At 34.4% G+C, this 144,179-nt stretch overlaps 10 protein-coding genes, 2 long non-coding RNA genes and 1 pseudogene across 12 annotated transcripts; 6 read left to right on the forward strand and 7 right to left on the reverse strand.

Annotated features, from left to right (window-relative positions):
- The first annotated feature begins 6,408 nt into the window (after nucleotides 1–6,408).
- On the forward strand, nucleotides 6,409–7,894 carry LOC134265069 (uncharacterized). Its single transcript, XM_062747312.1, has one exon. The coding sequence runs from the start codon at nucleotides 6,827–6,829 to the stop codon at nucleotides 7,892–7,894; it is 1,068 nt and encodes a 355-aa protein (XP_062603296.1). The 5' UTR covers nucleotides 6,409–6,826.
- A 214-nt stretch (nucleotides 7,895–8,108) lies between these two features.
- Nucleotides 8,109–9,260, forward strand: LOC134265071 (uncharacterized). Its single transcript, XM_062747313.1, has one exon. It carries the CDS (start codon nucleotides 8,109–8,111, stop codon nucleotides 9,258–9,260), a length of 1,152 nt encoding a protein of 383 aa, XP_062603297.1.
- Nucleotides 9,261–10,494: 1,234 nt separating this feature from the next.
- On the forward strand, nucleotides 10,495–11,808 carry LOC134265072 (uncharacterized protein F54H12.2-like). Its single transcript, XM_062747314.1, has one exon. It carries the CDS (start codon nucleotides 10,495–10,497, stop codon nucleotides 11,806–11,808), a length of 1,314 nt encoding a protein of 437 aa, XP_062603298.1.
- Nucleotides 11,809–13,806: 1,998 nt separating this feature from the next.
- LOC134265073 (uncharacterized) lies at nucleotides 13,807–15,312 on the reverse strand. Its single transcript, XM_062747315.1, has 2 exons — nucleotides 13,971–15,312; nucleotides 13,807–13,829 (listed from the first exon to the last, which is right to left on the reverse strand). The coding sequence occupies exons 1-2, from the start codon at nucleotides 15,310–15,312 to the stop codon at nucleotides 13,807–13,809; spliced, it is 1,365 nt and encodes a 454-aa protein (XP_062603299.1).
- Nucleotides 15,313–26,976: 11,664 nt separating this feature from the next.
- LOC134265070 (uncharacterized) lies at nucleotides 26,977–27,423 on the forward strand. Its single transcript, XR_009991686.1, has 2 exons — nucleotides 26,977–27,081; nucleotides 27,301–27,423. It is a non-coding gene; the product is annotated as an uncharacterized LOC134265070 (long non-coding RNA).
- A 4,265-nt stretch (nucleotides 27,424–31,688) lies between these two features.
- LOC134265074 (anoctamin-4-like) lies at nucleotides 31,689–41,701 on the reverse strand. The gene is made up of 7 exons (XM_062747316.1): nucleotides 41,678–41,701; nucleotides 38,222–38,228; nucleotides 36,155–36,307; nucleotides 35,714–35,766; nucleotides 33,839–34,017; nucleotides 33,387–33,492; nucleotides 31,689–32,786 (listed from the first exon to the last, which is right to left on the reverse strand). The coding sequence occupies exons 1-7, from the start codon at nucleotides 41,699–41,701 to the stop codon at nucleotides 32,511–32,513; spliced, it is 798 nt and encodes a 265-aa protein (XP_062603300.1). The 3' UTR covers nucleotides 31,689–32,510.
- Nucleotides 41,702–52,697: 10,996 nt separating this feature from the next.
- LOC134265076 (uncharacterized) lies at nucleotides 52,698–53,475 on the forward strand. The gene is made up of 2 exons (XM_062747317.1): nucleotides 52,698–52,739; nucleotides 52,853–53,475. Exon 2 carries the CDS (start codon nucleotides 52,894–52,896, stop codon nucleotides 53,473–53,475), a length of 582 nt encoding a protein of 193 aa, XP_062603301.1. The 5' UTR covers nucleotides 52,698–52,739; nucleotides 52,853–52,893.
- Nucleotides 53,476–54,471: 996 nt separating this feature from the next.
- On the reverse strand, nucleotides 54,472–55,681 carry LOC134265077 (THAP domain-containing protein 3-like). Its single transcript, XM_062747318.1, has 2 exons — nucleotides 55,360–55,681; nucleotides 54,472–54,812 (listed from the first exon to the last, which is right to left on the reverse strand). The coding sequence occupies exons 1-2, from the start codon at nucleotides 55,559–55,561 to the stop codon at nucleotides 54,472–54,474; spliced, it is 543 nt and encodes a 180-aa protein (XP_062603302.1). The 5' UTR covers nucleotides 55,562–55,681.
- A 13,623-nt stretch (nucleotides 55,682–69,304) lies between these two features.
- LOC134265078 (uncharacterized) lies at nucleotides 69,305–70,084 on the reverse strand. Its single transcript, XM_062747319.1, has one exon. It carries the CDS (start codon nucleotides 70,082–70,084, stop codon nucleotides 69,305–69,307), a length of 780 nt encoding a protein of 259 aa, XP_062603303.1.
- Nucleotides 70,085–70,168: 84 nt separating this feature from the next.
- Nucleotides 70,169–72,854, reverse strand: LOC134265079 (uncharacterized). The gene is made up of 2 exons (XM_062747321.1): nucleotides 71,096–72,854; nucleotides 70,169–70,752 (listed from the first exon to the last, which is right to left on the reverse strand). The coding sequence occupies exons 1-2, from the start codon at nucleotides 72,852–72,854 to the stop codon at nucleotides 70,169–70,171; spliced, it is 2,343 nt and encodes a 780-aa protein (XP_062603305.1).
- A 5,865-nt stretch (nucleotides 72,855–78,719) lies between these two features.
- On the forward strand, nucleotides 78,720–92,668 carry LOC134265080 (histone-lysine N-methyltransferase set-1-like; annotated as a pseudogene).
- A 2,667-nt stretch (nucleotides 92,669–95,335) lies between these two features.
- LOC134265081 (uncharacterized) lies at nucleotides 95,336–99,167 on the reverse strand. Its single transcript, XM_062747322.1, has 4 exons — nucleotides 99,030–99,167; nucleotides 96,847–97,056; nucleotides 96,554–96,630; nucleotides 95,336–95,435 (listed from the first exon to the last, which is right to left on the reverse strand). Exons 1-4 carry the CDS (start codon nucleotides 99,165–99,167, stop codon nucleotides 95,336–95,338), a joined length of 525 nt encoding a protein of 174 aa, XP_062603306.1.
- Nucleotides 99,168–105,476: 6,309 nt separating this feature from the next.
- LOC134265084 (uncharacterized) lies at nucleotides 105,477–115,621 on the reverse strand. Its single transcript, XR_009991687.1, has 4 exons — nucleotides 115,558–115,621; nucleotides 112,570–112,751; nucleotides 110,376–111,662; nucleotides 105,477–110,117 (listed from the first exon to the last, which is right to left on the reverse strand). It is a non-coding gene; the product is annotated as an uncharacterized LOC134265084 (long non-coding RNA).
- Between the last annotated feature and the right edge of the window lie 28,558 nt (nucleotides 115,622–144,179).

The following is a 144,179-nucleotide window of genomic DNA, read 5'->3' on the forward strand; positions in this document are numbered from 1 at the left end:
TGTGGTGGTGGTGGGGAATTCTTATTTTAATAAAAAAAAAAATCAATTCTCCACAGGGGAATCGAACCCGGATCGCACGCTGTTCAGACGGACGCGTTACGCTGTTGCTACGGATGCAATCTGTTGAGAGGTGTCTATATGTTTGATAGTAGAATAATTTGAATGTAACAAACTGATAGGTTTGTGGTTTTTGGTAATAAATGACCCAATAATATTAATTGTGTGTTATTTTATTTTATTTATTCCCTGTCATATTTTTTTTGTTTACATTACATACCTAGAAATATTGTATATGTGTTATATTTACAAGGATCTGATAGGGTTTCGTAGTTTTATAGATCTGCCGTCTGCATGCGATCTAGGCTAGGGTTAAGACCGATTAATTTGCGGTTCATTGTTTTTAACTAAAGTGTAAACCATAAGAAGAAAATAAAGTTATAATTTTAAGCGCATTAAAGCGTGCAAAATATATGAAAGTGTACTTTTTTTCTGTGTTTACAATGAATCGCCAGTCTGCAGACGATTCACTTTTAGCTAAAGTCTACCTGTGAAGAAAAAGCTTTCAATTCGATATTTAAAAAAAAATAAAATTACTTACCTCCAATAGAATTCTTTTTTCTTTCTTTCTGGAGGACATAATTTTCTGAAGACTTGGTGTATAATTAATTACCGACAAACTTCTGGTTTATTTGTTTACGTATGTAAATGAGCTTAATTGACGTGAGCAAACGCGCCCGATCTAATTAAGAAATAATTAATAAAAGCACAAAGTGGTTTTAATTTCAGCTGATTTTTTTTTAATATCTTGTTTGCGCGTAGCTATTTTATTTTTATTTTTTAAAGCAGCACAACTCTTAAAATAAATGAAATCTTCACGAAAATAAATAATTCCGGATTGCTCCTTGCTTTTGTTTAAAGTTGATTTTCATCAACAGCGCACCCTCTGATCTAAAAAATCTATCTACAGTTTTGTTTCTTTATTAAAGTGATTTAATGGAATGTTGTTACATTTTAGATCAGAGGTTGCGCTGTATGTGAAAAACATGACTAAAATAGAAAAAGTAGAGAATTTCTGCAAAAAACACGTCCATTATCGGTTTTGTCTCTTATTCGAATCAACAAGCTGACGTTTTGGCGGAAAAATTTTGGTGTGTTGGGATAGTATCAACAGTGGATTAACCCTTGATAATAATTTTATTTCTATTCATTCTACTTTGAAAATTAAGAAATCACAGGGCCAATATGACGAAACATGGTCTTTGTTCTTTCTGTGACATTCTTTCAGAATACTACTTCTACATTTTTGGTCTGATTTCAATATAACTTGAACATAAAAAGGTTCAATCAAGAATCATTATTCTCTTTAATACTGTTGTTAAGTTTCATTTCCCAACCGCTTATTAAAGGGCTTTTCTCTTCCTTGCTATAAGTACAAACCAGTAGAGTTTCAGTCTCGACAAGGACTTCTGGTTAGTGATTGGTATTTCTGGTTTTCACAGGCACTTGCAGTATGGAACGAATCCCCCCTCCCACTATGTTCATTGATAATTAAATGTTGTGTATTAAACCATTAATTGTAAGTCATTTTCAGCCGGGGGCTAGGGGGAGGGACCCTCTACTTTTTCTGCAAATATTCAATTATATAATATATAATGGAGGCACTTGGTATAGCCCCCCCCCCCGCCCTTCACACTTTCAATTAGTCCCCCTTTTAAATTTAATTTGTTTCCGACGCCCATGCAACTATATCATCTAATCCTGCAAAAGAGTATGAGCAGTAGGCCTACTGCAGTTTTAATATCTTCAAATAGCTTAATAAAACTATATAGTTTTTAAAAGGCTTAATCAAGACATTGTGCTGGACCTGTTCAACGCTGTTCGGGGGTTCGACTATGGTACTGTTTTTCTATTTTAAAATAATAAACTTACGTGGAGTCCTACTGCCCACAAAACACTGCAACGTATCGTGGTAAATTTGGCTAAACGCAGGAGCTTCTCGACAAACTCCTAGAGATACCTCCACCACCTCCTCAATCCTATCTGCCATTTTCTTGGCGCCCAGGGCGTATATTGTTTATAAGAAGTATTTTGATTGGTTTGTAATTAGAATTACGTCACTTTGATGGCTAAGTGAAAGGGATAAGTCATTGTGATCTCTCGCAAAATTATTTCTTTTTAAATTAAAGAGATATCTCTTTCACCTTTAGAGATATCTCTTTTTGAAAATATGAAGAGATATCTGAGTCAGAGAGATATCTCTTATTTTAAAGAGATATCTCTTGTTTAAAGAGATATCTCCTTTGTTTAGAGAGATATCTCCTTTGTTTAAAGAGATATCTCTCTAGCATAAAGAGTTATCTTTCTCGCGAGAAGAGATATCTTTCTCGTGTAAAGAGATATCTCTTTAAACTAAAAGATGTAATTGTAATTTTACAAGAAATTAAACCGGTATTTCTTGAATAAATAGTAAAAGGGCTTGCCATAAAAATCCCAACGTGTTCCAAATAAACAACTAAATATTCATAACGCAGCTATGTTAATGCTTTATAACAAGGTGGTGGCGTCTAATGTTATGCCACTTGTATTGTGATATCAACATGGCAAACTGATGTGCACTGAGTTCTTTAATGACTGCTGTGTTGTTATGATTTTATATCTATCCTGTTACAGACTTAGACACTTGAATTAAAATTAATAAACACTGTTTCAGCACTGATTTTTAAATTTTTCAATTATGTTTTTGTATCGGAATAATAAACCATTAAAGTAAACGGGACTGGGGAGTCGGCAAGAATACAGTTCCCCTTGAGCAAGCCTATTTCCCTAGGTGCAAGCACAAAAATTGATAGATATAACTCAATATTCATTATGCAAATTAAAAACAAACCTTTGCTTTCTTTCAGTGGTGATCATAAAAGATGTCCTAGACGCTTTCTGGATGAAGGAGCAGCCAAAATTATTTTCCGTGGAGTGACTTGGACCTTATATTTTCTTGGGGTAGGTGTGTGAACAATTGTCCTCTTTGTCCGAGTTGTACACTTTGTTGGAGCGGCAAGAACTTTACTACTTGTAGGCAAGGAAACGCTATCGTGATCTGAGGAAATTCTGGTTGATGTTGTGAATGTCGATGTCGAGACTTGTCTCGAAGAATGTAGAATATAGACTTTTCCTCTTCTAGTGCCTTAAGTTTGTTTTTTTTTTCATCATAGTCAATTTTTTTTTCTAATTTATTTAATTTGTTGAAGCATGGGTAACACACGTACCAGGATAGACTGTCATTTTCACACGGACTGTGATTTAAAACTTCCGACAGTTGTTTAAAAACTTTGAACGAAGGTGAAAATATTACCCTACGAAATTTCTGTGGCAATTGTCCCCCACACAATCGACAAAGTTCCATCTTAAATCATATGGAAGATAAACACATTCTTACACATGGTTTTGTTCGCCATCTTGCTTATGAATGAAAGCACATTTTTCGTGGCGTAATCTGCCAAGGGTTTGTGGGGAGTGTAACGGACCGAAACCCTTGGCTTGCGAAGATGTGTGTGTGGAGGGTTGGGGGGACATATGAGGGTTGTATGGAAAGTATATATATATATATATATATATATATATATGTGTGTGTGTGTGTGTATGTATGTATATCAGGATCATTTTTTTCGATTCTGATGCGTTTTTAGATGTAGCTATGTGTCAGATTGGGTTGTTTATCTAGAAAACACCCCCTTACTTGTGAAATGATACCACACTACAATAAACGGGTATCGGTTTGTATATATAAAACCTTTGGAAAAGGGTAAATTTCTATCCAAAAACAGCAAGTGTGCGGGTCTCAAATGCTCAATTTCTCATCTTGGTCAACCAAACAAGAAAAGGAGCACGGTGTGTACTAACTGCTGGGGAGAAGACCATTTAAGGTATAACTGCGAATACGAGGCCTGTTGTAAAGTTTGCAAGAACCCCGTTCATTCCCAAGCACGATTCATCTTCCAAGATAAAAAAGGAACGCAGTACACTGAGATAAGTGCCTGGCCTGGGAAAAACACTATGGGTCAAATTCTGACGGACATCATGAGATGGATACGGCCAAATCAAAACATAGCTTAAAAGAGCCAGTTGATAGGAACCGCAGAAATTACAGCAATTCAAGTAAAAATCATGAATGTTTAATGTGTTCTTAAACTTCCTGACATGTTCTTTAAAAAGAAATTTACAGTTTCTGTTAGATTTTTAGAACATTTCTTTTGTTGGAAATATGTTTTTTTCACAGATTATGAATGAATAACCTTGAAATATTGTCAGTAAATTTCCGTGAACTAATGGCTTCATGATACGAAAATATACGTAGATGTAATTCTTTTTTTACAAGAGACCCATTATGTCGAAAAAAAAATAATAAGATCAAATATGACTCAAGATGGGTTGGAAAGTCATTACATTGTTATAGTGACTCGTCATTTAGCCGAGGTGTCAGTATTTTATTTAAGAAAGAGTTGAATACAGAAATAGTTGAAAAACATGTATCTCATGACGGTAGAAGATTATTTTTAAAAGAAAAATAAATGAAATATATTCATTTATAAATATTTATGCACCAAACTGTAAAAGAAAGATGTTTATTTTTTCAAACATTGCATTGTTTTATACATAAACCAGAAGTCTCTGTTGAGACTGAAGCTCTACTGGTTTGAACTTATAGCAAAGGAAAAGAAAAGTACTTAAGCAGCTGGGATTTGAAATTTTACAACAGCAATAAATAGAAAAATGATCGTTGATAAAGTCTCTTTATGTTCTTAGTGTAGTCTACTTGTGTGCTTAGTTATATTGAAATCGGACCAAAACTGTAGGAGGAGTAGCATTTTGAAAGAATTTTACAGACATTTCTATTTTTAGTAACCACGGCAACCCGTTCATCAAAATTAAAATTCGATATACAGAATTATGTATCTTAGTGTAGTCTACTTGTGTGCCAAGTTAAGAAATCAGACCAAAACTGTAGGAGGAGTAGCATTTTGAAAGAATTTCACAGTAATTTCTACTTTTAGTAACCACGGCAACACTGTTCATCAAAATTAAAATTAAAATTCGATGCACAGAATTATGAATCTTAGTGTAGTCTACTTGTGTGCCAAGTTACATTGAAATCAGACCGAAACTGTAGGAGGAGTAGCATTTTGAAAGAATTTCACAGAAATTTCTAATTTTAGTAACCACGGCAATACCGTTCATCTAAATCAAAAACCGATAATCAGAATTAAGTATCTTAGTGTAGTCTACTTGTGTGCCAAGTTATACTGAAAACAGACCAAAACTGTAGGAGGAGTAGCATTTTGAAAGAATTTCACAGAAATTTCTATTTTTAGTAACCACGGCAACACCGTTCATCGAAATCAAAAACCGATACACAGAATTATGTATCTTAGTGTAGTCTACTTGTGTGCCAAGTTATACTGAAATCAGACCAAAACTGTAGGAGGAGTAGCATTTTGAAAGAATTTCACAGAAATTTCTATTTTTAGTAACCAAGGCAACACCGTTTATCGAAATCAAAAACCGATACACAGAATTATGCATCTTAGTGTAGTCTACTTGTGTGCCAAATTATACCACAGTCAATGACATCATAGGTCAATAAAAAGGTCACAGTCACTGACGTCATAGGTCAACAAGGTCACGGTCGTTTGCAGTCACGTGTTGAACCCAGGTCACCTAGGTCATCTGATAAGAGCAGGATAAGAGCAGGATTAACAGTCACGTGTTGAAACACCAGCTGATAAGATCAGAATTAACAGTCATGTGTTGAAACACGACCTCATTTAAAAAAACAAAAGGTCACAGTCAATAACTCCAATATATTAATTTCAATTTTTTACTAGATTTATAATTTTAAAAAAAACGAACAATGGAATACCAACAAACACAATACAAATGGGAAATTATAGTCTGGAGCGCACGCAAAAAAGATAAAAAATGGACATTACACGAGAGTGACTGGTTTAATACGAAAGAAGAATGTATCATCAACTTTAAAGAAAAAATCCAAAGAGGATACGACATTGCAGACAGCTGGGGGAGTGAAGAGTACATAATAAAACGTAAACATATGCCTGCAAAATATAGACCGTAAAAATATAATCATGCCTAAAGGACATAGGAAGAGAGTACGATTTGATGATAATACACAGACTTTTTATGTTCCATATGAAGAACGGAGGGGTATTTGGATGACGTATGCTATAAATAGAGCGCACTTTAAAAGGAGAATTAGCAACACTGAAAATCTTATTCAAACCGTAATACAGAACAAAATGTTATCTATTCAGAAAGGATTTTTAAACGACACCTGTGTCATTCAAAAAGGACAAGAGATAGATACCTTGTCTTAAACCAAGTTTATCTCTAGCACATATATCTACTTTAATAAACTTTTTAAAAAACCAACGTCTCACACCACACCTGGGTAAAAAATCTTATCTTTGAGTAAATACACGTGAGGGTCACAAGTGAACAACATAGTTACCTGCTGAAAAACATCTTTACCTTTGAATACATGTGAGTCACAACCTGATCAACATAGTCACCTTTTTTTTAAATTTGTATACACCCGAGAGCCACAGTCACGTGTTTTAAAATATATCAACCTTATCTTTGGGTCTGCACACGTGCCAGTCACAGTCACAACCTACAGTCACTAAAGGTCACACCCAAAAGGTCAACAAAGAGGTCACAGTCACTTATCACTGATCACGTTTAAAAGAACGTGACAAACTGACAGTCACAGTCACAACGTGATCATCATAGTCACGTGTTTAAAAAACAATTTATGTGTATAAATACGTGGAAAAATCTGACCACACTCACAAATTTTTACCAGTCTCAGAGAAAGTTAGACGAATCCAAACAAAACATGGAAGAATACCAGCAAAATCTCATTAAATCCAATTACTCCACACTGGTGAAGGAAATGAAGGCCATTCCTGTAGCTGGATATCTCAAGAAAGACCACATTATTACAGACGAAATGCAACAAGAAATACAGTTTGAAAAAACTACCTACAGTCGTAACAGGAAATTACTCAGCATCATTTTGAGAAGAGGACCCAAAGCCTTCCATGGGCTAAAGAGAGCCCTTTTAAAAGCTAGTCAACATAACTTAGCCAAGATGTTGAATAAGGAAGACAGCGAGCCCTCTGACTACCAAAAAAAGTTATCCATGACTCGATCTTTTCTCGTCAACACCGCAGAGAAAAGACAGAAAAACTTTGAATCATGCAGCTCAAATGTTCAACCTCAACAGTCTCAGGAAACACGATGCAAAATCAATTTAGACAACTTTAGTAAACTCTATCTCACAGCCCTGCCTTACCAAGCTGAAATCATGGTACACATCCGTCACTTTTCTGAATCTAACGGATTTCAATTCCCAACAAAGAAAGGGGTTGTCTTCCCCTTACCCCGTTGGCTGAAATTTGAATGTCTCCTGGATGAGATTGAAGAATATCTACAGAGCCATAGGAGCCAGGAAGATGAGATGAAGTGGCACATTGGCGGTGGTGTCTACGTTTCCCTATCCCCCGATTTCCCAACGGTAGACATTAGACACTACTGGAAACCAGATGATGCAAATGAACCAATTCCAACAAAGAAAGGGATCACATTGAACAGAGTAAAATTTGATAGACTTAGATCCGCAGTGTATGAATTACGTGAGAATGTGCCTGAACTGAATGACGCTCAAATATGTATGTTGAGCGAATCCCATCAAAGTCAGTTGGGGGTACTTGGTTGTCCAGAATGTTCCCCCTTCGGTTATGAAGCACATCAAGAGCCGATGGAAACTGAGCCAAGTGAATCCCAAAACTCACTGACTATTAATGTAGACTATGAATAAATAAGAATTCTTTTTTGTCATATAATATTTCTTAAAGACACAATCTTAACATGTATACCTGTAAACAAAAGCTATGTTGAATGAATGATATAAATATACAACATTGTCATAATAAATTATATGAATTAATTATACCACATATGAAAAACGTATCGCTTTCTTGTTTTTCTTTATATACATCTCTTAGAGGGTATCTAAATCATTTTAACTCAGAATGTCAAACTATGAGGATTATTTACGACAACTGTATTACACCCCTGGTAATCAAGGGGCATTCTCGGGTCCTGAAAAATTATATCAAGCAGTCAAAGAAAATGGAAAATACAAAATCAGTAGAGCAGAAATTAAGCAATTTCTAAACAACGAAGACGCCTACAGTCTACTCAAACCCACCCGTCAAACATTTCCACGCTCAAGAGTTGTCGTGAACACGATCGACTCCATGTGGGATGCAGATCTAGCCGACGTTAGCAACATTTCCAGCTACAACAATGGTTATAAATTTTTGTTGGTTATAATCGATATATTTAGCCGGTATTTGTTTATACTACCCTTAAAAAGTAAACAACATGAAAATATCATCAATGGATTTAAAATCATTTTCCAGAAGGGGAGAAAGCCGAATACCCTACGTACAGATAAGGGTACTGAATTTAAAAACCGCTGGCTTAAGGCATTTTTAAAAAAAGAAAATGTAAATATCTTGTACACACAGAATGAAACCAAGGCCAACTATGCAGAAAGAGTCATACGCACAATGAAGAATATGATGTATCGTTATTTTTTAAAAAATAGAACCTATGAATATACTAATATTTTACAAGACTTGGTAAAAACGTACAATACCAGACCACATAGGATGTTAGGGGGGTTTTCACCTGTATCAGTTAACAAGGAGAACGCTGGAGAAGTCAGATATACGAGCTACCTAACGAGGAAGAACAAAACCAAAGACAAAAAAACTAAGATACAGAAACCTGTACTAAAAATTGTTAAAAAGAAAAAGAGAAATCCATACAATCTAAAAATAGGAGATAATGTGCGTATAACAGAGATTAAACACCCCTTTAAAAGAGATTATCAACAAAAATGGACAGAGGAATATTTTAAAATCAGTCAACGCTACCTGAGAGATGGAATTCCTGTCTATAAGTTAAAAGATTTAGCAGACGATTCAATTGAAGGTACATTTTATCAATCAGAACTTCAGAAGGTTATCAAGCCAGACGATATTCTTTACAGGGTCGAGAAAGTACTTAAAAAAAGACGTAGAGGTCAGACTAAGGAAGTATATATAAAATGGGAAGGGTGGCCTAATAAATTCAACTCCTGGATTTCTGAAAGTTCCTTGGAAAAATTCGAATAAAATACCTAATCTACAACCAACTATGTTCATTTTCACGATGAGTATCCGTATGTTATTATCGTCTGAAGACAGCTCTGAATATTTTCAAAACAATCCCAACAATTTTACAATCCAGTTGAACAAACAAATTCAATTTGATGGGTACTGGACCGTAGCTTTAACCGAGTTCAATGTGGAAAGCTGGCTTTCAACATCCAAAATACACGAAGTTTTTGTATGCTGTAATATTTGTGAGGAAACCATGGTCGGAAGTAAAGAAATGCCTCTATTAAGGAAGATTTATTTAGAACAAAAAACAACCGGCAATATGATTTTTACATTACCATATTATATTCCGGTAAAAATAGCTCAAATACATCAGATATCATTGTATATAACGGACAAGGACGGTAAATTAGTTTCATTTTTAAACGGAGCGGTGAACATATCACTTCACTTCAAGAAGTTTCCTTACATTTTATGATGAACAGTCAAACGTATGTGAGCGACCCTAAAATATGGGAGGCATTTTACAAAAACATGGCTGAGAAAAAATTTAATCCCTATAATTATAAACCTAAGCATATAGGTAGAAGTATGAAGACACGAAAATCATATGTCATCCCTATTAGACCTCACTCACAACTGGAAAGCCAACAAAATTTCACACAAGTAACACCCTTGGCAGCTGTAGAAGAACGTGCACGAGTGGAGCATACCAGCGATGTTGAAAAGGGAAATCCTCATGTCAAACTAAAAAGTGGTATAAAAAGCCAACACAAACAGCCATCTGTCAGTCCTTTAAAGGATCTGAAACGGGTAACATCATCCAAGAATAAGATTAAATCCGTCAGGAAACATATCTACAAGCTCCCAGAAGAAAAAAGTTATTAAACAGAGAAAAAAACTCATATCATATGTCATCCCTATTAGACCTCACTCACAACTGGAAAGCCAACAAAATTTCACACAAGTAACACCCTTGGCAGCTGTAGAAGAACGTGCACGAGTGGAACATACCAACGATGTTGAAAAGGGAAATCCCCATGTCAAACTAAAAAGTGGTATAAAAAGCCAACCATCCAAGAATAAGATTAAATCCGTCAGTCAACAGAGAAAAATTCGAAACATATCTACAAGCTCCCAGAAGAAAAAAGTTATTAAACAGAGAAAAACTCCTAAAAAGCCAATATCTACAAAGGCAAAAGTACTTGCCATCGACAGTTACAAGAACATATTCAACGAATAAAAAAAGATGGCCTTTTTAAGCAGGGACGATAAAGATATAGCTCAACCAATGGAACTTTCATTATTTGCCTCTCCCACTAATCAAGTAGCGGTTGAAAAAGTCTACTTTACGGAAGCAAGACCCATTTCCAGCCTCAGTGCGGACAGTCCCATTGAGATGGTAATTTCTGGGGCTGGAGCGGAATATATTGATTTAAAGCGAAGTAGATTATATGTCAAAGCCCGGATTTTAAAAGCCGACGGTACATCTTTGACAGCCAACGAAAAAACAGGCATCATCAATTTGCCATTACAAAGCATGTTTTCTCAGATGGACGTTTATCTAAACAACAAGCTAGTATCTTTCAATACGAACAACTACCCCTGGAAAAGTTATTTGAAAACAATATTGTTCAGCGGTAAAGACGAGCTATCTTCACAAAAACAATCAGAGCTCTTCTTTAAGGATGAAGGCAACTTAAGCGATGCAAATGCCTACAACGGGGGAAATGCCGGATTGGTACTACGTTACGGGTACACACAGCAGAGTCAAACCTTTGAATTAGAAGGAAATTTGATGGAAGACATATTTGACATAGATAAATACTTAATCAACGGGGTAGATATTTACATTAAACTGTTTAGATCCAGTGCACCATTCGTAATTATGTCAGCTGCCACTTCACCCTCCTATAAGTTGGAATTACAGGATGTTGTCTACAAAGTAGCTAAAGTCCGTGTAGATCCTGGTATTTTACTAAATCATACCAAACAAATAGAAACGACTCCTGTCAAATACCCCATCACTAGGAATGAATTGAAGATGAACACAATCCCAAAAGGCTCGACTGAATTTTATTGGGATAACATTTTCCCACAGGCAATACCGGACCGCCTGGTTGTGGCCTTGGTTGATCAAAAAGCTGTCAACGGAGATTACACCAAAAATCCGTTCAATTTTGAACATTTAGACCTCACTGATGTAGGAGTATACATCAATGGAGAAAGTGTTCCAGGAAGACCCTTACAGACGGATTTTACGGCTGGACATTTTTCCACAGCCTACACACGACTGTTTGAAGCTTGCGGAAAATGGAATCGAGATGAAGGTCTAATCATTACCAGAAGCAATTTTGGTAACGGATATTCCCTTTTTGTGTTTACCATAGACCCATGTGGATTTGGCGAGGAATATCTTAACCTGATCCGAAGGGGTAACACCAGACTGGAATTGAAATTCAAACAAGCAACAACCAAAGCTGCCAACGCATTGGTGTTTGCCACCTTCTCTTCTTTGTTAGAAATAGACAGATCACGTGAAATAAACTATATTCAACCATGAATTCTAAACAGCTCCACGATCTAGTGGAAAAGGACCCATGTCTACGGAGAGTTGTAAAAGGAGTTTATGCTAGCAATACCCTACCAAAACATGTTCAACAATATCCTAGCGCGTTCATTGTGAACAATCAACCGCTTCCATTTCCGGGTGAACATTGGTTAGCCATTATCATACACAGCCCATATCAATCAGAATTTTTTGACAGTCTTGGGAAGCCATTGACTGCATACAGTCACCATATAAGAGACTTTATTGTTAACAATAGTAAACGTTGTGATATGAAAAACACAAGACTTCAATCCATAAACTCTAACCTCTGTGGAATTTATGTATTGATGTTTTTAATTGTACGATTGTGTTATAAACAATCACTGATACAGTTATACACCTTATTTTCCGATGACTATCAATTCAATGATCATTTTGTTCAGAACTTTGTATTTCGATATTTTTTTAATTAAACTAATTTCAATGAAAAAAGTGTTTTTTTTCTATACGAATTGGATTTCCCATGCTTCAAAATCACAATCCTAGAGGTTGACGAAGGCATAACATGGAAACAAACGACAGCGAGTGGTGGAAAACAAAGTCTTTGCTTCCTTTCTCTGCACCAACTACTATTTTGATATGTGGTAGTACCCAGAGCGGGAAAACGTATTTTACAAAACAGTTGCTAGAAAAAGCTAATGAGATGTTTACAATGCCGGTGGATAAAATAATATATGCTTATTCTGAGCATCAAAATATGTTCCACGACATGGAACAATCAATACCCACTCTGGTATTACATCAGGGATTACCCACAAAGGAAGATATAGAGAAGTATACAGAAGATGTGTGTCATACAATCATCGTTTTAGATGACCTTATGTTAAAGGTTGCACAATCTCAAGACTGTGTACATCTATTTACGGTGACTTCACATCATCGCAATATAACCACAGTGATGCTTTCTCAGAATCTATATCCCCCCGGAAAATATGCCAGGACCATTTCTCTAAACTGCCTTAATGTGATCTTATTTAAGAACTACCGGGATTCACGGCAAATTATCACCTTCGGATCCCAAATCCTACCAGGAAATGTACCATTTTTTAAAGCGGCTTACGAATTAGCCACACGCCCTAACTTTGGTTACTTACTTGTTTGTCTGGAACCTACCCAAAACAAAGAATATCAACTGCGATCTCGCATTCTCCCTGGTGAAGACATGATTATTTATCAACCATTATAAATACTTTCAACAAATGGTTATGCAATTCATACTACGATCATGAAGCAAAGAGTGCGGAAGCACATTGCTCTCCTCCGATTTCTGTTGGATATAGACACTGCTCAGCAAAAACACATTATCAAATCGTTAACCGATGAGCAATGCGACGTAATCAGTGAAATAGCCCTCAATATTTACACTGGGACATACCCCTTGACAAAACAGTACATAAGACAACTTACACCTTACAAACCATTCATTCGGATGTTAGGATCCCGTGAAACCAGTTCAAAACGGAAACGACAAATATTATCAAAACACATACAGTTACTGTCTCTTATACTAAAACCGATTGTTCAACATTTCAATAAACGAAATGGCAAAAGAAATGATATTAATACCGAAACTAAAATACGAACACCTGAGAAGATTGCAGAATAATGACGAGTGTGTTCAAAGTGACATCTCTAATCATGAAGACAAGGAGATCAAAGACAAGTCTCTCAACTTATACAAAAACCCTCAAGAAGTAAACTCCAGCGTGGGGAATGAGATGCATGACTTACAGTCAGGAGGTGCTTACATCAGCAAGATAAAAACAGTATCTGGACCTCCAGGTCTTTCCAGAACAAAACAAAAACGTCAGAGAAACATTCCTTGGCTTACATATTAATTGTAAAAAAAAATAAATCAATAATTTGTATTCAACATTTTATTGCATAAAAGCTTTTCTAATAAAATTTACAAGAAAATGACAGCAATATGTTGTTTATTTTTTCAACCACTTAAAATCCAAATGGTAAGGTGTCTAAATTTGATAACAATCTACGTTTGGTATATACCATTTGGTAGTTTTTATTTTCTTTACGATTAAGCAATTTTCTTTTTCTTTTGTCTCGCGAGATTTTGCAAGGATTGTGAATCTCAATTTGTCTATCGTTTGCTGTACAAATGATGTCTTTTATGGCCTCAAAGTTGATCAATTTTGAGTTCATCCAATTCAAAGTAAAACCCCGAACTTTGCATTCCTCTTTACCAGAAAAGGTGCGATAAGCGTAATTTTTGGGGCCTCCGGATACAAATTCGATAATGTGGCCGTCTTTAGGATCGATTTCATTCGTCATTTCACCCAAATAATTTCCGATAGGGAGATAACTCAAGTCATCTGAATCGTGGGTTTTGAAAATGACACTATCCGTATCAAAGTACAATACCCTATCACCTAACACATTCAACACGCTATACAACTTTAGACGAGCCCACATTGTGGTAAATGAAGCCAAAAATATGTTGGTTTTTCGATCAAAGGGTGTAAACAGAGGGTGTTCATTCCATTCTAATTGTACTGTGTCCTTTGATACAATGTGAAAATTGTCCGGGATTTTTGTTGGATCAGATAAAATGCGGAATAAGACCTCGTCTTCACTTTCATGAATAAACATGGATTGCTTCATATTTAACCTTTGACCAAATTTTCCCCAGAAGCTGTTTAGACACAATTTGGCTAGACACCGCAAACCGGGGTTTTTCTGAATTTTATGGTATTCTAACCTGATCCCTTCTTTTTCTTGGTATTCTCTAATGTATTCTAGTTTTGCCTCCTCCGATTTGCACTCAGTAGGAAAGCCCGAGGCCTCTTGTTTGATTTTTAAGAATGTATTTACATATTGAGTAAAGAGACCCCCCGTGCCTGATACTCTGTCATATTGGGATGACTGCTCAAAATGATAAACTTCGTATATTTTTAAGATTTGATATCCCTTTGAAATTGCCATTTGGATTTCTGGTGTACACCACGTACCCGTAATACATCTTTCATGTATCGAACAATGACATTCATTTTGATTTTCAGTGTCAGCACATTTTTTACACAGAGGAAATTTTAGTTTTTGATTGGATAAATACGGGAGACAGGCGTGGTACAATCCACGGGGTGGTAGTATGGTCACCTTTGCCACTCCGAAATATTCAGACAAGTCTTTAAAATCCTCCGTGATGATGGTCGGGTGACCGACGGGGTATTTGCAATACTTATTCGTCCAAGGATAGAGACTCGTGAAATCGTAATATTGGATGGTTTCATTCTCAGTGGCTTTATAATGTAACTTCACAGCATTTGTCCGTCCACCGAAAAAACTGTCCCGTGGATCTAATCTATCCTGAATATCTAAGGTTGAGACGAATTGTCTTAATGCCGGATTTTTCTTTAACTGATAGTCAAAGTCGTGCTCCCATATAACGACCAGATCATAACCCAGTGCTTTCAGTTCTCTTTCCCGTCGTTTGGTCATGTCATATAATTGGTGAATCGACTGGTTCGTAGATGGGTGTTTAATGGTAAACCGATCGTGGATATAACACGATAAGCAACCGTGATAGGCACAGCTAAAAATAAAAGAAAAAAAGCATTAGATGGGTTACCGGTGCGCGGCCGCCCCTCCCCTCTTTTGGGGGCACATTAAATCATTTTTTTTCATTTAATATTTACCCGTAGAACTCGTAAATGGTGCCTTTTCCGTTCTCTTTTTCTAAAAACCCATCGCATCTGTAGTTAGTACCAGGTATACGGTATTCCCCCTTGTTGAGCGCATGTTGAATAAAGATCGGTTTTCCCCTATGTTTACTTTTCTCCATGAGCCACTCTAACCATTGGATTGAGACTTTGCTGTAATTATCTCTACCGTTGTATCCGGTTGAAGGTACAATGGCAATCGGAGTTGTAAATGTTTGTCTCCCGACTTGCAGGTTATCAAGTTTTTTCAAGTCAGACAATGACATCCATCTGTGGTTTAAGTACACCCCCTGTACCCCTTCCTTGCAGTGGATGTCGTGCCAAGTACACCCCGAATCTTGAATGATTTCAACCTTTTTTTCCTCCTTCAGAAAGAGAGTCTTGAAGATCCCCATACATACACTCGCTATTGTGACGTAGTCAAACGGATCAACACCGTGTGTGGCGGACGTTTCTTCCGTACCGTCTGGATGTACCACGCGAGTTTCCATTGTCGTGGCCTTAATCATCAGATCCCTGAATGCCATACATCCCCGCCTTAAGATATCGACATCAGAACGACAGTATTGCAATATTTCCTCTTGGAAATGGAACTGTTCATACATTTTACTTTCGTGCCATGTGGCAAGCTTTTTTCTCTCAGAGGTGGACATGTAATCATAACCATAATAGTGCAACTCAGGATAGGGACCCACGTAGGTTTGATTCTCTCTCGTGTTAAATAAATGTGGAAAATAACCTTTTTTGAGTTCTTCTAACCCAAACGCGTCTGGAATTTTAGCTAGTTTCATGGGAATAAAATTCAAGGAATCCAGAAATGTTAAATTCAATTTTTTGCTGATATGCATATACATGATCTTCGAGCCATTATACATAATTTTGTCTGGACGAATTGAATGTCGGTTGATCAGACACTCTAAAATAGGGTAGCAATCAAAGCTCTTGGAATTGTGAGCTAAAAAGATCGTATCCCTACAGTACTTGATAAAGTAAGAGCAAAATTGTTCCGCTGCATCATCTCCACGAAATACCTTTTCCCTATATCCACACGTACCAGGACAGGGTGAATGTAAAAAGCGTGATTTTTCCATCTGAGAACATTGTTCACATCGTATTCCGCAATTATTACACGTCGAATCTGTTTGCAATTCTTTATTTTCACAGACATGACAACAGGATTGTATGACGGCGAAGTTAACTTTGTGTTGGGGTAGACCGCAAGATGCATCCTGACAGTTCTGACAGAGCTTACAACTAACACACCGGTGTTCTTTTTGCACACACTGATGACATCTGATAGAAGGGGGGTTATACCCTTGATCACAATTAAAGATATCATCCTGACGCGTTTCAAAGTCGTAGAAAACAAATTTTTTTTCCCTTTTGTTAAGTGTAGATTTTTGAGCTCTTTGAAAACAGAGGTGTTTCTCGATAAAATACTCCTTGCAATTTGGACATTGCCATTCATGACAAACGTGTTGATGAGGTGTTCGGTCCTGGTACTGTAGAGTAATTCTACACTTTTTACATTGGTAAAATTTCTCACAAGGTGCTGGAACTCGATCTCTAGGGGTCTTTTTGTGTCGTTCAAAGCAAGCCTGTGATCTACAAATCCTCCCGCAAGATCGACACCCTAGTTGGAGTTCGGTCTCGAGACAATCGTGACTTAAACACACATCACAATAGGTAGAACATTTGTGTCTGTGCTTGTCAGTGTACGATTTCAGACAAGTATGACAGAAATAAGACCCTTGAAAAAACCCTTGTATGTTGGCAATGCCATGCCAATGTTTTTCCTCGTCTACCTCCACATGATACAAGTAAAGGTTGGGTTTGTAAGTATTTTCCTTTACTCTGATAAATTTGTTACCCACCCGTGAGGAGACAACATTTATGTTCACATTTAATAATACTTCAAATCGGTCAATGTCGTTTAACCCCAAATACCTGTGTGTGGGTACACCAGCCATTTGACATAACTCTGATGCCATTTTTGTTTGCATTTTCCTCCTTTTTTTTTTTAGAATATTGTCATAATACGTTTGAGGGATAGTTTGGTGTTTAAGTGCTAATTCAAAGGTTGTCCCCGACATATTTGCTCTTAGAGTTCTCCATGTATTAGAATTAACTTTTTTACATGTTTTCAAAAAGCAAAGCCCAATAGCAATGGCCATGCAAAGATTATTGTCGTTCTGCACTTCAAATATTGAGTATTTTCTCATCAAACTATTTCCGGGTCCAGTTAAGGTGGTGATGGGTAATTTATTTCCACCCCCTCCTTTTGGTATATCAATGGATCCAATAGTCACAAGTAGGTCACCATCTACCGGTACATCTTCATTTGAATTTAAGACTTTAGTGACCTCGGACATGACGGTGTCGGCATTTAAATCCTCCCACTTTCGTAGAGAGACCACTATAGCATTATTCAATTTGGGGTGTTGAATTACAACTCTGCCTAAATCAGAGTCGTCTCCCTTGGCTTCTGCCAACACATCATCGAACATGTCATGTAACTTGTCATAAATATCTATCAATTTCTCACCAGCCCATTGCTCATTAAATTTTAATTTGAAAGTCGTTTCTGTAGCTGTGTTCTTCTTAAATGTCCGTGAGTCTTTTTTCCAAATGTAGTATGGTTTTTTACTATCGGACATTGTTTGCCCACCCCCTTGTTGTATAGAAATGGTGGAAGATGGTTCCTGGAGTTTTTGTCGTTTTAAAGGGGGGTCGTCGTCTATCGTCTCCAAGACTTCCCTCCATAAAATATCTATATGATTGTCCCATAATTCCTTAAGGCGATTTTCAACTTCCGTGTGACCAGAAAGACCATGAATTGAGGCAAATAGATTTACAGTTTCAGCATCGGTTAAGGTAGCTAAAATCTCCTTCAGATGGTTATTTTCTGTCATTTTCTTAAAAACAAAAGAAAAAATTGAAAGTTATAAAAGACGGGGATTTTTTTTAATATCTTTCTTTTCTAAAATGAACTAGTTAGTTAAAACAACTAGCAACGTGGAGTAAACACTTTTTATTAACATGCTTTGAACATACAAATCAAAAAAAATAAATGTATACACCATCCTTTTGGTGTAATCAATAACAAAAAAACTGGATATAATTGTGGAGATATAAAAAAAAACAATCACAGATATTTACACCAGGTATCTTTTAACACAATCACAATTTTCAAAAAAAAGTTCTATACTCATGTACCATAAAAAAAATAGCATATATTTTTTAAAATGTTTTTAGAAACTTTTTCAATAATTTTTTAAACTTTTATACTAATTTTATATGCTATTTTAATAATGTTACAGTACAGTGGGTTTTTTTTGTAAAGACTAGATAAAAAAGAATCATCTTAAAAAAGAAAAGATGATAAAAAAGCATGCGTATAATAAACTAACTAGTATTAAACAAGTGAAAATATATCACTTAACAATCATTGCAAATCTTGTATATTGTAGACATATGGCAGCCTTTTTAACACAAATAAAAAAAGTTTGCATATTATAAACTAACTAGTAACATGTAAAACTATATCACTTAACTGTCATCGTAAATGTACATGATTGAAAATTATATCGTATACATAAAAATGATTTACTTTACTGGTTGGAAATGATATCGTATACATAAAAAATGATTTACTTTAATAATGTTGTAATAGTTTGATCGAAAAGTTAGTAACCACTTATTTTAGTTTTTTACTGAATAAAAAATCACCATCAGTACAAAAGACGATAAAAAAGCTAATCTATAATACACTAAGTACTAAAAAAAAAATGTATTACCTAAAAATTTTTTTTTAAAAACAATAACTACACTAAAAACAAAAACAAAAAAAAAAAAAAATTACCCCAATTAAACAAAAAGAGGATTACATCTATTGAGTAATATTTTGAACACAATAACAAATTTTGATTTTCATGGAATACACTTATTTTGTTTTTCGCTATGGAATGTACTTGTAGAAATACCTTTAGCATTTTTTTTAATATGGAATGTTATTTTTAATCTGGTAAAAGAAAATTAAATGTTGTAGTATTAAAAAAAAAGTTCTCTAAAATTTGAGTTACAGAAAAAAAGATTTCTAAAATGTGTGGGTGTGGGACAATTTTAAAAAATTTCAATTCAAAAAAACAACATAAAAGTGTTTTAACAAAAAAAGAAGTTTTAAACACCCTCACTTTCTGTAAAATAGCTGAAAATTTTGGGAAACAAACATAAATCTAGGGATATGTAAAGAAACTGATAAAAAAAAAACACATACACTGAATGTAGCATTAATAAATTTGTAAACAAAAAAAAGTTGTTCTTTTACATCAACTAACAACTAAAGGTATAACTACGTGAAAGAATTTTTTTTTTTAATTCTTAATATTTTTCAAAAAGCGGTGACGCTATTGCGGGTATGTACCTTTATTTTTATAAAAAAAAATGAAAAGGTGTAATTTTTTTTTTGGATTATGATGGATTTATATAAAGAAGAAACGCAAATAAAAATCGCCCAAAAAAATTGGAATACCACAGAAGTACATGATTAACAAACTATCAAAATCAAGTCACCATAAACCTTCCTTTTTACAAAAAAAGTTTTTAAAAAAAAAATTGAAAATATGGCAAGCTTATACATACATAAAATTATACGGTTGTATACAAATGTAATTTTTAGAAGAGACAGTAGTATGCAATATGGATTTTTTTTTGGTGGTTACAATATTTGAAAAACAAAAATCAACAGAAGCACATTTTTTTTTTTTTTTTTTTAGTTGACCAAAAAAAAAAAATTACATAAATGTAAATTCAAATACAAAATAGTTTGTATTTAAACAGAGACATACAGACGATTTTACTTAGAATGGGCTCTCGTGGTATCTCGACCTGGTTCTATAACCAATGGGTGTTGAGAATGGATCCCATGGTGGACTGGTGATGGAGGTAGTGGCGGTCGTAGTGCTGGTAGTAGGTGACTGGATTAAGGGTTGCGGGGAGGTAGTTGGAAGGCTTGAAGTGGGTGAGGTGAGGGTGTTCAAGTCATTGGGGTTTACCCCAAAACGTGCAATGATCTTGCGAAATATTTTCTTGATGCAATAGATGAATATGGCAATAGTGAGTGTCAGGCCCCATGCAAGAAGTCCTACAATGTTATTTTAAAAAAATTAATTACCATCTGATGATATATCAAATATATCATTATCATCATCATCATTAACATCAAATCCGTCATTTTGATTTAAGGTGTAAGTTTTAGCATCCCTGTTCTTTAATTTATACACATTCTGGTTTCTCTTTTTCCACATTGTTTTTTTACATGAACATTTGTTATAAAAGATGAAAAAAGTAGTTATGATTATGATACAGAGTATAAATATGATACATCCAAGAATTAATATTGTAAAATTAAAGACATGATTACCCGTTGCAACATCATCCAGATAGGATGATGCTGTGCTGGTGGTCTTGGGGAATGTCTTGGTCCACCATTTGGTTGATGAGTCTGAAAATATGGGGGGGGGGAAGATTGAAACCAGTGTTACATAGATTCAACAGGTTTTTCCTACCTTTTTTTGAAATAGCATCAATATTTAGTGTTATTACACAGATTAAAAAATATGTAGTGGACATACTGAGGTTGGTGTTGGGGTGAGAACTTTTTTCCTGTGGATTGTCGTTCGTTCACCCCGTCATGGTGTCTGTAGGGGGGTTGTTGAAAGTTGTTGTTTCATCTTTGTTGGTTGTACTTGTTTGGAGGGTGGTTTTAATGTTGATGGTGGTTGAGGTTTTCAAGGTCTTTTGTTTTGGTGTTTCATCTTTAGTGGTTGTGCTTGTTTGGAGGGTGGTCTTCATAGGTGTTATGTTGATAACGGTAGAGTCCTCGATGGTGTCTGTGGTATGAGGGGGTGACCGTTCAGTTGTTTGTTGATTTACTGTCAAAGTCTCTTTCTCTACTAAAATTTTAAAAAAAATATTTTTGACAATCACATCAGATTTTATTTTTTTTTTGCGTAAATTAAAAAAATAAGAATAAAATACACAGGGAGATATAATATAATTCATACTAACCTTTGATGGTGCTTGTTGTTTGTTGCTGGATTACTTTAGTAGGCTCTGGAACATGACCCAATTTTGGAATTATTTACTTTCGACTTGAGGATACATTGAATCCGATAGTAACAGATAATTCACCATGACCTATTAATTTTCATTAAGTAGAAACCAGTGTAATAACGGTGTAATATACAACGATTTTGTAAAGATTTGGTGGTCTTATGCTTTTTTTTAACAATGAAAAGTGTTATACTTACCACAGACGTTTCCCCGGGTGTCGCGAATGCGAACTTTGTGGGGGTCTCCTATTATGGTGACCTTGTTGATTCTACAATTTGTCACAAACACCTCTCGCACGTTCTTTGAATTAACGGTAATTTGTGTACATTCCGGGAATTGGCACCGCTTAATTTCACGCACCGGGTTAGTTAGTACGATAGGTACCACAAGTGTCAAAAGGATTAACGGTATTTGTCTCTCCATGATTGTTCCAATTATGCGCGTTAGGTCAGCATCACGTGTCCTATTAGCCGCGGTGACCCCATCTGGACTGTTATTTTTACCCCCCCCGCCTTTCTGTTTACAAGCGTGGGAAATACATTAGAATAGGAAAAAGTTTTGTATCATCTGTTAGATAAAGCATTGAAGAGCTCACCCCCTCCCCCTCCCCCTTCCCTTCTTTTTCATCCCTGGCATATTCTAATTGCTGTGTATACACTGATATAGTCATTAGAAAAGCAGAAATGCGTTTTATCAACAAAATTATGTAGGAAAACTACACGGGGTATTACATAATTGGTAGACGAATGTCTTTGTGAGTGTTTTTAACCCCCTCCCCACTTCCCCGATGTATGAAATATTAATTAATTGTTTAGTTCATGGAAGGTATCATTTTCTTCTAAGTCTTCTTAGTTTAAAAAGAAAAAAAAATGTTAAGATTTTAATCCCCGTTCCAGGTCCTCATTTTAAGCAGTTGACCAGTGTGTTGTCGGTTGTATCACATGTCCTTGACATGGATGGAAAATAACAAGTATAGGCCATCAAAATATGCACTCGTGGTAGATTTCCCTAGGTAATATGTCCTCCTGAACCCAACTAAACTATAAATATTTTGTAAAACTCTTTTAATTTATAGTAAAAAATATTGAAATAAAATTAGAACAGCTACAGATCCATGGATAAAAACCACTGAAGTTCTTGGATTTTCTTATTAATAGGTACAATAAATGTAGCTTCTTTCTGATTTATTTCTTAATTTTAGAATTAGAAATAAGATCTTATTGATGTGGGTCTTATCAAAGTTTATATAGGTGGGGGAAAAAAGTGGATACATAAGATAACAGGTACACGTGATTATAATAGCGCTCATTTTCAAAGTGTGTTTACGACCTTGTAAAAAAAATGCGCGGGTAAATAACACGTGTTGTGCTTGCAATCGGTAATAAATAATACATCTGGTAAAAAAAAAATATGGATAAATTTAATAAAATTATAGATGTTAACATTATAGTTAATATAAAAACCTATTATTTTTATTAAAATAATGACGTTTAAGAGCGTGAAAAATAAATGTACATGTACATTTGTAAAAAAAAAATGAGTAAATTTAATAAATTTATAGATGTTAACATTATAGTTAATATAAAACCCTATTATTTTTATTAAAATAATGACGTTTAAGAGCGTGAAAAAAAATGTACATGTCATAGAAACTGAATTATTTTTACAAAAGTTTGTATAGGTGGAAAAGTGTGTACATAAGATAACAGGTACACGTGATTATAATAGCGCTCATTTTCAAAGTGTGTTTAGGACTTTGTAAAAAAAATGCGCGGGTAAAAAACACGTGTTGCACTTGCATTGGAACTGGGTTTAGGACCTTGTAATAAAAAGCGCGGGTATACAACACGTGTTGTGTTTGTATTTGGTAATAAATAAAATGAGCAAATTTAATAAAATTATAGATGTTGTTAACATTATAGTTAGTATAAAAACCCTATTATTTTTATTAAAATAATGACGTTTAAGAGCGTAAAATAGATGTACTTGTCACAGAGATTAAAGCATTTTTATTATGAAAGGAGTATGATGGTAGGAATTAATAGGTTTTTTTTTCTTTTAGGGGGTTATTCATATGAATTATGCATAGGTTGATTATTTTTTTTGCACTGAGATAAAATGTATTATTTTAAAATCCTTGACTCCAAAGGTATTAAGGATGGTACATATAGATGATAAAGAATCTCTTACGGGTCTGAGGTGAATTTTAAAATTCCAAAAATATTAGCACGTGGCTGTTTTTTCACGTTTCTTTGGAGACCTTGACCAGATTAAGAAAGGGGTATAAATATAAGGATTCACTTCCTTTCACCACGATTTGCTTTAAAATCTGGATCTTTGGAAGAAAAATGGCGGAAAAATTGTTGGAGAACTTGTAAGTGTATATAATTATCTTAAGTTCTCTGATTGTTTTGTAAGCTTTTCTTTTGTATATAGGAAATAACATTACTATGTTTTAAATTAGAATTTTTTTAAAAAACTCTCTCTCTCTCTCTCTCTCTCTTTTTGAAAAAAAAGAGTTGTTTATGTTCATAAACAAAATAAAGTTTTAAAAAATATCTTTTCTCTTTTTAGGGATGAGATTTCTAGAAATAGACCCTTTGAGGATTTTGAAAAGCAATGGTTGATGAAGGGGGAGGAATTAAGTGTAAATTACAAGGACACATCGTAAGTATTTCAATTGTTTCAATATATAAATACACCGTAAATGTTAAAGAAAACCAGATAGAGAATGTTGTTTTTTATTAACAGTGTATTATTTTTTTATTGTATTTATTATTTTTCTTTTCTTTAATTAGATTCCCTCTAAACAGCAGGAAAAGAAAATTGGAGCAACTAGAAGACTCGATTATAGTAGCAAAAAGGTATATATATTAAAAAACAAATTTGTCTTATATTCCAGAAAGTTATATGGATTGTAGAGACACTGTTATTTTTTCGTGTAAAATTGTATTAGAATTGTTCGTAAAGTTGTTTTAGGTTGTATTTTCTATCTTTTAAAAAACAAAATGTTATATATAGATAAAAGTGTTTTTTTCTTCTCTTTTTTAATCACAATTATAATTTTTTTTTTCAGAAGGAAGTTAAATGATGAGGAGGAAAAAGAACAAGCCATATTGGACAAGATTAGGAGAGAAAATCCAGAGAGATTTAACAGGCTGGAAAACAAAATTTTAATTAAAACTAACGTGGATAATTCGGGGCACACCAAAAGAAGAATTCTTTTATCCAAACCAGTTAAGGAGGAACCGAAGTATTCATCGCCATTATCTTCCCCTACACCATCCTTTCAGTCTTGGATGGATGCGGTAGTATCCGATATAACACCGTCTGTGTTCAACGCGTCACCACCTGCGCTCAATATGGGGTTATTTGAAGATTTACAGGGATCGTCATTGAGGCCAGAGAGTGATTTTGATTTGGGTTCAAATACATTAGAAAATACCAATCAGTACCCTCTTATGGAGGAAATCTCTGCCCTGAATGAGCTTGTAAATTCTATTCAAGTGGATTTACAACAAAGTGCTATGCTGGTGGATTATATAAAAAACTATCTAAAGAAACAAGAGTTGGTTTAAGATTCTCCATTTTTCTTTTTAAGGAACTTTTTTTGTTTTTTTTTAGTAAGGTGTGTAAAGTAGGATTGTCATTTTCATTTTTACATTGTGATATCATATAGCTATAAGAATTGTAATGTAAAATTAAAATTACCCTTTTAAAAATATCTGTTGTGTTAGTACTTACTTTATGTTAGGGACTGACTGAATTGATGAAGTTATTCATCGGGTTCTGGTTTTAGCTGCTTTAAGGTTTTTGTGTTTTACAAGTTATGATTACATGGTATATATATTACGGAGGAGAGGGTGGAGCCAATGTTTTTTAAAGTCACGTTGCAATGTTGATGCTTCAACACGTGACCGAAATGACTGTGACCTCTTTGTTGACCTAAAGTGACTGTTACCTCTTTCTTTGTTGACCTAGAGTTGTCATGTTGATGCGACTGTGACATCGATGTTTCAACACGTGACCGAAATGACTGTGACCTCTTGGTTGACCTAATGTCACTGTGACATCGATGTTTCAACACGTGACCGAAATGACTGTGACCTCTTGGTTGACCTAAAGTGACTGTGACCTCTTTGTTGACCTTTGATTGACCTATGACGTCAGTGACTGTGACCTTTTTATTGACCTATGATGTCATTGATTGTGACTGTCCAGTAACCCATAACTACTCCAGATATTCTTTAAAGAAAATAGGGATAAGATAAGAGACAAGGCATTGTTTATCCCTATTACGAGAATATGAGGACATCATTACAGAAAATAACGGAAGACTGAGACGATCTCCACTAGCTCTCTAGATCCATCACTGCAGTGCATTCAGCCCAGGTATGTATGCACATGTATGTACAATGTGTAGATATGCTTTTGTTAACATCGAATAAAAAACGATCGCGAGTGTGTACGTGTTTATTTAGATGCATTATCACAGTCAGTGAAAAACTAATGCAGTGCAGTGTGTGTCGCCCCCCCCCCCCTTTCCAACAGCCCACATAAATTTGATCCCTTTTTTTACTAGAAATTTAAAAATGTAATTGTACTAAATATAGAGTCGATTAGCTTATTTTCTTTGAAACAGCATGTTTAATAAGGGAGTTCAACAGAAATACAAACTTAAACTAAATTAAATTTGAAATTGCATTGTTGCAGTCAATGAGTTGACAATGATTTACTGAACATGTAATGTTGTCTTTTTGGCATACAAACATGCTACATAATGTAAACAAAATTATCTGTATCATTATGTTGAAAACAAAGAACCTCCACTTTTGATCTATGGTTTTAAATTGATAGAATTTCTAAATTAATGGGGAATAAAATATTTTTTTTTTAGTTTGATTTCATGTCAAGTCAATTAATTTCTGTAATTTATTCATAATTATTTTTTTACTTATATGATATATAATACTTTTATTATTGTAGCAGTCAAGAGTTCCAGGCTTGAAGAATAAATAAATACAAAATGCACCCATTTCTCCACAGGTTATGTACACTTATAAAGCATTTCACATTTTTTAAAACCATGCATGTGTGCATGATTATATTAATTTTTCATTTTGTAAAGATGAAAGAATGTTTTTTCATATTCTAATTATTTGCTCTTGTAAATGTCAGAGGTTTTAATTTCCCAGAAAAGTTTTGTAATACAACTTTGTTTCCACTTATCTTTTAATATGAATTTCATAAATTCACTATGTACAGCATACAGTATATCATAAGTTTTGTCAAATGTAATGTGATTTTATTATACAAAGTATTTTATTTAGTAATCTCATAGCAATAGTATATATAATGTGTTGCAGCTATTCCTAAAGAATTGGACCAATGGATACATTCAGGCAGCAAGTTAATCCATCATGTAAGGAAAATGGTATGCTCCATATTAGCTATAAACCAAATTACCATGCAAAATTCCTGGCAAACAATAAAATATTTACAGTAGAATTGCAAATATTTAATTATGCATCCAATGTTTGTGCATGTTTCCATGCATTGTTCTGAATTTAATTCAATTTTAAACACCAATTTACTCTCAATAATGGTATGTTACTACAAGTATGTCCTGATTTTCTCATACATGTATTTTCAGAATTGATTTCATCCACAAGAACATGAAGTGATGGAAATGATTTGCAGCTGCTCAGTATTCCTTGTACAGTTTACCATAATTTGAAAAGCTGTTTATGAAATAAAATTTCTTCATAAAAATTGATTTGACTTTTTCATATACATGTACTTACTGTGCAGGTGTTGAAAAGGCTATTAAGATTTGATAATCTTGACTTGCATATATTTGTGTGGTGGGTGTCAATGTCCATCAAGTTTTTATTTCCAGCATGTACATTGTGTTAATTTGTTTTTCTTAATAATAGTAACTGAAAAGGAGATTAAAGGCTCCCCTAATTGATTCAAAACAGGAAAGGGGACCACCATTTTATTCTGAAGGGAGGGGGGGGGGGTGGCAAGATTTCCCAGGTCATTATTTTTTTTTCTTATATCTTTTCATGTCAATGAAGGACAGGTCTACTAATATTTATTTCCAATAAGATGAAGGACAGATTATTTATTTTTCTCTTAACTGAAAAATGTCTGACAAGCTAAAAAAAATAATTTATAGGAGGGGGGAACACTGGTCTGGGGCAGATTATTTATTTTTTATCCAGCGTGGTCATATTTATTTTCAACATTTTTGAGATCTACCCTCCCCCCCCTCTTTTGGAAAAAAAATGGTAGTCCCTTTAACAAATACAGGAATATTTATGATTTCCACTAAGTCTTTCTTCTTAAAATGTACAACTTAAATCCCATAGGAATGAAGGTTTGAAAGAAAGCCATGATAGAATCTTGTATGCGGAAAAAAATATTTGTACACAAGTGTACATGTATGTACAGCAGTGACAGAAAGGTATAAATTTATCGAATCAATTATTGATGGAGGCTTTCAATTGACTATTTTAATTGAATATTCCGATTTTTATTAACAATCGGCGTTTTAAATTACATGCTGCGGCAAACGTTACACGTACATGCATATGTGTTTACACATATTCGAGGAAATGCGGAAGGACTGAAAGACATAATTCATACATGGTATAGAGAACGAAGTCACAATATCGAAAGTAATATCCAGTGTTTTATGCATACTGTTCGATTAAGTAAAAAGATCCCAGCGCAGTCTGCAAGTATAGGCCTATAGTTAAAATCTACGAGGTAAACAAACTTTATCAAGTACTAAAGAGTTACAGTACAGCTCACGAGTTTTCCGCATAAAACACGGGGCACCGTGGACCGAGAACCCACGCTTTAGCGTGGGCCTTGAAAATAGTCGGCACCTTTGAAGTAGCGGTTTCAGCGCTCCGTGTAGCACGGTGTGTCCACGGTGCACCACGGTGTGTCCACAGAGTGTTGCGGTGTGTCTCCACCGTGTCGCACGGAGTTTATGACCAAGAAATCTTACTATTTTTTAAACTCACGAACATGTGTTACAAATTATAGTTTTATTTTAATATCCGATGTCAGCTAGCTTTGCGTGGCTTTTTTTTTCCCTTGACGTCATTCCATTTTCCTCGCCTTAAAGTAATAAATAAATCGCCTAGCAGTGTCAAGACTGAATAATCCTATTTTTGCAACTCATTTTCAGATGCTTTTAATGCATCCAAAGTATGTTTTCGTGACAGGAAATCGCTTCAAACTTGAACGCACACAGCCAACTGGTCAGGTAACATGCCTTAGGCTGTTTATGGATTATAGTGAAGTCTGAGTCTATTAAATAAATATATTACGTGAACACATCATTGTATTGCATTGATTATGCAAAAGGTGGTCTATAATAAAGTAGTTTAAATCAAGATCATTTTATATTCGATGATAAAAGTTAAAAAAAAAAAGTTAAAACAAATGTTAATTTTTTCTGTTTTATCTTTGTTTCTGTTTTTTATGTGTATGTAAGGGTGTGTGTGTGTGTGAGTGTAAGATTATTTTTTTCAAATTAATTTTTTTTTGATACCTCCCCCCTAATTACTTCTGAAGTATACAAACACAAATCTGGAAAATATCCATACCCAAAACCAATAATAATTCTTGCGTATGTAATTCCTAGAATCACATATTTAATCTCTTACACTGTTACTGTCCGCATTATTCTTTTGAAATAATGTACATCTTTTAGCTGATTCTCGAATCTGGATTTTCTGGAACCCCACCTGAAAGTGTTATTTTAATTCAAATATATGTAAAACTATGACCTTTTATATAATCATCATTTGTCTAATGCATACTCCTGAAACAAAACTTTGATAGAAATTAATATCAATGTTCTTTCCAATTAGAGTATCGGTAGACGTTCACATGGATCTAGTTTCTTTTCAAATTAAAATGGGGGGGGGGGGGGGGGTACGTGCGAATTAAATGTAGAACGATGAACACGTCCTTATTTATTTTACTTAAGTAGAACACACAATTTATACTGTCGTGTTTAGTTTGTACTCATTTTTATCTGTTCATGAAAAAAATTAATAAATTTAATTAAACATAATAAATTAACTTAATAAATCGACATTTCATAGCTTTGTTCGGTATCGAAACCAGTATCATGATTTTACAGTAACACTGTGCTTCTTATTCGTCAAAAATTATTCAAGTCGTTTAGCTGGTATCCAGCCGAACTACATAATCATTCAACATACAATCGTAAACTTGGTGAAGCACCTGTGTTTAAAAGAAATTGTCTGAGGCGATCCGAGTGTGTACGGTAGCGGGTAAAGAGGACAATAGGTGTCACTGCAGCATTACACAGAAGACCATTCGCCGGATTTCACTGGAAGTTAGTTACGCAACATTACGGCGACAGGTAGACTCTTCTTCAAGACAGACTGAATTTGAGAAATTCAACACCAACACATCCGTAATATGCAATCTACAAACCTTCAACTTCTTCTTACATTAAATAAATATATTTTTTTAATATACCGACGTAAGAAAAAATTAACTATTAATGAAAAAAGAAGATTGATGTAAAAACCAACCGGGGAAAGGCACAAATTGTTTAAAGATGTAAGCAAAAATAAATATGAGAAGGGATACATTACATCCAAAGTTTTGTAAAAATTACTGATTCCTTATATTTTTTGTCAAGTCGTGATAGTGTGTGTGTGGTGGGACAGTTGAGTGAGGAACTTGTTTGATTATCAAATCAAGTAAAAAATATTTCATAGTTTATTTCCTCAACTTTTTATCAATAATTAAGAATAAAAATCAAACAAAATTTATATGCAGAATATTATGACAGTAAAAAACCAGAAGTCTCTGTCGAGACTGTAGCTCTACTGGTTTGTACTGATCAAAAACCGATGCACAGAATTATGTATCTTAGTGTAGTCTACTTGTGTGATAAGTTATATTGAAATCAGACCAAAACTGTAGAAGGAGTAGCATTTTAAAGGAATTCCACAGAAAATTCTACTTTTAGTAACCATGGCAACACCACTCATCGAAATCAAAAACCGATGCACTATTCTATGTATCTTAGTGTAGTCTACTTGTGTGCCAAGTGATATTGAAATGAGACTAAAACTGTAGAAGGAGTAGCGTTTTAAAAAATTTCTCAGAAAATTCAATTTTTAGTAACCATGGCAACATCGTTCATCGAAATCAAAAACCGATGCATTATTTTATGTATCTTAGTGTAGTCTACTTGTGTGCCAAGTAATATTGAAATCAGACCAAAACTTTAGAAGGCGTAGCGTTTTAAAGGAATTCCTCAGAAAATTCTATTTTTAGTAACCATTGCAACACCGCTCATCGAAATCAAAAACTGATGCACTATTCTATGTATCTTAGTGTAGTCTACTTGTATGCCAAGTGATATTGAAATGAGACTTAAACTGTAGAAGGAGTTGCGTTTTAAAGGAATTTCACAGAAAATTCTATTTTTAGTAACCATGGCAACATCGTTCATCGAAATCAAAAACCGATGCACTATTTTATGTATCTTAGTGTAGTCTACTTGTGTGCCAAGTTATACTGAAATCAGACCAAAACTGCAGAAGGAGTAGTGTTTTAAAGGAATTTCTCAGAAAATTCTATTTTTAGTAACCATGGCATCACCGTTCATCGAAATCAAAAACCGATGCACTATTTTATGTATCTTAGTGTAGTCTACTTGTGTGCCAAGTTATATTGAAATCAGACCAAAACTGTAGAAGGAGTAGAGTTTTAAAGGAATTACTCAGAAAATTCTATATTTAGTAACCATGGCAACATCGTTCATCGAAATCAAAAACCGATGCACTATTTTATGTATCTTAGTGTAGTCAACTTGTGTGCCAAATTATATTGAAATCAGACTAAAATTGTAGGAGGAGTAGCGTTTTGAAAAATTGTTTACAGACAGACAGACAGACAGACGGACGGACGCCGGACGCATTACTATCACATAAGCTCTTCTGGTCTCTGACCAGTAGAGCTAAAAATAAAATAAATAAAAAATAAACTTTAAGGTGCTTTGGGAAAATGCAATGCATTGCTATGAAAAAAAAAATGCTGAACTAAAATTAAAAAAAAAACTTGCACAAACTCAACAAGGCAACATAACTCAGTCATACATGTAAACACTGTCAATAAATGTAATTCACAATAAAATCCAATGAAAAAGATTTCACAAAGGGAAAAAAAATCTTTGAAAGATGGAAGGTTTAGAACCACAGTTCATCAAAAATGAAACATATTGAAACACAATTAATGCCTTGTTACTCTACGGTACATAGATTAGAAAAATTATATTATACATGACTTGCATGTTAATAAATGGTAATACATGTAGATAAATAGAAAGACTATGTGGGGTAGGGTTTTGGTATGATTAACATGGGATACCCTTGAACCGCATTGTTTTGAACATTCGAATATCTCACAGGTTTTTGTTCATCTCACTGAGATTGAGATATTGAGGCTTATAATTATAAATATGAGCCCATCAGCACTTGAGATAAGGACCCATTTTTCGCACTAAAGATTATTAGAATGAAAGGAAATTTATATAAGAAATTATAAGGAAAATTCTTCCAAAAGAAATTTTAATAGTGGGGTAAAAATGCTGCATTTAAATGTAAATGTACAACCTTATCTTAAGAAATAAAAACATGAGCACACTTTTTTTCTTCATAAAGTTGCCATCAAATAACAGTTCAAAACCTCTTCCATAAAATTATATCCGTCATTCAGATCAGCTCTAAACAATAACACATTGCCAATGTTTATAAACACACATATTAATTAAATTAGTCTAAGATGAATATTTTGCTAGACAACATTACTATCCCCTGCCTCTGGTGATGCCGATTTTCGATGGACCAGTTCCATGCTTCCCATTTCGTTTGTTTTATATCGCTGATTTTCATCCTCGATGATTTTCTCGATCTCTCCCTCCGTAATGGGTTCCCCTTTAGCTCGGAGGAGCTCCGTCTTGATGATGATTTCATTACTCATGTACGCTTCCCTGCGAATGTGTAACTTGAGTTTCTCTGGGACGTCTGGTATTAACCAAGCTATCAGGCCAGTTATTACCACGATAACATTCTGAAGGAAAAGAAATTAAATATAAATCAAGCATAAATTCATGTTGTTCCTCTGTAGACTTTAACTTTTGTTATCTACAATCAAACTTCATAAGATAGTAAATACAGTAAAACTTGTCTAATCCCAAAACATCTAGTTCCAAAGAAATTGGCCAGATTAGACAACAAAATAGAATTTACTGAAAGGGACTTGAATTTCACATCATAATAGACATGATTTTGATTATCCAACATCCAGTTTAGACAAGCTTCACTGTACAATGGAATAAAAATTTAATTTTAGAGTACAAAATTTCATGAAACTACATTATTGATTACTGCATGCAGGGAAATTTTTGCCCCTGTTTTGTCTTTGCCTTTTTCGTCCTACTCTCACTTTGCGAATATAAAACAGGGCGAATTCAAAGAATGCAGTATATTTTCTTAAATAAAACTATGCTTGGTTGAATTTAAAGGGGCAAAATTGTCTGCAAGTGTGAAAGGGTGAAAATTACGCGGGGTCACAGGGTAAAAATAACCTTATATACAGTATTATTCAAAGTACTGTTGTACATGCATCACCATTGCATTGATAATTTAAATACCTGTTTTGTGTACGTACCTCAAATGCCACAACAAAAGCGAACCTTGCAGCCAGGATATGCCAGTACAACTGTGAGTATTCATAAGGTTTATCAGCATCAGGGGGATTCCGAAAATCTCTGTAGCTGTAAATTTAAAGACCAAAGCAAGTTACTTCCCTTTGATCAGCTGTTTTTAAATTAATCTCACAAATGTAAAGCTTAATGCGGTATCAACATGCAGTATAAACTAATCACAATTTCTTGTTTTCAAGTCTAGAGCAAATGCAATTACTGAAATAGTCTCTTTTGAGAAAATGCCTCTTATTCATCAGTTAATATTTATTTTCATTCTATAAAAACAAGGGCCTATTGACCAAACCTTCCGAAAAGCAAATATAGAGGACAAAAAAAAGATGAAAAGAAAAGAAATACCATCTGGTAGCAATAAATTTTCATGAAGAAACAAGACTAATAGTAATGAGAGACTTACAAGCAAGTTTCAACATTTTCACTGCCAGGAAAGGCTGGGCGATGAGATTCGCTAAAATCTGAGGTGTTGAATACGGAAAGTGTTTGACTTATGTAGCCCTCCAGACCACCCGTTTTGCTGTACGATGTCTCGTACACAAGACGAGGGATGAAATCAGACGTCAAGGCAATGATGAAAGCCTATTGGACATAAAAACAATATTTTAAATGGGATACAAAAAAGTAATAAAAATTTACATATATAAAGCCAATAAAATAAATTTTGTAGAGTAAAAATATGCCATGAAAAACCAGAAGTCTCTGTCAAGACTGAAGCTCTACTGGTTTGTACTTATAGCAAAGGAAGAGAAAAGTTCTTAAGCAGTTGGGAATTGAAACTTTACCACAGCAATAAAAAGAATAATGATCCTTGATTAAGTCTCTTTATGTTCTTAGTATAGTCTATTTGCATGCCACATTATATTATAATCAGACTTAATCTGCAGGAGGAGTAGTATTTTGAGAGTTTTAACAGAAATTTCTATTTTTAGTTACCATGGCAACACCGTTCATCGAAATCAAAAACCGATATATAGAATTATGAATCTTAGTGAAGTCTACTTGTGTGCCAAGTTATATTGAAATCAGACCAAAACTGTAGGAGGAATAGCATTTTGAAAGAATTTCACAGAAATTTCTATTTTTAGTAACAACGGCAACACCGTTCACCGAAATCAAAAACTGATACACAGAATCATGTATCTTAGTGTAGTCTACTTGTATGCCAAGTTATATTGAAATCAGACCAAAACTGTAGGAGGAGTAGCATTTTGAAAGAATTTCATAGAAATTTCTATTTTTAGTAACCACGGCAACACCGTTCATCGAAATCAAAAACCGATACACAGAATTATGTATCTTAGTGTAGTCTACTTGTGTGCTAAGTTATATTGAAATCAGACCAAAAATGTAGAAGGAGTAGTATTTTGAAATAATTTCACAGAAATTTCTATTTTTAGTAACAAAGGCAACACCGTTCATCGAAATCAAAAACCGATACATAGAATTATGTATCTTAGTGAAGTCTACTTGTGTGCCAAGTTATATTGAAATCAGACCAAAACTGTACGAGGAGTAGCATTTTGAAAGAATTTCACTGAAATTTCTATTTTTAGTAACAAAGGCAACACCGTTCATCGAAATCAAAAACTGATACACAGAATTATGTATCTTAGTGTAGTCTACTTGTATGCCAAGTTATATTGAAATCAGACCAAAACTGTAGGAGGAGTAGCATTTTGAAAGAATTTCATAGAAATTTCTATTTTTAGTAACCACGGCAACACCGTTCATCGAAATCAAAAACCGATACACAGAATTATGTATCTTAGTGTAGTCTACTTGTGTGCCAAGTTATATTGAAATCAGACCAAAACTGTAGGAGGAGTAGCATTTTGAAAGAATTTCACAGAAATTTCTATTTTTAGCAACAATGGCAACACCGTTCATCGAAATCAAAAACCGATACACAGAATTATGTATCTTAGTGTAGTCTACTTGTGTGCCAAGTTATATTGAAATCAGACCAAAACTGTAGGAGGAGTAGCATTTTGAAAGAATTTCACAGAAATTTCTATTTTTAGCAACAACGGCAACACCGTTAATCGAAATCAAAAACCGATACACAGAATTATGTATCTTAGTGTAGTCTACTTGTGTGCCAAGTTATATTGAAATCAGACCAAAACTGTAGGAAGAGTAGCATTTTGAAAGATTGTTTACAGACAGACAGACAGACAGACGGACGGACGACGGACGCATTACTATCGCATAAGCTCTTCTGGTCTCTGACCAGTAGAGCTAAAAATGATGTAATTTTGTTTTGAAAAAAACTTACATTTGAAATAATGGCTATCCTAGAAATGCCATATAAAACACTGTACCAGATGCCTGTAAAAGAGAAAGAGAAACATACAGTGTACATATAACATTGCACAATTGCCATGCTGCAGATAATTTTTTTATACCAAATACATGATGCTCAAAAATTTATTGTTATTGTCCACATAAAGATGTCCAACAATTATCTCAGACTTAAAATTCATGCATCTCAGTGATTAGTTTTTTTTTATCACAAAGCTTCCATATGATAAATAGACTGTAAACAGATTTACATGTAACAATCTTGAATATGCTTATAAACTGCAATGTATACTACATGTAGCAGTATATTCTTTCAATTTTATATTCCAAATTGACCAATACAGCTACAAGTATAAAATTTCACTGGGTATCCAATTTCAGTCCTCGTTTACCATTCATTTACATGTAATGTTACTTATGTCTGGAATCCTCTCTGCTATTGGCCTCCTAAGCTGTGTTGTGAACTTGACGGCATCAAATCGGATCTCCAGTATGTTGTTAATCAGGGCAAAGAGAGGTCCCAGTGGGAAGGCCGCCACAAAGAGGGTCAAAAACCCAAACTGCAGTACTGAAATATATTAAAACCAGAAGTCTCTGTCGAGACTGAAGCTCTACTGGTTTGTACTTATTATATAGCAAAGGAAGAGAAAAGTACTTAATAAGCAGTTGGGAATTGAAACTTTACAACAGCAATAAATAGGATAATATGATCCTTGATTAAGTCTCATTATGTTCTTAGTGTAGTATACTTGCATGCCACATTATATTATAATCAGACTAAAACTGTATTTGGAGTAGCATTTTGAGAGTATATAACAGAAATTTCTATTTTTAGTAACTGTGGCAACACCGTTCATTGTAGTAAAAAACCAATACACAGAATTATGTACCTTATTGTAGTCTACTTGTGTGCCAAGTTACATTGAAATCACACCAAAACTGTAGGAGGAGTAGCATTTTGAAAGAATTTCACAGAAATTTCTATATTTAGTAACCACAGCAACACCTTTCATCAAAATCAAAAACCAATAAATAGAATTATGTATCTTAGTGTAGTCTACTTTTCTGCCAAGTTATATTGAAATCAGACCAACACTGTAGGAGGAGTAGCATTTTGAAAGAATTTCACAGAAATTTCTATTTTTAGTAACCACGGCAACACCGTTCATCAAAATCAAAAACCGATATACAGAATTATGTATCTTAATGTAGTCTACTTGTGTGCCAAGTTATATTGAAATCAGACCAAAACTGTAGGAGGAGTAGCATTTTGAAAGAATTTTACAGAAATTTCTATTTTTAGTAACCACGGCAACACCGATCATCCAAATCAAAAACCGATACACAGAATTATGTACTTTAGTGTAGTCTACTTGTGTGCCAAGTTATATTGAAATCAGACCAAAACTGTAGGAGGAGTAGCATTTTGAAAGAATTTTACAGAAATTTCTATTTTTAGTAACCATGGCAACACCGTACATCGAAATCAAAAACCGATACACAGAATTATGTATCTTAGTGTAGTCTACTTGTGTGCCAAGTTATATTGAAATCAGACCAAAACTGTAGGAGGAGTAGCATTTTGAAAAATTGTTTACAGACAGACAGACGGACAGACAGACAGACAGACAGACAGACGGACGGACGACGGACGCATTACCATCGCATAAGCTCTTCTGGTCTCTGACCAGTAGAGCTAAAAAACAGCTGGAGTTTAAATATATTTTAAACTTTGCCTTGGTCGATATTGATTTTTTGGAGAGAGAGAGAGAGAAGAGAGAAAAAGAAAGAGAGGAGTGAGCGAAAGAGAGAGATGAATGGTTACTCAACACGGAAGATAATGGGCACCTACAGTTAGCGAATAATCTTACTCTTATGAAAAGGAAAGATGTTAATGAAACATAAATCAAATTAATAATGATTACGGGTATAAATTGATCAAATGGACAAAGAAATTTGCATCATTCACAAAACTTGCACATTTTTATAAAATTCATATTTAAGTACCGGTGTACTATATACTTTTTCGTGTAACGTGTGTGTAAGGGGGGGGGGGGTTATACATGTATGCTAGAGGGTTCGGAATAAATATTTTTGAGCACTGGTTCGACTGACTAATGACTTCCAATTTCACTACTTCGTAAAATAATTTACCAGACAAGTCCACCCTCTACCTTTTTATTACGTTAACATCATAACACCCCCTACGCCTACCTCCTTTAATGAGATGAAATTTAATTTCAGCACATAAAATTAAATTAATTCCAATTCACCGATAGCTACAGGAGGAAATTGGAAGTTATGAAACATGTTATATTTTTGTTAAAATTGAATCATGATTAAAAAAATACTTTAAAATTAAGTTCAAAAACTAATAAATAGTGATCCAACCCCCTCGGCAAATTGAATGTGAATTTAAGAGAGAGAGAGAGAGAAGAAAAATATTGGAGAAAAATGGTGCTACTGCTAATATTAGTCTTACCGCTGACCTAGTAAATATAAATATTTTACTTAAGATTACTATAATTGCTATAGTGCATGAATTTTTATTACTAGTCTGATATTTATTTATTAGTCTCGGACTTACAGATATCGAGTACTTATGAACCCTGCGTCATCGATCAACCAACCATTCATTTAGATATAATGTTTTAAGTGACAAAATTAACAAGGCATAGTACAAGTTTAGATATTGAGCACTGCACTGTTCAATAGGGGAACTCCAGTATGAGCAAATGAAACCGGAAATCTTAAACAGGGGTAACAGGGGTAGCGGACAGTATATAGGGAACTTATATATAGTGAGCTAGCTTTTCTGGTGATGCGGTAGAGTCTCCCTCTATTTCAGGCAAGTTAAGCAACGGCAAGCCTGTTTAACCCTTGGATGGGTGACAGCTTCACGTAACATTAATTATATGACTTGTACAGATATGATTAATTAATTTTAATTCTTTAATTGAACCGGGATAGATATATTCAACACATAAATTTAAACTTGATTTACGCATAGTTAATTTCAATTCATATTCTGAATTATTTTAAAGATAATACTAATACTATGCCAGGGATTTTTTTTTCAAGCATTAAAATAAGACTGTTTTTAAATACAAAGTATAACACATAGTCATTTTCACACCACTGCAACCTCCCCGAGAGCGAAAACAATAGGGACAGTAATTATCAAAAAAGTACATTTCCAAACATGAAAATTCTGCTTTTATTTCTGAAGGGGGGGGGGGGGCTAAACCTACGAAGCAATATTCAATGTCTCTTCTAAGTATATATTTGGGAAAAAAGTGGGGGGACCCCCCCCCCCCCCCCGTGGGTCCCCCCCCCCCCCGTTTCCGACGCCTATGTCATATTTTCATAATCGACAAAAAAAAAAACTTGCAACTAATGCATGGTCAAACACTGATTCACAACCAACGAATACTCAGTGAGATATTTTAGTAGTAATGTTTTAATATTTTCCTGCGTAAGGTGTTTATTAAATACATGTATACAGCATAGGTGTCGGGACCTGGGGCTAAGAGTGGGAAGGTCATGGCCAAGAGGAAATAACAGTATTCCTTTTGTGGTCTTAGATTTTTTGCGTTTATTCCTTGTTTATGTGGACTTTTTGTATGTAGATTATGATTATTTACTTCAATGTATTTTTCACATTACTTTTTGGGGAAAACTGCGTAAAATTTGATAATTCCATCGCGACCAAGTAGCAAAGCAGCGTGGCATGTGCATCTACACTCGTCAGACTTCTATAGCATAATACATTTATTTAATATTTGTTAAGATGGGTTGTATAGGGAGTAACGTTGATGAACGGGATATATGGTGGACAATGCCTTTCTACAAGAAGTGTTCAGATCCATGACCGATATATATACCTCAGTTGATTGACAGGTGGAGCACGTGGATGTAAATTAAGAAATTGGAAATTTAATTGTTTCGGGTTTTCAAGGTTAATTTTCACGATTTTGTTATCTGTTCAGAAATCCAGTTTTTACCGGTGAAGTAGTGTTCTACAGAAATCATTTAATAAATCTTGTTAAATTACACGTAAAATCGAACAAAATATGTAAATCGAATTTTCTTGATAGTGATAAATTAATAGTGAAGAATTACAAGTACGTTTAATTACATTAAAAAAATTTACCGGCAGACCGTGTATGTTCTTAACTGTAAATAAGCATTATTTTTTCACAATTCAAAAAGAATTGTTTCTACATATCTTGAACTAAGTATCGAAAATACAATCTGTTTATAATCTAAATATTTTTTAAGTTGCTGCAGCATGTATCGTTTACTCATTATTTGGTTTTTTTATGAATGAAAAGCAGTACATGTTGATGTCAATTCGACAACCATTGTGTTTTTATTACACACAGGCCAAAGACACTCGTTTTAAAAAGGTCATTATAAATCTCTGCATAGTGAAAGAGTTATTGCCACGATAAAATTATTTGAGAAAATTATTTTGAGAACTCTGAAGATTTAATAGCGTTTTCATATTTCAGGCAAACGGACTACTATTTAATCTTGAAAAAAAAAAATAGGAAACTAAAGGTTTGTTTCATTAAATAGACTTAAAAGCAGAATTGCAACATCGTTACCTATTCCTTCATCTAAAATTTACATGCATGTTTTAACTTCTAAACATTAAAAGCGATATATTTCTAACTTTCTTTAATAGACACGGTGTAACACGGGCACCGACACGGTGCAACACGGAGGGTATAATGGACGAGCTTCCTGGACACGGAGGGACACGGTGGACTTCTTGTATATTGAGAATATACACACACCGTGGCACACCGTGTACACGGTGTAACACAGAGCATTTCACGCGGTGTTTCTTCCACCGGGCGTTGCGGAAAACTCGTGAGCTGTACTGTATCTCCCATGCTGGGTCAACGATGCGTTTGAAAACTATATTTAGACTGACTGTACCAAGATTCCAATTTTTAATCAAAAAGTTCAAGGGCAAGGCGACAATTTAATAAGTAGATTTTTATTTTAAATTATTCATTTTACTGTATAGTTTTCAAAAAGTGATGCTCATTTCTTTGTAATCCTTTAGGTATTTTATAATTTCCGATGATATTAGGAAAATACCCTATTTTTCATATACTACTGACTGTTTTAGGTGAATAACTTCAATGTATCGGAAAACCAACTGAATGAGCATCACTTTTGTGAAAGTATAGATACCTAGGGACAATTTAAAACATTGTGAAGTTATTTGTTTGTTTGCCTTGCCCTTGAACTTTTTGGTTAAATTTAACATTTCATTTGTTGACCTAAAATCGGAGCCCACGTGACTTTAGAGGGTCACATGATCAAAAAAAAATCCGAGGTGAATAGCAATGGACATACTCTTCAAGATAACATTAAGCTATTTTAACTAGAGTGTCTTGCTGAAAAATAAATTAAATAGTTAAACATTAATTATATCGTTTTCGGTGACTTTTTATAGAAAATGTTGCCTTAACTGTACTGCGTTTTTTTTACCAACTGCAAATACTTGTAGCAATTAATTAAAATTACCAAGACCAACTGCAGACTTGCCATTGCCATCAGACACAGACCTATTCAAACTCTATGACTATGCATTTTTTAACACATATTTTGGATTATATTAAAGAACAAGAGGCCCATGGGCCAGATCGCTCACCTGAGCACCCTGGCTGGGAAAAAGTAAATCTTTTAGTTCTGATCTGGTTTGTGCTTTTGCCTAGCCGATTTACTCAGGTAAGCGATGTGGCCCCTGGGCCTCTTGTATTTATTTTATTGTCTTATTTTTTTGTGTGCGTCAATCTTCATTTTTTTTGTTTGTGTTTCATTTTTGCACAGCATTTATGGTAAGAATTTAGTATACACTCACTTTTGTGAATATTTATATAATCTTTCTGTGACGTAATCCACCATCTTGCTTTCTTACCTTCATCTGACCACTCGATATCATGACAGAGTCAAAACTTAGGAATTTTTTAAACCTGCCTGCACCAGAACCATCTGGGGAAAACATTTTCCAGGCTGTAGTCCTCTCTGACAGTAGAGGAAAATGGATCCAAGGAGCAATCACCAACAAGTGTGATATAATTTGGTTTTCAAAAAGTGATGCTCAGATTACTGTGTGGCTTAAATCAAGCATTGGTAACAAAATCAGAATATACGGCAATATGTGTGGCTAGGTACGTACAATTAAACCAGCAGGAACAATAAATACATAAATCTAAACCAAAATAAAAATTAAGTCCTAGAAAATATACATCATTAACATCATGAATATTATCCAGGCTCCAAAGTCACCATCTTGAAGTACCACCATATTCAATAAAAGCCTAGAGTACAGCTAAAGGACACCAGAACTCTCAACTTTTTAAAAGATTAATTAACTAATTAAATCATAACAATTAAAAAATTCAAAAAGAACTTAATGTATAAGTGTTCGTGAATGAGTGTATTCTTTTAGTTCACAGGTCACCTTCTACTTAATTGTTCTTCTTGTTATTATATTCGTCATCAAAAGAAAGTAATTGAAATACAGAGATACCGAAAGAACCCACTAGCCGTGTTATTGATATTTCATGGAGTTTCATATATTGCGGCTCTGTCACATACATTTTTTAATGGCTCTGGAGATTCATATTCTAAAGTAACCAAATACAATTCGAGTAAATTTGAGTGAAGACAAGCGGCATTGCTTTTGAAAGATTTTTATGGTGTTTTTGTTTTAACATATACCAACAATATTTAATTTAGTATTTAAAGATTAAATTTCGTATTTTAGGTAATTAACAAGGGCATATCGGATCACTGTCATTCAAAATATAAATTTGCAAGGGGATGGGATATTTTTCACTCAGAAAATCACTGATCAACGACGGAGACAATGTTCTGATATATAGACAAATTTATTATTATTATGATGTGTGTTGTGATCTAAACTTACCACTGAAAAAGAAAGCACTATCGATCTTCGATGTGTTTAGTCCCACTTCAAGAAAGTTGATATCGATCAGGATATTCTGAAGGAATCAGAAAAGCGCGATGAGAAACTGGAGGAAATTGAAATTTCTAACGTAGCGAATAACAATCAGGAGAAGCAAGAAATCCAAAGCACACCGGTTCAACAAAGTCCATTACCTTCCGTCCAAATCCGTTACAAAAGACCTTTGCTTTCAGTGAAAATGCCCGGATACTTAAAGAACTATATACTTTCTTGTGTCTATGTGTAAAATGATTCCATATTAATTTGTAACTTTATTCTTTTTGTAGCAAAAAATGCTTCATTGTAGTAACAATTATTATAGCAAATTAAGCTACATCTCTGTCCATTGATTGCAAAATGTAAAGAAATATAAATAAGCCAAATTCATATGAATTTGAATGTTTTAATTCTCTACTTCAAAGAAATGTGATGTAATATCCGGAAATTTATAATCCTTTGTTTTCTCAACTTTCTGTTCTGTATTGTAGTTTACTTCCGTTCTATATATAAAGTTGTGCATTGAACAAACATGGGTTACCATTTATGAACTCGGAATCAACAGTAATTATTAGAACATTACACAAACGTCTTTTTTGTTTAAGATAACTTGTTTGCTAGTTCTTATGGTGGGTTAATTTGCAATTAAAAATTAAATGTTTTGTTTTCTTAAAAATATGGGGAGGGGGTGTAAAACAGATTAGAGAGACAACTGCTTTTTTTAAAAACAAAAAAAAACTAGGGGTCTGAAAACAATGTTAACCTATATAATGGATACCTTACAAATAAAATCAAAAACTGGGGAAAATGTTGGGGAAGTGACAAAATCAATAAGAGGGGAAATGGGCGAGGGGGGGGGGGGGTTACAACTAATATTACTATGCACAGAATAAATCAATCTCAGCCTTATAATGGGACTTACTGCTAATGCATTGGTAGCTCTGTTTATGTTAATGAAACAGTATTCAAACCTTAATGAGGTTCATTAAGGCGAACTGAATAGCAGCACTTTTCATGGCACAAATCTTTATCGGCATATTATTTCAAATAGTGATGTTAGTGGTTATTTAGTAATTCTAGGGGAGGTAACGAATAAAACAGACGGATTCCTATATACCCCCAAACCATCAAATCAAGTGAAATAAAAAGAAGAGGCCCAGGGGCCACATCGCTCACCTGAGCAATATTGGCTATGAAAAAGCACATATCAGATCAGAATTGAAAGTTTACTTGGGTGGGGGGGCTTGAATTTTAACCCCCAGGGGGCATGATTTGAACAAACTAGAATCTACACTACCTGAGGATGATTCCCTATAAATATCACTATAAACATGACTTTGAAGTACTTGAAAAGAAGATATAAATATATTAAATATATAAAATATTTTAATGTACATGTAATTAAACCTTTATTTCCTGAGAAAAAAAAATTTATTTTTTTCCTATAATTAAATTAGGAACGCCGAAAGGAAAAATGAGGGGAGAAATAAAAATCCAATTCTGAGGGAAATGTTAGGAAAATCTGTAAAAGACTAACCACAGGAAATTCGGAAGCAGCCACAACAACAATCTAAACAGAAAGATTCATCAAAGAACTTTTCGGAATTCCAAATGTTTTGGCACGACTTACAAAATGAACTTGATGAGAAGAATTTCGAGTCTAGGTATGTGTATCAAAATCTTGAATTTTATAAGCAATATAGAAATAGTTATCTATATATAATCATTTTTATCATAAATAAATATGCGTATATCATTAAGCATAAAAGTATATATGTATATATCATGTAGGTATTGTTAAGAAAAGTGTAATGAAACAAAATCAGTACAGGATGTAGACTATCTTCACTAGTGATATAAATTGCAGAACCTTAAAACTATAATTCATCTGAATAAAATACATGTAGTAACAAAAATAAATACATTTTTTTTATATTGTTTAAATTTTCAGTAACTCTCAACCACAACTCTTTCCTAGCCTCGACTTCCAAGACTAAGAGGACGAAAGCGTGCTTTTCCAAAAATACTTAACACCTACAGTTACTGAGGGTACGTCAACAGCCCCAACTCTAAAACGGGGGAACTCAGTACCAAATGGTGCCCCTAAAAAGATATCTACCCAGCATTTTCCCCAATATCACCCCCAAAGAGAACGGATGCTGCTTTCACGGACTCTTCAGCCACGGAGACTGTGGCTGCTACCTGTATCAGGTCCCCAACACAAGGAAGCCAGGTAACACTCAGGGATGTGGAGGACTCAATTTTGACAGAATCAAGGTGAACATTTAAGCCGTATTTTTTCTCATAAATTGAACCAATTTTTTATTTAAGTGTCTTTTTTGGTGACAAGTATTTTTTAGATTAATTATTTATATTAAATGTTAACTTCACTATCATCATACATCAATATTAAAAAAGAAACTTTTCATGTGTTGTAGAAGACGTCATAAGCTAAATCGTAAAATGACGCAGAGATCATCGTATCCTACCTACCCCCTTCTAGAGGAGCTGCGAACTTTAAGATCGCTCAAGGATGCCATGGATGCTAATGTGCAGCAAAAAATATTGATTAATTTCATGGAGGACTATTTTAGAAGGCGAATAGTGCAATTTGTATACGTTTAATATTCTTGCTTTGTGTAGGACAGCATGAGACTATCACTGCAGTATATAGAACCACTTCTAACCTTCATAAATGTGTTAATTCAAGTTACCTAAGCTCCAGTTACAGAGTGCTGTGACATAGACGAAAATCAGTTTTAGACGAGTTTAACCAGTGATCTGTAACACTTATGTAGAGGAAGACTCGTTGTGTAGAGGAATACTCGTTTAAAAAGATTCAGTGTGGATGTAAATTGTTCACTAAAATCAATCTTTTTCTTTATCAAAAAGATACCATTTTAGAAAAGACAAGCACTTTTGAGCAATTTTAGACATATTCCGTGGAAGTGGGAGCAGCTTCCGGGAGAATAAAGGAAAAGGATGATGCTGTACTTAACCACTTCTGTCCTCCAGTTAAAGAAGAGATCACATGTACCAGAAACAGTGAACCCTTTCAAAAATCTTACTCTTCTTTCAAGGGAAGCCAACCTTTGCCTGTGCCTTCTAAATCAAGAATGTCAAAATTGAGGTCAAAAATCTTGAGCATTTATGAAGTTATAAAATACATGATTATAGCTGTCAAGATAAGGTTCGCCTAAAAGAGTTTTATAACAAGCTTCAAAATACGGCAGAGACTCCCAGAGACGTTTCATGTGGTAAAGATGAGTTTCTAGTTGATAATGAGAAGGACCTGACCCACATAGGCACTCCAAAAGCAAGGAGATTATCTCGTTCCACGAGAAGAAGATAAGGTACAGGTAGACATGGTTTAGCAGCTGACAGGTTAAAGACACATTCTTCAAAAGACATTGGAGATTAATTGAAGAAAGAGAGAGTGGTATGTTTATGTTCATATTTTAAATCCAAAAAATGTTGCATGTATTTTGTGTCATTGCAAAATTTAGTGATGATTTCCTTCTATTGATAATTGATGTGCATTTTTTAGTTTTTTCCTTATTTACAGACAAGTGCAAAGTTATTGAAGAAGAAGTGGTCACTGTAGATGACAATGATCAATGTGTATTAAAAACATGTAAGATATATTTTTGTTGACATTATTTACATTATGTATGCTACAGATTTGAATAAAATATTTTTTTTAAATTCCTTATTAGTCCAATGTTAGTCAAAAAAAAAAAAATCTTAAACAATATTGATTCACTACTGTAAGTGTTTGAATATAATACCTCGCTGATGTTAGGGCTTGGTTCATTTAATCATATTTCTATGCTATGCAACTTTCAGTTTCCGCTGTAAAAGGCATTTTGCAGAAAGAAGGTGAAAGCAATTCATCAGTCAAGAAAAGTGTTCTTTATTCTGATACATGCTCTTCATATCCACAAGAAAACATTAAACAATATTGTAGCCATGTTTGCTGGAAAGCTTAAATGGATTTTTGAAATTCTACACATGTATTATAGGTTCAGTGTTGTCATGTTCTTGCTAGCAGTATATATGAAGCTTAGTTGGTAAATTTTCATTTATAGTCTGTCCCACGGTACCAAGGACCTCACTTTTCGCTTCATATCTCAAAATGTATAAATACCTTGGCCTCCAACCCAGGTCCGATCGATAGAGTTTTTTTTCCGAACTCCCCCCCGTTTATCCAAACCCTCGAGTTCAACCAGTGTATACGCACGGCGGCAAATTCAAAGTCTACGGGGATTTAACATTGTCAAAATGGCCGCCAATTCGGAAGGGGGAGTGCATTATTCGTGTTTTTTGATAAATTCAATCGACCGTCTTCAGTGACGTCACTGCTGTTTCAACGCTGCTCACGCTGACGGTATTCACGCATGCGCTGAAAGAAAATTCCTGCAACTCTAAGACCGGAAATTGACCAAAGACATCATTCAATCAATTGATATACAAATTATTCCAGAAAAAAATCATAATGCCAAGACCAAAATCAATGAAACGTCAAGTAGTAACTTCAGTGCAGGTATATGCAAGTCTATGAATGCTAATTCCATGCACAGAGTATCTGTTGACATCTTGAACAATGTTGTTTGCAACCATGACTTTACTGTGTAATGTTTACAAATTTTGTAAATTAGGGTATTTTAAATTGATATCCCAAATTAATCATAATAAATACGAGTGATTACTAATTAGAAACGACAGAGTTTACCTGTGAATGCAAAGTATTTCCAATGGTGAACCGGCGTGAGTTATCTTAACTTGTACCGATAGACGTCGCCACAGGAAAATGCGGTCCAACACAAAGCTGATAAGAATGGCAATGATGGCTTATCTTCAGCATCATTCTCTAGTTCGAAATCGAAGAAAGCAGACGTGTAAAAGTAAATATTTTGAAACATGGCATCAAATTGTGGTGCTATGACAATTCGAGAGCTCCGGGCCGAGTTAGAAAAGTTCGGTGCGAAGAAAACGGGAAGAAAATGGGAGCTTGTTGAGAGGTAAACAAAAGTTCGAATTTTAACTGATTTTGTGCTTGAAAATAAATATTGGGCTTATTGCACTTTCAAATGAGAACAAAAATGACAAAAAATAAGTAACTGAACCTTTCTATGAAAAAAAATTGTGTCTTAAACCGTCATATAAACGAGGAAGTGTCGTTCTTCGTGTATCCCGAATTTCCTCGACTTTTACTATCGACATAAAATATGCAAGAAATAAGAATAGCACATGATTTTATGTTAACTTATACATATTATTGTCAATGCTTAAACGTTTTTGGAGTTTTGAAAAATATATTGATTGTTATAATCGTAAATTAAGCACTTTATTTGATTGTTTACAGGCTTGAAGCATACAGGAGGAATGCACATTGTGCAAAAACCGACACTGTTCCTGTGCCAGAATTTATGATGATAACCCCTGATCCCAAGGAATACAAGGACTTACATAAAGACAGCACATTTCCAGGATGAGTGGACTCAGAAATCTTAACCTTTCTGTCAAAATTTAATAAATCTTTGGATAAGAAAGCAACAGATATGTACAATGATGGATTTATACAGTATGTCAGGGTGACTTTCCATGATGAGCACTGGTTTGTAAGAAGTACAGTGAAAGCATCCATGATGAAATCCGTGAAGTATGTAGTCGATGTAAAGCTAGGACAGGACAAAAGTGTTCAGGAATGTCAGTGTGAATGTGCTGCAGGTATGGGACCGGATGCTCATTGTAAACACGTATGTGCTGTGTTGGTTGCATGTGCAGATTTTCTGAAGCGGGGAATTATAAAAACAGAACTTACATGCACCCAAAGAAATACAAACATTCCATCGTGCAAAACCACACAAAGGAACTCCCCTAAAGGCAAATCAACTTGATATGCCTGGATGCGATGAAGTTTGCAATTCCCAGTATGACCCAAGGCCCCCAGAATTTCAAAAGAATCCAGGATATGTTTCATATTTTAGAAATGTTTGCTTAAATTTTCGAGGCATAAGCAAAACCCCCATATTCCAGATTTATCAACCAGCAAATATGAGGGCCTTTGACTTGGACCATGACTATTTTAGCGATACATTCAGCCATCAAATACTCAAATTACTGAATGTAGCAGAAATTTCTGAGGAAAGTGCACGACAGCTGCATTTGAAAACCATAAACCAAGGTAACAATGACCTTTGGTATGAGGAACGCTGCAAACGTTTACACTCGTCAGTGTATGGGAGGATTAGTAAAGCAACAGACAGGACCGATAAAGTTAAACTTGCCCAGACTTTGACTTAAAAAGGCAAAATCCCATTCTTCATGGAAAGAAATATGAAAAAACAGCTCTGAAGAAATATCAGGAAATAACCGGAAAAACTGTTTATGGCAGTGGAATATGTGTTTGTTTGGAAGCCCCACATGTTGCTGCATCACCTGATGGCATCATTGATGATGATACTATTATTGAAGTGAAATGTCCCTATGTATCAAGAAACAATATTATCACATCTCAAACTGTCCCATATATCCGACAGACTGGTAGTAAGTTTTTCCTTGATGAAAAACATGATTATTATTATCAGGTTCAGGGTCAACTTTTATGTACAAACAAGAGGAATTGTGTGTTTGTCGTTTATACATTTAATGATTTTCTGTTCTTCACAATTGAAAGAAATGACGAATTTATTATTGAAATGAAAAACAAATTAAATGCATTTTATGAAAGCTATTTCAAACCTGCTCTTCTTGAAAAAGTATTTTATAAAACCTATGAAGGGCAGTGTAATTGTAATAAATGATTACAGACTATACAAATGTCTCCTTTTTTATTTTCCTACAAATTTACAATTAGAATTACAGAATTTGAAGACATTTCAAGTCATGCATAAGATGGCACAAAACAGTTTTTAAAATTGCACAACATAAAACAACAATAAACTATTTCTGTTGAAAGTTTTGTTTCAGAACTATTCATCGGTTCACTTAAAATTTTATAGGTTTTAGCAAGCCCAATAATTCGTTCAATGTGAACACGTTTGCTGGATATTTTCCTGTCTTTGATGACTGTAGCACAGGACATTCTATTTTTCTTTCGAAAAAAAGTTGGCGTATTAATTTGAATATTTTTATAAATAAATATATCCTGAACATTGAAACCTTTATCTGCCATGATGGAATCGCCAGAATTACAGATATCTAAAAGGTTACTTCGTTCCACAATCTGGCGATCACTTGTTGATCCCTCAAATGCTGTTGAAATGTATGACGTTAGTCCTCCAGGAGTTGCTCCAACTAAAACCTTCACAGTATTGCGATTTTTATAGGTTGAAAATGTAGCCTGCTGTGATTTTGGTAATTTTGGTCTTTTAATAGGGCATTCAGTACCATCTATGATCACTCTTGTGTTTGGGAATTTAGCCCTGAAGTCTGATGGACAAAAATACTTAACAAGGTGTTTCGAAGGCCATAAATCAATTTCTTGCCATTGTTTACTCATAAAAAAAATCCAAGTAAAGAAAACATTTGAAACTGTTTTTTCGGAAACACTGAAAAGCCTTGAAAGTTCAAAATTTGTAGTATGACGTCTCAACTTACAAAGAACCATAAAAAACTGGTCTGGGACATTAATATTTGACACTTTGTGGTACACATAATTTAAACAATATGCAGCTGGTCCTAGGGTTCTCAAAACAAAATAAAATTTAACCAATGCTTCAAGTCCAGTGTAAAAGTGTACTCCAGCGTCATTATTAATGAAATTGTCAACACTCATAGGAGGGTACTGTGGGGTCTGTGTCCATACATGTCCAAGACCTAATCTGATGTCGATATCGACGATATCGACAGTGTGGTGTCTAGGGCTGTCACGGTTCCAAAATTTTTCGGGTCGGGTCGGTTCTGATTTTTTGAGGTTCGGTTTCGGGTTTCTCGGGTCGGGTAGGTAATGGAAGAAAAGCTCATGATTTGTATTATTTTCAACAATAAAAAGAATATTCTCATTTAATCTTAGAAATTGCAACATTATATAACTAGTTTAAAGTAGCCTCCTGACTTGACAACAACTGTACCAAATTATTTAAATCACCTTTCAGGGTTTCAGATTGAAATAAGTAACTATAGGACATCTGGCATATTTACCAAAAAAAGTTATATATAGGCCATTCTGTCCTAAACTTCCTAAAATTATTTAGGCCAATAGAAAAGTTAAACTAACTCAAATTTCTGTCGGACTTTTACAAAATAGTCATTTTATTACATAAAATATTCAAACATGTATATTAATCTTCCTTTTAATAAGATGGAAATATTATTTTGTTTCTTTAAAAAAAAATTAACATATTGAAACAGAATGGGAATTTTTTTTTTTTAATTCCATTCAATGGGTATTTAACTTATATTAGTCCCACCTTTCATTACATGTAAATGTATTTATTTCTTGGGATTACAATTTTTAAAAATAGTAATTTAAAAATTAAACTTGTATCTCTGATGATATTCAATGTACAATTACGTTTAAAGATTACCTAGACTATTTTTTCTCCTTAGTAAAACCTTGCAACTTTGTCCGTTTCCTGCTATTAGTCCGACCCCATATTCAATCATGGCGGTAAAAATAACAACATGGCATGGATTCCTACGATGTTTTAAACATTCATCACTACTTTATGCTCCTTGCAGTTGGGTTTGGAAATAAAATTATAGAGTATTTTGTCAAGATCTATTAATTTATACCAAAATGTCATTGGCTGATTGAATCGGCAGTTGCAGAAAGTAGAGAAAAACAATCGGATCTGAATGGAGGAAAAATTATACGACTGGCCTTTACATACAGAAGATAATCGGCCATTGTGTCTGTTCAGTGTCAAACTTATAGGCCAACATGGCAGGTAAACTTTTATTGGCAAATGGCCGACGCCCATCTGAAACCCTGCCTTTTAATGACAATTTACTAACAAAACTCTCGTTTTTGACGCCATTTTATAGTAAAATCTACTCTATTATACAAATCGGAACCGAACCGAATTCCAGAAAAACGGAACCGTACCCGACCCGAATTAATTGTTCCGCGGTTCCGGGTCATTTCGGGTACCCGTGACAGCCCTAGTGGTGTCGATATCGTCAAAAACTTTAATTGATTCATATGCAATGTCGATATCAACGATATCGAAAATTGAATGTCGATATCGACGTCGATATCGACGAAAACTATAATTGACTCTAATGTGATGTCGATATCGACAAAAACTATGATTGACTCTAATGTGATGTCGATATCGACGATATCGAAAATTGAATGTCGATATCGACGTCGATATCGACCTTAATCAAAACATAAGCCTGTTATGTAAGCCGACGCTGTCATAATTATGACTTCGATAGCGACATTTGCCAAAATAAAAAAAAAATGAAAAGCATAAATAGTATGTCATGGGTAAAACTATTTGTATAATAAAACGATTTATTTTATTATTTATTTTCTGGAATTAATAATTTGTAGAATTTTAAGATAATACTGCCTCATGATGTTGATCTGTATATGTATGTATGACGTCATAATCATAGCGTAAAATATAACGTGAAATATGGAAAACCGTTGCCGAATTTAAAAAAAAATTGCAATGAATTTCAATGCTATAGACAGGACCTACCCAGCTTGGCAAAGTACTATTATAAATTATATCTTTTACGTGTAGTAATACAACCCGTAATCCATTATTACTTGATATTCACTTAGACCACACTACTTCCTTTTTAGTATAACTGATGCATAAAATTACCCATGGAAATCATATATCAATGTGCCTATTTGTCCATTTTATTCACAAAGGGTTTATGCTTTTTTTTCTCATTTCTCATTTTATTTCAGGTTGTTCTATGCAGTTGAGAAAATGAATGTCGGAACGTGTTTGTACAGCTACGGAACACCAGCTCTAGCTATTGCAGTATTACAATGACCAACAAACCTTCCTCAAAACAAACCATCAAAATGATACATTCTTGTCAGGTAATTTTCTTTAAAGTCGTAATTAAAAACATGATAGTTATATACATACAGTACGTACAATACATTGTAATTGGGAAGATCGGGAATTATAAAACACTGTTTAAAATTTACAGGACTGATTGGCAAAGCCAAAGGCCAAGTCCACAGATTGGCAATGATAATTGAGGCAATATCCAAAGCGCAAGTTGTTCTTCATGAAATTGATGAGGCAAACTCGGACAGGATCAACGAGGACTTCATAAGAAAACTGGATGAGTATCTGCGACAGAAGACCCTGGACAAGATTATCTCTGAGTCATCCACCAAACAGAGCATTGTTTTAAATGACTATTTCCTGCACCAGAAGAAAATTCTTGCTGGATATAGTAAAGAAAACGACAGCAAACCTGACTTGCTGAACGCAGCCCTGGTGAAGAAAATCCTTCTCTGGCCCGGTAAAGCTGTTAGATGCCAAGACGTTGCACGATGCTCTAGGTCTAGCGCCGATACCATTAAACAACACATGAAGGAGCTAGCAGACACGGGTTTTGGCGGTGTAAACAACGAACGGCCAATTGGAGGTGGGAGAGTCACACTTGTCTTCGACAAAACAAACGTCACAGATTTTGATTTGGAAAAAGCAATGGAGTTCGGAGAGAAATTGCTAAGATTCAGTATTAAATTCGAAGAATACCAATCGCAATTTGAGAACACTGAAAATTATTTGTGTCAATCCAAAAAACAAAAAATCATGTAACAAATTTCAGTTAAATTAAAAACATTCGAATTGAAAAGTGTCTTCTATCTTTAATTTGAAATGAAACTTTTAACTTTTAAGAAATGCAACAAATTACTTAATCATGAATTTTTTAGATATAATTTATCTCTCAAAATTAAATGGAGAACTACTTTTCTACAGGGCAAATTGATTTATTATAATAATTAATAATAATTAAAAATGAGCTAATTACCATATATATATATGTAAAAAAAAATAAGGTTTATAATGAGAGTTTTTAACTAAAACGGTCTATCTTCAATAACCTCTCAATTATCATTTTGGTCTTTGGCATTTATGGCTTCATTTCAGAACAAATGTTTCCAATGTAGTGTCTAGATTGAATCTATAAAGTTGATATCAAAACACAGGAATAAGCTTATTGTTCTGATTAAAAATAGATTTTTTTGGTTATGTCGATATCGACTCGATATCGTCGATATCGACGATATCGACACATAAGTAATGCCACTTTAAAGTTCCTAACCAAATCAAAAAGTAAAGGGTTTGGATCGATATCGAGTCGATATCGACGATATCGACAGATATGTAAGGCCACTTGATGTCACAATAAACTTGCTATCTATTACAATACTTCGAGGGTTGTGTCGATATCGAATCGATATCGTCGATATCGACATATATTTTAAGCCACTAAAGGTCTCATTCTAAAAAAAGCATATAATGCATAAGTCGATGTCGAATCGATATCGTCGATATCGACAGATATATAAGGTCACTTGATGTCACAATAGTTTCCAATCTAACACAAATGTAACACTAAAAGATTCTTTCGATATCGACTCGATATCGTCGATATCGACGATATCGACAGAGATTTAAAGTCACTTAATGTTTTACAAATAATATAACAAGAAATGATATATATCATATAACAAAAAGTAATTACAAGGTTGTGTCGATATCGAATCGATATCGAATTGAAAGGTACACATAGGTAAGCCAAGTCTTAAATTATGACAAATTTCTGTCGATATCGATTCTACATCGTGTCTTGGACATAACTCTCTGTGTCTGAACATTACGAAAATAAATGTTTGGATCTTGTACAATTGACTCCTCGGGTATCACACTTGAGTCTGAAACAATTTCCTCCACAGTTTGTAGATCATCGGATTCGGTGCAATATATAAGTTCCGAATCATTTGATGCTGAAAACTCTTCTGCCAGTTTTCTTTTGACGCCCCGAGACTTTGCTCTATTTGCTCTGGCTGCTGAATGGGGACTAGGTTCAACCCAGGAGAATACACTTGGAATGGCATTTTTCTTCAATCTTTTATTCAGTGGTGTTGTTCCTTAAAATATAAGTTCATACTTTAAAAAAAAAAGAAAGTTAAGTATTTCTTTACTTTTATTATACATTTTTGGGGGTTAAAATATTATAAACAATGGATTCACCTTGTTATTTAATCAAAACAATCATTTTTATCAGCAGCAGTCTTAAAACACAGTCATGTTACCCTAATTCATTAATCAGTTTATGACGATTCTGTTACATATTTTCACAGTGTGATTAGAAATAGTATCTGCTTTTAGTAGAGTAAACAAAGACAAAATCTTCTTAGATATGCATCGGGCAATTAACAAAAGCAGCATGATGCCTTTTAGACATGTATCTTGCATGTTGAATTCGTGGTTTTAGCAGGGTAATCAAAATAAGTCAGCGGGGGTCACGCCTTGTGGCTGTACATCTCTTTGTACCATTATCGCATATACTAATTGACACGTTGAATATAATTTGTTGATTTATCGCGATTACATGTTTTTAACTTACAAGGGAAATAAAAGATAGCTTTAATAAGTAAAATGTTTAAATAAAAGTAAAAATAATTAAATAAATACCATGAGAGGTTTCAGTTACGTAGTCTTCTTCTTTGAAATGTGCACGACATACAACAGCATGAGTGGACGGTTCCCAGCTCTGAAAACGAGTTTCTCCCCGTTTAATTGCGTGTATCCAAGATATTTTTCTTAATGGGTCTGATGGAAATACGTGACCACCCCGGTTACTACATTCCGGCACACAACAACAAGTTTCAGGCATGATTTCACAACGTGTTTGACAGCGGTTTGTTTACGTTTTATTGATAACTCACTATAGATAAAGCGCGAGGGTATTCCGATTCAGGACCGAGTTTTCCTGTGGCGCCCCCTAAAGGAAAGATAACAGGAGACGGTTCGCCATATACAGCTATAAGTCCATACTATAACACAAATCCAAAACTGTTCATCACCGAAAACACAATGCACTGCATTTTCATAAGTTGTACATGTACATCCACTATATTTATTTCCATTACTGTAACTTATGCAGTTCAACTTTTAAATCTTATTCTGTCTGCATATGGCACTCTACACAAAAAAATATCAGATCATAGTGATATTTGAGATTATAATTTCACGTTGTCTGCTCAAAATGACGTTAAACCAAAAGTCTCTGTCGAGACTGAAGCTCTACTGGTTTGTACTTATAGCAAAGGAAGAGAAAAGTACTTAAGCAGTTGCAATTTGAAACTTGACAACAGCAATAAATAAATTAATGATCCTTGATTATAAGTCTCTTTATGTTCTTAGTGTAGTCTACTTGCATTCCACATTATATTAAAATCAGACTAAAACTGTATTTGGAATAGCATTTTGAGAATATTGAACAGAAATTTCTATTTTTAGTAACCAGAGCAATATTTTCATCGAAGTCAAAAACCGATACACAGAATTGTGTATCTTAGTGTAGTCTACTTGAGTGGAAAGTTATACTGAAATCAGACCAAAACTGTAGGAGGAGTAGCATTTTGAAAGAATTTCTCAGAAATTTCTATTTTTAGTAACCATAGCAACACTGCTCATCGAAATCAAAAACCGATGCACAGAATTATGTATCTTAGTGTAGTCTACTTGTGTGCCAAGCTTAAATTTAAATAAGACCAAAACTGTAGGAGGCATAGCATTTTGAAAGAATTTCACAGAAATTTCTATTTTTAGTAACCACGGCAACACTGCTCATCGAAATCAAAAAACTGATTTTCAGAACTATGTATCTTAGTGTAGTCTACTTTTGTGCCAAGTTATAATGAAATCGGACCAAAACTGTAGGAGGAGTAGCGTTTTGAAAGAATTTCACAGAAATTTCTATTTTTAGTAATCATGGCAACACCGTTCATCGAAATCGAAAACAAGATGCACAGAATTATGTATCTTAGTGTTATCTCCTTGTGTGCTAAGATATAATGAAATCAGACCAAAACTGTAGGAGGAGTAGCATTTTGAAAGAATTTCACAGAAATTTCTATTTTTAGTAACAACGGCAACACTGCTCATCGAAATCAAAAACTGATGCACAGAATTATGTATCTCACTGTAGACTACTTGTGTGCCAAGTTATATTGAAATCGGACCAAAACTGTACGAGGAGTAGCATTTTGATAGAATTTCACAGAAATTTCTATTTTTAGTAACCATGAAACACCGCTCATTGAAATCGAAAACTGATGCACAGAATTATGTATCTTAGTGTAGTCTTTGTGTGCCAAGTTATATTACTGTACAAGAGTAGCATTTTGAAAGAATTTCACAGAAATTTCTATTTTTAGTAACCATGGCAACACCGTTCATCGAAATCAAAAACTGATGCACAGAATTATGTATCTTAGTGTAGTCTACTTGTGTGCCAAGTTACAATGAAATCAGACCAAAACTGTAAGAGGAGTAGCATTTTGAAAGAATTTCACAGAAATTTCTATTTTTAGTAAGCATGGCAACACCGTTCATCGAAATCAAAAACCGATGCACAGAATTATGTATCTTGGTGTAGTCTGCCTGTGTACAAAGTTATTAGTCAGCCCCCGGGCTGACTAGTTACGTTCGGATGAAACTGCAAGTGCGCTTGCGTTAATCGGAATTCTGGGAAAAAGATTTGCACCATTTTCTCCAACCAGAGGGCGTGCTTCCACACACACACACGACCTCGATCTATTTATAGACTGCATTGTTCTTCATCGTTCTCGACGAAAATTTATGACATAGACTGTTCAGCTTCTAGATGGGATATTTGTCAGTTTTTAAATGATACTATGAAAATATTTCTTTGCTTCTAATAGATGATAAGTACATTTATTCATCAATCGCCATTGCAAGCCGAAGATTTAAATTGTGTATTCCTCTGGATGTCTGATGCAAGACTCCCTCGATCAGTATTCAATACCTTGCATAAGACATGTACAGGTCGGAATTCACACAACAATCCACTTGCCACAAAGGTCCCAAAATAGTGAGAAAAAAATAAATTTCTCTTTAACACTCTTCTAATGATGGAAGTTATGAAAACATCAGCTAGAAGACCACTGTTAGACAGAAAATTCTTATAATTTACATGATGATAGACGTGTAAGTGCCGCTTGTGCACGTGAACCGCGCCCACATGTGAGATTACAGTGGAAATGCGATAGCTGAGGGAACTGTGCTGATTTATAGACTGTATATATTATGGGTCAACACCCCCCCCCCCATGAAAGGAGAGAGGGGGGATGGATTCCAGTTTTTTAACCTATAGTTTTGCTATGATGGTAGACAACTTCAAAGGCATTTTGTGTACATGTATATATACGTACTGCATGTATAAACATATTTTGAATTTCCATTTAAAGGCGTTCATTACTTTTTGAAAGCAATTCTTTTCTTTCCTAATAACACTAAAATGGATTCTTAAAATTAGAAATTAAATTAAATACAGATGCAGTATGCCCCCCCCCCCCAATCATGCATTTCCTCGAAATGCACAAATGAAAACTGTTATTTAATAATATTTAAAAACAATCTAACAAAAAGTCTACCTTCCTTTCATTCACCATAATATATATCATTTTTGGGAGTTGATTATATCAACGAGTCTATGTCAGTGGGCCAAGACAGGAAGTGCAACTGACAAACAGCCGCCAAGGAAAATGGTCATTGCGAATAAGAAAATAGTTCCCCATTAAACTTAAAATAAAGAAATTATCATTCTTGACGATATAGTCCACAATCACTCTGTATTCAATTTTAGTCTGTCATTTTAATTCTCTTAAGCATCTGTCACCAAAATAATCATACCGACTCCGATATGTATTCATACATTGTGCATGTATTCTTATTTTAAGACAGGAAATTCCCTTCTAACAAAGCGTCTGCAATATGATGAGAAAACATGATGGTATTCTGGTGATTAAAAACAAAAAGTTTTGATACAGTATATTTAGACAATAAAATAATGGGCTTAATAAGCAGATCTACTATAAAATTTAAAGTCATTTTGGAATACAGAGAACAAAACCTCATGTCTAGTCTAGCTGTTTTGTTTACAATACATGTGTATGTGTGCAACTGACTCAGGCTGATTGATAACTCAGGGGGCATATCTCTAATATGTGTAAAGCTTAATTTAGATAAGATCTCCCCACTGCTACAGAAGTGACCCACTGCATAGATTAATATTACTTCTCGTCTTTTACTTTTGTGTCCGGAATGATTAGTAAATGAGAGTATACACAGGATGATTTTTATATGCGTAATATATGAAGCTTGCTAATTTCTTTTGTTTGTGGGAAGTTGTACAGTTATACAGTATAGTGAAAGTCAATTTGCGTGATGACTGTTTGACTAAGCAAGATAAAGAGTGGAAATAGATTATTGGAAATTGTTGGCACATTGAATATTTTACGGACGTGGATGGATGTTGAGGTATCCAATTTTCCCTCTAACACAGATCTGTGTAATACTAGTGCATACACATTTTTGGGAAAAAAAGGCCAAATACACACGTAAATTATGAACGAGTTCTATTAAGTATGAAATACACCAATCTGTTACATCACATACTACAGGAACTATACATATATTCACATTTTTGAACATCATTGAACTTATTTTATTGTATGTACATGGAATTTTGAAATGGGGTTTTAGCCATATACAAAAAATATATACTCGTATATATAATAAAAAATATTAAAAAGCAACCTAGCTATTAAACTTTTTTTTCAGAATTTACTCCTGCTCAATCTGTGAAAAAAAGTCAACTGATTTTTTTTAAACTCAATACCCGATGTGTATAAATCTGTTACTAATTTTCCTGTAGTAAATGTAATTTCTGAATCTGATAGATTAACCGGCCTACACTTAGACATTATACTATCGATGATAAATTGTTGATATGGGCTTGAATAGTCTTTTCCTATTTTACAAGATGAATATTGTGAACCAAAATCTACAGTGTATATTTGTGAAATACCTTCAAAGTAAAGCTCCATTAACTTTCTCATCACCAATTCAGATTGTATTTGTTATTTTACTACAATTAAATTTCATTATGTCGAGAAACGCTGTCCACTTTATTCATGAATTGGTTGTGATGTCGTAATCGTTTGATGATATTTTGATCAAGTTATGTCAATATTTATACCAAAATTAAGATAATTTCATTTTCCTCAATGGGTGCGTTATTCATTTTCTCTCAAATTGTTGAGAATGTCATTTTCCTCCTAAAACATCTTTTTATCTTAGATACTGAATGTACAAGCTCCATGCCTTCATCTAGATAAGGACGAAGTCTGTGAGGAAAACGATTAATCTAACAAGATTTCACATATCATTCAAAATATTTTCAAATTACTGTAGATCACTTAATTTTCGAGACACTTTATTTTCGCGAGATAGTCATTATATGTAACTATTTATTAGCATGACAAAAAAATTTTACGAATTGTGGTTGTCTTTTAAAACTATAAAGAGTACTTATATATGTGCGAGAGAGAAGTTTTCGCGATCACACTGTCTCGCTTAGTTACGCGGAAATAAATTTCTTATAAAAAGTGATTTACAGTAGAACAAACCATACCGCTTTGACTCTGTAGGATCACTAAATCCACTTATACATTTGCTTCTCACATACCTCAATCAAGAAGCATTATAATATAAGTATAACTTGGAAAGTGGGCAAGGTTACACACATCGAATCCAGGTTCGAATCCCACCGAAAGACTTGGAGACCGGTCCTTCGGATGAGACCGTATAAACGAAGGTCCCTGGTCGCAGTAGGTGCTGGCTCGAAAAAGACCCCTCTCTGCTCAATGTGTGCCGAGTATAAGTCAAAAAAATTGCAGCTCTCCATCGGCAAGTGGTGGCATCTCCATTTGAGTCAAAAATTCTCGAGAGGGATGTTAAACAATATAAATCAATCAATCATACATCGAATTAATTTAATAATCAACTCCCATCAGTACTTTCAGTACTTTGATTATAGAATTTAACGTGATCTTAGTTGCCATGGTGCCTTTTGTTCATTTACCGGTATAAGATGAACTTTCTCTGATATGTCTACGCCGAAGAGAATTTATTGGAGATCATTGTAGTGGTCACGATGCCGAATCAAAAAAATATTCTTTGCCTTATTATATAATATTACGTATGTGGCATTACGTTACAAAAAATTAAGGAAACGATAACAATAATATAACTTTTCTTACAATGGCATTTATAACATTTAAGGAACACAACATGATGGATGGATCAAATCATAAACCAATACAAAACAAGAAAGAAACGTTCTGTACTCCAGTGGCTGACACTCAGCTTTTTTAAAAAGCTAACCTTGTATTGAAATTGGACCAAAATTGTAGTAGTAGCATTTTGAAAAATTGTTTACAGACAGATAGACAGACGGACGGACGACGGACGCATTACTATCGTATAAGCTCTTCTGGTCTCTGATCAGTAGAGCTAAAAATGACCTTGCCCTTTGGTATCATATCCAACGGGTGAGCTGATAAAAGGTTGTTTCGAAACCTTGAGCCAGTACTAGAACGAGTTCACAATTGTGAGAAAAGGAAGCTACTTATTAAGTCGTACTTGAAATATTTTGAGAAAATCGTGAGAAAATTTTATCAAGATATTAAGAAGTATTTTATCAGGTTTCATTCCTTAGATTGCTTGTACAGAAAGGACCATTCTGTGAGGAAAGCGTCTTTAAAAGGGGTTTCCAATGAATGTCAACTATCTGTCTACTCTTTTCTGCTGTTTGTAAATTCCCACGTTTAGTTTGGGGTTGACTAGACTTCAGGGAAAAATGTAACCTTTTGACCACGGAAGCCCATTAGTGCCAACTTGTATATATAAAGAAAAAGTAATATATAAAGAAAAACCTCGATATACAAAGGTAATGAGATTTATATAAACAAATCATGGATATATAAAGGAAATAACTGCATGGATTATCACACAATCTGATTTATTATTCTTTTAGGTTCAATATCCTTCATATGTAGTTGATCAATGATAGTTGTTGTGCTTGAGTCAGCTGTTCAAGTATCTTTCTCAATGCTGCCATCGTACAAAATCTGGATGCATCATTTTTTTCAGCCATTCACTTTAATTTTTTTTTCTTTTGAAATAAACACATTTAAGAATGTATAAAAATTAATTACTATGATGCAGTCTCTGTGAACTGATTAATTCAGAACCAATAAAAATGTACAAAAAATTAACTTAAGAGGCTCATTACACCACTTTTTGATGACGTACTACACAAAAAAATAAACCTCCATTGTGTCAACCGGTTTCCTCTGGGGACGAAGTATACGGTTACCTCTATAATATGACCCTGACCTTTAAAACGCTTTAAAAATAGATGAAACATGCGGTGTTATAAACAGTAAAAACAAAGTAAGAGATTCATTATGCATAAACCAAGAAGAATTGCAGTTAAGCAGAAACAAAAGAAAACAACAGTCAAATCTTCGCCAAACAAGAAATGTCAATTTCATAGCGATGCATGCAGTGAGCTCTATTAATCAATGACATATTTTGTATGGAGGAAATTCGAATTAAAATATACTTCTTTGTTGAAATTAAAAAGTTATTTACTTGCTCTATTTACTGTGTTGGTGTTGATTTATATATTTGTTTTATTGATTTTAAATGTATACTCTGGCAATTTAAAGCTTTGTTCTGAATTTTAGATGTAATGTCAAACGTTCCCTAGTGTTTTGAGTCTTAGGTAATTAGGAAAGATAACTCTTCAAAGTGGACTTTTTACACCAGATATTTTCTAAATTGGATTTTTGATTTCGTTTAAACATTCTTCATTCAATTTGACACATGTAATTCATTGAAATCCATTCCTTGTCTCTTCAGCACTCATTTTCATAATGTTTTATGCATATATTAAAAAGATAATGACATTAATTGTTTTTAGGAGTAAATTAATTTTTCTAATAAAAAAATTAGTATTAGGTATTATGAGGTATTTTCTCTATGTGTACTTGTCTTAAGAAGATGCCCATCATTTGACACTGAAAATTCTGAAATTCTGTTAATAATAAACTTGAAATAAAACATTTTACTAAAATTAGACAAAAACTAAAAAAATTCTATAAGAAATATTTATGATATCAATACCCCCATCTGGATATTTGACATCTACATAATAAGTGGTGCTGTATTCAAATCTAAAATAAACTAAAGGTGCAATGAGCCAACTTAAAATGAAGTTTTAGATTGCATAACAACAAGTACATTGTGTTCTGTTGTCTGTTTGCTGCACAGGAACAAGGGCATTTAATAAAAGAGCTTAAAATTACATGGAAAGGAATTATGTTAAAAAAAAATAAGAAACCATCTTTGAAAAAAATGTTTGGTTGCCCTCTTTGATTTGATTTGAATAGGGCACCAAACATTTTTTTGGATGCCCTCTTCCGACCGACTGACTAAAAATGGCTTGACTCAAAACTTAACATCACCTACAAGAAAGAAAGTTTTTAAGGCAGTCTTGTGAGAATTGATTTTGAAACTAACTTTGAATATAAAACAACTTTCTCACCTACCCACATGTGCCCACTTAATTTTATCATCCTGAATCAGGTGAGGACAAGCAAACAATATTTTAACATTGTACCTTAAGTTTGTTTGTGATCTTCTTCGTTGAATCCATCTTCAGTATCTTACCAAACTGGGATGTCAGGTGAGCTTTGATATAATCTAGTTTTACTGCTTTTGGATAATTTGAGTTTATTTAAAGGCACCTGATCCCACTTCGGATATTTCGGAGGTCCTTGTTGGCTCAACTCTTGTTTTGAATTGTTTTATGGACTTGGAGATTGAATACTGTTCGTTATCTCCATATCCTTCTAATATATGTAAAGGATTATATTGATTTATTGAATCTTTTGTATAAATGGCTTCCCATATAATAAACAGACACTCCAACAAGATGAAACAATTTATTTTCAACCTTCCTTTTCTTTCTGTTAAAAGGTCATCTACTCCTTTTTAAGAATGATGATACCTCATTCTTTCAGCTGAAATACCATGTCTTCCAACTCCTTTCTTCTTCTTCTTTGATAGAGACAAACGTCTGATGTTTGATGATTTCGTTGCTACGTGTGTCATCTTCTCTGGGTCATCCAAATTCTTCTGAAGTGGTTTTCGGAGAAAAGTTACTTCTCAGCTTATCTACATTTTGCTTCAAATTTTGGTAAACTACTAGCAAAAGTTGGCTACCCCTGTAGTTGTATGCATAATCTTTAATAACTATTTATATTTAGTGTACTTTTGCAGGTTTAGCTTTACTAGGCAAGCTAATATCATGGACCTGAGACTTTGGTCTGTGGCAATTTCAGTTTAAAATTAGTCATCTAAGCATCTGATTCCCTCCTGAGGATCATGTTCATGAGCTTGGAAGGAGTTGAACTCCAAAAGAACATCTCTATCAAAGGTAAGGAAGTGGTTATTTCTGTATTCTTCCGGAAGTTGTTCCCATTCCACATACTCACTTGCCGAAATATTGCACAGAAGTGCTTACAATCCAGATGATGCTAAACAATTACATGACGCTACAGGTAATTCCTCCGAGAAGATGTTAACACTATAAACCAGTGAACTTCCAGGAGATTGACTTTTCACAAGAAAGTGACCATCTCCTACTTGTATTCAATCAATGTTATTTGGTGGTATATGAAAATTTGGAGGATTTTAAAAACCATTTTTTAAAAAAATTATAAATTTCATGTTTCTAACTGGTTTTATACACACATACTACTGCGTCAGCCTTTAAATCAATCAATGCTTCACCCCTTGTTCATCTTCTAAGATGACCGGGAAAGATTTTCCCGTTTTTTGCGAATTAGCTTTTAATTGTTCTAGTCTGCCATTCGTGAAATATGTGCATTTTGATGTTCTGAGAGAAATATAAAAAAAGAACTACAAGTATATTTTTATAATACATGTATAAGTATATCCTTCTGATGAGGTTAATCCATAAATATATCAAAAATAGAATACAAATATAAAACTTTGATTCCCTTCTGGGTCAAGGTTGTTTGTTTCTTAAGAAAGGCCAAGTCACAAAGATTACATAAAGGAAGAAGAATAAGAGCCCTGATTATTCAAAAGTTATTGCCAAGGTTCAAGTTATTTAAGGTAAATCAAACTACAAGGTCAAGGCCGAAGCTTTTCGTGTCAGATGAAAGGTCTTGTCTCAAGAACTACAGATCTGAAGTAAGAAAGCTCTAACCCTTACAGTTCAATGGTTTTGGGCAAGATTAAATACACATGTGACATATTGAAGCCTTAGCTCCAGCTATAGCAAAAGATATGGCCAAGGTTAACATGTATTTCTTGTAAAAGTAGGTCAAACTCCAAGTCAAAGTCAATAGGTCAAATTTGGTGGTCCCAATTAAAGGTCTTGTAACAAAGACTACACATGTGGAATATGAAAACCATAGCTCCTCCTACTCAATAGTTATGAGCAAAGTTGACATCTGAGAGAAAGAAGATCTTACAGACAGACAAGAGAAGAACAATACATCCCGGGTTCTTTCGATCCAGGGGCATAATAAAAATAAAGCTCACTTAGGCCTTCAGCTTAGGAAAGTTATAAAGTGATGACAAACTGATTGAGTGCTGCTGAGCTTGTGCATAAATGATAATAAAAAAGTCATTGTACGTGGAATTCTGGGTTGGTAGATGGACAGTATTTGTGCATATAATTGTTTTGGACAGTTTTTCTTACTAAATACAAGTGGTTGGGGCCCCTTAGCTCCTGTCGAAAAATAATTGATCTTTGAAAAGAACATTTTCTGCAAACGATTTGTGATAGTGACATTGAGAATGATTTTTCAAATCTGCCATATCTTCCTTCCAATTACGATATGGCTCAGTAATTAACTGCTTAGATCGCCTTCCTTTGGGAATAAAACGCAAGCTAAACAGTAGACGCTATCATCTATTGTTGAGTATGGAATAAAATCAAATTAATGAAACTATTGATGCTGACAAGCCTTCAATCGGAATCCACTTTTCTTTTTTGTCGACATATTTTTCCGATTGGAATTTATAATTCATCATTCATGGTTTCCCTATGGTTTAACATCAAAAGAAATGGTCTTTGTGAGAGGAATATCCTAAAGTATCGACTGTGAAGTTTTACGGGTTTCCTTTTCGATTTCAAGGCCACATGGAGCAGGTTCATCTGTTTCAATGTTATCTGAAAATTGTTTTCGGTAACGGTCGAAATGTAAAGCAACTAAAAATGTCCAAAAGTTCATCAAGCAGTCAAACTGTTTGCATGATTGTTATCAGCATTGAGTCCTTTACCAAAATTGTGAAATTCATGGCCCTGGGGTCAGGGGTTCTAATGCTAGGGCGGGGCAAAATAAGTATATAGTGAAAATGTATTATTTCTTTGGAAATCTTCTTCTCTACTCCTGGGTATTAAATAAACCAACTAAGTACATAGTTATGATGAGCAAGAGTGCCTCTACCAAAATTGTGAATTTTATGGCCCCAGGGTCAAGGGTTCAGGTGTTAGGGGGGGGGGCTCTATTGATTATATAGTGAAAATACATAAATTCTTTGATCATCTCCTACTCTGCTCCTAGGTATTAAATAAACCAACTAAGTGCATAGTTATGATGAGCAAGAGTGCCTCAACCAAAATTGTTAATTATATGGCTTAAGGGTTCTGGTGTTAGGGCGGGGCTCTATAGATTATATATAGTAAAAATACATGAATTCTTTGAAAATCTTCTTCTCTGCTCCTAGGTATTAAATAAACTAACTAAGTGCATAGTTATGATGAGCAAGAGTGCTTTTACCAAAATTGTGAATTTTATGGCCCCAGGGTCAGGGTTTCTGGTGTTAGGGCAGGGCTCTATTTATTATATATTGAAAATACATGAATTCTTTGAAAATCTTCTTCTCTGCTCCTAGGAATTAAATAAACTAAGTACATAGTTATGATGAGCAAGACTGCCTCTTTTAAAATTATGAATTTTATGGCCCCATGGTCAGGGGTTCTGGTGTTAGGGGGCGGGGCTCAATTGATTATATAATGAAAATACATTAAATCTTTGATTTTTTTTTCTTTGTCTCTGGGTATAAAGCAGGTGAACTACCTTTATAGTTATGATGAGCAAGGGCCGTAATCTTGCAGAATTGTAAATTTCAAAGCCCCAGGGTCAGGGGTGGGGTGGGGGCTCTACTTATATACTGAAAATGAATTTATTGTTTGAAATCTGCTCTTTTGTATTTATAAAACATTTATTTTTTATATTAAAGTGCCATTTTGAAATTTGTGCAATGTGTAGACCTAGTCACAGTGTTAGGGGCACTACTGGTTAGTTGGAATGCATTTTTGTTCCCCTACCCTGCATATTCAGTAACCAAGCTAAGCAACTGCTAAGTGTATTGTTATGATGATCAATGGTGCCTCTTTCAAAATTGTGAATGTCATATAGCATCTGGCTTAAAACATGAATCAAATTCAATAACTGGAAAATTGTTGCGTAATGCTTAGATGACCTATAAGGCCCGTGGGCCTCTTGTTTAAAAAAAGAAAAATCAAGAATCCTGTAATTGATTTTTATGGTTATAATCATTATCTTCCCTTGTAAATTCATCTTTTTAGCATTATGGGATCTGTAGCGTTATGTTCGAAGACAAATATATAAAATTATAACGCTACAGATATGGAGCTTCTTTTCAATCCATATATTTACTTTTCAAAAGAAACAGATTGTATCCTGCCTTCGAACACCTCCTCCTTCACGTCTTACTCCTCTACCATCTACAAATATTTTCATGTGTATATATCAAAAACTGCAATAAATGCAAGATTAATTCATTACTAAAACAATCTTTAAGCAGTCCTGATATATAATTATTGTTTCATCTTCTAGATGATTTAAAGTATTCTTGTCATTTTTTTTTCATCAAAACAAATTTAAGTTGTTTTAACCTCGTGATAATGATGCGTCTCAATTTCTGCGTAATAATTTAATTTTTGAATTTGTGCATTTTGCAATGGTTATTCTTTTTATATCTTAGACTCTTTACTAAAACTATACGGATTTTATTGTTTTTATTTGTTGTAATTACTAATCTTTTTTGAACTAAAGCAATTTCAAATCATATGAGTAAGTTATTTTGTAAAGCCCGAGTCAGTACACTTGTGTTGACAATGCTTTATTCAGTGCGTCTTGCACAGTATATATAGGCATCTATACATACATACGTAATAGTGAAAGCTACAAAAAACAGAAAAGAATCATAAGCTAACAGCCCTAAATTGATGGACAATAATTATCTCAAGGTTATGAACTATGAAAATATGGCGCGAAAAAGTTCACATGTGCGAAGTACTAGTTTGACATTAACAAATTAACAACAGACCTAGACGCTTATTTGTCACTGACATTATCAAATACATGTAATAATTCAATCAATTACAATGATAAAAGAATAAACTTACACTTTGATGGGCTCCAAATAACCGAAAATGTTATGAAAAAACTGCATAAACAACATGTGCCCTCTTGGGCGGAAGTGCATGAACTCTATTAATTTGTACCGAAAACGATTAAGTCGTACCAAAAATATTCTTAAACATTACACTCCCCGCCTGATATGCTAATATCAACACATACATTGCAAATTCAATCAACATCACTACTAGTGACTAGAATAAAATAATATCAATATGCAACATCAATTCACATGCAAATGTACAGTTTGCACCTTACACAGACAAGATTTTCACAATTTCACACACAGGGTGAACATATACAGTCTTTTCATCGCCTCGAACAACTTGTACTTCCACCTTTCGGACCAAACCATCGTCGCTAGGGAACACACGCAACACCACTCCCAGGGGCCACTGATTACGGGGTACATCTCGGTCGCGTAAGAGAATGATGTCATCGACTTTCAAGTTCTCATTCACGGACTCCCACTTCTGTCTCGACTGCAAAGTTGACAAGTAATCAGATTTCCAACGTTTCCAAAAGGTGTTCGCCAGGATCTGAACGTATTTCCATTGGGAACGATTCATGTCCTTGGAATCCAACTCCGCAGGATGCTGTATCATGGTCCCAGTCTTCTGTGTTAACAGAACTGATGGTGTAAGAATGAACGGTGAGTTTGGGTCAGTGGAAACTGGTACGATAGGCCTCGCGTTGATTATTGCGCTGACTTCTGCCATTAAGGTAGATAGAACTTCATGAGTCAGGTTCTGATTAGCTGGGTTTCTAAGCATGTTATCAAGAATGCGTCTCGCAACTCCGATAAGCCGCTCCCATACCCCACCCATATGGGACGCATGAGGGGGATTAAATTTCCACACAGTTCTATGGTCCTCCAAGATTGACATCGTTTCGGAGTCCTCTACATTGATGACCTTCATGTGTAGTGCGTCGGCGGCGCCAACAAAATTGGTACCTCGATCCGACCTAAATTCTTTGACTTCACCACGAATAGCTTAAAATCTTCTCATAGCATTGATGAATGATCCTGTACTCATTTCCTCAATGAGTTCAAAGTGAACTGCTCGACAGTACAAGCAAGTAAATATCACAGCCCAACGTTTCGAGTTGGCACTTCCTCCACGTGTGCGTCTGGTTAACACATCCCACGGACCGAACACGTCAACACCAACAAATGTGAACGGTGGACAAGGCGTCAAACGGTCTCTAGGTAAGTCACTCATCTTTTGTTCTACGAACTTTCCTCGCAATCTCCGACAGATTACACAATGAAAGAGTATGGAGGATACAAGGCGTTTCCCTCCAGTGATCCAGAATCCTGCTTTCCTCACGGCGCCTTCTGTGAGATGTCTTCCCTGATGCTCTGTCCGTTCATGGAAATGTCTAACAATCAATGATGCAATATGACGTTTTCCTGGAATCAAGACTTGATGTTTCTCACCATATGGTAGGTCTGATATTTGGAGTCTACCTCCTACTCTTATGATCCCTACGTCATCTATAAAGGGCGCAAGCTTTAGAATGGAGCTTGTACGCGGTGTGGGTCTGTTGTCCATTAGAGCTTCAGTCTCTCTAGGGTAGGTGTCTAACTGCACAGCTCTAACAATCTGGTTCTCAGCCTGCCTGATGAGTTCTGTGTCATTAGTTTCAGTCTCTTTGTTCTTATTTCTGAATTTTGTCACGAATCGCAGCAACACTCTTATTGCAGATAAGAGAGATTTCCAACTGGAAAATCGCTTGAGACGAGATGTTCTGAGATATCCTACTGTTTCCATGCCATTCGTGTTGGTCTTGCATGTAGTAACCTCAGGACGAATCTCTCGATCACTCTCAGGGTTGACAAGATGAAAACCTTCACTCTAATCAGACTTAGTTTCTATGTATAAGAAGTCCGGACCTTTCAGCCATGAACTATCCTGAAGTTGAGATGCCAACATGATTCTTGTTCCTGAGTCTGCAGGATTTATCTCGGTCCTTATGTAGTTCCACTGATCAGGTTGAGATGACCTGTGGATCCTGGCAACACGGTTGCTGACGTAAATGTAGAACCTTCTACTTGTATTCTGTAAATATCCTAACACCACTCGACTATCTGAATAGTACTGAATGTCACTCAATTCCAGTCCAAGATGTTGAGATACCATCTCACCGACTTCAACAGCCAACACTGCCGCACAGAGTTCAAGCCTCGGTATGGTGTGGCCATGTTTTGGTGCTATCTTGGATTTCCCATATGTGAAGCCTACATGAATAGTTCTATCACTGTCAATAGCTTGCAGGAATGCAACAGCAGCAATCGCTTGCTCTGAGGCATCTGAAAACACATGCAAACGTTTCACATCACAGTCCTTGTAGGAATGCTGAAGTAAACATCTGGGCACCTGTAGATGTTCCAGAGATTTTAAAGAGTCCTTCCAATTCCTCCAGTCCTTTATGCGACACTCTGGTAATGGGTCGTCCCAATTTATAGTCTCAGCTATCAAGTCACGGCTATCCCAAGTACGACGATCATCAGGGGGTCAAATCCTTGACCACAGACAGCACGCCTGGAGTACGACTGGTGCGATCATTCCGAGGGGGTCAAATAGACTATTGACCACAGACAGCACGCCTCTCCTGGTAAATGGTTTCTCATTGTCCCGCACACGATACGTGAATATGTCTGTGTTGAGGTCCCAGACCAGTCCAAGACTGTGCTGCAAAGGTAAGTCAGCCTTAGCAATATCTAAAGTTTTTACGTCACTTGCTCAAGTCCTCTGTGCAAATGCTATTCATGGCAGTCTTACTGTTGGACGCTATCTTGTGGAGCTTAAGTTGTCCCTCTTGAAACAGAGTCTCGCGTGTCTTCTGTAATACACTTATAGCTTCCTCTTCTGTAGGGAAGGATGCCAAACCATCGTCCACATAGAATTGGTTGTTAACGAATTCCTTCACTTCCGGTTCCTCAGAATGTTCCACACAACGACGGAGACCATAGGTCGCAACCGCCGGAGAAGGGGAATTTCCAAAAACATGGACGCACATCCTATACTCAACCAGTTCTTTGTGGGGATCATGGTCCTGGTGCCAAAAGAAACGCAAGAAATTGCGATGATTCTCTGTCACGAAAAATCCATAAAACATCTGCTGTATATCCGCCATTACAGCAACTGGCTCCTTGCGAAAGTGATGTAGGACACCAACTAGACTGTTCATTAGCACAGGTCCTGACATCAAAACAGCGTTTAGTGAGATTCCCTTGTAGTTAGCTGAGGAATCGAAAACCACTCTAACTTGGTCCCTTTTCCGTGGATGGTACACTCCGAATAACGGTAGATACCAGCACTCCTGTACTGCATCAAGTGGTGGCGCCACTTCTGCATGTCCGTTTTGCAGCAGCTTTGTCATAAAAGTGTGAAAATGGTCCCGTTTCACAGGTTCTCGTTGAAGACTCTTCTGTAGGATCCGTGCACGTTTCAGCGCTTCCTCTCTATTATTGGGTAAAGCGGAACGTGACTCCTTAAACGGTAATGGGGCTTCCCAATGACCATCTGGTGTTTTCGTAAACTCCTTATCCTTGATTTTCATGAACCGTCGGTCCTCGACAGAGTATCCCTCATTCTCGTCATCCTTTGTCCGAACAAACACATCCTGTCCAATTCTGTCACCTTTTCCAGTATTTATTGAAACAGCTAAGTGATTATCACATGGTTCAAATGCAGATGGTCGTCCACTACTCAGGATTGTAGTTTTGTTGACGCTAGCTACAGCTGATGGTGTACATGTGTCTCCGAGACAAACGTTACCGATCACTACCCAACCAAGTGGTAGCCGCTGGGCAAATGGAGCAGTCCTTGGCCCCGTCTTCTGTTCCAATACATGGTGTACTTCTGGTAAGTCTCTTCCAATAAGAAGTAAAATGTTTGCCTTCTCATCAAGAGGTGGGATCTGAATACCTTTCAAGTGTTCAAAATGTGTTATCACATCTGGTGTAGGGATCTCTTGACGATCATTTGGAATATTACTGCATTCGATAACTGGTGGAAGACCAATTCTAAATGTTCCATCTAGTGATTCTATAGTAAGTCCAGATATCTGTCTTCCAGTCACAGTTGAGCGCCCAGCACAAGTCGACAGGGTATACTGCACTGACTGTGTCTTTGGGCTACACAGAGCATCAAAAAGTTTTGAACGGGCCAGTGTCCTATTGCTCTGGTCGTCGATAAGAGCGTAAGTATGATAATAGTTCTGAGGCGTGTCAGCAGAGTAAACACGCACAAGTACCGCTTTCCCGCAGGATTTCCCAGAAAATCCTGGTCCGCATACTTCTGTACACAAAGACGTTTGTGGCTCCCCGCCATGGAGCTCGGCTGCTTCACCGACCAAAGGCTCAGGATTGCTTTGAGTCCTATGGGTAACACCGACATGCAGTGCTGTGGAATGTTTATCACTAGAGCACACTCTACACTTAACTGGCACATTACAGTCCTTTGCGCGGTGATTCGTAGACTCACAGCACTTGAAACACAGATTGCGGTCTCGCAAGAACTTCTTCCTTTCTGTCATAGAGAGCTTTAGAAATCCCTTACAGTCCTGTAAGCTATGATCTGCATTATGTATAGAGCACTTTGATCCCACAGAATTGATAGAGTCTCTCACAGCTGTTTCCTGTTATTCACACTGAGTCCTCTATTTCCTGTCTGAACTGGCTGCGGATTGCATGTGAATACAAATCCAGGGTCGTTTCAGATAATACTCTGTTCACGAATGAATTCACTGAACTCTCTAAAGGGAGGAAAAGCCACCTTGTGTCTGTTCTCATATTTCACGGCTCTGTCTCTCCATTTGGACTGCAGAGATGGCGGTAACTTTGCGACAATAGGCGTTGTACCAGAGGAAGTGTTAAAGTACGATAACAAGTCTCTGAGCTGTGGGTCCTCCATCGCTGACTCAATCTCTGAGAGAATATCCGAGAGTACGTAAAGTTTCTCCTTTTCTCTAACACCGATTTTAGCAAAGTTTTCAAGTTTCCGCTTTAGTGCAGCCTCTATCACTTGTGGGCTGCCATACCGGTCATTGAGTCGATTCCATATACGGAGAAGTCCTCTCTGATGATCTGTTGGATTGGATGATCTAACGCTTATCGCCTGAGCAGTTGAACTAGGGCCCAAGTATTTCACGAGCAAGTCCAATTCTTCTGATGCGCTAATGTCAAGCTCCTTCATCACTGATTTGAAACTGTGTTTCCAAGCTAGGTAGTTTTCAGGTCGGTCATCAAACTTAGAAAGTCTTGTAAGAACAAGATCCTTTTTGAGAAGGAATTTTGCAAAGTCCGAACACTGATCTACATGACGAGCTCCTGTATGTTGCGTATGATCTACTTCGGGAGGAAGCAGATTCCTATCAAATGCTGAGGTAGGTTCTGGAGAATAATCCCATGAATGAACGGTGTCTTTCCATCCTTGTTCTGGTAGACAAGGTGCTCCAGGAGTGTTGATAAGTCTGTTATCGTGTGTGTTAGCTCGTACAGGTACGTAGTTTGACGACGCAGCTTTTGGTCGATTGGGGAAGAGTTCCCTCGCAGACGGGTCTGTTACCAATGGCTGTGCAGGGTGATAGGTGAGTCCATCTCTAATACGTTTAGGCGCATGTGGCTCCACGTGTCTAGGAACGAATGCTGGTGTCTCAGCTGATAAATAAACTGACTGAATGTTCTGAATGTTCTCCTCTTCAGCTTTCACAGATGTTGGCATGTATTCGCTCGAACACCACGAACTAACATCTGTTAAATCCTCTGAACTAGTAGTGCTGTCCTTAGCATACATTTCTTCAATAGCACGTTTTTCTGCTAAAAGTTCAAGGTCCATCTTGATTAATTGCTGTTTATATATGATTTCAGCTTGAGCTTTCTTCAATGCAGTTTCCTCATCTGCGTATTTCAGATGAATTTTGGCGAGTTCCGCGCTTACGGAGACGTCCGACATGATGAGTGAGCTGCGTACAAAGTCTTTCACTGTAAAGCCCGAGTCAGTACACTTGACAGTTGTGTTGACAAAGCTTTATTCAGTGCGTCTTGCACAGTATATATAGGCATCTATACATACATACGTAATAGTGAAAGCTACAAAAAACAGAAAAGAATCATAAGCTAACAGCCCTAAATTGATGGACAATAATTATCTCAAGGTTATGAACTATGAAAATATGGCGCGAAAAAGTTCACATGTGCGAAGTACTAGTTTGACATTAACAACAGACCTAGACGCTTATTTGTCACTGACATTATCAAATACATGTAATAATTCAATCAATTCCAATGATAAAGGAATAAACTTACACTTTGATGGGCTCCAAGTAATCGAAAACATTACAGAAAAACTGCATAAACAACATGTGCCCTCTTGGGCGGAAGTGCATTAATTCAATTACTTCGTACCGAAAACGATGAAGTCGCACCAAAAATATTCTTAAACATTACATATTTACCACAAATGTTGTTGGGGGTGTGGAATTATAAGCTCGTTGGCCCTTGAACTTGTTTGCCGCCTTGATATTATAGATGAAGTATGTATGATTTGCAGTTATAAAGGACTGTTCTGCCCTCTCCCCCCAAAAGGTTAAGAGGGCAGAACGGCCCTCTAATGCTACAGTACCCGCATCGTTATTCTTTACAGGATACACGATACGATAGGATACACGCACGATACGATAGGAATCACGCACGATAGGATAAACGCAATACACGATAAACGCAAAACACGATACACGCAAAGCACGATAAACGCAAAACACGATAGACCTGATAAACGATCTACACGATAGGATAAACGCAAAACCTGATAGGATTGTTTCAAAATGCGGAATGTTTTTTGACAAGACGAAAAGATTATTTTGAATTAAATTTAAAGATTATTTAAATTAAATTATATTTTAATTTAAATGCTCGCAGAGCTTCAAATCTAAACTATAAAGTACATTTAATTATCATAAAAAGAACCTGAGATCTCTGTATTAATTTTACAAAAGTTGTTTTTTTATTTATATAAAAAATTGACAGTGATTAAATGGATTTTTATAAAATGGAGACTGTATTTTTTTTTTTTAATTTCTTCTCAAGTGTGTGACTTTTGAAACTCTATAAACAGATTTATTATTTATGAAAAATATACATTTTAATTTTCTATCTAATAAATTTATCTACAAGTACCAAGTTATTTCACGGAAGAAATTTACGCAATAAATTAAATATTTGTATTTAATGTCTAAAGCTTACAATCTGCGATGTATCAAAAAATCGCAATTAAATATTAATATCTTAGAAAATAATACAAGTAGAAGACTGGCCGAAAGAAAGGTTTAAAGAGAATGGCTTTAACAAAATCAATAAATTTAACATGATAGATCTATCAAGAACGAAACAGTGCAAGAAAATTAAATTTTCTGAATAGAAATCTAAATAATTATTAAAATAATGGCGATCTGCATTAATACATATAAACTGTGTCATGAGAATATGAATCTGCTACAACTGCACATGTACGTTCACGCTAAGCTCTGACTTATGTACATGTAAACATTTTACATTACAGATACTTAAAACCTCGTATTTCTTAACGAACATGGAATGGTTAAATACTTTCTTCTTTAAAATACAAAACAGAAAAATTAATTAACAAATATTAAAAGAGTGAAATGCGACTTTTCCGACTAAATAATTAAAAATCATTGCTATTAAACTCTGTGTGTACTGTTTCTAATAGTAACGAAAAATAGGTTTAATTACGCAAATGAATTATTAAATTTTAAAAATCATTTTACACTGACCCGGTAATCTCATATTAGGCATATTCGAAGGGCGGTATTTTGAAAGTCCGCAACCAATTTAAAATTAGATAAACAATATCTAACCAAATAGCCAAATATAATATTGAATTCTTAAATAAAGTTATATACGTATGGAATAAAATCGATTAATACTATAAATTGATTCGGTGTATTTATTAGTCTTGCATGGTCACGGCGGATCAGACTACTCCTTTTGTTTTATTTTTACAGTAATATACCGTTAAAAAATATTGCTAGATAATTTTCATAGTTTAGAATGTTAGAACTATTCCATCCGTTTCTACGATCAATGAAATTGTTTCCTAGAATTAATTTTGTCCGTTTTACGTAGAAAACCCGATGACCCGAAAGTGCACGTACCATAAGTGCAGTATATTTTTTTTTATGTTTATTAAAAGACTTATTTACATAAACATAATGGAAACATTGTACGAAATGAAAAAGAATCAACGGAGTGAGTTTAGGGACTTCATTTCATTAAATTGATTTATTTGAATTTTTATTTAACATTCAAGATGATTTTTTAATCCATAAATTGTACAATTATTTTATGTATTATGAATTAAATCTTTGATAAAATTGTTCAAACAAGTTAGGAACAAAATGCCGAAAATAAGTAGATGCGTTTCATTAGAACCAGGTACAGTATTCGAGGTTAGTAATTTACCCCGGGTGAGAAATCAGTACAGGTATGTTGACGGTGATCACACACACACGGGCCGAGGTGTCAGTTAGGGGAGAAGGGGGAGGGGGCGGTTGACCGCACAGGAAGACAGTGTGCTAATTACAGAGCTACACACACCTGTCAGTTTTCTTGGAAGGAAAGGTCTTCGATTTATTTTGATTTTTGGCATCCCGATGGATTATATTTTGAGTTTATTTCCATGCCGAAAAGGTAAGCTGTTAAAAAACTTCATGTTTTCCCCTGTTCATGTATATATTATTTTTATGTTATCTAATGCCAGATAAAATTAATGAAAATCTTCTATTTTATAGTAACAGCCGTGGTGTGATAAATTGGGTAGAATATTTTCATTGATTATATTTTATAATTATGATTTCTTTTATTAATTTAGACATATGTCAAGGAATTTATAATTAGCTTTAAAAAATAAATTTAAAATTTGAACGTATACGGCCAAAATCGTTGTTAAAATCATGTGGATCATTGTCTTATATTATATTATATTTGTAACATCAAGACTTTAAATATTAATTGTGCATACATGCAGGTCACACACGTAAAGATATTTCTAACGTTATCAGACGATAAACAAGGAAAAACAGAATATTGCATTAAAAAAAGATACATTTCAATATCCTGCTTATTATTTATTTATTTGCTTTTTGTCTACGCGAACATCGTAGCTTACCAAAAATCTTTCTCCGGTAACTCCGATTCATTTGAGAAAATCATATTTATAGTATTTAATTTTGACAAAATAAATCATACAATTCGATAAATTATTTTTTAAAGAAATAGACCAGTTGATCGACCAAATTTCATTTCCGAAAAATAGAGTTACTGTTTAAATTTTGACAATTACTCTCTGCTTTACCATGATATAATTATTTTATTTATTTAATTAATTATTTATTATTAAATCAATTTATTCATTCATGAAATACGCGATTAATTATTTTTTCCTTCTACGCTTTAATAATTCTTATATTGATGAAAAAGAAAGGGATAAATCTTTATTTTCTCTTTTTCGGTTGAATTAATCTTATTTTTATTAACAAAACGAAAAAGAAACTCGGAATAGCTCAGTAGTTTCTTTACATAGTAAAGATAAAATGCGAGGGTTTCCGAATATACACGATAAACGCAAAACACGATACACGATAGAACCTGATAAACGATCTACACGATAAACGCAAAACACGATAAACGGAAAACACGATAGAAAACGCAAAACCTGATAAACGGAAAACACGACACGATAGGATACGATAGGATGCACGCACGATACGATAGGATACACGCACGATAGAACACGATAGAATTGTAAAGAATAACGATGCGGGTACTGTATTTGAACTTCTTTCCGCATGCTCGTGCTCGTTTTGGAAACTTCTCCAATCTGCAAAATTGTAACGTGTGCAAAATTATGTATTCGTTTATTTCAAAAGAGTTAGTCGTTTATAAAACTTAAATGATAATTTCGACAGATTTTTTTTCGTTTTCCCGTTTAATAACTTATTTTTTAATAATTAAAAATATTAAACATATATATAAAATAAATATATAGCAATAACATAAATGAACATACATGCTGGACAACATCGGGTCCTAGAGAAATTCTCTCATACAATGCGACGGAGGCAGCATCTGCCATTCTCAGAATTCTTGGTGTTAAAAATCCAGTTTTAGCTGCCTCTTCCTTCTCATTCATCTTCCAATTCGTATCCATGACCTATATATATATATAGATATAAGTTGTATTGTTTTACAGATATCGTGCGGATTGAAAATGCAATCTTCACTTACACATCTCTGACGTTACACACATCTAGAATGCGCATGCGCCTGTGTAAGGAGAACGGAAGTTCAATATGTTTTGAAGCGGGGAAGCTGAATAAGAAATGGCGAGCAGAGGTCGACGGAGAACACCGGTATTTATTCAACCGGATTCGTTCGACAAAGTGGCATTTTGTGTGAAAGAAACAGTGGAAAAGGGTATGTCGTTTTACTTAGGGGCCACCATTTAAATTTAAGGGGGGGGGGGCTGGCAAATTTTGTCGAAACAGATTATTTTCATGACAGTCAAGGACAGAGTAGGGCCTATTTATTTTCAACAATTTAAAGAACATATTTTTTGTTTCTAAAACATGCCAGCCCCCCATCAGAATCAAATGGTCGTTCCCTTATTTTTCGTTTTACTACGATAAACTGAAAAATCTTAGATAACTTGCAAACGGAGGTCATGGGGTCGACCAGTAATCATGAGTGATGATTGGCACATATAGATATTCGATTTAAATAAAAAACAAGCCCTTACGAAGCAATTTCAGTGGGGGGGGGGGGGGGGGGGGCACAGCCATACTTTTTATACGCCCGTCTTAAGACGGGACGTATTATGTTATAGGCTTCATGTCCGTCCGTCCGTCCGTCCGTCTGTCTGTCCATTCCTGTCCGGCTCATAACTTCAATACTATTAGGCCTAGGATTATCAAACTTTGTCAACTGATACTTCATGGGTAGACGGTGTGTCGCGCGCAAAAAGTAGGTCGCTGTGACCTTTAATTAAGATGCTATGGCCAAATATGGAAAAATCCTGTCCGGCTCATAACTTGTAAACTATTAGACCTAGAACTATCAAACTTGGGAAATGTATACATCTTGGGTAGAAGGTGTGTCGCGACCTATTTCAAGGTCATTGTGATCTTTAATTTAAGTGAATTTTTTTAAAAAACTAAGTTTTTTAAATTTTGAATCACATAATCCTAAAAAATGTAAAAATATATTTGTATCCTTATTAAAAAAGTGTTAAATCAAGAAAATACTTATTTTTTTCAGCATATACTTGACAGCAATCTATAACAAATATAATGTATGTTAGAGAAATCCCATGTCTCCCATGAGTGTAATTATCAAGCACTGGTCAAGAGTTTTGATAACAGAAAGTTGCATGTCAAATTAGAAAGAAATGAATGAGTTTAGTGTGAGGAGCAAACTGGAGAGCATCGATGTTATCTATAATATCCCTTTGGGAATTGGGCAGATGAGTAAGCCTGGTGGATTAAAAATAGCTCTTGTTGGCTAGCCTAATTTAAATGAATTTGATGAAAAGGAATTAACACTAATTTGAATTTGCATAATAAACTCATATGATATTATATAATATGATTAATCTAAAAAACTAATTTCATAGGATTGGAGTCAGCATGTCCATTTTCCATAGAAATCCCATATTAAAATCTTTCTGTCATTAAATGTTAAAAAAAATAATTGAGTATTTTATATATTTTTAAAAATATTTTATGGTAGAGAGTTCAGATTCATTCATCTATAGTAATGAGTAGACAAGCATCCAGTCAAAGATTAATTAATGAGTTCAATTTAGGAAGGCTAGCCAGCATCTTATCTGTTACCCTTTGGGAATTAGACAGAAGAACTGCTGGTCAGTTGAAATAGCATATGTCAAACTTATGTCAAACATATACTTGACAGCAATCTATAACAAATATAATGTATGTTAGAGAAATCCCATGTCTCACATGAGAGTAATTATCAAGCACTGGTCAAGAGTTTTGATAACAGAAAGTTGCATGTCAAATTAGAAAGAAATTAATGAGTTTAGTGTGAGGAGCAAACTGGAGAGCATCGATGTTATCTATAATATCCCTTTGGGAATTGGGCAGATGGGTAAGCCTGGTGGATTAAAAATAGCTCTTGTTGGCTAGCCTAATTTAAATGAATTTGATGAAAAGTAATTAACACTAATTTGATTTTGCATAATAAACTCATATGATATTATATAATATGATTAATCTAAAAAACTAATTTCAAAGGATTGGAGTCAGCATGTCCATTTTCCATAGAAATCCCATATTAAAATCTTTCTGTCATTAAATGTTAAAAAAAAATCATTGAGTATTTTATATATTTTTAAAAATATTTTATGGTAGAGAGTTCAGATTCATTCATCTATAGTAATGAGTAGACAAGCATCCAGTCAAAGATTAATTAATGAGTTCAATTTAGGAAGGCTAGCCAGCATCTTATCTGTTACCCTTTGGGAATTAGACAGAAGAACTGCTGGTCAGTTGAAATAGCATATGTCATTTGATGGCCAGCATTTTATTTTCAAAATTAATTTGGTATAGATTAAGTTGTTAAGACTACCGGTAATTTGATATTAATATGATGGGCATTTGACAAGGTCTAATACAACCAGTATAGAAATCTATCAATGATGCTATGATTAATGCCTACACCACAGGGGATGGATAAACAAATATTTTAAGGAACAGAAAAAATTATGAAAATTTTAGAATCAAGGTTGACATGATTTTCGTGCACTCTAAACCATTTAGTTAATTTTTAATTTTTTGACGGGCGTATCATGCTGTGGCGTGGCACTTTATTTCAGTTGGTGGCACTATCAATTACAGGTTACCCGAAAGTTTAAAATTTTTACAGGAAAAAATGTCTGGTAAACGGTAAAGGTAAAATATATCTCATTGTGAAATTATACCTTAAATAAATACAACATTAATTTTAACAAAGGTGTGTCTTATTGCAGAATTTTGAGAAAGAATACTCCTTAAAATTAAATATTTTCGTTTTTTCCTCTAAATATATCTGTGGAAGAATTTCGTGATTTTAGATCTAGGATGGTCTTTGTTTAGTGTTTACAGTTTAGGTGTCTCACTCAAGAAATAATTTAATATCAATGCTTCAGTTCTGTGTAATTTAAGAAAAAAGGTGGGACAAGCATATTTTTGGTAGAACATTAGGACAAGTAGTTTTATGATAGTAACCTGTCTGAGGGAAAGTAAGTGCAAAATTGTATTTGTCTTCCCCTGGTACATAAGGTTTTTTTTTCCTAAAATAATTACATTATGATCATATGTGTACATGAAATAAATATTATTATATTAAACAGTTTGAAAGGAAGTTACCTTGTTTCAATGTAAATTACAGTCCTTCATTTTTTCCTTCACTAGAGAAATTAAAGTCGTACAACGACATCATCAATGTAAACTATTGGATAGTTATCGTAAGTTGGACTTTTTTTTTAAAGTAATTAATAAATTTTTTCGTGAACAAAAATTATCTAATTTATTTCATATCGAATTCAAAATATATATCAGAAACAGAGATGTATTTTTAATCAATTATAAAGACCTGAAATCATACACCACAGATGCCGTAAACATGACCTAGCAGGAAGGATAACTCCTATAGGTCCTAGACCTAGTAGATTTAGTCTTTTTAGCGAAAACATTGACGAAATAATGATGTATGTAAATTTTAAACAAAATTGATGAAACTACTTTGATGCAGTTAAAAGTAGGGTTTTCTTTCAATAGTTTCATTTTCCTTTTCAGGAATATTTTAAATTGATCATGAATAATTTTCATCAGGATCGAAAAATGAAACCTGATTGAACATATCGATAAAACAAACAAAATCAACTATTCAGAAATGTACGGAGGAATATTTTTAAACGACCAGGCTACTTTGAGGAAAAAAAACTAGACCAGACCAAACTTTTACTAGTCAGAGGTGGTTAACATGCCTCAATGTTGAGCCCTGCATATTGAGATTTGAAAATAATATCCCAACCGAATCTATGTATGACATATCTAATTAATTTTCCAATCGAATCTACGCATGAACTATCCACTGTATAAATCTCTAATCCTTGACAGAGGAAATTCAAATTCGAAAAAAAGATCATGACAGACTTGTAATCAGTACATGAAGCTACGGAGCGGGAGTACCTTATACCGTTTTACTTAGCAACCTCAGATAGTTTTATTCAGCTTTTTCAACAGGTCCAGGAAAATCACAAGATCCACCTTTATAGCTAAATTTAGCTACATAGGTATTTTAACCTATCACATATCATTTCATGTAGCTAAATCAACCTCTGTGCTTAGATCATGTGCAATTTTTACAGAATTAATTTAAAAGGAACTTGTCGTTTTTGGTGAGTAGTTGATTGTTTAAGATACATAAATGTGTGTTTAAGTTCAAAAGCTTAATATTTATTAAAGCTGCAGATCTGTAGCGTTATGGTTTTATAAATCTGTCTTTGACCATAGCGCTACAGATCCCTTAATGAAAAAGAGGTCAATTTACAGTGCATGATTTTTTGAGCACTTTTGGAGAGAATTTCTCCACTTACCAGCATCGGTCAATTAAATTTTCACTCCTAATTCTAGATTCATTATTTAACTAAATTTATGTATTTTATCCATCTCCCAACCCTTTATACTCGTCACTACAAGTGATAAACTCGGTTGATTAAAAGTATTTGTTAGATTGCTGAAAATTCGCTTCAAGTGAGTTTATTGCCTGTAGAGACATCTATAAATGGTTGGGATAAATTATATACATATTGGCTTCAGAATGTGTCTACCGGTAGAATTAAGTACTTTAACGGTATGTCCTATGGACATATTTCTAGTTTGATATGAAACATTTGATGGTATAAGAGATATACATTATTAAAATTCATGTAGGAAATTTCACAACTTGTGAGTTTGATATTGCGAGTCGTTAAAGAGTTGCCTATCCCTTCAGTACATAGGTCCCTAACAGGAATTAACCAAATTATGTCGGACCGAAAACCTTATTTTAATTAAAAAAGTGAAACGCGTGAAAATGCAGAAGGAAAAAATCTTATTTACTAATTAAGTATACTAGTAATACTATTGATATTTTTAAGCCTATTCTTTTACCAGGGATGGCTCCTGGATAACACTGTTGTTGGTCCAAGACTCCAAGTGGTTTGAACATACATGCCAACTTTTGAAAATTTCCATGGGTGATTTTGCATGTGACAACAATTTTCAAAGCTTTTAATATGACACTTTGCCGTGAAAATAAATGATTATGATATCCCTTTGGCTTTTATGGCGTCGAGCTTTTAGCTCCGTGCACATAAAGCTATGAAGAAATCTCTGACTGTTCGCCGCTTTCTTCATGCGCCAAATAATATAGTACTCAAATCAAGACCTTCATGTATCTGGCGTAGTAATATACATACATTTTTTTCATTTATTCCATAAAATGCCCGAAAATCATACAATTTCAACAGTCCTATACATAGTTGACAATGCACCCACCTTCGTCGGGTTACTTTCAGACCCTTAACCTGATTTTTTTTTATCACAAAAATAAAAATTAATTAAAAATAAAATCAATGAAAATTTGCATAAAAATGAGAAATTTCGAAAATTGACCTATTTCCTTACCTCTCTGTGACCCCTGTAAATTTCTAAATTTATCTTAAAACCAACACTCATTTTGTGGAAGGGATGACAACAGGTTTTTATGGATAAACTGTTGGATCGTTCTGAAAGACACCCAAAATCGGTGGCCAAGTACTGGTCTTACCCTATGTTGTCCTTTATAACATTGATATCACTTAGTAATCATGGTAATGCAGCTAGTCACACCTATTGTTGAATAATCGGAGAGAAATCGTAATCGATGATCGTTTGTAATCGGAAACACATACTCGATTGATAATCGGATGTAATCAGGTTTTCATCTTTCAAAATAAGAGACTCGCTAACATGTTAAAGCATAAATTCATTAAAACAATGTTGGTGTATTTTTGTTGAGTTTAATGATTTATAAGTGAAGAAAGTCAGTCAGTCATATTAATAAACAAAAATATTTTTTTCTTTAAATTTGTATTATAAAAGTATTTTAATTCTTAGTAAAATAGAAAATAAAGATTTTAATTCCTATAGATGACACAAAAAAATACAGTAATTTTATACAAATGAGAAAAAGTACTGATATTAGTCACACTTTCTATTATTTTAATATTAATTTTTTTTGGGACTTACTCTGTGTTATTTCATTTGGACTCTAAAATTGTTTATAAATACATGTTATTATGTTTAGAGAATGACTGTACTATTTGTGTACATGTACTTCTTTATAGTATAACCCAATCACTCTTGTCATTTCCTGTTCTTAGCCTGACTTTTCATTCAATCATGGCAGTAAAAAATTGTCAACAACTGGTCAAGTGAAGTGGAGATTAAACATTATAGATCATGTTTGACCATTCTGCAAATATTTTTGAGTAATAAAAATTAGAAGTTTACACCTAAATTTACCTTTTATTATTATTTTTATCAGGGACATCAGCGACGTTTGTTTCATAATCGATTAGTAGCATCGAAGAGCTAAAACCGATGGACAGTCGATTGTTGGCGACAATTGTTTCATTTACTCACACCAATTTGATTTTTAGCTTGTCGGACCCCTCAAGCTGATATTAAAAGAAAACGATGCAAATTATATTGATTTAAATTTCCTGAACCCTGAAATTTCTGTTCTGCTTTCTTGTTCTATTTCCGCTTTTGCGGAAATTCTCTGAAAAGGATGTTGATGAAAAATTGTGTAAATTAAACAAAAAAAGTGTTTCTATTTTGTTTGTTTATAATAACACCTTTTGAAATGTTTATTCCTTGATTTGTTTCAGGACGAGGTGTATTTACAAAAAAAAATTGAGAAAGATGAATATCTTTTGCCCTATAAAGGGAAATTATTTACTGTGGAACCAAAAGTTGAGGATGATAGATACATTTATGAATTCGTCGACTGAGAATTATAAGGTTCTCTGTGCCAAAATTGTCAAAAATGAGTTATCCATATCGTTGGAATCGGCTCGCTGAGATCTATCTCCCTATGAAATCCTTTTGTTTCTTTGGACAAAAATGAAGAAGATATTAACAGTAATTTTTGGTTCTATCTCCATTTGATGCAATTTATAAATATTAGAGAGTTCTATCTCCATAATGTCCAATCATAATTTTCACTTTTGGTCACGTGATCTTAACAATTGAAAATTTGATTGGGGAGGTACTTAAACTTATTCACATTTACCCTAACATGCTTAAATTAATAAAATGACAATAATAATCAAAGAAGTGTATTTCTGAATTCAGAGTGAATAATGGTCACCTGAGTATCATAAGTTTCTATTTAAAGCTATTGCCAATTTAGTACAAAAGAACTGCACCTCTGGTCTCTCAAAGTTAGTTTTGAAAGGCTTATATAATCACTTTTATGCAGCTTTCCTCTAAGAAATCCAGGCACACTGTATAATATATTTCTATGCATGACCAATTTAGCCCCACCCTGAGGCCTGAGCGCTGGATACAAATGACATAGGTTTTAAAATTTTAAGAAAGGAATTAAGTACTTATTTTAATTAACAGTTGCCTAGATTGCAATTGGGACTAAGTGCTGGTACCACAAGCCTTAAAATTTACAGTTTTGTTAAGGAAACTACATGTGCAACGTTTGTCTTGTACATGTACATGAGTAAAGAAATTTTTTTTAATGTGTTAATCATCTTAATTTAAAACCAGTTTATTCCTATCCTAAGGTCTGAACAAGAGGTTATATTTTTTAGAGGGCTAAGTGTTTATAAAAATCATATTAAAAGTTACCTGTTTATATCCATCTTGTAATATATTTGCAATATATTACCAATGACAACCATAAAAACTGAAAAAAAACATTGACCCATGTCCACAGTTTTGGTTAAGGACTAAGCACGATTTATTGTTAAGCAAACATTTGTCCTATTATATGTCAATTATGAAAGGAGAAAGGTTTCTTTAACAACCTACTCCGTCATCCATTTCCATTGAATCCAAGGATGTCAGTAGCCATGAAAAATCGCAATTACCGTATATAATTTGTATGATTTAATATTCATACCTGTACATTTTTTATTCATTGATGATATACTATTATACCAAAATTGGTTGAAATGCATTGGAATTACTGTTCATGAGTACTCGTAGAAACTAAAAATGTTTAACAAGTTATGTTTGATGGAGTTACGGACCAGAACAATGGAAACAGCTGCTAGCAAAACGCACCTTTGAATCTCAGGTGATTTTCTGCTGTTGTTCAACTTACAGAATGTATCCATTCTAAAATTACTTTTTATCTTTTCAAAAAGGATCAGAGATTTTTTCTCTCTTTTTATTGTGATTTCTTTTGTTGTAAAATGACATTTCTATACAATCAAAAATGCGCAATTAAAATTTATTGTAAAAAATTCAATTGATGGCATTAAAAAAATTTTGATTCTGAGGGGACTGGCAGATTGTTGAAATAAATAAAACTGTCCTCGAAAATGTTGTAAATAAATAATCTGTCCTAAGCTTAATCTGTCCATCCCCCGGAATAAGAGTTTTGGACTTTTAGTTTTTTATGCTTGTTAGAAATAATCTGTCTTTGATGTTATTGGAAAAAGATAATCTGTCCTTCACCGACATGGATATAAATAATATGACTAGGTAAAATTTACCAACACCCCCTCCCAGACTTAGATAGAAGCCCCTCACTATTTTCACATTAATATTGTGTTCAACATCGTTGAACAGTGTTGCCATAGTTAGTAAAAATAAAAATTTCTCTTAGTAATACGTAAGAACCAGAAGAGCTACAGTTTGATCGGAGACTTTGAGGCAGTCGACAAAATGTATTTAAATTTTGCTTCAATTGCATAATTTTATCCTTAGATTTAAGCTGAAAATTTCATAATTGTATGGAATGTAAATTTCTGTGAATTTTGTCAGGTTAATTATAGACACTTTTATCTTCTTTTTTTAATGAATTTCTATATTTTAGCTGAGAAAGATTTTTAATTGTCATGTTTGACTCATGATTCATCAATCCTGTTTTCATTAAATTTAAATTAATATATGATTTAGTTCTTGTATGAAAGCAAACTTGCAACTCCATTCTCTCAGGACTTGATTTTTATGGTGTTTATTATTTTTTTTTATAAAGGATTGATGCTTCAGCAGAGGATGGTTCATTTGGTCGACTGCTGAATGACGATCATTACCGTCCAAACTGTAAACCAAAAGTGTTTGATGACATGGAAGGATTTCCTGTTATTTTTTTTTTGCATTACGACCAATACCACCTGGTACCGAATTGCTTTATGATTATGGGCGAAGGAAGATGTATCCTTAGATAAGAAAGGTAATGATACTACTGCATATGATTTGTGTGTGTATTTGTGTGACTGGTGGTGGAAAATAATGGATATGAAAATAATTTTCCTATTTAAATTCATATTTAATACTGTAGACGTAGTTATTTCCATGGGGTCATAATTTTGCGGAATCACAATATCCGTTTACGCGGGTAAAAAATTACGTGGATTCTTTAAATCACAACAAATAGATATTGTACCTACACTGTATATAAAAAAAGTATTATTTTGCTGAAAATGTGTCTATCTTTGACTGATATGCCTATACAATTTTTTTTCAAAGAACAGCAACATTCAAATGACTCAGAGCATACATGTATCGTGTGTTTGTATGTAGTACGTACCCGACAGCTCACAAAATCTTGAATTATCGTGAAAAAATTCTTGAGGTTTACATCTAGATCAACTTCAGATAAACTTTTTGAAAAGGGGGAATTAAGTCTATAAACACAGTGCTGTATACGCCCATCTACGATTGTCAATACTGAAGTCAAGTTATAAGAGGTGGCTGATCAACGCACTCCTGCTATAGGTTGGGAAAATCGATGAACCTTTCATGAGTAGAAAAGCGAAGTAATAACTTTTTTTTAAATGGCTTTAACTTGTGCCGTCATGTGTAAATGTAATCTTTCAGAAGTTATACGTAAATAACTTTTAATGACCTGATTCTTTGTAATATGCATGTCCTAAGTTTTTAAAACGAATTAATATTGAAAACAAATAAATATTTAGACATGTTAGAACTTGATTTGGAGCTAATTTCTGAATTAACCTGTCATTTACAATTCAATTAATTATAACAGTCAAAACTCATAGGGATCTTGAAAAAAACTGTGGTAAAAACACGAGTCTTGCCGTTTATGTTATTGGATGATTGACACATATCAGCTTCAGGATAATTCTGTGTGGCACATGCCGTTATCTCTAACTGGGGGAAGTCAAGTTTGACGCAAGGATTTCCATGTGAGAAAAAAAATATTTTTCAAAGAATAAAATTATTATTTTGTGAATTTTTGAAACATCTTAGCATGATTTACAGTGTATCCACATATCAAAGATAGATATGTATATTGTAGATATATTAAAATGTAGGCCTATACGTACTTATTCCATACAGTAATACACATGTGGTATCTTTAGTTATATTCTCATTCATTTAGTGTAATTTTATTCCTAAATACACTTAAATTACGCTGTGACAAATTTCCAAGGAAAAATTATGACTACTTTATCCCACGCGGACCAAAGTACGTCTACAGTATTTTATTTTGTCAACTTTGTTTGAAATAAAGATATTGCATGACTTTTTTTTTCTGTAGACATCCAAAAGAGGTGCATGTAATACAAATCCATTGAAACATGTGAAAGGTTACATTTTTTTCTGAATTATGTTATTGTTCTGTTGAAAATTGTTTCTAGAAATTTTGATTGAACTTAATACACTCAGATACATCATTAGAGCAAATATATTTTTAATCTGTAATGTGTAAAGTGAAGACTGCAGTTACAATGTGGATATAACAGTTTTGAAGCAGACTTATAAGCTCACCTGACCCAAACTTTTATGATCAAAATTTATCTCTTTATAATAGCGTTAAAACCCCTCAAAAGTTATTCAATACATGTATTAACAAAATGAAGATTCATGAATATTGCAGCAAAAGCAATAGATAAAATTTCATAAGTCTAAATGCACTACAACAATGCAATTTTCATAAGACGGGACGTATTATGTTATAGGCTTCGTGTCCGTCCGTCTTTCTGTCTGTTAGCCTTTTGGTTTCCGGCTCATAACTTTAATACTATTAGGCCTAGGATTATCAAACTTTGTTATCAGATGCATCTTGGGTAGAAGGTGTGTCGCGCCCAAAAAAATAGGTTTCTCTGACCTTTAATTAAGAAGATATAGCCAAATATGGAAAAATCCTTTTCGGTCCATAACTAGAAAACTATAAGACTTACAATCATCATACTTGGCCAATTTATGCATCTTAGGTAGAAGGTGTGTCGCAACCTATTTGAAGGTCACTGTGACCTTTGATTTAAATGAAATTTAAAAAACAAAATGTGTCTTTTTACTATTCATTTACACATCCCCAATAATGTAAGAGTATTGCACTGTCCTTATTAAAAAAAATGTTAAATCAAGAAAATACTTTTTTTTTCTTAAGCATATACTTGACAGCAATCTATAACAAATATTATGTATGTTAGAGAAATCCTAACTCTCCCATGAGTGTAACAGTAATTATCAAGCACTGGTCAAGACTCAAGAAGAATTTTGATAACAGAGAATTACATGTCAAATTAGAGAGATATTAATGAGTTCTGAGTGTGAGTAGTTTGCTGATAGCTAGAGCATGGTGTTATCTATTTCCTTTGAGTATTGGGCAAATGGGTGAGCCTGTTGGATTAAGAATATATAGCTCTTGCTGGCTAGCCTAAGTTTTAAAATGAATTTGATGAAAAGTAATTAAAACTAATTTGATATTGCATAGTGGACTTATCTTATATTATATAAAATTGTTAATTTATGAAAACTAATTTTCTGGGATGGGGTGGAATCAGCATGTCCATATGGATTTTAAATTAAAACCTGTCAGACAATAAATCTCAACCAAAAAAAAATCTTTGAATATTTTATATGTTTTAAAAAAATATGGTAGATAGTGCAGACCCATTCATCTATTGGTATTAACAAGCAGACAAGCATCCAGTTAAAGATTAATTAATGAGTTCAGGCTAGCTGTCTCAATCACTCTTATCAGGCTGTATGATGACCTTTGGGAATTAGACAGAAGAACTGTTGGTTAGTTTAAAGCATATGTCATTTGATGGCCTGGAGCCTTTTCTTTTCAAAATTAATTTGGTATAGATTAAGTTGCTAAGACTAATTTGATATTGTTTAATATGATGGGCATTTGACAAGGTCTAACACAACCCGCATAGAAATCCATCAATGATGTAATATTTATTATAATTAATGCCTACATCACAGGGGATGGATAAATATTTTTAGGAATGGAAAAATCATGGAAATCTTAGAATCAGGGTTGACGAGACTGCAACTGTCTTTACCTAAAATAAATGTGTGAAAAATGCTTAATAAGTAAACATAGAGTATTTTTTAAAGAAGACCAGAAAAGCAACAAAACTTATATATAAGAATTAGGAAAATCTGAAAAGTTAGTCAAGTTTAACTGATTTAATGCAAATATTGTGCTCTCAGTAGCGCTTAAAGACCTTGAACTTTTTGAACAAATAGTAACCCTTGTTAAGCTGTTAGCTCACCTAAGTGAGTCACTTGGGTGAAGGGGATTCAAGTTTTTTTTCAAATGAAGGGCCACGCCTCTTTCAAGAGGAGATAGATATAGTAAAAATTTTGGTGGCATGTTTTAAAAATCTGCTGCTCAAGAACCATTTGGTCAGGGAAGATGAAACTAATGTGGAAGCATCCACGGGTAGTGTAGATTCAAGTTTGTTCAAATCAAGACCCCCGGGGGTAGGGAGAGGCAACAATGGGGGATCGTTGTTGCACTTAGGAATACATAGGAAAAATCTTTAAAAATCTTCTTAAGAACAACAAAACCTTGATTAGTCATATTTATAAGGAAAAATTTCAGGTTGCGAAGATTCAAATTAGTTGAAATCATTACTGCGGAGGTAGGGTGAGGCCACAATGGACTATCAAAATTTTACATGGGAATGTAAAGGAAAAATCTTTAGAAATCTAAAGAACAAAGCCATGATTGGTCGTATTTATAAAGAAGCTTCCTCAGGTAGTGTAGATTCAGATTTGTTCAAATCATGACCCCTGTGTGTAGGATGGGGCCAAAATAAAAGTTCAAACTTGTAGGGAAAAAAGCCAGTGAAAGTCAAAGAAATCAATCTGATTAAAATCAGATCACATAGATCGCTACACAAGGATCTGAAGAAAAAAGAAAGATCTTAATTTGATGTATTTACACCTTGTTCAGTTTCAGTTGTTTCATTGTAAGTGATATTCATTTCATGTTTTGTGTCAATTTTTGTCAGAATTATGTTTATAGTGACTTTATACTTGAAAATACTTTCCATTAGGAATAAAATTAATGGTGTTTAACTTTATGGTGTTATAGTAACATATTGTCAATGAACTGACATACATGTACTCAAAATCTTGTTTGGTCCCAAGTGAGAGTACTACATGTACTACTACTAACATTCATGATTTTAGGAAAAATGTCTGTGCACTATTGCACAGTACTGTAAACCAACTTATAATATTCACGTCATCTTTTCTTCACAATTTTTCAGTTTGAAATCAATTCGCGAAGATTTAATGTGTGTGTCAGACATGACTAAGGAAACATTCTTTACAAATACTGAGACACATTCATGCTTCGAAGCTATTGATATTTATGAGTTAAAGTAGGCTGTGAAAATTGCAGATATTTCCCACATACAGATAATAATTTTTTTCCTTGTGCAATACAAATCCTTTGTATGATATGTAAGAATAAGGGCTATTATTGTTACATAGTTTTGTAGTGGCAGGTTATGGGATTGCACCTGGTTTGTAAATTTCTTACCTAATTAGTGAAACCAATTCAAACAAACAGCTCCTACAGTTAACATTTGATTCATTTTTTAAAACTACAGAACATTCAGAGTTTATTAAATTAATCAGAATCTGTTTTGTTGTTGACAGAAAGTTCAAGGCAGAACCCCTCAGGAGTCCCATCTGAACATGGAGGCATAACATCATTACCAAAACTGGAAAATTGGGGGCCTACATTCACACTCAAACATGGGTATTGCTTGTTTGGAAGGTAATCAAATTTAAAAACAAAACAAAAAACAACCCCCCCCTGTAATTTTGGTAACTTTCAACATCTAATGTTTATTATATACGAGGGCTGTTCGGAAATTATTGAGACATTGTGTATATTTTGCTTTCTAATGAACAACTTTCGGTGAAAATTTGCATATACGTTTGACATACACTAAAAATTAATATGAGCAAGAAATAATTTACAAATTAAAAATATTTAAATGTGTCTATAGTAGGGGTACCCGGAGCAGTCGCGGAATCAGATATTGAAAATATGTAACACCAAAATTCTAACTCTTCGTGGATCCATAATGACAGCGAAAATAATTCAGTTTAAGTGTATAATTGTTTAGCTTTGTTTCAAATTCATGTTGTGCAACTTTGATAGAATTTTGATCAGAAATACGGAGATCATAAAAAAACTAGGAGACTTATTGTTCACAGAACAATAAGAGGTCTTTCCACCTTCTTTGAATTTTAATTTCATATAATATTTATCACTTAAAAAGTAAATTTCATTAAAAAAAATCTAGGATTTGCTTAAAAGAAGAAAGAAATTAAAAAAAAAAATGGAGATGACCTTGACCTTTGACCCTCAAATAATATTCAAAGGTCAAGGGTCACATTGTAATTTACCTCATGCTTCTATGACTTATAGTTTTTAAGTATCAAGATTTAATGGTAAGCACAAAAGTATTAAAGGGCAGTAACTCATTCAAGGAGTCACCAGATCCTTTCCCACCTGAAGATAAAAGTTGTGCCTAAAGTCTTTGAATTTCAATTTCATTTTATATCTATTTCTTTAGAATTAAATTTCATGGAAAAGAAACCAGATATTGCTTAAAAGAAGAAAAAAAATTGAGAAATGGGAAAAGACTATGATATTTGATGAAATATTAATGGTCAAAGGTCATGATTTATTATGCATTTACATCATGGCTGTGCGACTTATACTTTTAAAGTTATAAGGTAAATAGTAAGTACAAAAACATTAAAGGTTGATAACTCATAAGAGGGGTCAATAAATTCAAGATCAAAGGTCAATGTCATCTTCGTTTTTTTTCTTTGCATCTTTAAAGCAGTTTTTCCGGTTTCTATTTCATGATATTTAATGATATGCTTAATATGAAAGGTTTTTCTCTTCAATATAAGAAATATAGTGTATAAATTGTATAATAACACTATCCTTCCCAGTAAAATTGTTCAGAAGCCAAGGTCAAGGGTCACGAATTTAGTAACCAAGGCAATTTACAAACGACATAGTGCCAAGCAATAAATGTGCAAAAGGGTGAAAGCGTACATGGGACAATCTTCTGCTCTGAGAAAAAACATTTCTCAACTCTAAAAGTTTGTGAACTTTTTTTAATGGTAACTTTTCCAAACAATGTGGTTAATATAATTATTTGCACGTTTCACATTGTATTTTATGCTTTCAATATTTTATTAATAATCTATTTTTCACTCATGTTGTAATATATGTGAAAAGATAAAAGAAAGGCTTTATGTTTTATTCAAACTCTCTCCTTAGCACAGTTTTTGACCCAAGATCAAACGCGTTATTGGGAAATATATGTGTTATGTATATGAACGGGTTTGTAAAAGCATATAATTTTTCTCAGAAGTGTTCGAATTTTATATAGAATAGGTTCAGATTTTATTTGGGACAAATGGAATAAATTTTACAGTTACATTTCCATTATTTGAGTGTTACATGTAATGAAGAATGGAGAGTTTACCAATTCAGGTTCAAAATTTAGTTTCATGGATCTAATAAACATATTTTCCAATGAATATGACTTATAACTGTCAACTTTGAAAAAAAAGAGATTGTCAAATTAATGATAAGTGATTCTGTAAAATAAAATAATTTGAATATGACATTACTGAGAATATGATTTAAAAAAAACACTTTTCTGTGAATTTTGAAAACTGAAAGAAACAAATTTCTTTGACGTCCATATCTATTATAGTTCTTGAGACAGAGACGGACGGACAGACGGGTGCTGGATAAAGTTATCTCAGTGTCACTCTGCTACACATGCAACACAAAAATCTCATTTATTTCAAAAGAAAGAGAGTCTGAACTCATTCGGTACAAAAGTGATACTTTTCTTTAAAATCATCAGTTATCATGTTGTAAGTTTTGTATATACTGCCACCCGGTAAATTCAAAATTTACAACATGACATGACTATCAGTACATGTAAGAATAGTTATGTAGACTTATGTGCACTTACACTTTTTATTGACTTATTCACAGCACTTATAAAGATGAACTCAAAACCGAGTAAAATTAATGTATTTTTGGGTATAAAATAAAAACAAAAACCATGTCTGACCGTTATTTATTTTTTTTAAATTATATGTTGGAATTATTTCTTTATTTCTCTGAAATAAAAGAAAAATATAGAAATTAAGATAGATTGTTTTATTCTAGGTAATTGTATTTTTATGATTTAAATAAATACATTTATAAACCTCAGGTAATAAGGTGTTAGAAGTATAACTAAAAAATGAAGCTTTAATGTTACGTATAACATGAACATTGTAGAATAAATTCACAGGCGCTTGACGTTTTTAATCTTTCTTTTTATAAATTGTGTAATTTCATATGTAACCGATATAAGAATTCTTACATTTCTACGATGTCATTTCCCCTCTTCTTGCCCCTAATGGATAGTCCAGCACTGAACACTTTGTGGGGGGTATAACTCCCCCAGGTGGGCGTTAGAAACTGTTAGCAAACCTTCTCCCACTTCTACAAGTTTGCTGGAAAAAAAATTTGTATGTAATCATATATGACATGATAGAATATGATTTGTCCCTATAATAAGAATAACAATGCCATTGACAAAAAATAAACACTATCCGCTATTTATCCCCCTTATTTTTACGTGTACATGGCATTTTATATAGCGTAATAAGGGAATATCCTTTTTAGAAGCATTACTAAGTTTTTGCAATGGGATCGGGATCTCACTAATTCTGATTCATTCAACATCCGGAACGGACATTTTCTTTGCTTTGGACGCTTCAAAAAGGTACTTAAAATATTTTATAAAAAAAGTCCCATATATAAAGAGGCAGTTGTTTTATATTATTTTGTTATCATGCATGCTAGAGATAGTTCCCGATGCGCGTCATATTAACAAAAGTTACCTCCCGTTGGCTGCCAAATTGGAGGTTAACTCGTAAGTTAACTTCTTTGTCTTACCAAATTTAAGAAAATATTATAGTAGAAATATTTGATGGAAAATCTTTCATATCTTTCAATATTTGTTTTAAATGAAGAAGGCTTCAATAAATTTATATACTTCATAAAAATAATGATTCCTAATTAAAAATCGCAAATATCAAAATTTAAAATTGGTTGAAAACGAGAATTTAGACCTCCAGTATGGCGTCCAACGGTAAGTAACTCTTGTTAAATTAAGGTGAATCAAAAACTATCTATAGGAGGAGAATTTAGTATGAGATTTTCCCTCTTTCAGGCTTTGTCTTGCCAAGTTTAAGGGGATTAAACAGAAATGCTTTGTTTAAAATCTTTTCAAACTTTTTAAATAATGGAGGCTTCGAAAAATTTATATATTTCAGAAAAATAATGATTCCTTCTGCAATAAAAATTTTAAATTGGTTGAACAATGAAGGAATATGAGAATTTGGACCTCCAGTATTGCAGACGGGAAATAAATCTTGATAAATTCTGGCCTATTGAAAGGTAAACTATCAGATTGTATACTTTGAATGTTATTAACTTGAAAAAAATGATGCATAAGGTTAAAGTTTGATACACACAAAAAGTCAGAGAAAACCAAAGACAGACATTCAAAAATGACAATGCATCTCTATCTTCATTTAAAATGTTGAATAATATTAAACAGTGATACTTTTCGAAAGAAACAGAGTTTACAACTCCTTCAAAATGCAATAATGCTTCCACATCCTCTTCCTCTACACTCACAGGCTGCAATTATATAAACAACAACAATGTACATAATCTAAAATTATTTTACATGTTATATTTCTTCCTCAAGATATTTGTAGTTTACGTTGTAGAATCATACATTGTGGAGATGTAGTATTTACTCTATATTTTTCATAAAATTAAGAAAGTTAAAGCATGAAGTACAGATAGTAAAATCACTGTGACACATGTTCTTAAATTATCATTTTGAATTACCTCAAATTTTGTCGACATTGTCGAATTATAACTTCTTTGACAGTTAAAGTCATTAGTGGCTCTAATGCACATGACTTTGTAAGTCTGTCCAACTGCAATAAGTGGTTGCTCTGCAACTGCACCCCAAAGGGTTAACAGTGCTGTGCGGACAGCAAATCCCAGTTGGACTTCTCTTCTGATGTTAAGCGAAGTCGTTGAAATCTCTCCAATCTGAAATAAATTAAAAGATGTATATTACAGGTGGGTATCAAGGATGTTAAATTGGAGGAGGCCCTCTTTAATTATTGGCAAGACTTTTTAGCTCACTTGTTGTCGTTGTCATCGTAAACTTTTCACATTTTTATTTTCTCAAGAAGCACTGGGCCAATTTCAACCAAAGTTATCATGAAGTATTCTTAAGTGAAGGGGATTCAAGTTTTTCAAATGAAGGGCCAAGCCCTTTTTTCAAGGGGAAATAATATGAATTTATGAAAAATTAATGGCATTTTTCAAAAATCTTCTCAAGAACCACTGGGGTAGAAAAGATAAAGTTCATGTGGAAGCATCCTCAGGTAGTGTAAATTAAAGTTTGTTCAAATCATGACCCCCTGGGGGGTAGGGTCGGACCACAATGGCAGATGAAAGTTTTACATAGGAGTATATAGGGAAAATTTTTTATGTCCACTGGGCCAGGAAAAATTAAACTAATGTGGATGTATCTTTAAGTAATGTAGTTTTAAGTTTCTGATCAAAGTTTAACATAAGAGTATATAATGAAAATCTTTAAGAATCTTTCTCTTAGGAACCACTAGGCAAGGAAAAATGAAACTTATGTGAAATCATCTTCAGGTAGTGTAGATTTAAGTTTGTTCAAATCATGACCCCAGGGAGTAACTATTGGGGGGACAGGATGGACAAAAAGTTCTAAGTAGTACTAGATAAGGAAATATTTTAAAATCGTCTTCTCAAGTACTTCAAAGCCATGAAGGGGATTCAAGTTTGTTCAAATGAAGGGCCACGTACTTATTCCAGGGGAGATAATTCAGAAATAGTGAAAATTTGATTCTATGTTTTAAAATTCTTCTTATCAAGAACCACTTTGCCAGGAAAGATGAAACTTGAAGGAATGCATCCGCAGGTAGTGTAGATTCAAATCTGTTCAAATCATGACCCCTGGGTGTAGGGTGAGGCCACACTGGCTGATTCAAGTTTTACATAGCAATATAGTTATATACAGGAGAATTCTTTAAAAATTTTCTTCTCAAGAACCACTGTGCCAGGAAAGATTAAACTTATAGGGAAGCATCCTTAGGTAATGTAGATTGAAGTTTATTCAAATCATGACCGCAGGGGGTAGGGTGGGGCCACACTGGCCGATCAAATTTTTACATAGAAATACCGGTATATAGGAATTTTTAAAAAAATTTTCTTCTCTACAATAATAAAGCTATGATTGATCATATTTATATGGAAGCATTCCAGTAGTGTAGAGTCAAGTTTGTTCAAATCATGATCCCCGGGGGTAGGGCGGGGCTAAAATGGCCGACCAAAGTTTTACATAGAAATATATAGGAAAAATCTTCTCTAGAATGACAAAGTCATAATTGGTTATGTTTATATAGAAGCATACACAGGAAGTGTAAATTCAAGTTTGTTTAAATCATGACCCCCGGGGGTAGGGGATATTTATAAGGAAACATCCTCAGGTACTGTGGTTTCATCAATTTTCGTTAGCATCAATTTTCGTGGATTTTGTGAAACAGACGTTTTCGAGGATACATTATTTCGTTGACAAATACATTGCCAATACAAATGAATGTCATATTTCGTGTTTCAATGAGTATTTGAAATCTTGGATCTGCTCCTTAACGAAATCCATGAAAATTGATGCTCAACGAATATTGATGAAAGCACAGTATTGTAGATTCTAAGTTTGTGCAAATCATTACCCCTAGGGGTAGGGAGGGGCAAAAATGGTTGACCAAAATTTGTACTTAAATATGTATAGAAAATTCTTTAAAGATTATCTTCTCAAGAAAAGCAAATCCTAAACTTTTCAATAATAAATGATTTTCTACTTTTTCCTAGCCACAGTGCTCAGGTGAGCGATGTGGCCCATGGGCCTCTTGTTGAATAATATTTTAATCACTTGGAAAAAAATCTAAATTTTGCAGATTTTATTTAGGGGGGGGGGAAGTATATACCTTTAAAACCTCCACAGGCCCCATTGTAAAACGAATATTGTTAGCAAGGCTAAAGGCAGCACTGAAGGATTTCTCTGGTGGGCTGTAGAATTCCTCTACCTTCTTCTCTTCCTCCTTCAGTTGAAAGGAGGTTTCCATGATCTATTATAATTGAATTATATAGTGATAAAGCCAATTTATAATTCATATCAGCTGTTTGTGTTTGTTATTGTTTATTACTTAAGATATGTATAGATATTGTCCAACAAGGTATAAATAAAGTACATACTATGGAGTCACTTTTTAACTCATATCCGTAAATTTCCGAATATGCAGCCTTGAGAATTTTAAATTGTGCACTCATCTTCAGTTTCCCTGCCATGTTTTCCTTGAAAGTTGACAATGTTTTAATTTCTCCGTCTGCAAGGACGGAGAAAAAATACTTAATTGTCTTTCCGGAAGGGGAATATCTCGACTTGATCGGTCTCTTGTCCCCACTTTCTAGGACTAATATGGAGATGTTCTAAAAAAAATTTAAACATTATTTACTATCATGACTATATTCCATATATTTATGTTTGTGCTTATTCATTTAGTACTTATAAATCGATATAATACATGTACATGAATTTGTTTGAAAAATTGCTTGAACACTCGGGTCTCTTTGATAGTTCCATGAAAAATTCAGCACTCTTGATATTCATGGAAATAAAAAAAATGAACGAGAAACTTGAAATGTTTACCCATAATTTATTTTTTTTTCAGTTTGTCAATATCAAATTCATATAATTTATATGAAATAGCTAGAGTACTTGATTTGTGACATAATTGCATTATCATTGTAAATTTTCTTTAATTTTTTTAACGGACTTTTTAGGTTTCTGTTTTTAAGTCACCTGAGTAAACTAAGGTGCAATCCATTTTCATTGTGCGTTAAAATTAGAAAATTTTCTTCAGCATCCCTGCAGCCATTGAACAAATTTCAACCAAATCTGGCATAAAGCATCTATGGGGTAATGGGAACATACAATTTTTAGGTCACCTGAGTAAACTCAGGTGACCTATTGCTATCTGTTTTTGTCCGTCATTGTCCGTCATGCGATAACAATTGAACATTTTCAGCTTCTTCTCTGAAACCACTGAACCAATTTCAACCAAATTTGGCATATATCATCTATGGGTGAAGGGTAACAAAAATTGTGAAATTCATGGTCCCTGCCCCCCTGGGGCCTTGGGCAAAAACCACTAAAATTGGTGCAATCTTTAAAAACCTTCCTCTTTTCTCCTGGACATCAAGCAATAAAACTGTTAATATAATTGTAATCACCATTTAGTTTTCTACCAAAATTATGAAATTTAAGGCCCCAGGGTCATTGGTTCTAGTGCTAGGGTGGGGCTAAATAGGTTATATAGTGAAAATGCATTATTTCTATTTCTTCTCTGCTCCTTGATAATAAATAAACTAACTAAGTACATAGTTATGATGAGCAAACGTGCCTCTACCTAAATTGTGAATTTTATGACCCCAGGGTCAGGGGTTCTGGTGTTAGGGTGGGGCTCTCTATTGATTATATAGTGAAATTACATGAATTATTTGAAAATCTTCTTCTCTGCTCCTAAGTATTAAATAAACTAATTAAGTACATACTTATGATGACCGAGTGTGCCTCTTCCAAAATTGTGAATTTCAAGGCCCCAGAGTCAGGGGTTCTAGTGCTAGGGCGAGGCTAAATTGGTTATATAGTGAAAATGCATTACTTGTTTGAAAATCTTCTTCTCTGCTACTGGGTAATAAATAAACTAATTAAATATATAGTTATGATGAGCAAGAGTGCCTCTACCAAAATTGTGAATTTTATGACCCCAGGGTCAGGGGTTCTGGTGTTAGGGTGGGGCTCTCTATTGATTATATAGTGAAATTACATGAATTCTTTGAAAATCTTCTTCTCTGCTCCTGGGTAATAAATAAACTAACTAAGTACATAGTTATGATAAGCAAGAGTGCCTCTACCAAAATTGTGAATTTAATGGCCAAAGGGTCAGGGATTCTGGTGTTAGGGTGGGGTTCTTTATTGATTATATAGTGAAAATACATGAATTCTTTGAATATGTTCTTCTCTGCTACTGGGTATTAAATAAACTAATTAACTACATAGTTATGTTAAGCATGAGCCTTTCTTCTAGAATTCTGAATGTCAAGGCCAAGGGTCAGGGGCTCTGGTGTTAGGGTGGGGCTCTATTGATTATATACTTTTATAGTGAAAATACATGAATTCTTTGAAAATATCCCTGTTCCAGGTTATTAAGCAGATGAACTACTTTTATAGTTATGATGAGCAAGAGCCCTTAGCTTCTTCCATAATTTTGAATTTCAAGGCCCCTGGATCAGGAGTACCATAGCGGAGGGGGGGGGGCTTCTACTCTTATATAATGAAAATGAATTAATTGTTTGAAATCTGCCCGTTTGTATTGATTAAATATTTTTTGAAGCAAGGGTGCCTTTTCAAAATTGTGCATTGTGTGGACCTAGGGTCAGGGGTTCATGTGTGGTAGTGGGCACCACTGATTATTGCTGAATATTACTGATTTGCGGAAATGCATTTTCTGTTCCCCTACCTTGCCCATGGGAATTAAATCACTAAACCAAGAATTGTTAAGTATATACATGTAGTTATGATTAGCAATGGTGCCTCTTTCAAAATTGTAAATGCCATAGAATCTGGCTTAAAATATGAACCAAATTCAAGCACTTGAAAGTTGTTGCATGATGCTCAGGTGACCTTTAAGGCCCGTGGGCCTCTTGTTAATTTCATGATCCCTGCCCCACTGGGGTCTGAGAGGGTGGGGCCAAATCCACTAAAATTAGTGCAATCTTTAAAAATCTTCTCTATTGCTGGACATCAAGCAATCAAACTGTTTGCATGATTGTAATCAGCATTGAGTCTTTGAAAATCATTGTCCAGGGGTCAGGGGTTTTAGTGCTAGGAGGGGGCTAAAACAAGTATATACTGTATAGGGGATTAATTTCACGGGTTGTAATTTTCACGTTTTTCTCTTCTTTGACACAATCACGGTTTCTTGAATTCACGAAATTTGTATATGATAAAAGTTTCCTCACTTTTCTACACCTATTTATAACTTATTCACTGTTTCTTGAATTCACGGATCGATTAACACGGTGAATATAGCGAATATTAACACCGCGAGTTATTTTCCCCCTATACAGTAGTGAGAATGCATTATTTCTTTGAAAATTTTCTTCTCTGCTCTTGGGTAATAAATAAAGTATTGAGTAATTGAGTACATAGTAATGATGAGCAAGAGTGCTACTACCAAAATATTTATTTTTATGGCTCCAGGACAGGAGTTCCTGGATTTAGGGCAGGGCATAATTAATTATATAGTGAAAAACATTCTTTAACAAGATGTGTTTGTGAAACACTGTGCCCCCGGGGGCAACAAAGTTCGAAAAAGCTAATCTTAGCATAAAGGTTACAGTCAAGGTCACAAGGTCATTGACCTCGGTGTCGTTTGAAAGCACTTAATTGATGAAATAGGCATACCAAATATAAAGTCTCTATCTCCTATGGTTCAAAAGTTATACTGAAAGTTTTTTAACAAATCTATTTTTAGCATATAGGTCACAGACAAGGTCAAAAGGTCATTGTCCTTGGTATCAGTTGAAAGTGCTTATTTAGTGGAGTATGCATTTCAAATATGAAGTCTCTATCTCGATCTGTTCAAAAGTTATGGCGAAGGTTAAAGTTTATAACAAATAGAATAAAAAGTATGTCAAACTCCAAGGTCAAGAGATTAAATTTGGTGGTACTCAAAGAAAGGTCATGTCACAAGTAACACTGTTGAATTGTGAAAGCCATAGCCCCAACCACTCAATAATTATGGGCTAGGTTAAAGTTGTGGGACAAACAAACAAACAAACAAACAAACAAACAGACAGACAGACAGACAGACAGACAGGACAAAAACAATATACCCCCGATCTTTCGATCCGGGGGCATAAAAATCTTTTCTATGTTCTTGTGTATTAAGCAGACTAACTAAGTACATAAACTACATAAACATAGTTATGATGAAGAAGAGTGCCTCTACAAAAATTGTGAATTTTGTGGACCCAGGATCAGGGGTTCTAGTGCTAGGAAGGGGTTAATTAGATTTTATAATGAAAATGCTTAAATTCTTTGAAAATGTTCTTTTCTGCTCCTGTGCATAAAATAAATTAACCAAGTACATAGTTCTGTTGAATAAGGATGCCTCTACCAAAATTTTGCAATTCACGGCCCCTGGGTCAGGGGTTCCAGTGCTAGGGTTGGGCTCTATTGATTATATCGTGAAATTGCATAATTCTTTGAAAATCTTATTCTCTGCTCCTGGGCATTAAATAAATTAACCAAGTACATACTTATATTGAATATGGATGCCTCTACCAAATTTATAGTGAGAATATATTAATTCTTTTAAAATCTTGTTCTATACATCTGGTCATTAAACAAACTAACAAAGTACATAGTTATATTGAATAAAACTGCCTTTTTCCAATTTTTGAATTTCAGGGCCCCTGAGTTAGGGGTTCTGGTGTTAGGGTGGGATTCTAATGATTATTTAGTGAAATGGGTGGATTCTTTTAACATGTTTTCCATTGCTCCTGGTTAATATGTCAATGATCTAAATTACATATTTTAGACATTCTTTTTATTTTCATGTTTACGTCGGTCAAGGTTTAGAATTTTTTAGAAAAAAAAAATAAAAATGCCGATTGTTTTTTCTCTCTGGATGTGAAATTTGATTCGGGATCAAGATTTCAAATTTACGAAATCGTGCTTCCGGTTTTAAGATGAATATTGCGGGGCTGCAAAGTTCATATCAGCAAACAAAACACATATTTAAAAAAAATATGGGTCAGTGGTTCTAATGCTAGAGTTGGAATATAAAAGTAATATTGTGAAAATGAATTATTTCTTTTGAAATTTTTTTTCTGCACCTGGTTATTAAACCAAAGAAGTATGTACATAGTTATGAGGAGGAAGGATGCCAGTTTGTGATTCGTTAATTTCAGGGCACGTAGCATCGTTTTTGAAAAAAGTTGACATGCAAAAAAGAAAAAAAAAGGAAAAAGTTGTCCAAAGTTGAAAATTGTGTTTCATAGGGGGGGGGGGGGGGGGGGGGGGGGCAAACTTTCTTTTCAATGTCAACTATTTTTCAGTACCACTTTTTATAGTACATTTTTCATACGTTATTAATAGTGGGTGGGTGGGGCTGACTTTCAATTAACATGTCCTATATAGTATAAGTAAGGTTAGGGGAAAATGGGGGGGGGGGGAGGGGGCTTAGTGTATAGTTGTGATAAGCATGGTGCCTCTTACAAAATTGTGATAGTCATGGCCTCTGGGTTAAAGCACTATTTAAATTCAATTGTTGAAAAGTTTTTACATGATAATCAGGTGACTTATATCTTGTTATCGTGCATTTTCTTAGTTTAATAATGTCATGTAGATGGAACTAAGAAATTTTCTCGTGGGGTTCTGACCCACGCCCCCTTTTCTCAGTTCTGATTTGTTGATGATATTTAATTTACATGGTAAGGTAGTGTAACATATTAGAATCTTAAACGTTATAGCTTTAAAATCGTAGTGTCTAATTTTATGTACATTTCCAGAGTTCGCGGACTCGAGCTCTTACTCATTCACGGATATAGGGATCTGTAGGGGGTGCTTGTCAAAAGACAATTTTCATTTTGAATAGATAATCTTATTAACACTCATAAGTAAATATATACTAGGCTAAAGAATCTGTCATAATATGCACATACGCTCTGGACAATAATAGTATTACACCCAGTACCAATAAATTAAACCCGATTTCAACAGGATCGCAGCACTTTTTACAATCTATAATCATTTTTCTTTTGTTCTATAAAATATCATAGAAATCCATTGAGGTTATGCCCTTGCACTGGGCCGATTTATATACCTTACATCGTTTCTCCTGTCGAGAAGTCAAAATGTAAACGCACCAATGACCAGGATCATGGGGAGATAATTCATAACAAGGGTAGATAATCATCTTGTAAACAATGCGGGAAAATCGAACTCTTTATTCAATGGATTTCTCCGAATGCCTCTAGATTCGCTTAATAATGAATAAAAATGATTGAATTTATCAAAAATATTATTTTGTTCTCATTTCAGGTCTATGACTCCTTGGCATTTCTCACCGATATTCCAAATACCAACCACTGAACCTGTCCTTGTGCATCAATGGACCACGTTATAATACATGTATATAAAGGACAATTCTGTGCCATTTTTCATTTATTCACATCAATTTACATATGAATAATCAATAAATAAAATAATACAAAACAAAACAAATCTTTCTTTTCATTTATTTATTTCATATTTAATATCCAACACAGAACAGGAAAAAAAATACGAAGTACATACACCCCCCCCCCTTTTTGCATAATAAATACATTGCTATCAATTTCGTTTTCTATTTAAAAAGTAAGACAGCAAAATTTGACTTCAATAGTTAATATTAGCACAATTGTAAAGTTATTTAAGTATTAATGAAGTTATTCACCTAAAATTTGTATAAATATTATACCCTCTAAACCAAAAGGCCCCGAAATGAAAAAGTTAAATACAGCTCATACAAGTTAAAAAATGTTACCTTTGTATAACTAAGAAATATTTTCAAAGTTTTCAGTCAATTTTTGTTGAAAAACTTAAGCTATAAAGCCAAAATAAGGTTTATGTGCTGTGAGTTTTTTGCAATACTGGCAGCAAAAAAAAATTAGTGGGGTGCATTTTATAAAAATTAATTTTGATAAAATGAAAAATTGTGATAAAGTTTTTAAAAATGATTTTTTTTCTTTTTTCATAACCTAAGAATTTTTCTTAGAGAATATACATTACAATGGCGTCTGCTACAAAGACCCCAATGATTTGCAGAATATGGTAATGTACACAAATATTATGAACTACTAGTACAGTGTATCAGACTTTTGGTAAATATGAATTACTGCAACTTTGCTAAGGTCATAATAGCTAGAAGTTCAAAAGATGAAAATTCAGTTGAATGGTGGAAAAACAAAACAGAGTCTAACTCAAAAGAATCTACACTTTCAACAACTCAACTTCAAGTCAGCAAATTTAGCAACACTATTTCAGCACCGGCACGTTATGACTTTTACCAAAGTGTTATGCATAGATATCCCAAAATGTACGTGTCCTACAAAAAATTCAAACCAAACCTTTCCAGACTGCAAAATTATCTAACAAATAACAAGTACTGGAAAAATTCCAACAAAAATGGTGAAAAACAGCAATTTCTTCAGAAATTCTCATTACAATCATGGTCTCTTTTATCAGAAAGAGAAAAAAATTTGCATTCCTTACAAGATTGTGCCAGATGTGAGGCCAGTTATCCAACATTATCAACTCTGCACACATCTATCAGTGAAAACACAGAAAACATCATGTCAAAAGCAAAAGAATTAGCTGATGAAATAGAAACACTAACCCCAAACAGAACTGCAAATGGGCAACTACAAATGCTGAACATTTTAGAACCTATCTTTGAATCAAAATTTCAGACTACCCTTAAAAATGCTGCTTCATTCCATTACAAATTAACTGAAAAACAATCAGGAGTGCAAAAATTCAAAGAAAAAATCAATGAGACAAAAAAAAGCAGTGAAAAAGTTTCAAACATCCTCTCAAATGAAAATGAAATTAACTCTTTTCTTTCATCTGGACTTTCTTACAATCAACGAGATAGAGATAGAAAAGCTAGTTTCTTTGAAACACCGACGGCGGCAAGAGAACGCAGTGAAAAAACAACAAAAATGGTCAAGTCTGGGGAGAGGAAGGCAAAGAGACATACAGGCAATCTACAAAATTACAACTTTGAAAAACAAGCATTTCTAAAGCATGTAAATGCAATTCCATCTGGCTCCAAAGTAAGTTGGAGGGGTTTAGCCATTAAATTCAACTTGACTAACAAAAATGGGGTGAGACCCCCAAATGCTGGACAGGTCTTGTTAGAGATTGCTAAAGCTTTAGGTGTGAATGTGAACAAATTCAACCCCCTACAAAGGCTCAGTGGTAGAGATTACTTTCAGAGGGTCCGCAGAGCCAAGTATAAACTCTACAAAAGAGTATCGATCCCCACCCCACGTCCAACAAAAAGTCTTCAAAATGCAATCCAGAGAAAACTCCACACAAGTGAAATTTACATTGGTGAGAAGATTGCTCCAAAGATAATTAAAAGAAATAAAATAATGTCAAACGGAAAACTTCAAGATGTGTCTCTTCAGGTTCATGGTAGGAAAATACCCTTAGAGAAAATCAGGTACCAAATGAACACAGATCAGTCCAACCTTTTTAGAAATCTTAACCATAAAGAGATTAACACAGAAAATACTCGGCATCTCAAGTTCTGGCACGATCACAGCGACATCCTCAACCATAGTTATGTGGCCTTTATGGTTTCAACATTATATGATCCATCTGTGTTCCTGACAAATGAGGAGTTCCGAGAGAGATTTCCAGATAAAACCCCAATAGATGTTCAGAGTGCAGTAGAGAAGCCCTATCTGTATATTCTAGGCCAATCAAAGTCCAGTGACAGTGACCAGATGACATATTTAGACACAAGAATAGCCGACCTTGCAGAAATCCAAACTCCAACAACCCACAAAGGATTCTTTATCTACGACAAAGTCAGGGTGTTCACTGGTGATGGACCAGCTAGGCAATTTGAAGCCGGACAACAGAGAGGTGGACACTACAGTTGTCTCTGTGGCATTAAGGCAGCGGAACACCAGAATTTAGAGTGTGCCATGAGATTTCATTCTCCATCTTTGCAAGAAAGGGTAAAATTGTTCAGAGCTGGTTGTCTATGGAAAGGGTTTTCCTTAGAAAATTTGAGTCCATTAAATAATTTAAAACGAGATGATTTGATAGAAGAACTGGAAGCCAGGGGAGTCGACACCTTTTATATGTCCAAGCCTGAAATGCAAGAGCAACTCGCCACAATTCTGCATGGCACACAACGACCACCAGCTCTTTTATGCAGTGATAATTCCAATTCTGATGTGTTGTCCATGTACGAGATTCCAGCATCCGAGCCTCTTCATGACCTCACCAATGTTGTCCAAAATTTGATAACCGAACTCCCTGCACATATCGAAGATAAAAAGGCACAACAAGAATTTGAAAAGTTTTCGGAACTAACGATCGGGGATAAAAACCAGTTGAAGGGTTCAGATGCAAGATTATATGCAATAAAACTGGCAAATTTTGTTACCACACAGAATGCAGAAGGAAAAATCTCTAAAGACATAGTGGACATGTGCACCTCTCTCGTAGAAATTATTTCAATATGCTACAGTCTAAATAGCCAAAGAACTTCAAAGAGAATTCTTAGATTCCATAATCAATGCTTTCTATTTAGCTTTTTATGCAAGCGCATAATTGGAATTCCCAAGAAAATGACTGCTCGAAAATTTTACGGGTGTCATTTTCACTGCCTCACAGTCCACACTCCACAAACATACAGGCTTTTTTGCCTCAGATCGTTAATACCTGAACAAGAAGAGCGATCATTTGGGGATCTGAGGACAATATCCTTGAGAACATCTAGTAGGCAGTGTGGAAAGGTCATCGATAACGCCGTAATGAGATACAACATCCAACAGCAGAGCGAGACAAGAAATAGCAGTTACAAACAACAAGAATCAAACATAAGTCACCAAGCAAGACTCCTGCCACCAGCAGAGAATTCAACTTTCCCACTAGATCTACTAAGAACTAGGCCATATCTCTTCCAAACCCACCTAGAACAGATAGCAGATTATCTCTTACAAGGAAAAGATTACTGGTGGTCAGTTAAAGAAGATCAAATTGTCTTTCATGATGGACCAACATGCTCAGAACATCCACAACCCCCGGTTCTACACTTCAGGTCTCAAACATTACAAGACTACAAGGAAAGGACTTCTGTGGCCTGGAGTAAGTGCTTAACAGAGTTTGAGGCCAGGAGACTTCAGCTACCACTAACTAAAATCAAAGTGTTTGAGGGAAAGAAGTCAAGGATACTTAAAAATGAAGGTAAGAAATTATAATAAACTTAATCTAAAAAGTAACAAGACCACAATAAAAAAAAATCCTCTATTCTCATCCTATTTTAGTCCCCATGACACCTAAAAATTTGATTTGTGTCGAAAAATTTTCTATAAATCGCCAAATTAGTGACCATTTATAATGGACTTGGTGATCGACATATTACTGAATTATATACAGGGTTGCTCATTCCTAAAATATCAAATATCATTATATCAAAGGGCAGATTACTCTAACTGAAACAAACTTCCATGGGATTTGAATTCCGTGAGCAGTGTTTAGAGCTTTTGTAAGTGCATACAACTAGAAAGGGGAGAAAAATTGTTGTCTACAATGAAATGGATTATAGATTTCATAAAAATATAAAGCACATTGAAAATCTTTACTACAGAAAATAATATATCTTATTTCTTTTTTTCAGAGCTTCTGGTGGACAACTCAAACCTAACAGAAGAATCTTTAGAAGAAGAATGCTTAGGTATTTATCCTTTCAATATAACATCTATTTGGAACTTTATAGCAATAAACCTTATTTCCTATTTATATCTAGACTCTGACAGACAAATCAAGGCCAATTCTGCTCTAAAAACTAGAGAAGAGAACTCACACAGAACAGACAACCAAATCCAAGCAATCACTGATAACCCAGGTACTGACTAAAAAATACATTGACTAATTTTTCCCTTATAAAAAACCAAAAGCTAACTTTAAATCAAGTGAGCTCAACACTTAACTGAAAACCTTGAAAATTCACTTAATTATAACTTAGATGAGTAAAAATTGTAAATTCTGTTGCAATTTCAGTTGAAGGCGACCAGGACTCAAAAGGCTGTCCAGTCCGAGATTTGGGTGGTGGAGACTCAGGTGATGCATTTGAAGTTACGGGCAGGGATGCAGCAGGGCAGGAAAGTGCAGGGATGGAGACAAATGAGGTCCAAACCAATCCGTTCTCAGCAGGTGTGTCCTACAATATTTTGCAGAAAAAGTAGTGATGCATCTTGAAAATTTCTTAGTCCTATTATTATCAATTACATTCATGAGTGTTCTGAATAAATTGAAAACAAAACTTAAAACTTACTGTAATATAATAAAATCATCTTACTTGTACATTAAGCAATTTTATCCTACTTGACATATTAATTGAACTAGTGCTTGAAAATTTTGCTTGTAAAATTTTGCATTTAGGGCCCCACAATGCTCGGACTTAAAAAATAGTACAAACTTATAGAAATGCATGGATTCTGTTGCAATTTCAGCTGAAGGGGACAAGGACTCAAAAGCCTGTCCAGTCCAAGATTTGGGTGGTGGAGACTCACATGATGCATTTGAAGTTATGGGCAGGGATGCAGCAGGGCAGGAATGTGCAGGGATGGAGACAAATGACGTCCAAACCAATCCGTTCTCAGCAGGTGTCCTACAATATTTTGCAGAAAAAGTAGTGATGCATCTTGAAAATTTCTTAGTCCTATTATTGTAAATTACATTCATGAGTGTTCTGAATAAATTGAAAACAAAACTTAAAAACTTACTGTAATATAATAAAATCATCCTTCTTGCAATTTTATCCTACTATTTTGCTTGTAAAATTTTGTGTATAGGGCCCCACAATGCTCAGACTCAAAAAATAGTTCAGACTTATAAAGATGCATGGATAGAGAAACCTATAGGCAAACTGAAATCTTTACACATTCTTCTTTTAAAATAGTCGCCTGGGTAGAGCAGTGGTTAGAGTGCCTGCTCCAGAGTCGTGAAGTAAGGAGTCAATCCTTACGTTGCAGGTTCAAATCCCACTGTGGGACGTGGAGACCGATCCTTTGGATGAAACTGTTTAAAACGAGGTCCCGTGTCACAGTAGGTGCTAGCACAAAAAAGATCCCTCCCTGCTCAATGGCCCTGAGTGCCGAGTATGGAACAAAATTTGCAGCTCTCCACCAGCAAGGGGTGGTATCTCCTTATGAGTGAAAAGTTCTCGAGAAAGACGTACGTTAAACAATATATATTCAATCAATCAGTTTTTCAAAATACCTACTACACCTACATTGTGTACATGTAAGTACAACATACTATCAATTAAAAATTTGTACACATATTCACAGGGTATGACCAGAGGTCTGGGATACATAGAACCAACTTTTTGAGCAGTCTATTTAAGAGACCTTCATGAAAATTTCTAGAATATACCGGAGATGCTTTAAGTGCCATCCAGAAATATGTACAGACAGACAGGATGATTTCTGTAGAGCATTTTTTGTTCAATGCAGGGCCCTAATACAAATCAACTCATAAAATCTATGCTCAACATGCTCAGAGAAATATCAGCAGATACTAATGAAAATTGATCTTGAAATTTAGACTCAGGCCAAAGAGATGTGAATGATCCTGGAGGCACAGAGATTCAGGCTACAGACTCGCGAGAAAGAGATGGTGAGGAGAACATGGACATTTGCGCCGTGGAAGATCAGGAGGCTGGGGTCATAGACTCTACCAATCCTCAATTATCTGGCAAGTCCTACAAAACAAAATATATATACATTATGTATATATACTCATACACAATACCCTCCGTAAACAAAAGATATAAATTGCTATCATTGTCATTTTTACTATTGATGCATATCAAGTCCACAACAGTAAAATGCTTCATTAACCAATGTTAGGATTCCTTCAACAAGCATTTAACATAGTGTTTATATGTTTATGTTACTTTAAATTTGTTCCGGAAATCCCGTCAGATTTGTACATTTTCAGACTTTGTCACAAAAGAATGCGCTAAGAACTCTTTATCAACAATAGTGGAAAAAAGATGTGTTGGCGACTACATAATATTTTGAAAAAATGATGTCAAAGTAGATTACTAGTATCTTATGCTGAAATTTTTTTCTCAAAATTACACTGCCCCACATATTTCATTTATATACCTCTAACTTTTTTTTTTATCCAGATGCATTTCAAAATAGAAGTACTAAGAAATTTACAAGCTGCAAGAGGAAACTTTTTGCAAGTAAAAAAGGTAATACTAATAAAATTTGCTAGAATAGAATTGGAACTTACTAAATATGTTTCTCAAAATATACATATGCAGTAATTGTGCTATGAAATTTTACATTTCATTTTCATTTTGAATCAGACAATTCAGCCACAGCTAATCATGAGTCCTGCAAGAAACCCGATAAATCAGGTATGCACATGCAAAACCATATATTTCCTGATTTTAAATAAGAGTTTGAAAATGGTTGAATAAAATAATTTTCAACATTAACAGGGTTAAAAGGTAAACAAGCAAGGCACAAAATACAGGTAATTTCAAAATAATGTTAAATTCCATGAACTTGAATAAATTTAAAATAACATCATCCTCATCTCCTTCCACTCTTTAAACTTATTGATTATACTGAGGATGTCGTATTAATGCATACCTTCTTATGCAGATTCCATGTCCAGCAAAGTACATAGGCTTCTTCCTGATAACCCCATTGTTGAGGAGTATTGCATATATGGAAGACTTCTCAAGGGAAGGCCTAACGACAAGATCATTATAAAATCCTATGAGGTAGCTTTGGCCAAGCTTCAGACCTGCATCAGCAAAGTTCACAATGATCTAAAAAAGAACAACCAAAATGAGGAGCTATTGAAGGCTGCAGAAGAGCTTATGATCCACTGGGGAATATACTACTTCTGATACCGTATGCAAACAGAACTTAACTAGGTTTTAGAATGAACATATGAAAATAGAGACAATTTTGAATTACTCTAAAACTCGGTTATAAAGAACATGTTTACTGTATATGTTACAGTAAATATGTGAAATCAGGAATTTCATGTATTTCCTAAACCATTCAGTAAATACATGTATTTACTGGCCGTTTTAGGAAATACGCGTAATTACTGAATTGCTAGGAAATTCGTGTATTTACTGAAAGTTTAAGCTAATTTTACGTGTTTTTACTGAACTAAGCTGGATGAATATACATATCCTTTATAACATTCCGTCAAAAATGTACGATTATTAAATGTTGATATACTCGGTACTTCTGTCGTTTACTGATTTTTGAAAATCAAAATCAGTAAACGACACTACTGTTTATTTGAGTCTTACGTCTTTAAAATTATGGTAACATAGATATGTTTTGCAATTATTACTTATTTAAGCTTATAAGAAAAAAACAATGTTTATTTTTCTATTTTGAACTATTAAAATATGTGGGTGGAAAATTTTACAAGTGTTTACAAGTGTTTTTTTTTTTAATTTTTTTAATTTAGGAGACCGGATACGGATTGTTTTATTTGCAAATAAGATGCTTTAGGGTTTTTAATTTACTGTCAATAAATGTAGCATTGTATGAATATTTAATAAACCAAAAAGAAATGCCAGTAAGCGATTTTAGTTTTTTTTTTTAGATTAAATTACTTAAAGTTAGTGAAAGAATGCTGTGATATAGAGAACACATTTAGGAATTTTTTTCTCACAAGATCTTAGTTGGTCTACACATATTGATACTATTCTAGCCAAAGCATATAAAAATTGGGCTTGTTAAAAAAACTTAAATTTGTTGTCAACCGAAAAACTCTTTCGTTCATGTACACAACCTTTATTAGGCCACAGTTAGAATACGCTTCCTTGGTGTGGGGTGGGTGTAATATAGGTGACAGCGAAAAATTAGAAAAATTACAATGATGTGCTGCTAGAATTGTCACAGGATTAACTCTGTTAGCTTCTAAAGATGCACTTTACTTTGAATTAAACTGGATGGGAACCATTACACGAAAGAAGGAAAAAGACCAGACTAACTACAATGTATAAAATTGATAAAAACCAAGTTCCTGAATATCTCACTGATATAATCCCTAACTTACGATGTAATCCATCAAGTTACAGTACGAGAAACTCTCAGAACTATAACATACCCAAATGCAGATTGCAAGCTTACAAATCAACTTTCGTTCCCCTTGTTATTGAAGAATGGAACTCATTACCTCTTAATGTAAGAAATTCTCCCTCGTTATCTATTTTTAAAAAGTCTATTCCTTACAATAAACAAATGCCACCCTCTTACTTCAGTTATGGAAATCGACGCTTAAATATAATACACACGAGGCTTAGACATAACTGTGTGCTTAATAGCGATCTTTTTCGATGTAGTGTAATCTTGAGTCCACTATGTTCTTGTGGAAGAGTGGAGGATACTCACCATTATTTCTTCTCATGCAAAAAATATACAGAATACAGGAAAGAATTTTTTGACAAATTTTTGCGAATGGGTAAATTACACACTGTCGATACTCACACTTTACTCTGGGGAGACAAATCGTTCAATGATTTTGAAAATGAATACCTATATATTTTCTATTGTACAAACTTTTAATAAAAAGTCAGGACGATTTGGTTGATACAATAATTATTTCTAATTGTAAATCTTATACAGCATGTCTATTACATATGAAATATATTCCATTGAATGTGTTTTACTCTGATTATTATATATTATCATTATTGTTGTTATTTCATTTTAAGCTGAAACCCATGTATGTAAATATGTTTGGTATAATGTATATATAGGGAAAGGGCGTAATAAGTTTTTAGAACTTTTGCCCAATCCCAATTGTAAAGTATAATCAATAAAATATGTTCAAATCAACACATTCCAGAAAATGAAAGCAGAATATCATTATTAAGTTTTTTTGGAAAAAAATTTACAAATAATGCAAATTTTAAAATTAATAAGTAATCAAAAGTTTATTTTACATATTATTCATTCACGCGTGATAATTATGCTAACTGATATCAACATTGAATGGACTGTGCATCTGTTTATATTTTATAATTCATATTTTAAATTATTCCACCAAAATGCAGTCGGTAAATATGTGTAAAAAGTATGAAAAAGTTCAGTAAATACGTGTATTTCCTAACTGAAATCAGTAAATACGTGTATTCCCTAAGCAGAATAGGAATTTCATGTATTTCCTTGCCTTGGGTGTGTGTGTAGCATTTTGTCCTAGAATCTATGTACTTAGTAGCATTTCAAAATACGTCTAATTAAAATTTAAATTAAAATTAAACTCCAAAACGGCTGCACCAGAATTCTCACTTACCAATTTGAGAGATCTCTATAGGTATAAGGTGATGTTCGTAATTTATATTAAGATTACAGTCGGTTAGTAATTATATATATATATATACTTTAATCAAAAGTCTTCTTTCAATTTCGCTATAAAGCAACCTCAAAATAGCAGTGGTTCTGGCTGAGGACTAGCAAGCTTTTAATTGTAGCATACAAGTTTCACTTATTAATAAATGAATAATTCAATCAAAACTTGATTTAAGTGATATAAAAGAAATAAGTGGTGATTACCAATCAAAAATTAAAGTATGTACATTAATATATATATATTACAACAATTACCATCTTTTCATCCATTTAAATTATGTCAACGTTCACAGGATTTAAAACAAAAGTTTAATATAAATTCAATACCGAACCCGATCAGAATTAAGAATTATAAAATAGCCTTAATGTTCAAATTCTTGTCTGGAGCATATTTTTATTCGTCGGCCTAGTCTGGTCCATACTCAAAAAAAGTACCTTTGAGTAACCAGTGTGCAGTGACATTGAACCGTGCTTCTATGTCAAAGGTTAAGGTAAAAATTCTAAATACAAAATTTTGTGCGTCGGTGCTTCAACGTGGATTTTTATCCGAACAGTTTTATATCCAAAGAGGATGTCGTCAAGGAGATCCCTTGGCACCTTATCTGTTTCTTCTTTGTGCAGAAATTCTTGCAATTATGATCAAACAAAATCAAGGCATCAAAGGAATTGTTATTAACAAAACAGAACATAAAATATCCCAAAATGCAGATGATACCTGGCTTGCCCTTGACGGTTCACCTAAATCACTTTTTGCAGCATTAGATACAAATGATTTTATCTCAAAGTTTACAGGACTTAAAATTAACAGCTCAAAAACTAAAATTGTTTGGATAAGTTCAAAAAAATTCTCTCAAGTTTTCCATCATTCTCGTTGGAAACTTGAATGGGGTTGTACAACTTTTAATTTACTTGGAATTAATTTTTCAGTAGAACTAGATAAAATTATTGATTTAAACTACAATGTTCAAATACCAAAGATCAAAGCATTAATTCAGCAATGGAAAAGAAGGGTTCTTACTCCTATTGACAGAGTTACAGTTCTTAAAACATTACTTTTACCAAAACTTAACCATCGTTTTATATCTTTACCTAATCCAAGTAAAGAAACTCTATCATTATTGAACAAAGAAGTCTTTGAGTTTATATGGAAATCAAAATGTGATAAAATTAAAAGGAAAGTTATTACTCAGAATTTTTACAAGGAAGATTAAAAAGTTGGATGTAAATAACTTTATTACATCTCTTAAATGCTCCTGGATTAAAAGATTAACAAAAAGTAATCAATCATGGTTTTTGGCGAAGAGTATGTGTCTTGCTTTATTGTAAAAAAAATAACATTTTTTGGAAAGATGTGTTTAATTCATGATTATATCTCATGAAAGCACTCAACAATTCATATATGAAAACTAAGTATCTGAACTTACCTGTGTGGTACAATCCCTGGAAACAAAATAATTTTTGTAAAGACTTGGTATGTAAATGGCGTTAAAAGTGTTTGTGATTTCTTAGACAATGAAGGAAATTTTTTAAATGTTACTGATTTTGTAAATAGATTTCATTTCAATATTATCCAGAAACCGACGAAAACCACGTGTCAACACAGAGTAAACACGTAGTAGAGTGTCATGCTTTTGGACTCATTCACTTGATTGGCGAACAGGTGTGACGAAGATATTGTCACGTGTTGAAAATTGCCTTCCATATAAGGTAGTGGTCTCGACCTGTTTAAAAATGACAGAAAGAGAAACAAGAGGTCTACGGGCCTTATAGGTCACCTGAGTATCATGTAACAGCTTTCCAACGATTGAATTTGGTTCGTGTTTAACACCATAGGCTATGAAATTCACAATTTTGCAAGAGGCACCAATGCTTTTTATAATTATATATTTAGCTTACTTACTATTGTCACTTAATATCCAAAGGTAGATCAGAGTAACAAATGCACTTCTACTTTAAAACCAGTTGTGCACCCCACCCTACAGGATCCACTGACCCTTGAGTCACACATTTCAAAATTTTGGAAATTCAAACATACATTTTATTTGATCATAAATGGTTGATTATTACCAAAGAGTAGATTTCAAAGCATTAAGTTGTTTTCAGAATATGTACCCCCCCCCCGTTATCCTTGACCCAGGGAGGCATGAAAATAATTATTTTGATTGATGCACCTCTCTTCGACATTTATATAAAAACCTAGATCAATGGCATAATACCAAGGAGCAAAAGAAAAGGTTTTCAGAGAATTAATGTATATTCACTATATAATCAAAGAGCACCCTCCCCTTGCACCAAAACCCCATGACCCAGGGAGCCATGAAATTCACAAATTAGGTTGAGGCACATTTCCTCATTATAAATATATACTAAATTAGTTTATTTAATACCCGGGGGCAGAGAAGATTTTCAAAGAAACATACCTAACATATAGTTTTTTGTCATGAGCAGAGCGTTTTGTTGTAAGGAAAATACAGGCTATTTAATATTTTTTGTGCCAGGATCTATGGTTTGTCTCAAAGCAGAACTGATTTTTTATATGTGCATCTTGCCATTTTATTTTGAATATTGTTTAACACATGTATAAACTGTCCCACGGTACCAAGGACCACACTTCTCTCCTCATTTTGCTTCGATTTACTGACCATGGGCAGTGTTCTGGTGATGCTGTGAGTCCTCTACAGTGTGATAAAAGTGCTCATCTCAGATACGTAAAACCTAAAGGGGCGTGTTTGAAGTAGACCTTATTCTTAATAGAGGTGGTTTATTTAATATCAAAACCATAACAAGCAGCTGATTGTAATTTGTAAAGACTACCGTGATTCATTGGGCATAAACTGGGAGAAAACAATTGCGCGTATCTTTTGTACAGTGGAGCTAGCAATGTAGCGGATAGAGAAATTAACAGAAATTGTTCATGTGAAATTTTATTACATGTTCAACAGTCTTGTTCCCATTGGATCGGGTTTATATGGTTTGTTTTTGTGTATGTAGCCAAACATATAAACCAAACTGTTGTACGTTTAAAATTCCAATGTGATGTATCTTCAATACACGAATCGATGAATTTTTAAATTAATAATTATGGTGAAATTTGATATTCACCTTCAACTCTCTCTATTATTTTAAAATATTTGTTTTCTATTAGTATACTGCAACAAACGTCTGTAGTATGTCGTAAACACTGTTGATGAAGCCAACTCGATAAAAAAGTAAAATTTACATATTAGATGCATTAAGAGGGATCATACAAATATACATGCGCAGATATTCTAGTTATCAGTTCAAGTACAGTTTTAAACTCTAATAACATCTTTATTCTTCTAGAGACTCTTAATGTTTTTCTTTTTTTTTACTTTTTCAAATAGATGATAAAAGTACTGATATAAAAGTACATGTTTCTTGAGCAGGATATAACAAATCCGACACTGGATTTGGCACAAACAATATTTATAAAATGTGCTTAGAGCAAAAACAAACAAGAAATCTGTGAGCCAATGCTCACTAGTAATACCCCCGCTCTGATGTAAATAGGCACTATCATGTTAATATACACTGTCACAAGTTCAATTACAGGCAGATGCACAGAAAAATATGAAGCTGACATCAGATTCATATCAAAATTAATCCTACCATATGACATGCCTCAACAAAGAGTGTAATTAAATTTCAAGCATCCGCTATGAATAGCTAATGAGAAAACTGCGACGAAAATGTGTTATGTGTGAAACAGACAGACGCACAGACAAACAGGAAGTTGATATCGCATTTGAAAAAAAAAATGTATCCCAAGATATGGCATATTTCAGAGAAGTTTTTTTTTTTTTTTTTTTTAAATTGGGTAGAATGAAAACCAGTGAAAATTCAAAACAAACAGATGCTGTGAAACTCTTCTAAAATCAATTACCACAAGCAAATTCAAAGAATTGTGGTCCCCCGCTTTCGGTGTATTTGTGGGTAAAAGGTCATTTTTATAACCCCGCAAACGAAGTTTAGGTGGTATATTGGAATCACCATGTCCGTCTGTCTGGCCGTCCGTCTGTAGACAAGATTTTGTCCGGACCGTTTCTCAGAAACTTTCGTCTAAAAATTTATACACTTATCATTTACCATATGAAGGTGTGCACCTGGTATTTTCAGCATGATTGGATGATTTTTCTGCATTTTACATGTGTTTTTTTTTTATTTTGTGAATTTGTTTGGCTCACAACTAGAAAACAAATAGACTTACAATCATCAAAGTTGGACAATTTATGCATCTTGGGTAGAAGGTGTGTCACGACCTATTTCAAGGTCACAGTGACCTTTAATTTAAGTGATTTTTTTTTAAGTCTTCAAAATTTTAAATTTCATAATCCTAAAAAATGTAAATATATAGTTGAATCCTTATTAAAAATGCTAAATTAAGTGAAAACTTGTTTTTTTTTCATCATATACTTTACAGCAAATTCTGTAACAAATGTTAATGTTTTGAGAGGAATTCAGTTTGACCCATGGGCATAATTATCAAGCACTGGTCAGGGGGAATTTTGATAGCAGAAACGTGCATGTCAGACTAGAGAGAAATTAATGAGTTAATTGTCGGGAGCAATCTGGCAAGAGCATCTCTAGATCTGATCATGCAGTGTTACCTTACACGGTTTCAGAATGGACTCCATTCCATTCAGATTAGCACTGGATTATGTGAAATAACTTGATTCAGGCACGTACTTAGAGGGGCAGCCTGCCCCCCCCCCCCCAATTTTTTCCAGACATAACTTTTCCTATCGAAAATGTTCATTGAAAGCCCCCACCTCCCCCGAAATAGGACAATCGAGTTTCGGATATGTTATTTGTTTTGCTTGTCAACTTTTTTTCAGGTAAGTAAAAAAAATCCTCTGGCTGTCGTCCCCTTTCAAAAACGATGCTAAGTGATTAACTGGGGAATTGGTACGGTGAAGATATTAAAGCTACTGAACCAATGAATATCCTTGTAACAAGAATCGTAATATCTATATTTTTGAAAAATGTTTGTGTTAAGATGACAAGGCCCTGATATATATGACGACGGTTGTATTTTTTGTATGTACCGAAATGTGAAAAATAATATTCAGAAAGGCGACAAAAGATTTCAGTGAAATAAATTGTAGCAATGCATAGAAAGTTTAAATATTATTGTAAACAGCACGTGAGTTTTGAATAGTTTCTTTTTGTGTGCTGAACAAAGACCAATGAAGACACACCCATATAACTGTCAAGTGAACCAATCAGACACCGTTAAATATTTCAGAAATAGAAGAATTCTTCACCATGAAGAATCAATTCTTCGCGAGAAATGGAAGCATTTGATTGGCTGAATAATTAGGTTATGTTATAAGTGAAGTATAAAAGCCTTATCCCTTACCATTCCAAAGTTATGGCCAAAGTTTAAGTTTTTTTTTTTTCACAAGAAATATCCAAGGTGAAGGTCAATGTTGGTATCCAATGAAAGGCCTTGTCTAAAAGAATACATATACGAGATACGAAAGTTCTAGTATCTTCCATTCAAAAGTTATGACAAAAGTAAAAGTAAAAAAATTTTTGTGTAAAAGTGGAACAAACGTAAAGGTCAAATTTAGCTGTATCTAAAGAAATGCCTTTTCACAAGGAATACACGTGAAAAATGAAAATCATAGCTCCATTTAATCAAAAATGATGGACAAGTTTAAAGTTTTTGTGACGGACGGACAGACGAATGAGATTTTATGTAAACTCGCTTTCGAGAAAGCGGGGGACAATAAAGTGGTTGGAAAATGTAACATAAATGACACCAACTGTATTTATAACTAGAACCTTAAACAGGAGTTTTGCTATTCCTACTCCTGATGACATCAAAACTTTGACTTCTAATCTATGCCAGGAGTTGTAGAAGCTTGATCTAAACGATTGTCAAGAAGAAACTTAAAAAATGCTATCCAACTCAGGCTGTTCTTTACAATTAAAGAAGACCTGCGGAGACTTTATAAAGTAAAACTAATAAGACCGCGGGACATTAACTGACAAGATTGGAAAAATACAGCTTACGTCATTTCTTTTTTTTTAATTGATGAATCTGTTTTAAATGTTTCATTATTGTAATTCATTTCAGCATTAACAGTTTGCTGAACGAAAACGAAACTTGCAGATATTGATTCTAGAGAGATGTTCCAGTTAGAGCAACATTTCCTGCACTATCGCTACCTGATGACAGCGAGGGGAAAGGTACTGAAAATGAAGTTAAATCAGATAGTTAACATTTGATATTTTGATTTTTATCGTTTACAATTGAAAAACGGCCTTTATAATAATTTCATATTAAGTAAGAGAAGCAGAATCGCAAAATTGTTATCATGCCCTCTGATGAATTTTCACTAGCTTCTACAATTCAGAATGATTGATTTCTATCGAGTTTTGTCCATGAAGTCATGGGTTATGCATAAACTTTTGTAAGGATTTCAGAAAATCGACATAGGTAATAAGGACTTAAATATGATTTCATATTTTCAATCAATGTGTGCAGGTCACCTGAAAATGGTTATCATGCTCTTGTTGGTAACTTCAAAACATTCCTGGTTTCTACATTCTCTTCTGGTGATCTAAGTTGTTTAATATCTGACATGATCCTCTTCTCTTTCAGTCTTTTTGCATTTCAATTTGTCACTACTTTGCTTACTACACAGTCACTTTCTTTTTTCAGCTTCTTTACACACAACTGAAGTAATACATCCCTATAGCTAGTATCTTGGCAAAAATTCTTGACAGCACGAGGTGATCTTCTGTTCAACAGTGTTTTTAAGGCTGCCTTAGATTTCATTTTTGATTACATCAGCCCCAGCAATCGGACACTGTATGTATTTTGTATATATGTACATATTGCAGATGACATAAAGTGATGTATAATTCAAAAACTTATGTAACAGAACTCTTGCAATAATGTTAATTCTCCTGTCTTCTATATATTATGATTTAAAGTCAGTAGTTTAATTTCATTTGCCGTTCCTCTTAAGAAAATAAGCCCCGTGGGGATCCGGGTTAGAATAGGTTCTCAGTACCCCCTTGCTTGTCGTAAAAGGCGACTAAATGGGGCGGTCCTTCGGATGAGACCGTATAAACCGAGGCCCCGTGTCACAGCGGGTGTGGCACGATAACGATCCCTCCCTGCTCAAAGGCCGTTAGTGCCGAGCATAGGCCTAAATTTGCAGCCCTTCACCGGCAATGGTGACGTCTCCATATCAGTGAAATTTTCTGGAGAGGGACATTAAACAGTATACAATCATTAAGAAAATATGAGAAAGTCATTTATGAATTACAGTAGTGACCAGATGTTGGTCAGAAAAGGCACAGACTTCATGACCATAGCCCATTGAAAAAAAATATCAAAAATTACCTTTACATCCAAATTTCCTGACACGTTTTTCATTTTGGTGTCGTAGTCTTATCTAGGGACCACTTCACTGCACTTGCCCTTAGTGTACTGAACTTAACATAACCACTTGTCTGTTAATTTTGTCAACTGTTGTCAATAATTTTGTTGAATTTTAATCAGAGGTATGGTGTATATTTAGTAAATTTATACGTATATAATATGATATATCCCTTCATTTGATGGGAGTTTTAATTTGGATGTTTTTTTTTGGGGGGGGGGGGTGATATGTACTGTTGTTCGCTGTTATTTTTATTGTAGCATTACAATGTCTGTCTGCAGCTGTTAACAACACCAACACTTTGCAGAAAATGAATCGCTCCAAGTTTATAGAATTGCCAGTAAGATATTCAAAGCTGTGGCAGTGGACGCCCTCGTCGAAAATGGTCACCTCTCAAACACTTCAGTGTATTATACACTGATTGTGTTATTTATGCAGAAGAAAATCTTGCAACATGAAAAAATGAAAGAAAAAGTGAGCTAGCTCACATACCCCACGCTCCCCCAAAACTTGACGGTGAAACACATAATGAAAGGCACAGTGCACTTTAAATACATAGTATAGATCAAAAAGGGCAATAATTGCAAAAAAAATCTTCACATCAAAATGTCTTGCATATGAGGACAACTGCATTTAAATGTGGAATGAAGTTTCTAGATAAATAATGGAATCAATATTTCTTGGCATTATACAAATCCAAACATTAATATTAAGTGGTTGGGGGGGGGGGGTTGAGAAACTTTCTTGAATAATAGGCAAAACTAAATATCTGCATAGGTTGACAAAACTATGTACAACAGTTTAAGAGGAGTGGTGCTGACAAACTGTTCATCTCTATATTCAAGGTATGGCCAAAAACCTAAGTTTTTAGTGCGGGAAGTCCCGGAAAAAATTAAGGAATCGGAATTTCCGGGTAACATGCACATCTACGCATTGTGTCCTAAATATCTGCAAAGTTTAACATAATTCTGTGCAGCGGTTTATGAGGAGTTGCGCTGACAAACTGTTCATCTCTATATTCAAGGTATGGCCAAATGCCTAAGATAAAAAGTGCGGAAATTCCCGGAAAAAATAATGGAATCGGAATTTCCTGGTAATATGCACATCTACACATTGTGTCCTAAATACCTGCAAAGTTTAACAAAATTCTGTGCAGCGGTTTATGAGGAGTTGCGCTGACAAACTGTTCATCTCTATATTCAAGGTATGGCCAAATGCCTACGTTAAAAAGTGCGGAAATTCCCGGAAAAAATAATGGAATCGGAATTTCCTGGTAATATGCACACCTACACATTGTGTCCTAAATATCTGCAAAGTTTGACGAAATTCTGTGCAGTGGTTTATGAGGAGTTGCGCTGACAGGACTGACACACTGACTGACTGACGGACGGGTCAAAAACATTATACCTCCCGCAACTAGTTGCGTGGGGTATAAAACATGGATGATGAGCATGTAGATCAAGTAGTTACAGTGATAAAAACAATATTTTTCCAACAATATTGAGAAATTCATGCGAGCTGTGGCACAGAGAGAATTAGTGAAAGACGATATCGTATATGTGTCCGGTCAATACAAATACAAAGATGTGCATTCATTAAAGCGATGTAGTATTGACATATAGGTAATTGACAGAAACAGTTTTAACATATTTTATACTGTCATTGTGTGGCAAAGAATATATTGAAATGTCTACGACGGATAAAACTATATTAATTTTTGATCTAGAACATTTATATGCTCTTGTTAAGGGAAATGTCATTTTCATTTAGTGTGAATTTATTAGTTATTATATCTTGAATAGCAAGACTTTTTGCAACCCCGAGTCTGGCGCCCACACACACTGTATAGAAGAACACTGTACACTTTCTAACATCATACTTTCACAACATGACATCATTACTTTTTCCGATAACAACCAAGTGCAAGAAATTAGAGAATGATGCTAAAGCCATACTGAGTGGTCATAATGGTTATCCCCTATGTTTCCCAAACCTTTGTACCTTGTACGGGTCATTAAAGTATCTTCTTCTCAAGAACCACTGTTGTTGAGCACCCTGGGGAAGTGTAAGATGTACATCCTCCACATAATACCCCTGGGGTTAGGTCGGGGCCACAGTTGGTATTGCGAAGGGGAAATCTGGTAAAGGAAAGAATCATAACCAATGGGCCTCTTTTAAAAAATATTAATCTCATATACTAGAAAATGTTAAGAAATTCTACTTATTATTCTCTCAAATTAAGATTTTGAGTCCAACAGAAGGACGTGAAGACCGGTCCTTTGAATAAACCAAGGTCCCGTGTCACAGTGGGTGCTAGCATATAAAAGTATCCTTCCCTGCTCAATGGCCCTGAGTGCCGAGTATAGTAAAGATTTGCAGCTGGCCACGGATATGTGATGGATAATTTTTTTGACAAGCATGTTAAACTATATACAATAAACCAAATTAAAATTCTGTTTAACCTGGTACAGGTTTTTTTAATTTTGTATACCTTTGTTAAATAACTGTAACCTACACTCTTATGTAAAAGTTGCTTTTAAGCTTTGTTCTAAAGAATTGGTTTCTACATAGTTACTGTTAAATTTGAAATGAAGAAATCATAACTAAAGAAAATGACTTAACTGGAAGGTCTAACCCACGCCCCAATGATCAATGCCTATATTATGTATATCTATGCAAAAAATGGGGGTGTCTATTGGCTTGTCAAAGTGTAATCCCGCCGATTATAAATTTCTACCCCCTTACTCGTGTTACTGTACCGTAATCATGATTGGGTGCAACGAGATGGGCCTGTTGCGAACCATCGGCGTTCTCAAATAAATTGTATAAGAAACACGCACGCTAACTCTCGATTCCCGCCTACATTTTGGAACCATCTAATTCAATATAAATAGCAATTTGGCCATAAAATCTTTGTTTAATACAAAGAACAGTTCAATGGTAATTGATAAATCGTCTTAATACCAGCGCTAAACAGTAAATTATCCATAATTCCATCTCTTGAAAAAAGGAGACGATTTTTGCCGGCCATCATAATAAATAATATCAAATTAGTCTTAACAACTTAATCTATGCCAAATTAATTAAAAAAAAAAAGAAAGGCTGGCCATCAAATGACATATGCTATTAGCTGACCAGCAGTTCTTCTGTCTAATCCCCAAAGGATACAGATAAGGCAGCACTTGATCAGATAGCCTTCCTACATTGAACTCATTAATTAATCTTTGACTGGATGCTTGTCTACTCATTACTCCCTAAATATTAATGGATCTGCACTTTTTATCTTAAAACACTTTTAAAACATATAAAATACTCCATGACTTCTTTTTAGATTTAATGCCAGACAGGTTTTAGATTTAATACATAAGGACAGGTAGGCATGCTGATTCAACCCCACCCCAAAAAATTAGTTTTTGATTAATATTTTATAATATCAGATTATTAGTTTATTATGCAATATCAAATACGTTTTAATTACTTTTCATCAAATTCATTTTAAAACTTAGGCTAGCCAACAGCTATTTTTAATCTAACAGCTAGGCTGGCTGTCCATTTGCCCAATACCAACACCCAAGGGACATAGATAACACCAATGCTCTACTAGTTACCTCCTCATACTAAACTCATTAACTTCTCTCGAATTTGACATGCAACTTTCTGCTAACAAAATTCTTCTTGACCAGTGCTTGATAATTATGCCCATGGGACAAACCGAATTCCTCTCATTAACATTGAAACTTGTTTAAGATTGCTTAAAGTATATGATGAAAAAAGTTTTTACTTGATTTAATACTCTTTAATAAGGATACAACTCTATTTTTTAGCTCTACTGGTCAGAGACCAGAAGAGCTTATGCGATAGTAATGCGTCCGTCGTCCGTCCGTCTGTCTGTCTGTCTGTCTGTCTGTCTGTCCGTCTGTCTGTAAACAATTTTTTAAAATGCTACTCCTCCTACAGTTTTGGTCTGATTTCAATATAACTTAGCACACAAGTAGACTACACTAAGATACATAATTCTATGTATCGGTTTTTGATTTCGATGAACGGTGTTGCCATTGTTACTTAAAATAGAAATTTCTGTGAAATTCTTTTAAAATGCTACTCCTCCTACAGTTTTGGTCTGATTTCAGTATAACTTGGCACATGAGTAGACTACACTTAGATACATAATTCTGTGTATCGGTTTTTGATTTCGATGAACGGTGTTGCCGTTGTTACTAAAAATAGGAATTTCTGTGAAATTCCTTCAAAATGCTACTCCTCCTACAGTTTTGGTATGATTTCAATAAAACTTGGCACAGAAGTAGACTACACTAAGATACATGATTCTGTGTATCGGTTTTTGATTTCGATGAACGATGTTGCCGTGGTAACTAAAAATAGAAATTTCTGTGAAATTCCTTCAAAATGCTACTCCTCCTACAGTTTTGGTATGATTTCAATAAAACTTGGCACACAAGTAGACTACACTAAGATACATAATTCTGTTTATCCGTTTTTGATTTCGATGAACGGTGTTACCGTGGTTACTAAAAATAGAAATTTCTGTGAAATTCTTTCAAAATGCTACTCCTCCTACAGTTTTGGTCTGATTTCAATATAACTTGGCACACAAGTAGACTACACTAAGATACATATTTTTATATATTTGTTTTTGATTTCAATGAACGGTGTTGTCGTGGTAACTAAAAATAGAAATTTCTGTTAAAAACTCTCAAAATGCTATTCCAAATACAGTTTTAGTCTGATTATAATATAATGTGGCATGCAAGTAGACTAAAAAAAGAGACTTAATCAAGGATCATTATTCTTTTTATTGCTGTGGTAAAGTTTCAATGCCCAACTGCTTAAGAACTTTTCTCTTCCTTTAATGCTATAAATACAAACCAGTAGAGCTTCAGTCTCGACAGAGACTTCTGGTTACATTTTTAGGATTATGAAATTTAAAATTTAAAAAACTTAGTTTTTAAAAAAATTTCCTTAAAATTAATGGTCACTGTGACCTTGAAATAGGTCGCGACACACCTTCTACCTAAGATGTATACTTTTGCCAAGTTTGATAGCTCTAGGTCTAATAGATTTCTAGTTATAAGTCAGACAGGTTTTTTCCATATTTGGCTATAGCATCTTTATTAAAGGTCAGAGCGACCTACTTTTTGTGCGCAACACACCGTCCACCCAAGAAGTATCAGTTGACAAAGTTTGATAATCCTAGGCCTAATAGTATTGAAGTTATGAGCCGGACACGAATAGACAGACGGACGGACATGAAGCCTATAACAAAATAAGTCCCATCTTAAGACGGGCGTATAAAAATCTCAAATTCAATATCGATTTTGCCATAAGGTCGATTTCTATTCGACGAGGCTCATATGTAAAACATTTTAAATAAACGAAATCTTTGTATAATAAGATAAATTCACACCTCTTTCCCGTTCACTTCCAAAGCACCACTCACTTCGATGGTAGCAATATCCGGTGTTGGTAATACACAGTGATGCATACTACACGATTTAAGTTCTTTCAAATGACACCAAGGTCAATGACCTTGTGACCTTGACTATGACCTATATGCTAAAAATACTGTTCGGAACTTTGTTATCGGTGTTCACAAATACACCTTATTTGCTCTGTATGTAAATTTTGAAACCGTTTCCTCTGTCCTTCTGCAAGTGCTTTTACATATCAATGTTGCAGTAAGTCTAACACTGTATCCTTGTCATCTTGATACTTTCGTTACTGGAGTATCTGGTTTCGAGCTTTCAAGCATCTTTCCCATCAAAAATGCAGTTGTAAAACCTTATGGACATTAGTTGTTATCATTGTTGATGCTGTGTGGTCAGATCAAGAAAGATCTAATGTGTGGAGGGAGTAATGTGAAGACTCGCATATATTGTAGATAATCTATGTCTGTTGTTGATAGTCTTTGTCTGTTGTTGATAGTCTATGTCTGTTGTTGCATTGGCGACTTCTCCGAATCTATCAGAGCCTCCACAATGCGATGTGATTTTGTAGCAAAAACGAACTTGTTACGTTCAGTGATCCCGCAAGCATATCGATACTGGAGAATACGTTCAAATTCTTTATGCATATCATAAGGCACTAATACTAAAACATATTCTGCTTTTACCACCAATATAAACAAGTCTGTAATACCCCAGTAGATATTGTTCTGCCTCATCTTCAATAGATATCACCGTTCACGGTAGCTCGGTCGGTAAAGCGCTCGCTCCGTGATCGGGAGGTTGTAAGTTTGTATCTCGGCCGCGACTGACCTAGTCGAAAAAAATTGGTAGCAACTGTTCCTTCGCCATGCGCTCGGCACTTTGAGAGTTGCGGGTCCTTCGGATGAGACCTTAAAAACCTAGGCCCCGTGTCAGCAGCAGGCGTAAGCACGATAAAGAATTCCTCACTGCTAAATGGCCCCGAGTGCCGAGTTAAGGTCAAAATTTGAGGCCCTTCACCGGCATACTGTGACATCTCCACCCGAGTGAAAAATTCTCGAGAGGGACGTTAAACAATATACAATCAATCTTCAATACATATTTACCAAAACTTGGTTGAAAAATTGCCGACCTGATGCTAAACAATATGCGTCTGATGGCAAATTTTCGGGCTTTCGAGACTCTTCTATACAGTTTTCATTGCATCGATGTCTTGTTCTAGAATATATTTCGTTAGACTTATGTTTATAAGCTACTTTCACTATACTGAAAGGAAAAGGAAACGCAAGGTATCATAATATTCGAAATTGTTCTGATTCTATGACCAAAAATTTAAAGTCTCTATCAAGACTGAAGCTCTACTGATTTGTATTGAAACGAAGGAAGAGAAAAGTAGCAGTTGTGACTTTAAACTTTACAACAGCACTAGATAAAATTATGATGATCCTTGATTAAGTCTCTTTTTGTGACACTATATTGCATTAAGACATCAACTGTAAGAGTAGCTTTTAATAAAAATTTTCAGTATTTTCAATTTAATAACCATGGCAGCATCATTTATCAAAATACACACACACACACACATTAAAACAATTATGTATCAGAGTGTAGTCTACTAACATCGCCACATTATATTATAATCAGACTAAAACTTCTGAAGGAGGATTTTGAGAGTATTTAACCGAATTTTCTACTTTTAGTTACCAAAGCAACACCGTTTATTGAAATAAAAAAAAATGATAAACCGAATTATGTATCTTAATGAAGTCTACTTATGTGCCAAGTTAAAGAAGAAGAAAAACTCCTTTTGGAGTTGGATAATGCGATGAAGGACATGCGTAAGGTTGGATTTTGGAGAGTGAAGACAAGATCAGGGAGGAGTAGGAAAAGCTGAGGACAAAGAAGGAGAAATTTGAGGCTTTGAAAAAGCAAATAAACATCTACAAAAAAGTGTTTAAAATTTATAAGGAACACAAAGAATTGCTGCAATTTTCTTCAAAAGGAAAGGTGTTTGACTAATTAATAAGTTGCTTGAAAATCTTATAAAAGAGCCAAAACTGCATTACCGACCACACGGCCGACTCAAGAATTTAAAAGGAAATCACCTGTTCTATTTATAGATACATGTGGTGCCTTTTCAATTCAAGATCCAACTACATGTATGTAATCATTTGTGGAGCAGTGTAATATTTTCAAGTTTGTTACATGACAATCATTTTACAAGATTTTTTTTAGAAAATGTTAAAAAAAACAAGCTACAGCTAGCTATGACTTTAGGTCATTAGACTTTTCCCCCGAGATACTTTCAAGGTGTTATGTTGTATTATATATCTCTAACATTATTTATACATGTATTATGAAAAAAAAACATGATAAAAATACACAGAGAGAAAAAATAAAAGCTTAGAAAAGAACATACACTGTGGGACTCGAACTCACGATCATTATGTCTACAATCCAGCAATCAAACCACTATGCCGCGAGGTCATTGTATTGGAGAAAATTAAGACAGATTGTTAAATCTTAAAATAATTTTTTAAAGAAAAATTCATGCATATTTTCAACATTTTCAATATGAAGACCACATTTAACCAAAATTATCTAAATGTAATGAAGTGCAGTCATAACCAAAAAAAAATTTCAGAAGTTTTTCTGGATAATGGTGGTCTTTTGATACAGTTTGTCATTGTTTAGGGGATACCTTAGTATTTACTATATTTTCCATATAAACTGAACGATTTTTATATCTATCATTTGAGGAAACTATTAATATTTGAATATTGTGTTGTATGACACAATTTTGGTGAAACAATGTATTCAACAAATCTATAATTAAGTAGGCGAAAGTGACTAATAAATGCGCTATGGCTCTTTAGAAGAAATGCGCAACATTGCAGTTTCCAAGAAATTGACTTGGCAAGGAAAGAAATTTTGTATACGTGGACTGTTGAGAATGGAGAGAACAGAGACTGAGAAGGAAAATCAGGAGTTTACAAAGTGATTAAAAATCAGATAAAATTTTTTTCTTCAATAATGTTAATATTACACAGTTTCACAGGAAATTTGTAAAAGTGTAACAGCGTAATGGGAACAATGTGCTAATACAGTGCTCTCAACACTGTCAGGCTAAGGCAACTTAAAACAAGATGCAGTTGTGCTGACACAAACATGTTGCCATGCTAACACAACTTTACAAAATCTATTATGTGAAAGCTTGACGGCGTGGTGTAAACAGCCTGCTGAAACATCGTTACAAAGGCACAAGTACATTGTCACCGTATTGTTGTAAACAAACTAGCCTATGGTCATGAGCGTAGTAGCGCATTTTTACTTCACTCTAGCGTGTAAGTGTCTTTAACCGGCTAGCATTTTGTAATAAAGTTAGAAGCAGTAATAAACGAAATAGAGTCGCATTGTTACTTTGCGCTAGCTCATTGCTCCTGATGCCTAAGTGTTTTGTCACTTCATTAGCGCATTGTTCCTAATGTGCTGTACCATCTTTACGAATGGCCTAATCCTGAAATGTAAAAAAATCATGACCGGATACCATCTTTCTGACTGACTAGCCTATCTGTTAATCATTACAAATTGCCCCATTCTGGAGAAGAGGAAATTGGTGACCTAAACTAATCAAAACCATTAACAAAGGCCCGTAGGCCTCTTGTTTCAAGAGCTATAATTAATGATAATTTACTATCTAACGATGGAATTAAAATGATTAATCAATTACCATAGAAATGGTCTTTGTATTAAACAAAGATTTATTGGCCAATAATATGGAATTTAATGGGTGCAAAATGTAGGCGGGAATCAAGAGGTACAGTTCTTTGTTTTATTGTTATCATGTAACTGAAATACAAAACTCTAAATTGGGACATTTCAAATTTACAGTATATTCATTTAACAGTACGATTCTTTGATTTGTAAAACTGAAGACGCACAAATATCTTAAAAAGAGAGATGTAACAAGATTTACAGAGTTATGCCGCTTGTCATGTGAACTGTATTATTGTCCTTGTAATTGTGACGTCCTGCATTGTGTATTAAAGTTCAGACAGGTAACAACGGGGGGGGGGGGGCACTTTTTTCCCAACATTACCTTTACTATAGAAAATGTCCATTGAAAAGATGGCTGCCCCCCCCCCCCAATATTACCACTCTATATTTATGGCAAGGAAATATAGGGAACAAAATTGAAAGTGAAAGGTAATTGGCCTTGAAAAAAGTTGCTCCCCCCACCACCAGCACCACGAAATAGGATTTTTTTCCTTGTTAACTTCTTTAAAGTAAGTAAAAAAAAATTTCTCAGGTTGCCCCCCACACTTATCTTGCATAACATTGGGTTCCATTATGTAGACTATGTTCGCCTCCTCGGTCCATTTTCGGCATGGAGCTGTTTTCCATTTGAAGACTGTAATTCTATAATTACAAAATCTGTGCATGGAACCGGAAACATAACACATCAGATAATGAGGCTAAAGGAGGCACAAACCGTTTTGAAAAACCGCCTTCAGTTGACTCCAAAAGAAAGATTATGGAAATGTACTACATGTATGTTGAATTGTGATGTTGCTGGGGCTATGAATCAACTTTCTAATGATGCATATAAATCTTTCATCATGAAATCATTTTGTGTTGATATTTCAGAAACGAAAAAAGTGGGAAAAATCCTTCTTCAATGCAGAAAGTTTTATTCTCAAAGTTATCAAAGTTATTCTCGTATGAAGAGGAGAACATTCAGTGTCTTCATAATAAAGAGCAGAAAAGTAGTAGTAGTTCTTTATTTTGTTTTATATTTAAAAACTGAACTTGTGTATGCTCTTGTATTTCCAATGCATCTGAAAGAGTGTGGTATTAGGAATCTTGGGAAACATTTTGCAAGTATAAATATTGACCAGATTGTGAATTGATACTAGTTGAAAAACTTGAAGAAAATGTATGGTATGTTGATGTCAAAGATGACACTTTTACAGATAAGTTCATTGTTAGGATGCCAAATGCTCACGGACATAGTGGTTCAGTGGTTTCGCGTAAAGCAACATTTACAGATATATTAATATATATATCTTTTTTCCAGTTTATCCAACTTGGGCAAATTTGCCATCACTTTGTAAAATCATAAATATCATGAATTCATTTTCTTTAATTTTCTTACAAAAGATGGCACAGAAGATAAAAACATAAATGTGTGCAACATCTGTAAAACACAAATAATTTTTTTTTCTGGAAATACTTCGTCTATGACTGCGCATATCCTACGAAGGCATGGAATCACGTTGTGTAGATCACAGGAGTTCGCGTAGCTGCAATAATGTAGCCCTCTCCCCCCCCTTTTTTTTTGGGGGGGGGGGGGGGGGGGGGGCTACAACTCCATAGGATCTCCGTTATGGTGCAAATGCGGCAGTGAATCGCTCCCGCACGGATTTCGGCTCAAATCATCAGTAAACGGCTATTTTATTAACATTTCTTACCTTGACTCCAAATAAGTAGTTATCCAAGACGTTAATCAATGCAAAAATATTCATAAGGATTCCTGTATCGCTTATTTTTCGTGTTTGTCAACATCACAACTCGAATTTATCCGCCATGTTTACTGACCTTGATAGATTGTATTTTAGGTTCTAAAGGAGCGGATCTTTTTGGAATTTCCTTATTTTAAGCATAAATATCGTTTCTTGCATGAAAATAACACTTAAAATGGTTTTATATACCTAGGTTTTTGTGATGAAATTCAACACAATCATTTATAAACACCGATATTTGCTTTATTCAGTTGTTCTAAATTTCAAGCGAGAGTCTCATAACGTCACGCGTGAACTGTCATGGCTGCTGCAGTAAACTACCAGGAAACATGCAGAGTTATTTTACAAGTTTTTCGCATTTAACGGGGTCTGTTGTTGACATTGAATAAAAATTTCGTCCTATTAGAAGTAAGTTGAATATAAAAATAATTTATTTTGCCTGCAGTCGCTCCTATTAAAAAATAAAATTTGCACCATTACGGAGATGCTATGGAATTATAGCCCTCACCAGAAAACATCAGATTTAAAAAAAATCGGAGAGGGCTACATTATTGCAGCTAGAGTTCGCGTACCTATCAATTGTGCCGAATTCGTAATACCTATAATAATATCAATTAGGAGTACAACTGTTATCATGTAGCCAGTGATTAAGTGTTACAAAAGTTTTACAATAAGATGTTAAACTCTTAATCATTTTCTGCATAGCTGGCTATTTGCCCTATCTGATGTGTAAAGAAGTAGGCACGTGGCATTTTTCTTAAGAGTGCGGGGAGGAGGGGCAGTCAGAGAAAAAAAATACTTACCAGAAAAAGTTGGCTCAACTGGAGTATACGGAATGAATAGTTCCGGCTGTAAATCCCTTGTAGATAACATAAAACATAAAAAAAGCAGTCAAAAAAAAAACAACAACTAAAGAACTGACATAGCATTGTCATGTCGACATTGACAAATTAAAAAAAAAAATAAGTGCACTGACACGTCGACATTGACCAATTGAAAAAAGTGTTAATGCATCGACACGTCGATATTGACATATTAAAAAAAAATTCAATGCATCGACACGCTGATATTGACATATTAAAAAAACTGTCAATGCATCGTCACGTTGACATTGACAAATTTAATAAACTGTCAATGCATTGACACGTCTACATTGACATATTAAAAAACGGTCAATGCATCTACACTTTGACATTGACAGATTTAAAAAATTCTAAATGCATCGACACGTTGACATTGACATATTCAAAAACTGGGCCTTGATGATTGGTAGCAGTGTTTCTCGATCACGCCTTTCCACTAATTGTATCACGCTGTTACTGGTGCCCCGTTCCACCATACCAAATACCCAATACTTCTGGTTCCCTGTACCCCTGTTATATTTCCTTTTTTTCCAAAAAGACTCTCGTCCATTTCTACTATGTTGGTATCAACGCCGGTGTTACACCCCAACTTCACAGGATTTCATAGCAATGCATTTGAACATGCATCCCGTAAGAAGCTGAACCAGTCCATGGTGGTCTTCTCATCCAGGTTTGGCATTCATTTCATGCATTTTTATACTTGCAATTCGGTGCCGAAAGCATACAGAATTTGCAGCAGATCGATTAGGGGTAGCCTACTTTTCTGAAATTGAAGGAAAAAAGAAGAGAATGTGTATTGTTTGAAAAGCCATTAGAAAAGGATTATAAATGATTATAAATTATGTTTCAATCAAATCTGAATTTTAAATATTGAACACTGTGTTTGTGAGGGGTGGGGGGTGGGAGTGGGCGGTCAAAATGTGTTGCTTAATATGACAATCAAAACTATGCTACAATATTTTTTCTATACCTAACATTATAAGCAAAACATTTTTTAATATCGAAGCATTAATTTTACACAGATAGTGATAAGGTTTGTCTTGTCTCTTTATGTTTTTACATTCTATACCCAGAGTTCCGTGCGCTTCCCGCACTTCACATAGAGCTGTCAACGTCTCATGGTTTTTAGCTCTACTGGTCAGAGACCAGAAGAGCTTATGCAATAGTAATGCGTCCGTCGTCCGTTCGTCTGTCTGTCTGTAAACAATTTTTCAAACGGCTTCACCTAGAGCTGTCAACGTCTCATGGTTTTTAGCTCTAATGGTCAGAGACCAGAAGAGCTTATGCAATAGTAATGCGTCCGTCGTCCGTTCGTTTGTCTATCTGTTAACAATTTTTCAAAATGCTACTCCTCCTACAGTTTTGGTCCGATTTCAGTATTACTTAATACACAAGTATACTACACTAAGACACATAATCCTGTGCATCGGTTTTTGATTTCGATGAACGGTGTTGCTGTGGTTACTAAAAATAGAAATTTCTCTGAAATTCTTTCAAAATGCTACTCCTCCTGCAGTTTTGGTCTGATTTCAATATAACTTGGCACACAAGTAGACTTTAGTAGGATACATAATTCTATGCATCAGTTTTTGATTTCGATGAACGGTGTTGCCATGGTTACTATAAATAGAAATTTCTGTGAAATTCTTTCAAAATGCTATACTCTTCCTACAGTTTTGGTCCGATTTCAATATAATTTGGCACACAAGTAGACTACACTAAGGTTCATCATTCTGTGCATCGGTTTTTGATTTCGATGAACGGTTTTGCCATGGTTACTAAAAATAGAAATTTCTGTGAAATTCTTTCAAAATGCTACTCCTCCTACATTTTATGTCTGATTTGAATATAACTTGGCACACAAGTAGACTACACTAAGATACATAATTCTATGCATCGGTTTTTGATTTCGATGAACGGTGTTGCCATGGTTACTACAAATAGAAATTTCTTTGAAATTCTTTCAAAATGCTAATCCTTCTGCATTTTTGGTCCGATTTCAATATAACTTGGCGCACAATTAGAATACACTACGGTACATAATTCTGTACATCGGTTTTTGATTTCGATGAACGGTGTTGCCATGGTTTCTAAAAATAGAAATTTCTCTGAAATTCTTTCAAAATGCTACTCCTCCTACAGTTTTGGTCCGATTTCAAATTAACTTGGCACACAAGTAGACTATACTAAGATACATAAAACTGTGCGTAGGTTTTTATTTTGATGAGTGTCAAGGATAATTGTTCTTTTTATTGCTGTTTTAACTTTAAGTCCCAACTGCTACATTTCTTTTCCTTTGTTTTAAGTATAAACCAGTAGAGCTACAGTCTCAACAGAGACTTCTGGTTAAAGATTCTTGTAAAAAAAAATTGGAATATGTAAAAATTGCAATATTATATGTTATTTATGTCTCCGATATTATGCAATATTATTCACAAACTTGTTTGCATTTCATCATATCTAAAAGTACCATGTGCCTTCCAGCATCTCTTGTATTGAAACATCAAATATGATAGTTTTTAGTAGTTTACCTCAAAAAAGCTGTCTTTTCTTATAGACATCCGCTTAAGACAAGAATTGTAACTCCATATTTGTGCATCACCGATATCATTCTTCTTAATGGTTTTCATCTGACACATTTAAAGTCCTACACGCTGTGTGGACCCCGAATTTTGTGTGAAACAAAATGATAAATGATTTGAAACACATGAAGTGTAATGAAAAATAATACTGTCCACAAAATTTTACTTTAGACGTCGTTGTATAAACAATACAATTAAGCAATATCTGGCAATTACGAATTCAGTCTTTTCATGAATATTGATGAAGGAAGTGCGTAAATAAAAGGAATACTGCTATATATAGATACGCATATCCACGGGAATCACAGACGAGGCATGTTGCATTTTGACAACAATTATTAATAAGAGGTTAAAATACGTCAAAACAGAGTAGATGGTTAATATGATTACATTATAATATAGATATCTGTAAGAGTAAGACGCTTGCCATCCACGTCTAAAGTGAGTAGTATCTCAAACGGCCCACCTTGTTTTCTTCACGCCATGTGTGTTTATCAATCTAAAAGTAGCGACGGCGTCATGTGATGGATTTATTTAAAAATACACTGGATGAAAAATACAGTTTCCGCATGGCTGAAACTCTACTGAATCTCTGCGGAAACTTAAGGTTACTAATAGTTTCCGCAAAGTTTCAGTGCGGAAACTTCAAGTTTCATCAAGTTTCCGCAGTGCGGAAACCAAAGGTGTCCACGAATCCAAATAGTTTCCGCAACTGAAACTTGCTGAAACTTGAGGTATACGCAAGGTTTCAGTATGCGTATATGGTTGAAATACATATGGTGTACCATAGGTTTCCGCAACTGAAACTTGAGGTTTACGCAAAGTTTCAGTATGCGTATACGGTTGAAATACATATGGTGTACCATAGGTTTCCGCAACAGAAACTGTACTATAAGTTATACAATTTAGCCCAGCTTTTCAACCAAAACTCATTTTCCCCCTGAATTTTCTTACTGGAAAAAACAAAACACACTCACACTAGTTATCAAAGAATATTTAATGTTATTATCAACAGTTACATACATTGGCTTGGCCATTTATTTTCTCTTGTATCATAAATATTTTTACAACTAAGTCCGAGCTCTCATGTCACAACAGGATGAAAGAGAAAATGTCTGCATTTAATGATGTCTCATACATGAGAGATATAATCTTGCAAGAGGAACTTAGAACTGCAATCAATCAACTAAACCTGAATTCGGTATATGCAAGTCTAGTATCATCAAGGAAATGTAAAAGTACTTGGTATAATAAATGCGCAAGTTCACATCGTTAGTAGCCAATAAGCACCAAAGTGGATTTCTTTGTTAAATATACAGTTTGTAGTCCATCATCAACCAACAGAAAAGTCCTTGAGTGGTCCACATTTTTGAAGACCCACTTGCACTTCAAGTTCAAGTTGGATTGACCTGCTTGTCAGTTACTTCAACCTATTGAAAATATATAAAAAAGTAGTTTAACAAAATCCCAATCTAAATAAAACAACATGTTAGATCCTCTTGCATACTCGCTACACAACATCTAACACCATCCATAGAAGGTCACGTCACATGTCAAATACGGAACAACTCAGACTCTAGACTTATTCATTCCAATAAATTAAATACAATTATTTTTGCATTCGAGTATTTGATTGATTAATAGAATTTAACATCTGACGTGACACTCTACAGGATGCCATTAGATTTTACCCAATATGTGCGCAGATCTAACATTTAATTTTAATAAGATTGACAAACTGAAAGTTCATAAAACTGTTCTAGCACAAGCCTTTGTTTGATTAATTTCAGATTTTCAGCATTTTTGATCAGAATGACTTAAAATAAAATCTAAAAATTTATCAAGTGTAAAATCTCATTAGTTTATTAGCCGAAGGCTCAAGTGAGCTTTTCTGATCACATTTTGCCTGTCCGTCTGTCTGTAAACTTTTCACATTTTCGACTTCTTCTCAAGAACTCCTGGGCCAATTTCAACCAAACTTGCCACAAAGCATCCTTGGGTAAAGGGGATTCAAGTTTGTTTAAATGAAAGGCCACGCCCTCATTCAAGGGGAGATAATTGGGAATTAATGAAAATTTGGTGGTATGCTTTAAAAATCTTCTTCTCAAGAACCACTGTGCCAGGAAAGATGAAACTTATGGGGAAACATCCTCAGGTAGTGTAGATTCAATTTTGTTCAAATCATGACCCCCGAGGGTAGGGCGGGGCCAAAATGGCCGACCAAAGTTTTACATAGAAATATATAGGAAAATTCTTTAAAAATCTTCTTCTCAAGAATAGCCTAGCCATGATTGATCATTTTTACATGGAAGCATCCTCAGGTAGTGTAGATTCAAGTTTGTTCAAATCATGACCCCTGGGGGTAGGGCAGGGCCAAAATGGCCGACCAAATTTTTACATAGAAATATATAGGAAAATTCTTTAAAAATCTTCTTCTCAAGAATAGCCTAGCAATAATTGATCATATTCATATGGAAGCATCCTCAGGTAGTGTAGATTCAAGTTTGTTCAAATCATGACACCCGGGGTAGGGCGGGGCCAAAATGGCCAACCAAGGTGTTACATAGAAATATATAGGAAAATTCTTTAAAAATCTTCTTCTCATGAACAGCCAAGCCATAATTGATCATATTTATATGGAAGCATTCTCAGGTAGTGTAGATTTAAGTTTGTTTAAATCATGACCCCCGGGGGTAGGGCGGGGCCACAATGGCCGACCAAAGTGTTACATAGAAATATATAGGAAAATTCTTTAAAAATCTTCTTCTCATGAACAGCCAAGCCATAATTGATCATATTTATATGGAAGCATCCTCAGGTAGTGTAGATTCAAGTTTGTTCAAATCATGACCCCTGGGGGTAGGGCACGGCCAAAATGGCCGACCAAAGTTTTACATTGAAATATATAGGAAAATTCTTTAAAAATCTTCTCTTGAACAGCCAAGCCATAATTGATCATATTTATATGGAAGCATTCTCAGGTAGTGTAGATTCAAGTTTGTTAAAATCATGACCCCTGGGGGTAGGGCGGGGCCAAAATGGCCGACCAAATTTTTACATAGAAATATATAGGAAAATTCTTTAAAAATCTTCTCAAGAATAGCCAAGCCATGATTGATCATATTTATAGGTAAGCATCCTCAGGTAGTGTTAATTCAAGTTTGTTCAAATCATGACCCCGGGGGGTAGGACAGGGCCAAAATGGCCGACCAAAGGTGCTCAGGTGAGCGATGTGGCCCATGGGCCTCTTGTTAAAGTTGCCTCTTTTAAACACTTAACAATGGATAATGAAATAAACAAACTTAAATGTATTTTGAATATGTACCGTATAAGTGGAAATTTTAGAGAGACGCAAATTTAGCGGTTTGTCCTTAAAAACTGGTAAATCAATTTTAGCGAGATGTCATTTTAGCGATTTTAAAATGCACATTAACTAAGCTATTACAAATAAAACGCAATTAATTTTTAGCGATATTCAATTTTAGCGATCTCGGCATCCTCGCTAATAATGCCAAAATTAAATCCTCGCTAAAAATTCTACTTATACAGTATGTATGGATTTGTTTCTGATAAGATTTTCAGAGTGTCACGTGGTCAAGCTGGCTATCTTCAAGAATCACACAAGTTCAATAAGTTTAATAAATTTATTTACAAAAAAAAAATAATAATAATAACAAAGATCTCACAAAAACTACCGCACACAAATTCACACCCTCTTTCTCACTATTAAACAATTAAAAAAAAAGAAGAAACAATTGGTAATCAACAATTACCCAATTAACAAATTCATTAATCAGCCAATCACCCCGGGTATCTAATTCAGTTATTAATGCCAAACATGTTCACAGATCATAGATTATCCTCGTCATCATCACGATCATCATCATTAACATCATCATCCTCATCCTCGATGCAGGAATGAAATCAAAGTTTGCCTTTTCTTATAAAGCGCTAACTCAAAGTTTCTTGGATAGACTTATCTGTTATCCGTTCACCAACAATCATATGGATCCACGCACAGCATTCTTCCGGGCCTTAGTCCCTGGAACCTTTCGCCGTCACAATGATCCCCTCAGCGCAGTCTATGTATCAAGCACAGGTCATACCAATATCCATGACGCTACAATGATGCATATTTATAAATCACATGTTTCACTACACATGTTTGGCAATACCACTATATATGTTTGGCTATTCATTCTCAATATAAAAATAATCAAAAAAATATTAAGTGTAATAGTTACCAGTTAACAAAAGTCAAAACAATTTATTGCCAATATGGCGCACCTTACTTTCAATTTCCGGTCATTGACTTCCGCCCAGACATTTAACCAAAATTTAAATGGACAAAATATTCTACACAAAGTAACAAAACTGAGTACAAGAAAATAGCGAACATTTAACAATGAGAACTTTAAACGTTATCGTTATAATACAACAGCCACTCGAACACTCTCGCTAACCGTCACACCTGAGTGAACAACAGGTAAAATGGTGAGAGCTGGCCAAGTTAAGAAATAAGAACGAAGTTGTACTCAATAATAAATTTGCCTTAAAAATAAAAACTATATACAAAGCAAATAATATCATAAGTAAATACTTACCACGGACCTGTCTCCGTGCCAGTGTCAAGATAAAGCTTGTATGGCTATTAACATATACTAGCTGCTTGAAAAACGTGTCTGCAGCTACGTTTCTCTGCCGGGAATGACCAGGCCTCAATTGTTCTGGTCGGCTTAGCTATCTTGCAAGTACTTATGGGTAAAATAGGCATAGGGACAAAACGCGGGAAATACAAATTATATACGCAAGTGCAATAGTGATTGTTACAGTCTGAGTATTTAATTTATAGATTAAACTATTTATAATATAATGATTTTCCTTTAACCTATCTTGGTTATTCTATTATTCTTTAATTAAACAATTACAATGTATATACAAGAGCGTGGCTAAAATTATTATGACCTGGTAACTTTATTACAAAGCACCGTGGACCTTGCCCCAGGTTCCTATTGATGGCGGATACTAGGAGTTTCGTTCTTATGCAGATTTACAGCCCCCAGTATCTCGCCTCAATTCCCCGGGTTTCTTGCCACTGATGCAATGTAAACTTATTTCTTATATTTCACCTTTTCTCTTCTTCTGACCACTTGCGTACTGTTTCCACCGCTCAGCATTCGACTGACTGACCTGAAACTCTCGGCGCGTTCTTATATATACCCCTTTTGGGCGAGTCTATTTCAACTCAGACAGGGGAGACAGGTTACTCCATTTAACCCGTATTCTTTGTCTTCTTAGCGTTTATTGTTACAACAAATCATTACATCACCCACGCCTCTGATTTCATGCGTCCCGCATGTTTTTTTCTTTTTCTTTTCTATTTATTATTTTTTTTTAAAGACATTTATGCCAATAAATCTATAAACATTATAAATACATATTCATTTTTATTTATTTATCAAGAGTTAAAGTAACACCTGTTACAAATTCAAAAGAAAGAAATGCTAACAAAAAGTCAGTTTTGCTTGAATGTACAATCTATACTTGAGGCATTTTAATCATACCAAATGTCCTCTTCAAATCTTTCAATGATTTCTCCATTCTCTTGATACTTCTTGATAACTCTTATGATCTTCTTATGCCTTCTCTTATTAACGTCTTCAACTTGAATGTTGGCCTGTGTAGCTTTTTCCACTTGTTTCTTGCAATAGGAGCAATGTTGATCTTCCACGAGTGCCTCCTGGTCTAATCTACTACTAGTGGCTTCGTCTCCATTCTCCACATCCTTGTCTTGTATTACTCTTTTCTCAGCCACTTGGTTCACTACGTCTGTTTTTCTTTTAACACCAGGCAAACGTGGGGCAGTTCTTTTTCTCTGCGTTCTACCTAACTCGAGGTCGTTTTCTTCAAAAGTAAGTTCCCCAGGGTCTTCTTGCCAATCTTCTTCTATAAGCAATTCCACTGACAGATCCTGATTCTGCATCTTTTCGTGTAATTCTGAGTTCTCTTGTTCCTTATGCATACGTTTCATCTGTCTGGATAAGATAACTTTCTTACTAAAAGCTTGATCACAAAATTGGCATCTATACTTTCCTTGACTTTTGTCCTTTGAGAGTAGGTGCTGAAACTTAATTAAAGTTGACTTAACTTTGGATCCCTCTTCTGCCGTTAGGCCCTTAGCTGTTTCTGTGTACAATTCGTTTAAATGATATGGGATGCTCTCTATCTTTTCATTTAGCATCACTGAATTAATAACATTTTCATCCTCATATTTAACTACGTCCACTAGCGAAGTCACTCCAACAACTGTATTTCTATTACTGGTTTGTACCTGCTCCGAGATATTCATCAAAGGCACTGTGACATTCTTAGTTGGTTTAACCAAGGTTCTAGCCATTCGTGCTTTACTGCCGTCATCAAACTTTTTGATAGACTCTATCAGTAAAGGTCCTTGTACCTTAACTCCTGTAGGTGACAACGACTGCCCAGAACAACTCATCTCACTTCTTGGCGGAATTGTTTTATTTTCCTCAAGACTAACACTAAAACAACCTATTTGTCCCTGCAAATGCAGTTCATGTTCTACTCCTGACGCCAACATTTTAGAACGTGCTATATCCACTAAGCATTGACTTGATCGAAGGAAATCCAAGCCTAGAATTCCATCTGCTTTAATGTTTGCCACGACAGCTTGGCAGTCAACCTCATGGTCTCCTAACTTAATTACAAAGTCACCTTGTCCCTGTACTTTTAATGGAGTTCCATCAGCAGCTACTATGTTCTGTGATATCATTTCAAGGGGAATATTATCCGACTTTACCATTTCATCATATAATCTATCAGCAAAAATAGTAAGTGTTGCCCCAGTATCAATTAGTAGATTACAAGAAACTCGGTTCACTTGAGCTTTTATGAAAAGACCTGATTCTAGACCTGTATTTGCATGCTTAATCGTAGCTGTACTAGACTTGGTAGTATCTCTTTTCTCTGGTGATGATCTTTCCATGCTTTCATTGTTCTTTTCATTTTGTCTGGTTCTTGGTACCTG

Source organism: Saccostrea cucullata, unplaced genomic scaffold, assembly GCF_032062105.1.
Source record: "Saccostrea cucullata isolate Sc308-1 unplaced genomic scaffold, CSIRO_AGI_Scuc_v1 ctg4564, whole genome shotgun sequence".
Classification (NCBI taxonomy): Eukaryota; Metazoa; Mollusca; class Bivalvia; order Ostreida; family Ostreidae; genus Saccostrea; species Saccostrea cuccullata.

Coding starts and splice junctions, on each gene's coding strand:
- LOC134265072 (XM_062747314.1), top strand. CDS start 10,495: ATGGCCTTTTTAAGCAGGGACGATAAAGATATAGCTCAACCAATGGAA.
- LOC134265071 (XM_062747313.1), top strand. CDS start 8,109: ATGTCAAACTATGAGGATTATTTACGACAACTGTATTACACCCCTGGT.
- LOC134265073 (XM_062747315.1), bottom strand. CDS start 15,312: ATGACCAAACGACGGGAAAGAGAACTGAAAGCACTGGGTTATGATCTG. Junction 13,830..13,970: donor GGCCATAAAAGACATCATTT/GTACAGCAAACG, acceptor TATCAAATTTAG/ACACCTTACCATTTGGATTT.
- LOC134265077 (XM_062747318.1), bottom strand. CDS start 55,561: ATGCCTGAAACTTGTTGTTGTGTGCCGGAATGTAGTAACCGGGGTGGT. Junction 54,813..55,359: donor CGTAACTGAAACCTCTCATG/GTATTTATTTAA, acceptor TTATATTTTAAG/GAACAACACCACTGAATAAA.
- LOC134265078 (XM_062747319.1), bottom strand. CDS start 70,084: ATGGAAACAGTAGGATATCTCAGAACATCTCGTCTCAAGCGATTTTCC.
- LOC134265079 (XM_062747321.1), bottom strand. CDS start 72,854: ATGACAGAAAGGAAGAAGTTCTTGCGAGACCGCAATCTGTGTTTCAAG. Junction 70,753..71,095: donor CCACAAGATAGCGTCCAACA/GTAAGACTGCCA, acceptor ACCCATTACCAG/AGTGTCGCATAAAGGACTGG.
- LOC134265081 (XM_062747322.1), bottom strand. CDS start 99,167: ATGGAAACCTCCTTTCAACTGAAGGAGGAAGAGAAGAAGGTAGAGGAA. Junction 96,631..96,846: donor CAATGTCGACAAAATTTGAG/GTAATTCAAAAT, acceptor ATATAATTGCAG/CCTGTGAGTGTAGAGGAAGA. Junction 95,436..96,553: donor AACTCTGTTTCTTTCGAAAA/GTATCACTGTTT, acceptor TTTTTTTTCCAG/CAAACTTGTAGAAGTGGGAG.
- LOC134265074 (XM_062747316.1), bottom strand. CDS start 41,701: ATGATATCGAGTGGTCAGATGAAG. Junction 35,767..36,154: donor AGAGAGGATTCCAGACATAA/GTAACATTACAT, acceptor TCTCTTTTACAG/GCATCTGGTACAGTGTTTTA. Junction 34,018..35,713: donor GGATAGCCATTATTTCAAAT/GTAAGTTTTTTT, acceptor TATGTCCAATAG/GCTTTCATCATTGCCTTGAC.
- LOC134265069 (XM_062747312.1), top strand. CDS start 6,827: ATGTGTATAAATACGTGGAAAAATCTGACCACACTCACAAATTTTTAC.
- LOC134265076 (XM_062747317.1), top strand. CDS start 52,894: ATGATAATTGAGGCAATATCCAAAGCGCAAGTTGTTCTTCATGAAATT.